This window comes from Xyrauchen texanus, chromosome 50 (assembly GCF_025860055.1).
Source record: "Xyrauchen texanus isolate HMW12.3.18 chromosome 50, RBS_HiC_50CHRs, whole genome shotgun sequence".
NCBI classification, from domain to species: Eukaryota; Metazoa; Chordata; class Actinopteri; order Cypriniformes; family Catostomidae; genus Xyrauchen; species Xyrauchen texanus.
The window spans coordinates 13,828,415-13,950,310 of record NC_068325.1 but is presented as its reverse complement, the minus strand read 5'-3'; the positions used below and the strand labels follow the sequence as shown (position 1 = coordinate 13,950,310).

General features: G+C 38.1%; 4 protein-coding genes across 6 annotated transcripts; 3 read left to right on the top strand and 1 right to left on the bottom strand.

Annotated features, from left to right (window-relative positions):
- The first annotated feature begins 346 nt into the window (after nucleotides 1–346).
- On the top strand, nucleotides 347–39,404 carry yjefn3 (YjeF N-terminal domain containing 3). The gene is made up of 6 exons (XM_052124480.1): nucleotides 347–506; nucleotides 28,720–28,828; nucleotides 34,933–35,043; nucleotides 36,054–36,167; nucleotides 36,251–36,401; nucleotides 38,722–39,404. Exons 1-6 carry the CDS (start codon nucleotides 448–450, stop codon nucleotides 38,916–38,918), a joined length of 741 nt encoding a protein of 246 aa, XP_051980440.1. The 5' UTR covers nucleotides 347–447; the 3' UTR covers nucleotides 38,919–39,404.
- Nucleotides 39,405–42,755: 3,351 nt separating this feature from the next.
- cilp2 (cartilage intermediate layer protein 2) lies at nucleotides 42,756–60,464 on the top strand. The gene is made up of 10 exons (XM_052124473.1): nucleotides 42,756–42,960; nucleotides 51,280–51,375; nucleotides 51,958–52,227; nucleotides 52,921–53,103; nucleotides 53,781–53,933; nucleotides 54,102–54,419; nucleotides 54,562–54,670; nucleotides 54,761–54,918; nucleotides 55,934–58,362; nucleotides 58,448–60,464. Exons 1-9 carry the CDS (start codon nucleotides 42,897–42,899, stop codon nucleotides 58,348–58,350), a joined length of 3,768 nt encoding a protein of 1,255 aa, XP_051980433.1. The 5' UTR covers nucleotides 42,756–42,896; the 3' UTR covers nucleotides 58,351–58,362; nucleotides 58,448–60,464.
- Nucleotides 60,465–98,048: 37,584 nt separating this feature from the next.
- On the top strand, nucleotides 98,049–103,110 carry LOC127641453 (granzyme-like protein 1). Its single transcript, XM_052124479.1, has 5 exons — nucleotides 98,049–98,112; nucleotides 98,341–98,497; nucleotides 99,777–99,900; nucleotides 100,068–100,295; nucleotides 100,404–103,110. Exons 1-5 carry the CDS (start codon nucleotides 98,058–98,060, stop codon nucleotides 100,599–100,601), a joined length of 762 nt encoding a protein of 253 aa, XP_051980439.1. The 5' UTR covers nucleotides 98,049–98,057; the 3' UTR covers nucleotides 100,602–103,110.
- A 1,021-nt stretch (nucleotides 103,111–104,131) lies between these two features.
- Nucleotides 104,132–109,312, bottom strand: LOC127641456 (cold-inducible RNA-binding protein B-like). 3 transcript variants are annotated; one of them, XM_052124482.1, is made up of 7 exons: nucleotides 109,241–109,312; nucleotides 108,485–108,591; nucleotides 108,097–108,203; nucleotides 107,299–107,416; nucleotides 106,432–106,615; nucleotides 106,280–106,338; nucleotides 104,132–104,151 (listed from the first exon to the last, which is right to left on the bottom strand). In XM_052124482.1, exons 2-7 carry the CDS (start codon nucleotides 108,582–108,584, stop codon nucleotides 104,147–104,149), a joined length of 573 nt encoding a protein of 190 aa, XP_051980442.1. In that variant the 5' UTR covers nucleotides 108,585–108,591; nucleotides 109,241–109,312; the 3' UTR covers nucleotides 104,132–104,146. The 3 variants fall into 3 exon arrangements, 2 of the variants coding, with proteins under 2 accessions (XP_051980442.1, XP_051980441.1); XR_007970164.1 differs by lacking the exon at nucleotides 104,132–104,151 and adding an exon at nucleotides 104,995–105,899 and having other exon boundaries at nucleotides 106,280–106,352; XM_052124481.1 differs by lacking the exon at nucleotides 104,132–104,151 and adding an exon at nucleotides 104,995–105,899.
- Nucleotides 109,313–121,896: the final 12,584 nt, after the last annotated feature.

The window sequence follows — 121,896 nt, the reverse complement described above, 5'->3', positions numbered from 1 at the left end:
CAGCTATTTATATGAATCAATCTTACATTATTCTCTATTTATAGACACAGAGGGGTTTAAAAGTATTGAGGATAGAAATAATATCTAAAAACTACATATATAAACACCAACTTAAAATAATGACTGTGATGTATGAGCATTTAAAATGTAACATGTTCACATTCTTGTTCTGTCACCGTGGATGCTCCAACTGAAAGGGATGTCGTTTATGGCTTCCAGCATCGGGGGTGTTCAGCCAATCAGAAGGCACTCATGGTGACTCCCTGCCTCTTAATTGGCTGACACTTCCAGAAGGAGTAGCTGATCTAAGCGTGGTGCCTGGTTTATCATACAGTGGAGATAGAGAGAAGCAGGGCACACAGATTGGAAAAAAGAGACAGCGATAAAGAGGTGACTGTGACAAGAGAATCTCATCACTAATCATCAGATCATTACAGACCTGTCAAGATGAATCACAGCTCCAACGAGAAAGAACCAGAGACCATAGAGCCACTGCGTTATCTCAGGTATGTTGGACACACTGTGCTATTCTTTATTTATTAACACTGATGCTGTCACCAAATTGAAATTATTTGTACATATGTAAACCTTTTAAGATGCTTAGACAGCTGTGTTTGTAGACATTCTTTCAATCTGTTTGAATAGTAACTTTTAGGTTAACAAGATGTGTCACCCACAGAGATGTCTGTAATATCCCTTTTCTGAACTGTTGATTTCATCTCTTAAAGGGATTGTACACCCATAAGTGACAATTCTGTTATTTGCTCACCCTTATGTAGCGTCTTTCGGATGAGACGAGTTCCTGACTCGAGGGCACTTCTCGTAAAGAGTAGGGGTGTAACCCCCGGTGTCCTGGACAGATTACCCCCATTGGCTCTTATCTATTATGGCCTCCTAATTATCTCCATCCCTGAATTGGCTACATCACTCTACTCTCATCTCCACCTATAGCTAGTGTGTGGTGGGCATTCTGGCACACTATGGCTGCCGTTGCAAAATCTAGGTGGATGCTGCTCACTGGTGGTGGTTGAGGTGATTACCCCTATACTATGTAAAGTGCTTTGAGTGCCTAGAAAAGCGCTATATAAATGTAAGGAATTAAGTTAAATGTAAGTACACATTCATTGCGTTCACCCATCAACATGCTATAAAACCAGGAATTCTGGAATGTGCCTGGTCAACATAACAGGTGGCTGTTTCCACATCATCTATCTTTCTACGGCCGTTTGTGTGTGATTAAGGCATGTCGAGCTGCTGGTCGTTGTGATGGCAACATCATGGCCAGCAATTTGCTCTTTAAGCAAGCTGAGGCCACCTGTATGCCATTTTTGTAATATAGGTCTCTTGTAGTTCAGTGTGAAATATGGTATATGCCACAGCGCTTTCTAAAGCATAATCAGTTTGAGTGTATAAGTGTCCAACAGCCTGTGATTTTATCTAACATATTACCTCAGCCCTTTGTTGGTTTGGCAGATTGCCTCTTTATGTTATTTAGGGGCCCCCTTACCGTACGAGATTCAGTTGTTGGGTACAACTAGACTAGATTTGACTCCCTAGCAGAGATGAAGGCATGTAACTAAAGAGCATCTTTAAAAAATGACATGAACGTGACACAAAACAAATGCTGTTTTGATTTGAAGTGCAAGTGGCACAAGGTTTGTTTTCCACACTGAACGTTTTCCTGGCAAGAGAAAGCTCTTGAAGCTCTTCACACCAGCCCACGGCAGTTTAATATATGCCAAGAGATGAGGCAGATTATACACGTTAAGGGTGGATGGAATAATAGGATTTAAGGATTTGGAGTTTGAAAATCTGGATTTCGAGGAAAGTTATGTTTCCCCTGCAACTTAAACCCTCGTAATATCTGGTAATGTTGTTGTTGTTGTTTTTTTGCATGGAAAGCACAGTGCAATTTTTTGTCAAGTTTTGTCGAGAAGATTAATTTGTGGATTTGTAGTGTTTATCCTGGGATTTGTACATGTCAATGGCCATTGCGTCCTTTTATTGAATTTAACAAATATTCCTCATTCAATACAAATGAAGCTTAATTATCAGAATTTGTGGTATAATGTTGATTAGCACAAAAAAGTATTTCAACTCGTCTCTCCTTTTCTTTAAAAAAGCAAAGAAAATGGAAGTGAACAGGGCACACCTATAAATGTTAAAATACTCACTGTTTCAAAAGTATTGCCATAAGACATAAACAATATGTGTGCTAACATGATTTTAGTGTGATAAAATCCCTTACTAACCTTTTCTGTGTAAAGTTATAGCCAATTTTACAACTTCATTGCCGTGATGATACATTGTCAACAAACCCTAAAACGACTATAAATATGAGAGGTCGACCGATAGTGGATTTTGCAGATACTGATAACTAAGGTGGTGGGAAAGGCTGATAACCGATTATATACTTTTAAGTATAAACAAACCCAAAACACACTGGGGAGTCTTATTTTGAAATGACTAATTGATAAAAAAAACTATTGGCACCTATTGACAGATTGTTTTCCGATAACTGATAGTTCCAAAAACTGTAACTTAGATTTTTGCTTTTTTCAAAGAAAAAAGCAAATCAACATTATTCCACAAATGCTGTCAATTGAGCTTAAAGGGATAGTTCACCCAAAAAGTATCCCATAATTTACTCACCCTCAAGCCATCCTAGGTGTATATGACTTTCTTCTTTCTGCCAAACACAATCTGAGTTATATTAAAAAATATCCTGGCTCTTCCAAGCTTTTTAATGGGAGTGAATGGTACCTTAGATTTTGAAGCCCAAAAAAGTGCATCCATCCATCAAAAAAGTAATCCATATGGTTCCAGGGGGTTAAGTAAGGCCTTCTGAAGTGAAGCAATGCATTTTTGTAAGGAAAATATGAATATTTATAACTTTATAAACTATAATCACTGGCTTCCGGTAACAGCAGTCCACGCGTTCACGAGAGAGTCGAGTTCCAGCGTATGACGTAGGTATAGCATAAGCCCCGGTGAGAAGTGACAAATCTCTCACTGGAAAAAGATGTACTATAAAATTTAAATAACAATTTTTTTCATACACAGCTACTTTTGAAATGCTGACAATGGAGAAACATACTTTTTGCCATCACAGGGTGTAGTTCCTACATCTACCAGCAGGGGAAAATGGGGACCTGCTAACAGCCAATTACTGACCCCCTAAAACTGATGAATATTTTTTTTTTTTGAGCAACATTAATTCAAAATTTTTCATTACATAACAATAGCTCTTTTGCCTGTAACCATTTTCTTTTTAGAGCTCTTAAAAGCGTGAAATGGACATATTTCTCTGCTGCCTTTCATGTAACAGCTCAGGATAGTTACTAGTGAACTGCTTGTTCTTGTGCTGCCATCCCAATCAGCATTGTCATAATGTCATTTTCCTGCGGCCCCAGAGTGTTTAGTCTCATGGTATTTATGACTTGCATGATTTGCTCAAACAACCTGGCTGCTAGAACTGTGTGCAAGGATCCCAAATTTCTAATTATGTACTTCCATACATTCCTGAGTATTTTTGTAATAGCATTTTTGGATTTATGAGTAAAATTGCATCAATAGTTAAAGTTTTAAAAACAATTTAGAGGTGTGTAGTTTGTGAAAATGCATTAACCACAGACTTCTTTTACTCGTAAATCAACAACCACTATTGTAAAAAAAAACATTGGAAATTCCAGAGGAAACAATGGCTTGAAAGTGGAAATTCCCCTTTGGGTTATGATGACAAACTGAACACCTTTTACTAGTTTTCTTACCGGCTTATGCAGTGTGTGTTTATGTTTTGATGTGAAAAGCAGAGAATAATCAGATAATTTCATATCTCATGTTATGTGCTTGTAAGCATCAATTACATCACATACAGTGGTGGCAAAATGTTTGGAATAATGTACAGATTTTGCTCTTATGGAAAGAAATTTGTATTTTTATTCACCAAAGTGGCATTAACCTGATCACAATGTATTGTCAGGACATTAATAACGTGAAAAATGTCTATTACAATTGGACATTTTTTAATTAAACTACTTAAAAGATTTCTCATCAAAAATCCTCCACGTGCAGCAATGACAGCTTTGCAGATACTTGGCTTTCTTGCTGTCAGTTTCTCCAGATACTCAGGTGACATTTCACCTCAGCTGATCCCACAAAAGCTCAATGGGGTTACATTTACATTTACATTTATTCGTTTGGCAGACGCTTTTATCCAAAGCAACTTACAAAAGAGGAAAACATAAGCGAATCATCTTAAGGAGACAGTGGTAAGAAAAGTGCCATACTACAAAGTTTCACTATCATCAGAATAGTATACAAAACAGATTTAAGTGCAACAAGAATTGTAAATAAATGTTTTTTTTTTTTTTTGTGACTGGTTAAGTGCTCTTGGAAAAGATGTGTTTTTAGCCGTTTTTTGAAGACAGAGAGTGAGTCAGCTTCACGGATTGAGTTGGGAAGGTCATTCCACCAACGTGGTATGATGAAACTGAAAGTCCAGGAAAGTGTTTTGGTGCCTCTTTGTTTTGGTACGACAAGGCGACGTTCCTTAGCCGACCGCAGGCTTCTGGTGGGAACGTAGCTCTGCATAAATGTTTTTAGGTATGCTGGAGCAGACCCAGTGAATGTTTTGTATGCCAGCATCAGGGCCTTGAATTTAGTACGTGCATGAACCGGCAGCCAGTGGAGAGAGACAAAGAGTGGTGTATCATGTGCTCTCTTTGGTTCATTAAAGACCGGACATGCTTCTGCATTCTGGATCATTTGGAGAGGTCTAATAGCACATGCAGGAAGGCCTGCAATGAGAGCGTTACAGTAGTCCAGTCTAGTTAAGACAAGTGACTGAACGAGCAGTTGTGTGGCATGTACAGAGAGGAAGGGTCTTATCTTCCTGATATTGTAGAGTGTAAATCTACATGATCTTGCAGTCTTTGAGATGTGGTCTGTGAAATTTAGCTCATCATCAATGGTTACCCCTAGATTTCTGACCGTTTTGGAAGGCGAAACTGTAGTTGGACCCAGCTGCACGGTGATGTTGTGTTCAACAGCAGGGTTGGCTGGATAGACAAGGAGTTCGGTCTTTGCTGGGTTGAGTTGCAGGTGGTGTATCTTCATCCAGGCTGAGATGTCTGCCAGACAGGCAGCGATTCGAGCAGTCACTGTGGTGTCGTTGGACTGGAAAGACAAGTAGAGTTGCTTGTCAGTGGTAAGAGAAACCATGTGACTGGATGATGGGTCCTAATGACTTTGTGTATATGGAGATGAGAAGTGGCCCAAGCACTGATCCCTGAGGTACCCCAGTAAGTAACTGATGTGGCTTGGTTAAGATCCATAACACTCTTTTCCAATTATCTGTTTCCAATGTCCGTTTCTTTGCTCACTCTAACCTTTTCTTTTAGTTTTTCTGTTTCAAAAGTGGCTTTTTCTTTGCAATTCTTCCCATAAGGCCTTTAGTCTTCTCTTTACTGTTGTACATGAAACTGGTGTTGAGTGGGTAGAATTCAAAGAAGCTGTCAGCAGAGGATAAGTGAGGTGTCTATTTCTCAAACTAGAGACATGTATATATCCTCATGTTTAGTTGTACATCTGGACTTCCAAATCTCTTTCTGTCCTTGTTAGAGCCAGTTGTCCTTTGTATTTGAAGACTGTAGTGTACACCTTTCTATGAAATCTTCAGTTTTTTTTTGGCAATTTCAAGCATTGTGTAGACTTCATTCCTCAAAACAATCACTGACTGATGAGTTTCTAGAGAAAGCTGTTTCTTTTTAGCCATTTTTGACCTAATATTGACCTAATATTGACCTTAAGACATGCCAGTCTATTGCACAGTGTGGGAACTCAAAAACAAACACAAAGACAATGTTAAGCTTAATTTAATGAACCAAATAGCTGTCAGCTGTGTTTGATATAATGGAAAGGGATTTTATAGTACCAACTTAACAATTTATCATGATTACTTAAGGATAAGGTGTTGGAGTGATGATGGCTGGAAATGGGGCCTGTCTAGATTTGATAAAAAATTAGTTTTTTCAAATAGTGATGGTGCTGCTTTTACATCAGTAATGTCCTGACTATAATTTGTGATCAGATGAATGCCACTTTGGTGAATTCAAGTACAAATTTCCTTCTGAAACAGCAAAATGTGTACATTATTCCAAACTTTTGGCTGCCGGTATAAACATATCTTTGGCTGGATAGGAGTTCAACAGTAACAGGTGTTGCCCACTAAAAAATTACAACAAATTGTACCTGATTACGTTGCCGCCCACTGTTGTTCTTTACATCCCTACATCCTTATCCAGCTCTGTTCCTTCAACAGCTGCAGGTGTTTATTTATAGGCCAAGACTCTATAATGTTTATAATGACAGCCTGCATGATCTGTGGTTTCTTAACAGGCAATGCATTACTTCTAATGATGGCCACCGTTAAGGTTTGACTGTGGAGTCGAGATGTCAAGAGTGTTTGTGTGTGTGTGTGTGTGTGTGTGTGTGTGTGTGTGTGTGTGTGTGTGTGTGTGTGTGCAACGCAGAGAAAGAGTGATGTGTATTTTATTTTTTATGTTTTTAGGTGGTGGTGACTGTGATATGTGGGATTGTGATGCCCATGCTAAAAAAAACATCATAAACCAGCTAAGACTTTGCCCAAACCCTTTTAGAACCAGGGAAACACAAGCCTTACTAGGTTGAATAAATCTAAGAGTGTGTTTGGACAGATCTGCCCTTTGTTCGTTGACCATTTTATTAACCAGATGCAGACTCCTTGGCGAGTTCTCAATTTATGACTTTGAGGTATATTCAGTGTGACTGCTGGCCTCTGCACGTGGAAATTAATACAGCTTCTGCCCATAAGATCCAGGTTCAGGTGTCCACACATTTTTGGAAATGTGGTGTATATGCTCACCCTGCTGTGCCCTTTGTATTGAGGTCAAATGATTTATTGGAGAAGAAGATTTACAGGTCCAAGTAGAAGATCCACCATCATTTTCCTCAGTTGGTCAATCAAAATACTGTCAAACTCTGATGCCATAATTCGTTTGCTGCACCATCTATCCAGATCCATCAAATGTGTCCATTCAGGAGCTCAAAGATCAAAGTAGACTAAAGAAAAAATCAGCGCTGAAACATGCTGGAACATCTTGAGAATGCAGTGGGTGAATGGCACAAGCTGGACTTGAACCCATTTCGACCATATCGACACAATAACCAAAGTCCATTTAAAGGCATAAAACATAGGTTTTAAAACTATGGTTTCCATCAAAAAAGCAAGCCCTTCCAGAAATAATCATGGATTCACTATAGTAAAACCGCAGCAGCCAAGACTGTAGTAATCATTTTTGTGGTATAAAAACATGGTTTAAAACCATGGTACATCTACCACAAATGAATAATGTTACTATAGTAAAAATTCACAAGGGATGGATAAAGTGAGGGAACACAAAACTCTTGTGATGGAAATCAAAGCTATTGTGAGGAAATGCAAAACTCTTGTGAGGGAACAAAACTCTTGTGAGGGAATGCAAAACTTACTGCACGGGAGTGAAAAACTCTTGTGAGGGAACAAAACTCTTGTGAGCGAACAAAACTTTTGTAAGAGAACAAAACTCTTGTGAGGAAACAAAACTTTTGTGAGGAAACAAAACTCTTGTGAGGGAATGCAAAACTTACTGCACGGGAGTGAAAAACTCTTGTGAGGGAACAAAACTCTTGTGAGGGAACGCAAAACTTAGTGCACAGGAGTGAAAAACTCTTGTGAGGGAATGCAAAACTTACTGAACGGGAGTGAAAAACTCTTGTGGGGGAACGCAAAACTTATTGAGATTGAACGCAAAACCTATTGAGAAGGAACACAAAACGTATTGCGAGGGAGAGCAAAACTTATTGCAAGGGAACATAAAACTTTTGTGAGAGAACTCAAAACTTATTGCAAGGGAACACAAAACTTTTGTGATGGAACGCAAAACTTATTGTGAGGGAACGCAAAACATATTGTGAGGGAACGCAAAACTTATTGTGAGGGAACGCAAAACATATTGTGAGGGAACGCAAAACTTATTGCAAGGGAACACAAAACTTATTGCAAGGGAACACAAGATTTATTGCGAGGGAGCGCAAAAATCTTGTGAGGGAACACAAAACTATTGCGAGGGAGCGCAAAATTCATAGTGAGGGAACACAAAACTTATTGTGAGAGAACGCAAAACTTATTGCAAGGGAACACAAAACTTTTGTGATGGAACGCAAAACTTATTGTGAGGGAACGCAAAACATATTGTGAGGGAACGCAAAACTTATTGTGAGGGAACGCAAAACATATTGTGAGGGAACGCATAAAACTATTGTGAGGGCATGAAACTATTGAGGGCATAAAATTCATAGTGTGGGAACACAAAACTTATTGTGAGAGAACATAAAACTTATTGCAAGGGAACACAAAACTTTTTGTGATGGAGCATAAAACTTATTGTGAGGGAACATAAAACATATTGTGAGGAGCATAAAACTTATTGTGAGGGAACATAAAACATATTGTGAGGGAACGCAAAACATATTGTGAGAGAACGCAAAACTTATTGCAAGGGAACACAAAACTTTTGTGATGGAACGCAAAACTTATTGTGAGGGAACGCAAAACATATTGTGAGGGAACGCAAAACTTATTGTGAGAGAACGCAAAACTTATTGCAAGGGAACACAAAACTTTTGTGATGGAACGTAAAACTTATTGTGAGGAGCATAAAACATATTGTGAGGGCATAAAACTTATTGTGAGGAACATAAAACTTATTGTGAGGGAACACAAAACTTATTGCAAGGGAACACAAAACTTATTGCAAGGGAACACAAAACTTTTGTGATGGAGCATAAAACTTATTGTGAGGAGCATAAAACATATTGTGAGGAGCATAAAACTTATTGTGAGGGAACGCAAAACTTATTGTGAGGGAACGCAAAACATATTGTGAGGGAACACAAAACTTATTGCAAGGGAACACAAAACTTATTGCAAGGGAACACAAAACTTTTGTGATGGAATGCAAAATGTATTGCTTGGGAATGCAAATTATTGTGAGGAAAAGCAAAATGCTGGTGAGGAAATGCAAAACAACTGTGTGGGAATGCAAAATTATTTCAGAAAATAAATGATCTCCCCATCCTCTAAAGAGCTCTGTAGAAAGTTGGCTTTGTGACTTCTTTTTTTATTTGGTGGAGAAAATTACATAATTTTGATAAAAGATTACGAAGACCATGGATTTTGTATTATTATTGGAATAATTTGCACTGATAAATCTTTCACAATAACACCAGCGACTTGTATTAAAATATTTTTATTTAAGGTCAAATTAAAGTAAAAATACAAAAAGATGAAATATAATTTCAAATATTCTTTAGAACAGAGATAAAGAGATCCATCTTTTGTTTTTTTTTAGGACATTAAAAGGACAGCACAGCAGTGCTTGTTTTTCTCAGCAGGATTATATTGTTCGTTTTTATCTTCACTCCTTCTTGCTTATCCATTTGAAAGAGACGAATATCTGAGCCAGCTCATATAGAGCCTCATTTTATTGAGCTATAAAGAGGATAGATTAAGGTACATATATCACTTGCAGAATAAAAGTGTTGCACTGCTGCAGTAAAACACAATCATTTCAGTTAAACTAATATTTTTGTTTGATTGGTACCTCATAAACCAAGAACCCAGTCCCCAATAACCTAGTTCATGTATAAATCACATAAAATCCCACTATTATAGATAATATTTTCATCCATATTTAGAGTGCCCCCATTTTGCTTGACTTTCATTGCATCTTTTTTCGATGAGTATAAATGGTGTCTGAGACTAAACATTTCAAATTCTTATTTCATTTTTCATTCATTAATTAATTCATTTTTCTTTGAACTATCCCTTTAAATTAGATTTTGAATCCCAGATTTTCAACATACACTTAGACGTTTGAATCCTACAGTATAATATTAAGTGGTGGCAATGAAGATTTAGTAATCATAGAGGTCAAATACATTTCTGGTGTGTATGTTCTTCAGTCAAGGGGTTGAATAAGATTGACAGAATGTCTTTTTCTCCCCTTGATGCGTTTAATGAGTTTCTCCACTGCTTGCAGTTGCGGTTGTGTTTCTTTTTCTCCCCCTGATGTGTTTAATGAGTCTTCACTGCCAAGCTTCTGTGTAATGAAGTGCCTCTATTTCTGACAGACTAGGTGAGATGTTTAATGTTGGTGATGAGTTTGTTTATGAGGAACCTTCTTCCACGCAAGCATGGGGACCTCCAGTGATTGAGAAATCAAGTGTGATTGAGATGCCCTTGAGTAATTGCCCTTCTATTCATATCTATATATTTATTATTATTTTATTTTTTTAAATAATCCATAATTTAATCATAATTATTTTTCTAAATTGTCCTGCTCATTTTACTTAGACAGTAAATGGTCATGTTAGTCTTGAAAATAGTTTTTTTTATTAAACCATTGGAGCCTCAGTCACCATTCACTTTAATTATATGAATAAAGATGCAATGAAACTGGATAATGACTGAGACCAATTCTGTCAAACATCTCATTTTGTGTTCCACGGAAGAAAGAAAGTCATCCGGTTCGGTGTAAATAATCTGAATTTTCATTTTTGGGTAAATTATGTCTTTAAATAAAATCTGTTCATTTTATAATAGACACACTGGCAATAGACACAGATTTCAGAAGGTAACAAGGAACCATGAGCAGTTACAAATATAAATAGTAGCTGTTTTCATGAGCACATGCTACAGTTTCCTTTTGCAGTGCTAAACGCTGCAAGCAAGACACTGACATATTGCCAAGTCGCCATAGAAACTGTACTTGACGAGAAAGTATTGACTACATACATATTTCAAGACATTTCTGGGGAGAAACACAAAACCAGCTTGACCAGTAAATAAGGGAATGTGAATATTAGTTTGAATGGAATGAAATATATTTGCAACTGAATGAAGGACTGTAGCTTTGTCTAGGTGTTCTAATGTTCTGCTTTAGCGAAAGTTCTTTGTAAAGTTTGACTGAGGCGAATCCCCAACATTTTAACTGATGTGTACTGGATTGGCTGTCTTTAAATTGTCCCTTTTTTGTTTCGCCAGAGACAGCACAATTGGGTTAACTGTCTGGCTCTGTTAGGCTCATTACGAAACCATTATGCTCTGGCTAACACTGACAGACTAGGAACCCTGGTTATAATTTGGCCAATGTCTGCTTCTGCTCCTCAAAAATACTGTACTTTGCTCTCAAATGCTGTCTATGTGGTAAGGTTTAGTCTACATTAGTGTGCAAATTAACAAATGTTAAAGCTTCAAAAAGGACCCAAAAGTAGAAGTACATGATATATTAATTTTTCCGATAAATCGGTACCGATAGTTGCCTTTTGGAACAATCAGTTATCAGCAAAAATCTATACTGAATGTTTTCTTATTTTTTCCTTCATTTTTTACTGTGGCCGGTGCTGGAGGATTCTACAGAACAACTTTAATCTACAGAATAACAGCAGCCACTGGAGGTGGAATAAACTGATCACGTGGGAATTTTCTGTATCTAAATCAGTCATAACTGACAATAATCATCCATATTTTCATCCTCACTTCAATGCATATTTTGTTATTTTGATTAGATAATCAAGTGTTGTAAACCGATGGGAAGTCACGCAAAGAAAAATGAGTCTACATGAAAACGTTACCCGTCAGCACAAACATTGTGTCTCCAACTTCATATCTTGTGAATTGTCATTAACCTTATTCCTTATTTATCAACTTGTGTATCATGTTCCCAGAATTTAACATTGACACGTGAGCCACTGTGAAAGAGATTATCTCATAGCTACGCTAAACAGGCGTCAATGTTTTCACCAAAAAAATACTTACATTACGTGTTGTTACTCACCAAAACCTATCCTATGCCTTCAGAAGTCTTAAAATATATTGCATGGATCTCATTAACTACCTTTATGATACTCTTGGGTCCTTTTTAAAGCTTTTTAAGTGGGGCACTATCCACTGCCATTGGTTTGAAAAAATTGACTGTAATAGTCATTAAAACATCCCCTTGTATTCTAAACAAGAATTATGTTTTTTGGGTGAACTATTACTGTTTAATTAATTAATGTTTAAGCTAAAAGATGAAGTACTGCAATTATTGTGTTTTCATGATTGATCATTACAGTAACATATTAATATTCAAGCACTTGTTTGCAGCATCCCTACTGTTTTATCTATTTGCTGTGCCTAACTCCACATCCCCGCTGAAGCATCTGTTGCCATTTCTCTTGTCTGTTGCCATTTACCTCCATTACTTCTGCCTCTTAGTCTGCTGGGAGCAGTGAATACCCATTATGACTAAAGTGTGTGCGAACTGTGCTGAGTTTACTGTTGAAAAGGAGTTGATCTGTGCAGAGATGAAAAGCGTTGTTGGGTTAACAGACACTACGTTGTCTTTAAGTGTTTTTATTTTTGTAAGGACGGAACAAAAGCTTCTTTGAAGAGAAGTCTCTGACCTTTAGCAGACGTTTAAAGTGCAACTTCTTTACTTTTTGATGTGAGTCTACTCTAGGCATGAGCTTGTTGTCTTATGATCCGAGTGTCTGTGACTTAGCGTGAGAGGTGGCCTGCTCTCGGGGCCACAAGCGACCTGTTGATTTGCACTCTTGCTAATTACAGTCAACAGTCTGTAATTAAGCAGAGGCTTTTGGCAGCCCTGGCAATGAGTAGGAACACCTTTATTTGACCCTGTTGGAGGCCTAGAAATTCAGATTCTATTGATCTATTCTGCACCCCTGTCCAGCCATGCTGTCAAAGGTCAGCAACATTTAAGAGCAATTTAGCTAAAACAATCATATTGATATTCATTAGCCTTGAGATTATATTTGATATGGATATTTGTGTATTTTCTCTTCAATTGATAAATCCAATTAGATTCTTAATGTTTGATGTTAGAAGGCATGTATGCTTTGTAATCTATTTTTCACTAAATGAAACAATATTTCATAATTTTAACATTAGCATTACAATTTTGCTGTTGCATGCTGAAATTCTGCAGGCAAAATACAATCATTTTGACAGTGAACTCTGAGTGGGAAGTGCTTCATACATGGCTACACTGACTATTCACAATGGATGAGGAAGTGATTTTAGCTCTGACTTTCTTTATAACTTCACTCTTCCAGAGTGTGAAGTGCAATGTAATAAAAGAGGCTAAAGTCTAAAGTCTTTGACTTTGAAAGAGTTTGACCAATTGAAGCGACTAGTACCCCTAAGGGTTGAATATTCATTGCAATGTATTAATCACCTGACAGGCTGTGGATATCCACTCCCCTACAGCAATCGTGAAGCCACATTCATGATTCTCATGAGGACATCAATATCAGCATCAAGCGCCACTCTGAACTCCACATGAAAAGCGCTTGCAGACAAAAATGTCTCATTCTTCATTTTCGTGATAGTTAAGACTTGATCTGCTTTTGTGGTAATTAAATTGCACCTTACAAAGGCTGCAAAGTACTTGCTTTCTGTCACAAGTCCCATCTGGGCTTGTTTTGTACATACAAATAACATTAAGCAGTCCTTTCCCATAACTGTAGTGTGTTGTGTTGTGTGCGTCAGTGTAATGACTCCAGACGAACTCATTGACACATCGCAAAGGTTCTGCACAAGACCCACCAGTGTTTTTTCTGGTTTGTGCTTTATTAAAGTTAAATGCATCAATCCCGATTAAGAAAAACAACACGTTAAACTTTTTTTTTAATCATATGCATTAACACGTTAATTTTGATAACTCTAACTTTTATATATAAAAAAGAGTAATGACACAAACGATTCATTAAATTTAAATCGATTCATTGAAACAGGCTGTTTGAACTGATTTACGAAATTAATTGAACTTACGTACCAAATTTATCTTAACTGTTTGCTACTTTTAAGTGTAAACATTATTAAACATTTCTGTCTTATCGTTCTGATATTTGCAAGTTGCAAGACAAGTAAAGATTGCAAAATTAGTCTAATGACCCAGTCTTTAGGAAACATAATGGACAGATGGAAAAAGTGCTAAAAACATTACATTTACGCATTTGGCAGACACTTTTATCCAAAGCGACTTACAGTGCAATTATTACAGGGACAATACCCCCAGAGCAACCTGGAGTTAAGTGCCTTGCTCAAGGACACAATGGTGGTGGCTGTGGGGTTTGAACCAATGAACCAATGACCTTCTGATTAACAGCCCTGTGCTTTAGCCACTACACCACCACCACCACAGTACATTATTACGATATTTCATAAAGACTCCACCGATTTTGGCGATGTCGACAGTTCTTCAGCTGAAATTGGTCAGTGCTTACAGAATTTCGAAACTCTGGTCCCAGTTGACAAAGCTAAAAATATTGTTGAACATTTTGGCACGTGTGAGCTGTCTACACAGCGGTGGCAAAAGCAAGTTGTATTTTTAGTTGTAATTGATGTAATAATCAACAGAAATGCATTATTTAACCCAAAACCTAACTGTCAGTGTAGAAAAAATATAAGTTTAGAGTGAAAATTCAACCTCCGAATTGCACTCACCATTATTTATGTGAACATAATTACTTACTGATTTCCACAGGAATAGAACCTGTATCTGAGGTTACTCATGCTATAGTTACTGAAAAGATAAACATTTAAATTGATGCAAAAATGTCTGATGGGGGATGGCATGTTGAAATGATGGAATGTCTGATGTCAGTAATTCGGCAGAATGGGGTTGATTTCAGAGCACATGAACATTTGGATGCAACACGCTGATTTCCATCATATGATCTTATATATTTAACGCTAACAAAATGTATGTGATTTATATTTTCAAATGTATTTTTGTTTCCCAGCCCTAACTGGAATGTGGCTATGACAGGTGTAGCATTCATTGCTGTTTGCTGTACTTACGAAGGGATTGGAAAGCAAAATTTGGGCACCAGGCTTGCTTGTGCTCTCCCACACTACACACATTTTCCACAACGACTCTCCTCAGTGATGTTGCAGTAATGCGGACGTTCCTGGAAAAATAGGTAAATAATAGGCAAAATAGGCTCATTGCTCTAGTTAGAGCCAATAGCTAGATCAGCAGCTTATTTTCTTTTTATTGGGTCCCTGAAAAACATGGCAATAAACACTGTTGGCAGCAGCACAAAAATATCTAATAGAAGAGAAAAAAATGGCGTAAGCGAAGCTCATTCGCTGACCTACGGTGTTGTGCTTCAGTTTTGCTAGGATAAACAATTTCTTGTTTATTACTTGGCACACTTCCATGAGGCATTCACAACAACTTTTCTGAAAATAAATAATTTCCATGACTCTCATAATGCAATCAAGAACAACAACTTTCCATGAAATGTGCTTCAAGTTTCAGACTTCAATATTTGGTCTTAATTTGATAAGGAAACATAAATTAAATTGGATTTTGCTCTAACAATCTTACAAAGGAAAGAGAAAGGAGAGAACCTTTCTCTCTTTTTGTAGTCTTCTCTCTCTTTTTGTTGTATGTTGACTATTTTTATGGTACTTTTTATGGTGGCTTTTGTCATTTGGAGTTTGTTACTAAAAATGAATTATGTACAAAAAATGAACAGATGAAGAAACATCTGACAAAAATTATTTGAGGGGTTTCTTAATTGCATGTATTCTAATAAAGACAACAAGAGCATGAATAAATGATGACAGAATTTCATTTTGGGACTGAACTGTCTGAACCGAGATGCTTTATCACATTATTCTTGATACAAATTCAAACTCGTTGCGAACATCAGGGGACGTGTTCTCCATCTGCTGTGATGCCATAACACCCTTAAAAAGCTTGAGTATGACGGTGGAGAGTTGACACGACTGATTTTCAGAATTTATTTAATTCTCAGATCAGCCAGAAGAGGACATGGACCCCTGCCTGGCTTCTCTGGCATGGTCACTATGTAGTTTATGGTCATTCTGGGCAAGAGTGCACTGAGCTGGATGAAAAGGAAGATGAGAAATCAAGGATAGGCCGCTTGAGAGAGAATCTCAGAGGACACACTCTCATTTGCTCATGTTGTCTAGCTGGGTCAGGACAGGAACAACGCTTATGGTTAGAATCTTATACACCGGGAGAGACACACATTTACAGATAAAGATACACCTTGTCAATGTGAAAAACACACATAGGCATTGTATTTCCAAGCATACCTTTTATGCATATGGGCGTATCTCACAAAACGTGTAACGATCATGTCCAGGTAAAATTATACATAGTAAAAATTTCAACATCACAACTGTATTTGCATTTAATTTATGCAGATTTTATGATTTAATAAATATTTTAATGTATTCATCTATTAAAATCTATTGTAATTACTATAATACAGTAAAAAAAAAAAAAAGTCACAGAATAAACAATAAGAATAATGGATATTACAAAAAGCAAAAAGATTCAAAAAATGAAGAAAAATGCCAAACATCCGGATTCATATTAAAAAGATGTCCAGGTAATATTACACCCAAAAATCTAAGAAAAAAGTATAACATTTAATTTTGGTAAAAGAAAATTAAGCTTATTTCTGGGACCATAATACAAATTATAATAATAATTAAAAAAAACCTTACAAACAAACAATTCTCATTGCTGTAATATGAAATATATATATATATTGACGGCCAAAAGGTTGGAATAATGTACAGATTTTGCACTTATGGAAAGAAATTGGTACTTTTATTCACCAAAGTGGCATTCAACTGATCACAATGTCTAGTCAGGACATTAATAACATGATAAAATACTATTACAATTTTATTAAATTTTTTTCAGAACTTCTTAAACTAATTCAAAGATTTCTCATAAAAAAATCCTCCATGTGCAGCAATGACAGTTTTGCAGATACTTGGCTTTCTAGCTGTCAGTTTGTCCAGATACTCAGGTGACATTTCACAAAAAAAGATCCCACAAAAGCTCAATGGGGTTAGGATTCAAAACACTCTTTTCTCATATTATCTGTTTCCAATGTCTATTTCTTTGCCCACTCTAACCTTTTCTTTTAGTTTTTCTGTATCAAAAGTGGCTTTTTCCCATAAGGCCTACACCTCTAAGTCTTCTCTTTACTATTGTACATGAAACTGGTGTTGACCGGGTAGAATTCAATGAAGCCAATGAGGCGTCTATTTCACAAACTAGAGACTCTTCTCTTCAACATCTCTTTCTGTCCTTGTTGGAGCCAGTTGTCCTTTGTCTTTGAAGACTGTAGTGTACACCTTTGTATGAAAGCTTCAGTTTTTTTTTTTTTGACAATTTCAAGCATTGAAGCCTTTATTCCTCAAAACAATTATTGACTGATGAGTTTCTAGAGAAAGCGGTTTATATTGCATACAGTGGCAACTCAAAAACAAACACAAAGACAATGTGAAGCTTCATTTAATGAACCAAATATCTTTCAACTGTGTTTGATATAATGACAAGTAATTTTCTTGTATCAAATTAGCAATTAGCATGATTACTCAAGGATAAGCTGTTGGAGTGAAAGCTGCTGGAAATAGATTTGATTAAAAAATGACTTTTTTCAAATAGTGATGGTGCTGCTTTTACATCAGTAATGTCCCGACTATAATTTGTGATCAGTTGAATGCCACTTTGGTGAATTAAAGTCCCAATTTTCTTCCGAAACAGCAAAATCTGTACATTTTATATATGTAAACTCCCTTTAAAATATCCCTTTTTCAGGACACAGTATTTTAAAGATAATTTTGTAAAAATACAAATAACTTTACAGATCTTTATTTTAAAGGGTTTAAACAATGTTTTCTATGCTTGTTCAATGAACCATAAACAATTAATGAACTTGCACCTGTGGCACCAGCACCAGTGAAGACACTAACAGCTTACAGACGGTAGGCAATTAAGGTCACAGTTATAAAAACTTAGGACACTAAAGAGACCTTTCTACTGACTCTGGAAAACACCAATAGTAACATGCCCAGGGTCCCTGCTCATCTGCATGAACGTGAATTAGGCATGCTGCATGGAGGCATGAGGACTGCAGATGTGGCAAGGGCAATAAATTGCAATGTCCGTACTGTGAGACACCCAAGACAGCACTACAGGGAGACAGGAAGGACAGCTGATCGTCTTCGCAGCGACAGATCACGTGTAACAACACCTGCACAGGATCGGTACATCTGAATATCACACCTGCGGGACATGTACAGGATGGCAACAACAACTACCGAGTTACACCAGGAACGCACAATCCCTCTATCAGTGCTCAGACTGTCTGCAATAGGCTGAGAGAGGCCAGACTGAGGGCTTGTAAGCCTGTTTTAAGGCAGGTCCTCACCACACATCACCGGCAACTACATCGCCTATGGGCACAAACCCACCTTCCCTGGACCAGACAGGACTGGCAAAAAGTGCTCTTCACTGATGAGTCCCGGTTTTGTCTCACCAGGGGTGATGGTCAGACTCACGTTAATCATCGAAGGAATAAGCATTACACCGAGGCCTGTACTCTGGAGCAGGATCGATTTGGAGGTGGAGGGTCTGTCATGGTCTGGGGTGTCACAGCATCATCGGACTGAGCTTGTTGTCATTGCAGGCAATCTCAATGCTGTACGTTACAGGGAAGACATCCTCCTCCTTCATGTGTTACCCTTGCTGCAGGCTCATCCTGACATGACCCTCCAGCATGACAATGCCACCAGCCATACTGCTCATTCTGTGCGTGATTACCTGCAAGAAAGGTATGTCAGAGTTCTGGGAATGCCAGCGAAGATCCCGGATATCAATCCCCTTGAGAACGTCTGGGACCTGTTGGATTGAAGGGAGAGGGATAGGGCCATTCCCCCCAGAAATGTCCAGGAACTTGCAAGTGCCTTGGTGGATGAGTGGGGTAACATCTCACAGCAAGAACTGGCAAATCTGGTGCAGTCCATGAGGAGGAGATGCACTGCAGTACTTAATGCAGCTGATGGCCACACCAGATACTGACTGTTACTTTTGATTTTTTACGCCCCCTTTGTTCAGGGACACATTATTCCATTTCTGTTAGTCACATGTCTGTGAAACTTGTTCAGTTTATGTCTTAGTTGTTGAATCTTTTTATGTTCATACAAATATTTACACATGTTAAGAAAGTGAGAGGCATACAAATATACATATAATGAATTTATTATAATATATGATATATAGAACAATTTAAACATCACAATATAATTTGTTGTACTGCATTTCATTTATGCTTATTTTATGATTTAATAAATATTTTAATCTATTAAAAAAAAAGTATAAAATTACATTTTGCTTAAAGAAAATTAAACTAAAGAACTAAATAAACAACAAAAAACTATTCTTATTGCTGTAATAATATAATTTTGTATTATTTAATAATATTCTATTTTGTATATAGTAAAAATTGTATTATCACAATTGTGTTTGTTGTAATGCATTTAATTTATGATGATTTAATATTTTTGTAAATATTTTAATCTATTAAAATCTCTTATTTACTATAATACAGGAAACAATATTGTTTCACAGAATAAACATTGAGAATAGTGAACTTCAGTAATAAACAGAATTGTGGAAAATAATCAATGCAAAATCTTGATGAAAAATATATATATATATATTTTAATGAAATCTAACCTGGACGTGTTTTTGTGAGATTCACCTATATGATATTATAAAGCTACTTGAGATCTTTTGCATAATGGCAACATAATGTCACAATGGTTGTTTGAGAAAGTCCATGGAGGGAGACATTTTAGTTACACTACCCAAATAGTAGTGGCAGATTGGGGTCAGATGCAATACATTGCCTTACTTAGCTAGTCATGTATCTGAAATGTATTTTTAGGACGCTCTTGAGATGACTGTAAACACAGAAACCGGTCCTGCTCTCATTTATTTATGTTCTATAGTCTTTTTGGACAATGTTCGGTTCATTTTTCATCATTAAAGGAAAGCTTGTTTAATATTTAATTCACCCCACATCCCTTGAAATTATCATGAAACGGTAACTTCCTAATTAAAATAAATGTCATAATTGTTCAGGCCAAATTTTTGTTATTTCTCACACTATGAATCCTATGAATCTTCCTGTGTGAATTTGCTGCAATTAGATTACACTTTATAATTTAATGCTGAATTGTGTTATTTTTGGATTTTTATTAAACACTTAAGCCATCTGTTGGTTGATTTCCCTGTAAACATTGTGGCTTTGTGGCACTATCAGAACATCGCTCTGTTTGTTTTAGCATCCAATCACATGTGTTTGTGATGGTTACTGTGACCAATAGAAAACAGGGGGTGTTCTGTAAACCTGTTTTAAAATTATCATTATTTATAATACTGTTCGCTTAGTAATGCCAGCAGAACAGAAAATACACACTTCAGATTTAATGCCAAGTGAAAACACTAACCTTAGATTGTACTCCAAATTTAATGAATGTAATTTTATTCAGTGTTTTTGCAGCACATATATCCTAGACTGTTCCAGATGGCAAACGCAGAGTTGCTTGATTAATCTCTGTCAGCCTTAAATTAGCCTTTCAAAATACACTCGAATGCATAAAGCAATATTACAGGGCCTTTTATTCAAGCATATCTCTGACCAAACACAGCTGTTACAATCAGCTGAGGCACAAATACCTTTACTAAGTAAGGTTTTTTTTAGTCTTTTTTTCATTTGCATTCCTGTTGACTGTATTACAACATTTACAACTCTCTTTTAGCGCCACCCTGTGGACAATTACTCGGAAACTGAACCTCTCATGTTTAGCAACTGGGGGGGTAGTGATTAGATGATTAAAGTCTTGGAAAGCACAAACCGATTTCAGCAGCAAAACCTTTGACCTACTGTTGCCGAATTCACAGTGAGATTAGTCTGAAGAACATGTTGACTATCTGCGCTTTCTACAGATTTTTGTAATTGTCTAAAGCAAACACCCCTATTTTCGTTGCTGGCTTTACTATACTCAGATCGACGTAAGTAGTATGCATTTAATAACTGAAAATCACCGTTTGCACTGCAGTGTTAGATTTAATTGATGTCTGATGAATTGGACTACAAGGTCTCAAAAATCACATCGTAACCAGTCGCAAACATTTCAAATGAAGCTACTTTTTGATGCGATTGTGTGTATTTATTACTGAATTTCGAATTCAGTAAAAAGTCACATCACCCATGATCATAACCGATCCTTGCTGTCACTTACAAGTAGTCTGTACTTGTGCCCATCCCTAGCCTACTGCTGAATATTCACTTCTTTATTTGCTCTATTTTCCGTCTAACTCCAGTTCGGCCATGCAGGACTTTTAATTAAGCCTGAAGGACTGTACCTGCTTTCCTATTCTCTCTTCTTCATCTTGTCTGTGGGCACATTCGGCTCCACAACCTGTCTCTCTTTGTTACCATGGTTTTCTCCACTTGCAATGTCTCCTATGGTCCTCTTGCTATATCTAGCTTGGCACATTTACTTGAGAACCTGCCAACTGGCACAAGCCATCATTTCATAAGCACAAGACCATCGGAAATTTACATAAGATCCATTTTGCAGAAATTTGATGTAATGTTGCTGAAGGGAACTAATGGATTTAAGCCACTAATCGTGGTTGCTTCTGTCTTTGTCTCTCAGTACTCCAATGTCTGGTCTACTTGAACTGAATGGACTGTGTTAAAATGAGACATCCCTTGACAGAACTTTCATTTTCAAGTGCATAAGAGAATTCATATTTTATAGTGCACAGACGTGAAGTGGAACACCGGATGTTTGAGTCAAGTGTAGTTCTCCTGAAGTTCTCCTGAAGTTGCTCCTTAGTGCCAAAACACAGTTCATCAAACTCAAGCATCCTTTGTCACAAAAACGCTGCCATGGAGATGGGCATCCGTCCCAGAGCTGACTGGCTCCAGAACAGGCGTGCTTCTATAGAGGTCCAGATATGCTAGGCCAGATTCACAGACTTGCACCAACAGTTGGTGTATTATAATCACTTGCAGGTAGAAGGTGATCTGCTTCAGCAATGGGTTTCCAAGTTACCAAGCCCATCCAAAGTGCTATGGAGAGGAGTTTACAGATCATCGATATGACTTGAGACGATGCCCATGATCCGTTTATCGATTTTCTCATCTGGAGCATAGTACTCTCAGGAGCCTTTGGAGTAGCTCCTTCCTTTCATGCTTTCAGAGAAATGATTGAAGCACAGTCCTGGCCGTCTGTTGTTTACCGCTTTATCTTGCCAGATGCAAGTCATTGTGCAGTGGTCTGGCCAGCTAGGCCAAAGCCTGATCCAATTTTCAGGTATGCCTGAATTGCAGTATTGCTTATACCCCATCAGACATTTTAAATGTATACTGATTTAAAATATGAGAGAAAATTACAGTTCAAAGATTTGGTCATGGAGGATGGGAGCAGTCAATAATGTAAATTGGGGAGGCTGATACAATATGGTGTTTGTTAAATGGGTGTCATTGAATTATTGGCAAGAGTAGTAGCTCTATTTATCATAATTCACCTGCATTATCGGCTATTAGTCCAGTGATTCATTGTCGCTTTGGCACCTGATGCTGTTTGGGCTTCACCACTGCCATAAATCCAACATTGTGGCTCTTATTTCCTGAGATTCTGTAAATGCACCAGGTGTTCCTAAGGTATGGGCATGGTCACTTGGCGCTGTGCCTCTGGACCAAATGTAACCCCCTACGCAAGTCACACTTCACTTACTATGCTCACATTCTATATTTGTGGTGTTTACTAAGGGAAGCATATTATTACTCATACTTAAGTCTCAGTCACATTTACCTTTGATCACTGAAATTCCACAGGCAAAGAAAGCGTGGGCGGATGCTTAGCATGAGTGAAACCTACAAAAATGACTTGCCTATTAAAAACTCCACTTCCACTGAAGGCGGGAACAGACCCATATATAGGGACCAAAATGTCATGGAGACTGGATGTGGCCTCTATTGACCTGGGCCAGTACACAACCACCTAGTAATAGAAAAACTCTTTGGCAACTACCCTTGAATTGTGGCAACAAGTTTTGCATGGGTAAGCGTCAATCATATATTAATACTAATATATTAAATCACTAATAATTGCGCTTCTCCTTCCAAAGCCCCTATCAAATTAAACTGAATTTACTATGAAGATGTGCAATTAGACAGCCTTTTTTGTGCTTTGAACTTGAAACCTCTATCATAGAAAAGTTAATACAAGTTCTAGAGGTTAAAGGTCGACCGATATATAGGTTTTACCGATTAATCTGTGCCGATAGTTGCTTTTTGAAACTATCGGTTACCGTCAAAAATCAATGCAGATAGTTGCTGATCGTTTTTGTATTATTATTATTATTCCTCAGTGTTCCTCTGAAACTTATTGCTAATCAGTATTTATAGTCCATATGATAATATTTACTTTTTGTGTTTCTATTGTAATACATTGTATAAGATTGCAAGAGTACATTTTTTTCTGGTTATTTTGGGGATTTTGGTTGCACAATAAATTACATCAGGAATTTTTTTATTTAAGACTCTTGTTGCCAATATGCCTGTGGCCATTACAGTAATTATATACTAAGGATGTTTTTATATATTCAATAAATCTTTCAGCCGATTTAGCTGTTATCTGCCTTTTCAATCAGCTTAATTATCGGTATTGGTAAAATCAACTATCTGTCGACCTCTAATAAAGAAACTCTCAGGGCACTGGCCATGATTTCCACTCTGAAGGTGAAGTGGTGACTTATCTTTTCTTTTGCACCTAGTGTGTTATATTGAGTTTTGTACTGTTTGTCATTTGTAATTAAAGGAATAGTTCCCCCAAAAATTCTCTCATCATTTACTCACATTTACTCATGCCATCCCAGATGTGTATAACATTCTTTCTTCTGTGAAAAGCAGACATTTGTTTATCGTTTTAATACATATCTAATTTAACGTGGAAGGATTCAGGAAAGAATACCTCTTCAGATGTTAATAAACTGTTATGTGTTATATGCGACTGTAAAATAGCACTTCCCTTGGCCGATTAATGTCAAAACTAGACTAAAATTAGAACAATAGTGTTGCTTTTGATACATATTTAATCTTCTATATAAACATATGTCAGTAAAGCCAGGCATCTCACTGCCTGGAGCTTTGAACTTTCAAAACATTGGTGTCAGCTCAGTTCAACACAGCAGCCCACTGTTCTTTGGCTCAGAAATCACTTTTAGTACCAATGTGTCTGCTGACTCAAGAGGCTCTGTTCCAAAAACGTAGTGAGCTGCCTTGCTGTCTGCTCATAAGTGACCGATTTGGAATGCTTGACATGGGCAGCAATTCGAAGCATCATGTAAATAGTGCTCCTCATGCGAAGTGCGCAGGATACTTGACTTGCATTTGATTTTAATAGTTTGACGTTAGCATGTTGCTAAGCTAACACTGTGTACTCCAATACGCATTAAATATGAAGCACACACAAATATTGGGTAAAATCGTCAATTTTAATTAGATTTACTATTTTTATAGATTCATAATTAACATTTCTCTCACTTCGCCCACTATCTTGGATGTATTGCTGCCGATGTAGGCAGCTCACTAGGTTTTTGTTACCCGTCACCACAGAGGTCCAGTCTATGATTCCTTCCTGCAAATATATTAACTTAACTTTCTATTTCTCAACATTTCTCTCAATCTATCTCACTATGGCTTCCTGTTCTCTTCACCTCTGTGGTGGTTTAATTAAAAAAATGTATCCGTGACTCATTGACTCCCACATCCAAAGTTTTACCTCTAGTACATGTGCAAACCAAAGTTTCAAACTGAACATACTCTCCAAAGGCTCCTACTGACCGTTCTTCCACTCTAGTGGCTCAAACCAGCTTTTATGTCATTAACGAGCAGGAAGCCGAAACACTCATTAGGAGGGAGTCAGCAAGAGCTTGTACGTCGCCACCTTTTAGAAGTTTTTAATTGCTTTAAGAGTAACATGAGAGCAGTTCCTATATCTTTGGCATCATTTAATGCTGTTTTCTGTTTCCCTAATTGATGCATTTTAAAGGGATCGTTCACCCAAAAATGACAACTGTGTAATTATTTACTCACCCACATGTTATTTAAAACCTGTATGACTTTCTGTCTTCCGTCAAACTAAAAAGGAAATTTAAGGCGATATTTGTGCTTCTGAACCCCAATCACTTACATTATATGAAAAAAAATTTGTCATATGAGCATTCTGCCTAACATCTCCTTTTGTGTTCCACGAAGAAAGGAAGTCTCACAGATTTGCAATGACAATTTTTATTTTCGGTTCAGTTATTTAAACTTCAATAGAATCCAAATGGTTTAGGCAATGTCCGTATTTACTCTCTGGGATTTCAGTCTATCAGCAGGGAGAGAAATAATTTTTCTTCCTCCTTTTTTAAAATGTTACATTAAATTACGAGGAAATGCTCGTAGCAGTGTTCACGCCAGGGCACATATCCATCAGCTGACATTAAAGAGTGTATGTGACAATGTGTGAAAATGATTTTGTACCGAATAAATTAGCAGATGTCAGCTGCCGCAAAGGCATTCCACCCCCTGTCTATTCACCAATTTATGCCATACTTAAATAGCAATGTTCTCTCCTATTCACCATAATCATTACATTTCTTTTATATTATTTCCACCCACTCCTTTCCTTTGTTAAATCCGTGCTCACTGAACCCATTGACCGGATGCTTGTCAAAGGCTGCTGGTCCCCAAAAACAAGCCCCATGATTTTAACTTGAGAGGTGGTTATTTAGTTGTCTTGTGGGGTGCTGGGTTAATTATAGTGGTCTAAAATGTGGAGAAAGAGGGAAAATGCTATTAAACTGATTTTGAAAAGTAAACCCCTATTTTCTGCTTTGCAAATCCAGACATAAAATCATAGTTTACACAAAAATGAAAATAATGTCATCATTTACTCACCATTATGTTGTTTCAAACCCAAATTATATGGAACACAAATATTTAGAGAAGTGGGCGACCTATATACTTTTTAAGTGTTGATTGTAAAATAATTCCATCTAGTCCTCCCCAATCATGAAAACATGATTACATTTCTTGAATTCAACACTCTTGCTAGCTCATCTTAAGCTAGTAAATCTTCCTTCATATTACATTTGAGTTCTATATACACTTCTGATGGGACTCGGTTTGTTTTGAAGTCATGTGAAGAGTGTATATGTTTTAAACAGGAAAAAATGTTGCAGCACTCCAGCATGTTTAACAAGCTTGTGGGCTGAGGTAAACAAACTCATTAGCCGAGATGTTATTACAGCTAATCAGCACAGTCCACAACTCCCAGATAGTGTGGTTCCTTTTGGGGAAATTAGAAAGACTCTTGAGGCGGGCACTAGAGAAACCTGCGAGCTGATACTGTTGTTCATACTGTGGCTGTGCGTTCGTGTGTGCATTTGCGCTAAGAATAATTCTGCGTTTGCAACAAGAATTAGCGCTAGACTCATGGAATATCAATGCCAGAGGAGATGCAAATGCAAAACTGATGGAAATTTTAGGGCCTCTGTTACAAATGGTAGATTTTACTAGCTCTAGATTTACAGATATGAGCAGATATATGCTAAGTGACTTAATAATGTGTTGCAATTTGAATTGATGGCTAATCTGGATGAAGTGAGTACATTCTGGGCCATGCTGTCCCCTGGTGGTGAGGTCCTCTCAGTGCAGTTTGCCCACCACAAAGAAGCTTGAACTATAAAATAAGGGGTTGGGAGACATTTAAATTGTTTTACTATTCTTTGGTTTTGCTCTGAGAGGAATAGTTCACCCCAAAATTAAAATGGTTACTATCTGCTCACCCTCTTGTTATTCCATTTTGGTGGAATTTCAAAACTTTTGAAAACTGTCAATTTCATGTCATAGATATTTCAGTATACTGTATTTTATCTTGTGTCTGGAACACATTTGTGAACTTGGTCGGGATATGTGGCCCGCAGGATTTGTCTTTATTTCCATCAATAGGTTGATGGGAAAGGAAATATCAAAAGCACTAGACTAAGCTGAACTTTAAAAATATCACTGTGTCACAGTACGCCAGGAAATCTCCCCCTGCACACTCGGCTTGACAGCGGTGGCACTCTATTGGAGATTGTAAATGCCAGAATGATGGGATACTCCATGCGGTGGGTTAACCAATGATTAGAGCGCATCACTGACCCAAGTAAATGTTTGGTGACCTGTGGCATTTTAAGTGAACGAAGACAAAAATATGACTGAATATAGAACAGATCCTCTTGGCCACTGGTTTGTTTTTTGTTTTTGCTTTACTTATGCTTGTAAAAAATCTTCTAATATATGTTTTGCCTTAAAAGCACCCATGGTTCACCCAAAAAACTAATTCTCCTTTAATCACCTGCATGTTTTCCCAAACCCGAATCACTTTTTTTCTCTTCTGTGAAACACAAAAGGACAGCTGAGTGGCAACTGAGGCTATAGTTTGTTTTAAATGGACATTACTCAATAATAACTTCTTGTTCATGGGTGTTTCTTCAATTTCTGACAATTGCATGTACCAGGGGTAGATTTATTTTTCTTCTATTACATGGTCACACTGAAATACTGACTTGGAAACATTTACATTTTTATGGGAGTGAGAAAATGTTGGGGAGAATAAGAGAACCAGAGCAGGAAATTATTGTTTAAGAACTTAATTTATACAGAGAATTTCATACATGTAATACACTGCACAGATAATGCAACTGTAACCCCCTATGATTTACCTGGATTTTTTGAATTTGATTATGATTTAAAAAAAATAGTCTGCTTAACACACACACAGTTGAGTGTATTTACATGCACAATCTTGCGCCGATTATGACGTAAGAAACCATCAATGTGTGTAGTTGTAAACACCTTAAACGGGTTTCCTTTATCAAAGTGAGGTCATAAATGGTTTAAGCAGAAAACTGATTGGCACACATAGATTTTAGCCTGACCAGTTTAGTCAGATTAAAGATTTTAACTTGCATAAAGCTGGAAACAAAAGAAGACCCTTCCTCTGTTCTTTCTCAACAGCCTAAAGAAATAAGAGACATCAAACACATTACAATGAATCTGTTGCCCTGAAAACACAATGGACAAAATGCTTCTGGGTTGAAATAAGTTGGAAAAGACCTGCAAGCCAAGGTATATGAAAAGACAATTAAGCTCTGAGAAAACTAGAAAACTGCTACTAAATCTTTAATGATCGTTAATGATGCCAATATCCCAAAGAGTTAAAGGAACAGTTCACACAAAATGAAAATGGAACTCACCATCATGTTGCTCCTCCAGTAGAGGGCTCTAATGTAACGACTAACGCTCTTTGAGTGCACAAACATGTCTTGACAGTAAGTCTTAAATTAGGCTTTCCATGTTTTAGATGTGAAGTAATGACCTGGATTTTACAGTTGTGTTGTGCTACCTGTTGCCCGCATTAAACAATGTGACACCATGTCTGGAATAAATGGTGTCTGCAATAAAATGTGCTCAGAAAACACACATGTAAATGTCAGGTAGTGTATTGTGCTCCTTGATTTCCATGAAATGAGCCCACCAAGCTTCCAACTTGACGCTTGTCTGCATTGATGTTGAAGCATAAAGCATGATTTATTTATTGTGCCAATTGGTGAGGGAATAACATGTGTATTATGGGCTCTGTGTCAGTGCAATTTGTCTCTTTTTCTCATTCCATTGTAGTAAAACAGAGGTGTCGGCCATTGAGACAGAACTCCTGCGGGACTATCGATTCGGGCAGCAGCAGTTGATTGAAATATGGGGCCATGCATGTGCTATTGCCATCACCAAGGTTTGTCTACACTTTCACATTCAGTGAAATACACAGTGGTTCTCAACTGATTTTGCATAAGGACCCAGATTTTTACACTGGGCATCAAGTGACAAATTGTATTTAAATTATTATTATTATGCCAAGGAAAGTATAATATCTTACAAGTCTGAGAAATAGAAGTCTGTGCCTATCATGCTCCTCTTATAAAAAATATTGTTCCTCCACCCCATGGCCGCAATGTCAGGTGGCGCTTGTCAATCATTGCAGCAGGCTTGAAAAATATTATAACCCTAATGGTGCCTTATAACCCTACTGGTGTCCTGCCTTAACCTGTTCTGTACATCATTCAACTTTTCAGAGAGCATCTGCACTTTCTTTTTGGTTTCTTTCAGCTTGATTCGTCATTAAGTCCATTCTGTCTTCAGTGTCCGACACTCATAGACATTTAGTGTCCTCGATACGGGATGTAATAGCATCCAAGGCATTAATGAATTTGGTCAATTTCTCCACCAAGTATTTGCCGACACATACCATGACCTTGCACGTCAGCTGTAGCGAGTATCCGTGCTTACATGACCTGCCACCCTGTATTTCTGAATTGGCGTGTCTACTCCAAAGACTAAGGGTTTATGGGCCTTTGTTGGCTGGAGTGGCACATCCATCCCTACTGGATATGGTATTGGACTGCTTTAAAGGCTCAGATTAATGTCAAAAGAACTATTGGTCAGGTTAAAATTCAAAATAAAATCAAAGTACTCAGGAGCTTGGCACCTCAACACAGGTGTTTAAGACCCTTGATGTTCTTTCTAACTTGACATAGTGTCTAAAATACGCTTCGCTATTGCACGAGACTCTTAAACATCTGCGAGATGAAAAGTGTCCGCTTAGAGCATGTTTACATAAAAAACCATGCATGTTTCCAATTGAAAAACGCAAAGATGTATTCAATGTGAATGCAACCTAACTATGTATATTTATGGTGTGTTTCATTTTATTAATTGTGTTTAGCATTGTTTTTCCATACAAAGGGGAGAGCATGGACAGCAGAGAAAAACAACAGTTTATTGCGAAAAACAAAAGCATCAGTTAAGATTCACTGAACAAGTGCAAAGTGCCAGTTAACACATCTAAATCCTACTTCTGAATTCTAATCCTGTATTTACTACATACAATTATTTACACACTGCTTGGAATGCACCACTCTCTCAGCATCTGTTGGTGTTTGCAGAACTTCAATAAATCCTCTTAAGAACTGAGGCCATGCTGCAAGTGTTGATGAAAACTGCGGGAAACCTTTGATCTCTCTGTTTCTGTAGAGCAGAGATTCTAGGGTTGAGTACCTCTTCATATAATATGGGTTCCTTTTAACCCATATTATACTAAAAATCTTTTAGCTGCATCATTAATATTTGTAAAGTTATTATTCAATATTTTCCTTATATGGTCATATATGAATATATACAGTACATAAAGTTCATATATTCATTCAAATGTGCAAAACTTAAGTTTACAAAACAAAAAAGGAAGCTCCTCTGTTCATGACATATATTAGAGCTGCTGGCTCATAAGGACCTGGGTATGAATCTGACCTGGGTCATGTCCCAATCCCTTTTTCTCTCTCAACCTTACTTTTCTGACTTTGTCTACTGTCTTCTAAAATACCCCCATTATTAATAATAATAATCCCCCTGTGACAAATCCAATGCACATCACCGAAGGTGTTGAAAGTCTCCAGTTTGTGGCCGGACTGTAGTCAGGCGGTCTTGGGGCTTTGGTCTCAGGGCAGACTGAGGATTCTGACAGAGACAGTCCAACCTAAACCAGACTACTGCGGTCACACAGCCGCAACCACCCCATCTGGATTCAGTCAGGCTGACAGGCAGCACGGGCCTCCTCTTGACCTACCTGAGAGTCGGTTAAAGCCTGAAATTGTTTCCTGATTTAGCTTGTGCAAATTTTCTAACTCCGTTAGAAGAGTTTTACAGATTGAACCTTATGCCCCTTGAAGGCTCGCGGTCACAAGTAGCCGCCACAGTTAGCAGCAACAAAACTTCCTGTGCTATGACCTCAGTGAGGTCGCCATAAATTGCAGCTAAAGAAAACATGCTGCTCAGTAGCTCTGACACCGGCATTACATCAGCACAGTTGTTTGGAGGGGGATATCGGTTTTACGATTTTACCACTGTGTGATTTCACAACCAAACTATCTCCGCCAGTCCAGATGCCAAAATCAACGTCAGTCTGTCTAAATGGGGGTGGGGTGGGGGGGGGGGATGTCTGTGATCATTCCCTGCTGTAGATATCAGGAAGTTCTTTTCATCTCATCTCATTCGACTCATGAAACGGTCCTTTTTGTTCTGAGGAATGCAGACTGACTTGATAAAATACCCTAACCATGGTGCATCATACTGTCTGTGTTCCCATTGTATTGGCCATTTATTCTCATGAAAAAATAGATTTTTTTTTTTTATTAAAACAAGTTAAACTTATTCACAAGCCACAGTGATGTGATTTGTCAGCAAATCTTTGCTGTTTTATAATAAAAAATATTATAAAATGTTTTAATAAAGTTGGTTGAACGGATTTACAAATCAGTCTAAATGGTTCATTAAAATGGGTCTGAATAAAAATTATCCAAAAAAATTATTATGCATTAATATAATTGACTGGATAGGTCATGGAAAAGTCCTGGTAATTGATTGGTCAAAAAGTGTGAGAACCCTGGCATTTAGATTAGCTTAGTAAATGTGTGTGTGTCAGGTTGAGGGTAGAAGACAAAAGCTGCGAGAGTAATTAGGTAGGGTCCTCTCCAGAGAGCTCATTTTCTGGAAGCATGGAACTGAAATCTATGGGTTCAGTGGCTGCTAACAGGAGCAGATCAGGGCTGTGGTCTCCAGAGTCCTGGCAGGAGCTGACACCACAGAAGAATCCAGCACAGCTGCTGCAGACCTGTAAAACAAATGAACAATACATCCACTGGCTTCTGCTCCCAAGAATATTCCATGTTATTTTCCAGTGAAGAAACAGAGACGGAAAGATACAAGAGCAAATCCAATAATATTTCATACGCACGCACTCACATGACTGCTTCATTTAAAGTGATTGTCCATACCAAAATGTTGAACTTATTCACAGATTATTTTGGAAACTTACACTTGTGCTTCTCTGTTGCTAAAACTGTGCTACACTGCAAGTGAGCAATGCAACAAAACTAGAAAGCTCCATTTATCAGTGTTGGGAAAGATACTTTGAAACTGTAGCTTGCCAAGCTACAAATGTCACATAACTCAAAGTAGTTAAACTACAGTCGAGGTTCCGTTTAAAAATAGTTAGCACTCTATAAAAACAGCAATGTGGTGGTTTATAATTATATACAGAGCTACATTTTTTTCGCTACTTTTACTTAGTTAGTTTAGTTGCTAGCTTGCAGTGTAGAAAGCTTAGTTGATTACAATAGGAGTAGTCTAGTTTTGTTTCATAGTTGCATTGCTAGCTTGCAGTGTAGAAAGCTTAGTTGATTACAATAGGAGTAGTCTAGTTTTGTTTCATAGTTGCATTGCTAGCTTGCAGTGTAGAAAGTTTTGTTTAATAGAACAGGAGCATTCTAGTTTTAATGTGTAGTATTGCATCGCTAGCTTGCAGTGTAGAGAGCTTAGCTGATTACAAGCGGAGTGTTCTAGTTTTGTCATGTAGTTTTCTGTCACTAGCTTGCTTGCAGTGTAGACAACTTAGTTGTTTATAACAGGAGCATTCTAGTTTTGTTGCGTAGTACTGCGTCTTTAGCTTGCAGTGTAGAAAGCTTAGCTGATTATAACAGGAGTGGTGCAGTTTTGTTGAGTGGTGTTGCATTGCTAGCTTGCAATGTAGACAGTTTAGCTGATTATAATAGGAGGGGTGCAGTTACGTTGAGTGGTGTTGCATTGCTAGCTTGCAATGCAGACAGTTTAGCTGATTATAATAGGAGGGGTGCAGTTACGTTGAGTGGTGTTGCATTGCTAGCTTGCAATGCAGACAGTTTAGCTGATTATAACAGGAGGGGTGCAGTTTTGTTGAGTGGTGTTGCATTGCTAGCTTGCAATGTAGACAGTTTAGCTGATTATAATAGGAGGGGTGCAGTTACGTTGAGTGGTGTTGCATTGCTAGCTTGCAATGTAGACAGTTTAGCTGATTATAATAGGAGGGGTGCAGTTACGTTGAGTGGTGTTGCATTGCTAGCTTGCAATGCAGACAGTTTAGCTGATTATAATAGGAGGGGTGCAGTTACGTTGAGTGGTGTTGCATTGCTAGCTTGCAATGCAGACAGTTTAGCTGATTATAACAGGAGGGGTGCAGTTTTGTTGAGTGGTGTTGCATTGCTAGCTTGCAATGTAGACAGTTTAGCTGATTATAATAGGAGGGGTGCAGTTACGTTGAGTGGTGTTGCATTGCTAGCTTGCAATGCAGACAGTTTAGCTGATTATAACAGGAGGGGTGCAGTTTTGTTGCATTGCTAGCTTACAGTCTAGAAGGCTTAGCTGATTACAAGCAGAGTGCACTATTTTTTGTTGTGTTTTGTCACTAGCCTGCAGCATAGACAGCGTAGTTGATTACAACAGGAGTGTTGCAGTTTTGTTTCTTGCGTTGCATTGCTAGCTTGCAGTGTAAAATTTAGTTTAATACATCAGGAGAATTCTAGTTTTGTTGCATAGTATTGCATCACTAGCTTGCAATGTAGAGAGGTTAGCTTATTACAAGCGGAGTGTTCTAGTTTTGTCGCGTAGGGATTTGCCACTAGCTTGCAGTGTAGAAAACTTAGTTGATTATAACAGGAGTGTTCTAGTTTTGTTGCATAGTGCTGCATCGCTAGCTTACAGATTACAGAGCTTAGTTGTTTACAACAGGAGTGTTCTAGTTTTGTTGCATAGTTTAGCATCACTAGCTTGCAGTGTAGAAAGTTTAGCTGATTATAACAGGAGTGTTGCAGTTTTGTTGCGTGGTGTTGCATTGCTAGCTTGCAATGTATGTAGACAGCTTAGTAGATTACAACAGGAGCATTCTAGTTTTGTTGTGTAGTGATATGTCGCTAGCTTGAAGTGTAGACAGTTTAGTTGATTACAACAGGAGTGTTCTAGTTTTGTTGCACAGTGTTGCATCGCTAGCTTGCAGTGTAGAGAGATTTGTTGATCACAACAGGAGTTTTATAATTTTGTTGCTAACTTGCAGTGTAGATGTTGTGCTAACAAGAAGCATTAACAAGCTCACATTTATACAATGGGTAAATCTCCTACACAAATTCCCCCTAGTACTACAACAGATGGAAGCATACGTTAATTTTTCAGGCTCAGATATGCGTTACACTATTATACACACAGTGCTGTGACTAAGACAACCAGTGACAATAATGTAATCTAAACTTCATAAGCTCACTAATGGAACATCCATGTAAGCTGATCATTTTCAACTCCCATGTGCTATTATCTTCATTAGCGTTTCTTTTCCTGTCCCTCTGTGAAGTCTGCAATTACGCCCCCATTCACAGCTGATTTGGAAGTAATGCTGGTTGTGGCATTGTCCATGTATCAGTGATGGTTAATTGGAGATGAATATAGCATGCACATTAACTTAACTGTGTTTGACTTTATTCGATTTTTCATAATGTGATCCTTATTGTAGAGTACACATCAAATGGACAGTAACAACAAGCAACAAGTAACAAACATCATCCCATATTAATGGCAAAGATTTCAGCCATTATCTGACTTAAAGGACATACATTTTTAAAGAACCCTACTGATAAGACCATGAGACCAGCTTGAATTTTGCTGGTTTGATGCTGGTCTTTTCAACAGGATTGTGTGATTGCGGAGAGAGTGAGAGACACCTTTGGAAAATCTGAACAAATCTGTCACAGTTTAGAAACTGGACCGAAAATGTGTTATTTAAAGGTTACATCCTGTGGTGTTGTCTCCACGGGCTATCTACTTTTGTTGCAACTGTTGCTGGGTTATTGTGTAGAGCATTATCTTTCCTGTTGCATATATAATTTTGACAAGTATGAATATCTTGGCATACTCATCAGTAGTGAAATGAGATGTCTCGATCCCCGTTTCACTGTCTTTCTTTCTTTGTCTCTCTCTCTTCAGGCTTTTCCCTTGAGCTCTCTGAGTAAAAATCAGCCCACCCTGTTGGTTGTTTGTGGTCCTGACCAGAATGGCTCCGTTGGTCTTGTGTGTGCACGCCATCTGCGCATATTTGTAAGTACAGAGCATGTACAGTCAATGAGGCAGCGGATGGAAGTCATAGTCACAGACTAGTAGGATGTTGATCACAAGTAGAATGCAAATTTAGTGTAATTGTCTTAATGTCTGCATTGCTAACTTTAATTTGAAATGTTTACAGTAAGTTTTGACTTTTTATAAAGAAACATTTTGGTCCAATCTGTGGCGCAGCAAGTAGCACACATACTTGTGACATATACAGAGCTTTAAGGGTACGGAAGCCCTTAACTGCAAGGTGAAAAAAAAAAACTCACTAGTTTTTCTTAAATGCACATTGCTATAATAATTTAAAGTTATTCCTTTTCTGTCTGAAGGAGGAAGGTTTGGCCAGTCAAGGTCTGGGTAGTTTACATTATGGGATTCTTGGAATGAATAAAATACTCATACCTGATCCAAAGGAAAGACATGAACAATAGAGGATCATCACATGATGGCTGCTGTTTTATAAATTCCCAGCACACATCTGCATGGATTCTTGTGTCCGTACCAACGTTATGGAACAAATACATTAAGTTTAACTACTTGATTGGGATGGATTTACCCAGCAATCCAATTGTGGGGATTTTATCCTGTATCCTGCGGGAAGAAAAAAAAGTGTTAAATATTTTTCTTTTCGGACACATTAATCACCTCTAATGTCCTTCGGAAATTAAATTAGGAGGTACATTAATTATATGATGTGATTTATGAACTTGAATTCTTCAGTATCTTCCAGAATATATACAGACTGCTCAGAGGGGCAAAATATTGCCTATATCAACAGACACTTAAGCATCAACTGTCAAGTTCATGTGTGGTCTCCACAAAATACTGTACATTTCCAACAATGTTTTTTTTTTTTTTTTTGTCACATTGCTTGTCTTGGTAATTTTGTATTCATTAAAGAGTTATCACAAAATCCCTTGTATGCAAACTCAGTATACACAGATCTCAAAGAGACATTCTGAATGGAAATTCACTTTTTCTTCCCTTTCTCTCAAATGTAGGAATATGAGCCCACCATTTTCTATCCCAAGCGTTCCTCTCAGAGTTTGCACCAGGACTTCACCGTTCAGTGCGAGAAAATGGACATCCCATTCCTCTCCTATCTTCCAACAGAGGTAGGTGCTTAACACAGGGATGTTCAATCTGATGTTCATTCTTCTGGACATATGTCAATTCTAAATAAGTCCCGTCTGACCAGGTCCAGCTGCTAAATGACGCCTACAATCTGGTGATTGATGCCATCTTGGGACCAGAAACTGACCACAAGGAGGTGAAGGAGCCCTACGCTGGGATGCTGGTGACTCTAAAACAGGTCAAAATACCCATCGTTAGTGTGGACGTGCCATCAGGTATTTGCTTATTAAACACACATTCTACTGTTTCAGAGAAATTCTGCCCATGGCTGTTTAGATTGCCATTGCAATGGCTGTACGATCACAAAACATATTCAAGTGGTGCACATGTGATTCAGGTTTGTTCACTAAGGGCATATTTAGTGGGTATTTAACATTTAGGGTCACATAATGCTTATATGATTGCAATCTGATCTACTATTCCCACACTAATGTATATCCAAATATAATTGAGTTACATTCCATTCATGCTAATGCAAAGCAACTAAATTATGCAGTTGGAAAAATCCCAGTCCAAAAGTTCCATAAAGTAAGGAGCATATTTTATCATGGTCTTAGGTTGCTCAGCTGTGTTGTGAAAAATGAAAAAAATTAAAATACAATTTAGCATTTTGTAGCTTAGCTTTGGAAAAAGAAGCTTTTTACGGAAAAAGCTACACTATTTAAAAAAAAGCTGAACTATTGTCATGCCACTGAAAAAAGTTAGCATTGTCGCTAATTCAACTTGCAGTATAGGCAGCTTAACAGGAGCATTCTAGGTTTGCCTAAAAGTGTTGCATCATTAGCTTGCAAGCCAAAGAGAGAAATGTATCATTAAGAATGTCTCCATCTGTTCAGAGCACTGTTTTGGATGTTTATGTCTTACCCAAGCTTATCAAGACATAAAAATGCTAATTAAAAAAAAACATTAGCATTCTTTAGTGCAGACAATAAAGATGCTAACATAACAAACATAACAAATCTGATGACATAATATGTACACATTTTTAAACCATGAACATAATTTGTGCAATTCATGACAGCTAACCATATGTACCATTGACAATAACGTGCTATAAGGGGAATTCATTAAGAATGAATTGTGGCCGGTAAAAGCACTGTTTATGCAGACTCGCTGTTTGTGCTGGTTTAACACCGATTCGCTAAAACGCATCAAAAGCAATAGAACCCCATTATAATTAATGATGCTGTCTACTCTGGAAGCGTCCATCATGCAGACAGTACACATTTTGCACTGAACGTGCTAGCAGTGTGTAATTTATATAGAAAGGAGGCGTGTTTATGCGTAAAGTAATTACAAAGGCTTAATTTAAATACTCAAGATGCAGTGACATTTCAGTGTTGATTACGCCTGCTTAAACCATGTCCTCACTAATATGATTTTGTTTGAAAATACATATTTTTCTCAACATTTTGGCCTTCCGTTCGCAGTGAGACAGTGTTTTTGACAGCGAAAACTGAACATTTCCAAAATGCTCTCCCAAGTGGTTACATTTGAAAACATCGTCTTCACGTTGTAGTGAGGACTGTCAGTTTCAGTGCATCTGAAAACGGTGACATATTTGTTGTCATGTGACACAGTCATGTGATCCATTCAACCCCAAGCAATAAAGATGGCGGCCCATGTTGTAGCAGCATTGTTGTGCTTGCTAATCACTTTGACAGTGTTGTAAAGATAAATGTTACTTTTTGAATTGCTGTCTGGCGACGGAACATGAGGACAATTGTGTTTCAGATTGTTCATGGAATGGCAATTTTTCACATGCGCAGTAAGGAGATTTAAGCATTTTCAGACGTTTTAGTGTGGGTGGAGAGCGCTTCGAAAATAGCATTTTTAAATGTATCTGGATTAATTTGCGCATAGCCTAAGATGCAAGTTTTTATGCTGAAATACTACGCGCAAAAGTGGCGCAACTGTTTAGTGAATTTGGCCCTAAATCTTTTGGTTACTGCTTCTTTGTACTTCTGTGCTTTTTTGGTCTCATGACACATAGTGTGTGATATTGCCCTCTTGAATGCTATTTCAAGAAGAATTTAACCAGCTACCATTTTAAATTAAAGGTTAAGTGAGCAATTAAATAAAATTACACAAATCACCATTAACATTAGAATTACCTCACTATAGGTATGCAAAATAATCATTACGTTATTGAGAAACGTTTTATTAGCACCTCCAAGATTTCAGTGATGAAATCCCATATTTGGCGCCAACTAATTTAATAAATGACTTGACCTGAGAAGCTTTATGTGCAAATTTATTGCACTAGCCTGGAAGTGTTTGTATAACAAATCATCTAATCAACCATTATGTCATGTCGAGACCGTATTTAATAATTGCAGCTAATGGCTGACACATAACATTTTTTGTACTCACCTCCAGATGACAAAAGTGTGATCTCTACAGTACAAGCCAATTTTCCACTTCTTATCTGGAAGAATCTGGAAACATGGTTATGTTTTAGCAATACACAATGGCTTTTTCATGGTGAAGACGGATAAAAAGAACACTTCTTGTCTTTCTTTTTTTCTTCTGAAGGTTGGGATGTGGATGAACCTGGAAAAGATGGGATAAATCCAGAAGTTCTTGTCTCCCTGACAGCCCCCAAAAAGTGTGCAGCAGGTTATTCGGGAAAGCATTTTCTGGCGGGGAGATTCCTACCCTATGATATTCAGAAGAAATACGAACTGAATCTGCCTGAATTCCCAGGCACAGAATGTGTTATACAACTGTAGCAATTTATTAAAAAAAACAATCTGTATTTTGAATAAAAAAAATATGTTTTTCCCCTTTTGTATTTTATAGATTGTTCTGTGGCATTCTGTTACTGACAAATGTTATTATTGATTGGATACTTTGGCTAGTATAAATGAGATGGGTTTACAATGATGAACTGAAGCTGCAGAAGTTTCACATATGTTCAACATTCATGTCTCAAATTCGCCAATATACAATATTGTTCAATACATATTAATGTTGTCTTTTTAATGTTGGATATATACAAAGTGCATTACCCTGACAGTGCCTCCTGTCTAATGTATTTGACAACTACCAAATCAATGCTTTTCCACTGGAATGTTACTCCAATTGAAATAAATTCACCTGTACTTTTTTTTTGTGGAAAGGTTATGTAGTCTACAATAGTCTGAGGCTGAAGAACATATATGTGTAGATCATTTTGTATTTACATGTACGGTACATGTTTTCATTGTTTTTATGAGTTGAGAAATTAAATTATCTATGTATAAACTTTGTTCTCTATGCAGTTGTTGAAAGACATTTTGGTTTGGAACAACAACATTTCATTTATGGGTAAACTACCCCTTGAAACTCAAATGTTGGAAATTCAAAGTCCAGTGGATCTTGAAAACCCATGGATGCTATTATTTAGCTAGGTCTTGGATGTACAAACTATTGGAAACTGTGGCCCATTAGCCAATATGTGGGAACAAGAGTATATTATTTCTTTCCTGAGATTTATTCAAAAGTCAGGAAAAGGTGTGGGCGATATAAAGGAAATTATCTGTCTGAAACAACAACAGTTAGAGAGTATGTAGACAGGAATACCAAAACAATGTAATCACATGTGCATTATAGGCTATTTCAGGACATTGCATAAACTCTGATATTAATCAAAAGGTGTTCATGAAGTCATCCGAAATAAAGGGAAATTTGGCAGCCAGTAAACATCCCCAATCCCCCCCCAAAAGCCAAAAATATGTTTATTGTCTTTAAACACGCCTGGAAAAGCCCACAGAAGTAACAGGCACCCATATGCACTCAATATGGTGACAAAGGAAAATATGAAAATCTGTTTAGACTGGGACCGAATGAGGGAAAATATTTTGGTCTGTGCTTTTCTCTGCAAATTTGGCTGATACCACAATTCCCTATAATCTAATATTTTCTCAAAATATTTTCAAGAACTTGTCATTACAGTCCATGACGACTCATTTAGTACCACATATTCTCAAGTCAATGCTTTCAAACAGACAAAATAACTTGTTGGACTGCACCATGGATTGGCAAGTAACCTCACATCTCCTCGTCATGGATGTGTGTGTTATGATCTTGGTCAGTGGAACAGTACTGTACATTTTGACTGCATGGGAATATTTACAAATGGTCAAACACAATTACCATTGCTCATGAAGCATGAGTTAGACTTCAAAGTTCAGATTTTCACAAGCATATAAGCTTTTAGTGTGGACTTGATGGCCAAATGACAGCACTTTCTTCCATGGCAACATAGCCATCTTGCGCTCTGTGGATGGTACAGATGGAGAAATGCACTATAAGCAGACCATCTGCCATTCACGGACTGAACACAAACAAAAAGTCATAAATTAAACAAATTAATGCAAAATGGGTATTGGGAGTCAGAGTCTGTGACTGAGCTTGCTGTGGGTGATTCATTATAAATATAATACATTTGGTTGGAAATATAATCTGTTGGAATAACTGCATGTATTGGAAATAATACATATATGCAATATTTTACAAATTTACATACCATATATGTCAGATTTGTATGTAAAGGTTACTCTATTCATTGAAATGTTAATGTTAAATTACTCACTCACTTGAATTAATATTATGTAATGTAGTTAAATAGGTTTTACCTAGTTTTTACCATTAAAATGTAAGTAAAACTAAATTGAAAGTACATTTATCTTAAACATTGACTAGTAAGACAAGTAGTTAATTGCTAAGTTTTAGCACACAGTTGTACATTTTAATGGTAAAAACTAATTAAGTAAAATGTACTTACAATTTTGACACAATATTTTTTTTATATTATGAGTAAATTAAACTTATACTTTTCAGTTAATAGAGTAACTTTTAATTACAAATTACTTAAGCGGATGTACATCTGAGATACTTTCAGTTTCAGTCTTAAAAACACATTTAATCACATACCACATAACACATACTTATACCTTCCACAGGAAAGCATAATGCATGCTGTGATAGGGCGGAGGGATTCCACACACCCGGCCCCTAATCAGGCTAATCAAGCCTCAGAGAGGGATAAAGGCCGACTGGAGAATGCAGTGCGATACAGAGAGATTTACGGACAGCTGTCCGACACCTTTGTGTGTCTTTTTATTTAAGTTTTTTATTAAAATATAATTTGTATTGTCAAGCCGGTTCTCGCCTCCTCCTTTCCATTAATCCCTTTACACATGCATTGTAGTCAATTAGACAATATCACCTTGCATTACTGACAATAGAAATACAATGGCACACACAGACCTCCACACTTGGTGTACAAAACACAATGACGTCACAATCAACAGATCATTTAAAAGTTGTTTTTATTTAACTAGTCATTTTGAGTAGATTATTTTTCTTTACACCGAAAGAAGTTTCAAAACTTGACAAAAACAATGAAATCAACAATATAGAGTAAATAAACTTGCAAAGAGTGAAACTATCAAAAAACTAAAAAACTAAAACTATCGACAGCTTCAAAAAATTAAGTCAAATGTACTTATTTTGTTCACCTGTGAAAGTTACTCAAATTAGCTAATAAATATGACAAGGTTTTCTACTTTAGGATTGATGATACATTTTAAAGATAACAAACAATCTTAAATAATATTTACTTATAAACTAGGACATTAATGTTTGAATTGTGTACAAATTTTGAATATTTTACAGTTCATGCCTAAAACGATCTTATTCAATGAAGTAGGTGCTTAATCTTTTCTGCTATATTTACTTCGCCACAAAATATTTGTTTTGTTCACGGAATGGGTCAGTTATGTACCTCTTTTATGATACTTGCATGGTAATTTTGCAATGATTTTTGCAGCTTGAACGCTCCAGTCTCCATTCATTTTAACTGAATGGAAAAAAGCAACCAGTAAATATTTTCAAAATGTCTCCTTTTATGTTTCAAGGAAGAATGAAAGTTTAAAATCAGATTTTTAAAGGTCAATTTTAATGTGGTGTGACATTTATCTTTAAGTGCATATAAATATGCAGGCATAATAAAGAGTGAACGGTAATTTAAAATAATTTAGATGCAGTATAGCATGTTACACAACTATCCATTTCAATGAAGGTATTTCATGTCAACTACCCATGTGCCTGCTTATTTTTATAAACAGGTGCGTCACGTCACTGTCATCTCAAACTATTGAGTCTTAATGTAGATAAGAGGTGCATTTCAAAAATGCTCTAGAATTTCAATTTCACAATGAATTTTTATGTTTTCAATTGAAATCATATCCTGTCAGGTAAACATCTTCTTTTGTAGTTGCCCAGAACTATATTAAACACACAAATGTGATTTATTGTCCTGTTTAAGCACACAGATCCGAGGTAATGTAGTGTAGCTTGATTAAAAACACAAACCTCACATTTTTCTGATGCAACATTCACCTTTATCCTACATCCGTCTGGTTCTTTTTCGTCTGCTGGAATGATATAAGGACACAGATGTAAGCGCACTGGCCAATGGCGAGCAGGAGGGGGCTGGGTTGGACCCCTCTGCACTCCATCCCATCTTTTAAAACTCTGGGAACTTCACAAAACTCTATCAGACTTGATTTGAAAGACAGGGAAAAACAATTTACTGCTTTGACTTTTCTGTCAAGTCACTCAAGAACTTGACCAAACCATATCTTTTTTTCTATTTCTTTCTTTCTTTTATTTCTTTTCTTATTTTTTTACACCAACAGCTGGCCATCAGTGTCAGTGGCACTATGTGGGACTTCACAGTGGTGACACTGGTGCTGTCTACCTTCTTTGTTTTGTCCCTTGCACAAGGTAAGGTACTTTAAAATAATCTACTAATGTTTTAATGAAAACATGTATGAATGTGATTAATTAAATATTATGTAACAGTTTGGATACAGCATTCAGCACTTTGGGGACTTACAAAAACAGAGTGAGGGGATGTTTATTTCACTCCATGAAGCACAGTACTGTTTCAACTTACATTGATGTAGTAATCATTTGTAAATCTATTTTTGCTTACAAAATGATTTGCCTAACCGATTCTGTATTCTGAATCCCCTAAGTATTTCAATGGACATGAATTGATTAAATTAGAAAAGTAGATTTTTTTATGCAACTAACTAGACTGCAGCTGCTATTTATTTGTCAAACTGCAATGCTTCAGCATTCAAATGAATGCCAATGTATCATCCAGTGATGTCAACACCGTTCAACGCCAACACAACAGACTCAAAAGTTGTGTGAATTGTCATAACCGACTCCACTCAATTGCTGTTTGACATTTAAGAAACTGCCAAAGTTAGAATGTGCATGCACAGTTCACTATTATATAATTCAAAATAGTAAATGTGGCACTAAGCTGCATTAATAGGTTTTCCTGCAAAGTGTTTGTATAAAGTAATTCAGATTTTGAATTCTGTCCCAACGTCACCTCCAAAACCGCTGCTTTGGAAAGTACAGTTTGACTGTGGATGAATTCAATATGACTCACTGACAGTCAGAAAATACTGGACGGCGGCCCAATGACCCAGACTGAAATTTGGAACACCACCATTTTATTCATCTCCTGGTCTCACCTCTCTCCATTCACTGTCATTCCCCTCTTGTCTCCGGTTCACCTCTGTCTATATACAGAATTTATTACCTGTTTCCCAACACGAGTAGACAGCTGCCATCATGCAGCACCCATAGCATGGAAAATAGTGCTTGACATTTCTGAGGTCTGAGTCAAGGCTTTAAAGTTCTACGGCTAAAATCTGATTTTAAATAACCAGATGTCGCTCAGTCATATAATGAGCTGCAAGCTTGTGCTTACGTGCCAGTTTCAACCAGGGCACGGTGAAGCCACTTTCAATGCTCCAAAGTAAATATTGCCACTCTCTAATCTGCTGTGAAAATAAACAAGTTATTTCCCAGATGCCTTACCTGGCTCTGAAGTTCAGCTGCCTACGTCGATCTCTGTTGCTTTGATGTGCAAACGAACACGAATGTAAGAAAGGGGGATCAAAGTCTAAATGAAATGTTACATACCTCACTTCAGAAGTATTTCAATACTTCTCATGCGTGAAGTAGTCACTACCTGATAGCAGACTGTATGCTTATAGTGTTCCTCTGTTATTAGTCTGGGTGTATTTAGCATTTTGATAAATGTACACTCCCCCAACAAATGCCACAAAACTTCAGCTTTAGGGGCTACACACTATACGTAATAAATGGAACAAAACGCAAGTGTCTCGAGCTAAATTTTTAACTTGACACGGCTTCAAAAAACATGGCATTCCTGTGTGAGACGTGGAAAAATGACCAAAGCGTCAGAAAACAGTTGCGTTCAAATGCGTTCTGTGTGAACAGCTTCTATATTTACATTGACACCTACAGTGGAGCTTCAGTTCCATGCACCCATTGATTGCCCTTATAAAATCGAGAGTTCGTGGCAAATTTGTCCATTATTACCAAAGTTTTGCTGCAGGTTCACCACTACCGGTGAAGAGCTGTAAATATCTGGAAAATTGGTATTTTGCAGCAAGTTTAAGGCTAGTTTGCCAGAACAAAATTTTTTTGGTAGGTTTACAGGTAAGGCTCTAGCATATATCACTGAACACTTTAATAGGAACACTATGGTCCTAATAAAGTGCCGACGTGGTTGTAGCCCATCCTCCTCAATGTTCGACATGTTGTGCATTCTGAAATGCTAACCTGCTCACTACAAATGTACAGAATGGTTATCTGAGTTACCGTAGCCTTTCTGTCAGCTCGAACCAGTCTCCAATGACCTCTCTCATTAACAAGGCATTTCTGTCTGCAGAACTGTTGCTCACTAGATGATTTTTGTTTTGGCACCATTCTGAGTCAACTCTAGAGACTGTGTGAAAATCCCAGGAGATCAGCAGTTACAGAAATACTCATACCAGCCCATCTGGCACCAACAATTATACCATGGTCGAAATCAAAAAAATGTCCCCATTCTGGTGGTTGATGTGAACATTAACTGAACCTCTTGACCCATATCTGCATTATTTTTTGCATTGCACTGCTGCCGCATGACTAGTTGTTGAGATAATAGCATGAATAAGTAGGTGTACTGGTGTTCCTAATAAAGTGTTGAGTGGTTGTTTGGTGATATTATTTGGTAAAATAGCTTTAGGGGAATCAATAAATATGATACTGTCAATTTCAGGCCATGTTCCATTGATTTCATCTTTGATACAGGCTTTATCCAATTTCTGGAGTTTGCATCTAACCCAAGCTTTCTCACTTGCACACACATCCCTAAAAGGTAAGCTCGGGCACTGGCACTTATCATCAGATTGTAATATGATAAAACAGTTCAAAGGCAAATGAAACTAAACAACACAAATAAATTTAAACTCACACCAATCTGGCTGGGCTTTCATTATAATTCAGTGACAATAGACCAGTTCTGTAGAATAATGGAGCACAGATGCATCAGATGAGACTACGGAACTTTCAGTCAGTGGCTCCTAATCTTCTTCTCAACCCAATCAGACAGATCTCACCATCCGAGTCTTCCATTAGAGCACACCTCAGCCAGGACATGTGCCAGATGCACAAAACTACTTCCACATGTTTGCTGATGCAGGATAAACATGCAGAAGCTCTCATTCACATTCATTAAAACATGATGGGATGTGGAATGCAATTCCGAGACTACTGCCTGGGTACAGTGCCTTCTTAAATTAAATGCCTGTGATTTCTAACAAATGCCTACTTGTTAGCAAGCTCATATCCTGTGCATTTTACATGTTAAAGACGTCTCTGTGTTTTTATGCTTTCCCCGTTTGTTGGCACCATAGCATTTTGTCAGAGTGAATTTGCTCTGAAGGGATTACATAACACACTAAAATGTTTTTAATTTTCCTTTTTGGAAGAGTTCTAGACCATTTTAATAAACTTTCAGACGTTTCAGCGAAAACACAGCACTAATGCCAGCTAATATTTGGCAACGTTTTTTTTGCTGATGTGGTTTTTGGGCTTTTTGCCACTTTTATTTATAGACAGTAGAGAGGACACATAATTATTGAGGATAACCCACCAAACAACATTCTAACTAACGTAATGTAAAGGTTAAAATAATGTTATCGGAACATCATAACAATGCTATTAGTATGTTATAAAAGTTCTCACATTGTAAGGAGAATATGTTCTTAGTTCAGCATTGTTCCTATGTCCTTTAAATCAGATTTCTTTACAGTTCTTTATGAGAGTGAAAACTGATAAAGAAGTTGGCAAATTACGTTTTAAGGAATGTTATGCTAAACTCACTCTCATTTAGAAAACTGGACATTTTTGCATTCCCACAACCACAATGTAATGTTTAGTAAAAATGTCTGGAGCGTGTGCGCTAACCGCTAGGCTAAAGCTTTGATGCAGAGCTTTTATTAAAACCTAACCCTTAAGTGTATTTTGATTAGTTTCTGGCTAGGGCAGAAAAACTCCAAACTCACATTAAAAAGGGGAATGTCTTATTAAAAAGGCACAGACTGTGATTTGCGTGAATGGATTAATTGTGTGGATGACTATTGGACATTGCGCAGACTTTATGAGGTGATGTGTGAAGTCCTAAAAGAGTAATGATACTAAACTTTACTTCATGGGATGAAAACCCTGGCAATAAGACGGGTACAGTGTAATCACAGAATTGCTGAACTAACTTAAAACCACCCCTTTGGGAGGGTCATCTCCCAAAATAAACTTGGCATAATTGTTATGGGAGGGCAGAGTTAGGAGGACACTTATGCGCTCCTAATAGGTGGTTGCATATTTTTAGTGAATGTTAACTAATTGTTTCCACTGCAAAGTAAATCATTTTTACACACCTGATCCTAATAATTCTCCGTTGATGGTTGTTGATATTACAGTGTTCCATTGAGGTCAGGGACGGTTCTATTCTAAACACACAGATCTTCTTTCTCGGAATAGAATGGACAACGTGATGTGGATATTGGCAATTATGCAACGTCCACAGTAACACATTTTCGGTTGATAACACATTTACACCTATCATCCACACTGGAAAGGCATTTTCCTCTTTCAAAAACGCTCTTTAGTACCACATACTTTGGAAAATGATGACGTTTGCATACTGTGATTGTTTCTCACGTTTTTCCAGAAAAAAAGCTTGTAGCTCCATAGTGCCGATTCTTTAGAGAGTTGCGATGACTGTTTTTTGACACTGCCTCACTTGTCAACGTTTATGGAGTGTGTGGATGATGTGAAGCTCATGAACTAAGGTTAGCTACTTAATTTCATTAAATACTTATAGTAGTTAAGATATCCTGGCGACAATTAAAATCATCATGGTGCTTCGCAGTATTTGGAAGGTCAGGAAAAGTGTGGATAGTCATTTATTGTTTTTAATAGCAACTCTACCTTGCCATTGGTCCAAACAAAACAATCAATGAGTCTTTTAGTCATTTTAGCTAGCTAGCAGGGTTTCCTTGCATCTCTATAGCTGAGTACTGCGTGGTCCATGGATTACTCTTTCTGTATTAAATGGCTTGCGCTGGCCAATCTCAACCGGTGTTCTTGTCATGCATTTTTGAGTGGAGAGAAAATGTTAGGATAACACTGTCCGTGGACAGCGAACGTTTATGGCGGGAAACGTGGCCTTATATTGGTACAGACACTGAACGTGTTTAAGTTTTGGGAAAACATCAGGGAGTACTGACGAAACTGACAGAGTTCAAAGTTAATCTGCAACGGAAATCAATGCCGTATTTGAGATGGATATAATCACAGCTAGTGGCTTGGAGTAAGTCCTACATAGCTTCTACGGTGACAGACATGTCTGCCACAGATAAGCGCTTCAGTGTGTGTGCTTTGGGCAATGCCAGTAACAATCCTCTGTGAAGACTCTGCGCCATTTCTACTTGAGGATGTTAGGCCACATCTGCTAGACAAGTCACCCCCGGAAAAATTGCATTGGTGAATGAATACCTCAGCCCATGACCAGATTTCTTTATCACAGCAAACTCTGAGAAATGTGTTCAAGCAGGTTCTGGAAAGTGGTTCAGGTATTTACTTTAGGCAGACAGGACATTCGGATCCCATGTGGCACTGGGGGCCTTCTGTCCTCCTTGTAGGATGTGGGAGTTCATCTTCTGGTAATGTCTCATCTAGAATGTATAAGGCACCATGTGTTTGTCCCCATTACTCTCTCTTTTCCTCTGGGGCCCGGGCCTGTAAGTGTCTCCAGCTTTTTAGATTAGCTTTGAGAATGGATGTGAGAATCCATTGTTCAGTTCAGATTGTAGAGCTTGCCAATAAAGCAAAAAATCTCAGTATTTTTCAGTCTTTTGATGATATTTTATGTATATCTTTATATTTATGTATTTTTAACCTGCATTTTTGTCCCAGAGACACAATTCGAGTTTTATGCACTATAGGAAATTAAGTGAATATGATCAGCCAACATTTAGAAAGCTTAGACTTTCCTTCCTAATATAGTGCATACAATTCAAAATGTAATTCTGGTTCAAAGTGACTAAAAATGATGGAGCAGGTCACATTTGCTCTGCAATGGCTTTAAATGGCAATTTTTTTCCCATCATTGCATGCAAACATAATATCTTGTTTAAAATAATCAGGGCCTTTTTGAAAATCATTTTTAATTAGACATTAAAATCAACATAACAATACATAGCAATAAAAAGCAATATTAACCTACATATATGTACAGATATATGAAATACCATTGAACATTTCGAGTATTAATGCAAACAAATCACTAATGAATAAATCTTACCATCTCTATCGGCATTCTTGAAGTTTAAATCAGAAGCTATTAAAACCTATATTAATGCTCTCATTCTCACAAGTCACTGGACAATTTATGATCCTTAATCAAGAACGTTGCATTTAGGAAACGTAATGACCGAATAAATACGTTTCCAAAATGTGGTGGCTGTGGCTCAGGTGGTAGAGCTGGTCAGCTGGCAATCACAGGGTTGGTGGTTCAATTCCTGGCCCACATGCTGAAGTGTCCTTGGGCAAGACACTGAACCCCAATTTACTCCCAATGGCAGGCTAGTGCCTTGCATGGCAGCTCTGCTGCCATTGGTGTATGTGTGAATGGGTGATTGGGACACAGTGTAAAGTGCTTTGGTAACCTCTGCAGACCATTTACCATCTAAATGCAATGTTCTTGATTCTATTCATCCATCCATTTTTTCCTTCTAGAGCAAATCGTTTTCCTAAAAATTGATGTTCACATATTTTGTGAAATTTTAAATAATACCAAACTATTAGAAGTCAAATTGTTTATTATGGTTGCAGGAGTGTTGTTTATTCATGTTTTTGAGACGTTACAGACGTATCATCCAATCACTACCAACCATGTTAAAATACATTATAAATTATAAATTCTGAATCTAAGTACTGATTACATTGTCCCATGTCTGCCAAACATGTTGACTGATCCAAACATCATCTGTAGCCTGAAACTGAATGGAAACTTTTGGTTGGATTTTAGGAGTGAATGGACTTAGCTGCATAGAGAGTTATATGATGCTCCTTTGCTCTGTATTTACTGAATGTCTTATCCTCTCAGAACAGGTTGAAATGCAACTTATTTTCATCCTAACTCCATATAAAGCCTCTGAAAGCAAACTTTTTCAGCTTTTGGATGAATCCATTGATTCTATATTAGTGTGATAATGCACTGTAAATATAGGATTTCTAAGGAATAAATGCTCTCAGGAAAAAAGTACACATTAGTGTACATTGTGTTTAGCAGCGTGGCATTTAATAAATCGCACAAATTTAAAAAATGGCATATTGGGTTAAACTAAAGACTAATCTTTCAACTGTTTTAAGGTTTCTTACCAGATGTAGTTTTGTTTATTGTTTCTCCCAAAGACAAACTCCTCTGTGATCGGCACCTTGTTGTTTGATCACATGACTCTGTACGATGAAAGATTAACCCTTTACTGACAGCCCAGAGTCTTGTTAACTGAGATCAGTCGGTTTAAATTCATTTAAATGATGCATTGTGTATTGCACAAGGTTAAAATAATCAAGGCATGTATTCCATTCAATTAACACAACGAAGAATAGTATAATTTTTATTTAGATGCACCAATCTAGCAATATATACTAATAAACAGCAATATTTACCAACACGTTTTAATAAAAAATAATGGCATTGAACATTTTTGAGAAATTAAGCGAACTAATCGCAACAAATCATTCATTTAATTAAATGAGCAGCTTGAATTGATTCATGGAAATGAATTGAGCTTACCAACTCTAATGGAATTCTTGCAGCTGAAGTTTGCATTAGATGCTATTAAAACATCATATTAAAACGTCTTAATGCTTTCACATTCATAAGTCGTGAAACAAGAAAATGAATGATCAGAAAATTAATCAAAGATACTTCATGGTTCAGTTAAAATTATTTTAATATTCACAATGTCTCAGTGTTGTTTGTATCACTGGCAAAATCATTGCCAATATATCGTAAATATTTGACATATCGCCCAGTCCAATCAGACAGCAGTTCTTTTCCATATGTTTCCTATATGAAAGGATATCATTAGGTGCAGTGACCAAATGTGTCCTTAGGCCAATCACGATATCAGATAATAGGTGCAAACGCAAAACTGGCCTACTTTGTCGTCTTAGCATTCAGTGGTGTCTTTAGTGAAATCGGGACCATAGTCCAGACCTGTAGACACCGCTGGATTCTGAGCAAATAAAAGTAGGCCAGTGGTTCCAATTGGACTCAATGGTGGCACCATTGCTAAGAGTGCGCACACACAAAAATCAGCCACCCATGGGGCAGCACTTAAATATTGAATGTCTTCTGCAAACTTACCATTTAATGTGAAGCCAAGTGAGATTTTCCGATCACATTTAGTGTGCAACCTAAGGAACATGCAAGGAATACTTTGTTCTGATCCATTACATTGCAAATTATATTGCACTGTTATAGATCAAACAACAGCTCTTCTTTCCAATGTTACAATTTTATGAAAAAATGTAGTCCCTAAGGAGGTCAGTGTTCCTTTTAGATTTTGTTAATCCATTAAGCAGCCGTTATTCCTTTTGTGGAAGCTGTAGCACCTTTTGTGATGATGTAGTGTAATAAATGTTGCCTTCCCACAGGACCGATCTGGGACAGCTCAAGTCTTCGAAGGTTAAACCAAACAGACAGGAACAGAAAGCTGGCTTACAACAGCCTCTTCGAACCACAGACCACAGGTTGTTATTGCTAAATTATCATGCTCTCTTTATGCAATCAACTAATTTGTGGTGTTTTACTCAATCCAAACCGCGTTCCTTTGTGATTTTAAAAATAAATTCAAAGTTATAAAATAATCTGTGTTATCTGTCTCCATTAAATGTGAGCCCTCACGATTAAGGCATATGGTATAATGCTGGAACAATAATACATTGATGTGTAAAATAGTTTACACATACTCTTAATTGGAAAAAGAGAATAAGTTGTCTGTACTTAGAAAATTCCAACAGCTCCATCTTCCTTGAATAAAGTCATCCAATTCATTCCTCCCATGGGAGAGCTTGAAATGAAGCAATAAGCACATTTGTGAGAGATGGATTGTATACTGTTAATGCAATGCAGAGAGCTGGACTGATCTGAATAAAGTAAACTCAGCAAATGGAATGCAAATTGGGGCAGAGATATTTGTCGGAATCCAAGGATCCAACCCTTGGAAACAGATTGCTCAATCTCGTAGGGCACATCACTGGGTCATTGGCAACAGTAGACTGTTCTTGTCAAATGTCTCACATCTCACTTTTTCTTTGTTCTGGGTAACACAGGTGTGACAGAGTGGACATCCTGGTTTAACATTGACCATCCGGGAGGAAACGGCGACTACGAGAGGTTAGAAGCCATTCGCTTCTACTATCGGGAAAGAGTCTGCTCTCGACCTGTAGCCATGGAGGCTCGTACCACAGACTGGGTGTCAGCTACGGATACAGGAGAGGTGGTACATTCCAGCCTGGAGAAGGGCTTCTGGTGCATCAATAAGGAGCAGCCATCTGGCCGCAGTTGTTCTAATTACCATGTGCGATTCCAGTGTCCACCAGGTACTATAAGTCAAGAGACAATACAACAGTAGTAGAGTAGTAGTAGTAGTAGCAGTAGAGAAGTGTATTCCATACAGAGGCATTTGCATTAAAACATATGAGGGTACAACAGTTTACGATACCCTGTAAAGCCAAAACACAATAATTATGCCAAGACTGAATTTTTTTTGGACTGTCCAGCCAAATGTGGATTATCGTATTTTCTCAATAGTCTAAAGGGGGGTCGCACATTGGCCCTGGCAGAGAGACAACATTCAGTGTTCTAAAATTCAAAACCAGTGTATTCTATTTTTTTAACTTTGCACAATGTTGCTGCCATTCGACATGCATTGATTCAACGGAGTCCAGCTATAACTTCCGGGGCTGCTTAAAAGTCTTCTGCACTACTAAGCGCCACTCACATAATTTGACCTAAAAATATTTTTTAGATACACACAAACATTTTGAATGCCCTGTTTGGTTAACGTTCCCAGTCAGGCTAGCTAGCTTACGTAAATTAGCTAACTAAATAGATAGTTACTATGTAACTTCAACTGCTACCCCTAGACTACAGAGAACTGTCAAAATATTACCAGATTTATCAATGTGATAAATGTATTACATATTGAACAATATGTAGTTACTGCATTTAGTCTTTTTAGTATCTAGAGGTTAGATGAGATTGTTTATCATTGTTGCTCTTTGTTTCTTGAGTTCACTCATTCTGGACCGACTGGAGCACATGGGCGCCTTGCTCTGCCACTGCTTGTAATGATGTTGGAATTCAAGTCCGTCAGAGGAAATGCATGAACACACAACCTCTGCCTCTGCTACTTTCGCCCGTCTGTGTGGGGCCTCACATTGAAAGGAGAGAGTGTTCGACACCACCATGTCAAGGTTAATACAGCAAGAGATCGTTTCCATTCTTATAATTATTTAGTAGTACACAGTAAATTGCTTAAAACATGTATTCACTTGCCTTCATCAATGTTCTTTGCTGGTTTCACTAGCTTCCCTGCTGATTAAAAATAAATCCTTAGATTTATCCCTAATCCAACATATTTTAATGGTCTTAGATGGTTTAAGATGGTCAAGTTGGCCTTCCAGCCTGCCCCAAACACTTCTAAAACCAGCAAACCAATTTAGACTGGTTTTTAGCCGTTTTTATTCCCCAGATGGGTTGGATAAAGCTACATTATTAGACAACATTTAGCTTATTTTGTCATTTTGTGCTCTTTATATGAAATATGTTCAAATGTTTTAATTTGTCGCATGTCTGAATCACCTGGCAACATTTTACACCGGGCTCAGAATTGAGGCTTATTTTCCAGTCATGCTCGTGAGCGATCACATCCCACTGACATTTACATGACACATGTGGTGCCCAATTAGCTGGCTAAGCCCAAACATGTTTCTGTATGTTCAGAGATCTGTTGTCTTTGATCATAAAATCAATGCAACCAGAATGCAGTTATCTATCCTGACATGGTTTAGCTAAACAGGGTGATGTGATACATATGGTGTCATAACTATTTATTCACCACTTTTTTCCCAAAAAATTTCTGACTTAACAGCTATGTGGAGTCAATGGGGTTTGTGGAGCGCTTGCTCTGTGACCTGTGGTAAGGGTCGTAAGACAAGAAGAAGGACCTGTCACAGAACCTCAACTAAGATTCAGTGTACAGGACGACCCATAGAGGTCCAGAAGTGTGGAGATGCATGTCCAGGTACTGTGTATAAAAAAACATTCTATGAGACCAGAAGAAAATGTTATGGCAGGAGACCTTTGCATTCCATTTAGTCTTATTTTGGTCTGTTTAATATTTCAAAAACTTCCTTTTCTTATGGGAGAAAACCCTAATAAAGTAAAAAGGGTTTCTCTAAATTGTTTACAGTGTTGTGCAAGCGTATCTGTCCAGGGGGACGTCCCAGCGAAGACTGCAACTACTGTATCTGTGAGGGACAGACACTGCATGGGGAGGTCTTCAGCATTACAGGTGTGCCAGTGGCTGATGCTACAGTGGCTCTGGCTAGCCAACCCAAGATCAACCGTGCCCAAACTGATGCTAAGGGTCAGTTCAAGATTGTTGGACTTTGCTCCAGCCCTCAGACCCAAGTGATCATCACAAAGCAGAAATTTGCTCCTGTCACTGTCCCTGTTGCCATCAACAGCAGTGATGCACTCTGGATACGGGCCGTCCTGAGGTCATCAGGTAAGTATATTAAAAGTACAAAAGATAACACTGAACAATAAGGTTCTATACGTTAACATAGTTCATGATGCCTCATGCATAAACTTAAAATGAACCATGTTTTTTTACAGCATTATTGGTTCCTCTGTTTTATGTCTTACAGAGAAGCCATATATTGTTAAGCATCCAGAAGACAAAGTACGTTATGAGGGACAACGTGCAACCCTTTGCTGTAGAGCAACAGGAAACCCTAAACCTGAAAAATATTACTGGTAAAGAAACAATGAAGTTTATAATTGCATTTTCTCACAACTTGCAATATTACCACAATAACATAAAATATGAATTTGTTTGATCTGAAGGTACCACAATGGAACCTTATTGAACCGCACAATATTCAAGTACGACGAAGATTTGAAATTGCGTGACCTGAAACCAGAGCAGTCGGGCCAATATCACTGCAAAGCAAGTAGTCTGACAGGCAGCATTAAGTCTACTTCAGCCCTACTTACTGTTTTCGGTAAGTGCAGATCCATTTTAGCAGTCAACAGGGATGTGTCATTATAGCACTTTTGTAAAATGTCATTAAAGAAGAAAAATAACCCCATTAAATACTGAGGTCTCTGATGAAATACTAAGGACTTTAATGCCTAGTGACATGTTGGGTACAATGTTTTATTATTTTTAAGTTGGTAGAAATCACCACATTCTAAACAAGGTATAACTGGCAAGACGTCACAGTGAACTAAAATCCTTAAATCCCACCCGTTCAGAGCACTCCATATTAAAGTGAAATCCAAACCCCACCATAAATTCTCCTATTATTTTCATCTTCAGACAAGTATGCATTTCCACATTTGCACACAAAACTACACATTGTAAAAATTCCCTTGATGCTTGTTATCCAAGATATAGATTGTCAGAAATAGTCTGCTGAAAAGCAATCAGTCCTAGATTTTGTTGCGGGATCTCTCAGGTTCTTAATCATTTTGGCATTCGAAATGTGCTTTGGTGAATGAAACACTAGCACCTGTCACAGCAGGTTACTTAATGGAGGATGATTAATGTGTTTTGTATTCACTATTGCATTTAAACAACAGCTACAGTAGATACGTTTTCCATAAATTTAATTTCAACCTCAAATAAAATTACATGGCTGCTCTCTCAAATAAATTTGATGAGGGAAGGTCATTTGAAAGGGAAAACTGTGTTCTTATGAGTAAATGAAAATAATGACCGATGTCATTAATATGGAGTTACAGAACTGTAAACTGTAGATCATAAGTTTTAATCACAAACAATAATTTGCCAAGTCATCACCCACCCTTTACAGTTCAATGATGCAGCTTTATTTGAGTTCTTAATTATGTTTTCATACCCATAATTATTTGATGCACTTTTTACCTGAAATAGTTATTAAGATTTTAGTTTTAGACAAAGTGGTATTTTATGCCTCTGGCTGTCTGTCCTGTATGAATGTCCATCTGTATGCATGGAAAATGTATCACACTGACTACAAATTTCCTATTTCACAGCTAAAGGAACACCAGCATGCAACTCTACACCTGACAATCACTTGATCAAATTGCCACAAGACTGCAGGCAATTTGGAACAGACTCCAAGTATTACAATGCAGGTCGCTGTCCACACAACAAGTGCCCTGGGTCACTGGATTTCGATATGCGTTGTAGAGATGGATCTGGCTACTGTTGTGGGGTCAAACAAATGGAGGCCAGAAAGATCAACTGTGGCCGGTACACCCTGCCTATTAAGGTTGTGAGTGAATGTGGCTGTCAGACCTGTGCAGAGCCCAAAGTTCTCGTACGCGGCAGGGTGGTTGCAACAGACAATGATGAACCCTTGCGCTTTGGACACATTTACATAGGCAAAGAGCGGATAGGTACCACAGGATATCAGGGTGGCTTCACAATTCAGGTGTCTCCAGACACCTTACGACTTGTAGTAAACTTTGTGGACCCCTCTGAAAAATTCATTGATACAGTCAAGGTATTAATCTTTGACAAGAGAGGAGGTGCAGTCTATCATGACGTAAAAGTGATGAGAAAGAAGGAACCTATTGACATCAATGCTGGTGAAACCAACACCATTTATCTGGGTGAAATAAAAGACGAGGAACCTATTGGTCAACTGGTCATACCTCCGAACTCTTTCCACAAAAACACAGGGGAAGTATATGAAGGGACCGTTAAGGCCAGCGTCACATTCCTTGACCCCCGCAACATCACCATGGCTCCCGCGGCCCCTGGTGATCTCAACTTTGTAGATAATGAGGGAGAAATGCTTCCTCTCAGGACGTATGGAATGTTTTCAGTTGATTTCCGAGATGAGGCAAACCAGGAGATTCTAGGAGCTGGTGGAGTCCAAGTTCTCCTTGATACAGAGCATGTCAAAATGCAGGAGCATATCCCTACAATGAAACTCTGGTCCCTCAATCCAGACACAGGCATTTGGGAGGAAGAAAGTAACTTTCAGCCCACACAAACTTCCGTTGCTGGCAATGGGAGGAACAAAAGAGAGGAGCGCACCTTCTTGATAGGAAATTTGGAAATCAGGGAACGTAGGTTGTTCAACCTTGATGTACCTGAAAATCGTCGCTGCTATGTCAAGGTGCGGGCGTATATGAGCGACAAATTCCTGCCCACTGAGCAACTAGAGGGGGTGGTAATAAACTTGATTAACCTGGAGCCTAAGGCTGGCTACTCGTCAAATCCAAGGGCCTGGGGTCGCTTCGACAGTGTGATAACAGGACCAAATGGTGCTTGCCTGCCAGCCTTCTGCGATGCTCAGAGGTCTGACGCATACACAGCTTATGTAACAGCTATAATGGGGGGTGAGGAACTAGAAGCAGCCCCCTCAACACCAAAAATGAACCCAAACATTATTGGTGTCTCTCAGCCATACTTGGGAAAGTTAGATTACCAGCGCTCAGATCATGATGATCCGGCACTTAAAAACACAGCTTTCCGAATTAACTTAGCCAAACCAAACCCAAATAATTTTGATGAAACAAATGGACCAATATATGCTTACCAGAGTTTAATAGCATGCGAAAATGCACCTGTTGATGCCAACCACTTCCGTTTTTTCCGGGTCGAAAAAGATAAATATGAGTATAATGTGGTACCATTTCAGGAGAGTGACCTTACGTCTTGGACTGGGGACTACATCTCCTGGTGGCCAAACCCACAGGAGTTCAGGGCTTGTTACATCAAAGTTAAGATTCATGGAGCTTCAGAAGTCATGGTAAGATCGAGAAACCTTGGTGGCACTCATCCTCAAACAAGAGGTCAGTTATATGGGATTAGAGACATTCGTAGCACCCGTGACATTCACCATCCAAACACATCCGCTGCTTGTCTTGAGTTTAAGTGCAGCGGAATGCTTTTTGATCAAGGTATGGTTGACAGGTCACTAATTTCTGTCATTCCACAAGGCAATTGTCGTCGGATAGGCATCAACAGCCTCTTGCAAGAGTATCTGATAAAGCATCCTCCTGTTGTTCAGAACAACGAGTCTCACACGTTTAATATGCTAGCTCCTGTTGATCCCCTCGGACACAATTACGGAATATACACTGTCACAGACCAAAATCCACGAGTTGCCAAAGAGATTGCCATTGGCCGCTGCTTTGATGGTACTTCAGATGGTTTCTCCAGGGAGATGAAGTCAGATTCTGGAGTGGCACTGACTTTCAGTTGCCCCAAACGAACTGTGAATCGTGAGAGTTTATTCCAGCGCTTGCAAACAAATCCTGGTCTAACACTAACACAGATGGCCCGAGAGATGAGGGAGTCCCAGGGATTGCAAGTCAGAAGAGGGTCAACTCAAATGGTGGCCTATCCTTTTGGCCAACAGGGCAGTAGCCAGAACCGCAGAGCCACGAATACTAACAGAAGAAGACCTACTACGAGGACACAACCAAGACAATAGATCTTGCTTTAGGTGAGTCCTCTACACTTTATTTTAAATAATTTCAAGATGTATATCTTTGATGAATGTCATGTTTATGCTTGTTATCCTCATGTAGGTCTTATGTGGTTGACGAGAATGAAGAAAAAAGAATAACAAAACCTGCAGTGGAAATTCCAAGCTTGGCCAGCCTGGTGATATTGGATGCTCTGTCCTAACTGAGCAATATCCTTACCTGATATGTCTTTAATTTACAAATTCATTGAAACTGACTGGAGTCTTCCACTGATATTAGACAAAATGGGTGAGACAAGTCTGTATGGGTTGAGGTCAGATGTGATGACTGCTAATTTCTGCTTTTGTCAGTGACATACATACGTGAGAGAACTCTGTGTTATGCAAAGAATCAGACTCAAGGCAGAAAAGATGCCCTTTCATTCTCACCTCCTTTTTCACAGTCATCAGTCTGACCAAAGCATGACTGACCCCAGCCAAGAATAGCATCCCTTAACAGAATGGATCTCCAAGGTAGACTAAACAAACCTGTGGTGAGACATAAATTATACAATGATTTGCACTCTTCATCGTTTTAACCATTATGGCTGGCCTAATAACAAGTGTTCTTTTTATATGAAATCCAACGTATATATATATCACAGTGATTGAATCTCATTCTGTATATTGTTTCTTGTAGGTCTCTGTCTGTCTTTTAAAGTGCAATATTGTGTTCCAAATGACTTGAGAGCCCTAACTAAAATGTCCTATGGTATGATCCAAACAACCATAGGTCTGTTAAACATGTTGGGCAAATAAAATCCCTCAGTGAGAGTATATTTACATTTCAAATTAAATAGCACCTGTTTATTACTTAGTGCTAGGGAATCTGAGCATACTGTTAAGCAAAAGTCAGATTGTAAAAGCCATAAAAGCAACCACACATATTTAGCCAGCTGAAAATGCAACATCATGCAGTTGCTGTATTTTAACTCTCCGTGGAAATAATTATGGATAACAATTACAAAAATCCAATTGTGTCATAGGTAACATTGGAAATAGTATTTCATTATGGTAATTTGTCCCACACTATGCTTTGATTTGTCTAATCCTTTACATTTGTAGAGTAGAGTAGAATTTTAAAGCAGCAAGTTAATTGTGTTGAAGGATTAGAATGCATGTTTTAACAGAAAAGGCTGCAAATGTTTATTGTCTGTGTATCAAGAGATGTACAGCTGGCCCAATCTAAATAATCCAGCATATCAAATAATGAACTGGTGAGAATATACTAAAGAAACAAGAGTGTCTTCAAGAAAATAATGCCATATAGTGTTTACACAGTATACTATAGCAACGTTTTCTCTAAAATTCCAGTTTAGCGCAATTTGCTAAGCAAAATTGCTAAATATCCTAATGCCTGACATTGAAATCTGAGGGATTTAAGAGATTACAATAGTTATGTAAAGATGTGTCATAAATAGCAGTACCTATTTTCTATTATTAGCAGTGTGTAGAAGAAGCTAGAAGTCATCCACATTATTTCGTTTAAAATGTTAAACTCATTGCGAAAGCACAAGCCTAAAAACATCATGTTTTTATCCCAGACATTCTCACCTGTAAGTGATGCTGAGTCAAACATTTGTAACTTGAAGAACTTTATCTAAACTTTTGTAACTTTGTAACATATCCAGTTAAAGCAACCTTTGGTCTTTCATTATATCTATGCTGTACCATTTTATTTTCAAAGGCAAGCTGGGAACAGGGATAAATATGGTGCTAAAAAATTTTTGGCCTCCAGTTAGCTTTTAAAAAACTGTCTGTCCTCTCTTCACTGTCTGGTTGGTCTCAGGGAGACTATAACTTTTCCAGTATTATTCTCTGGCAAGATGTGCATTGATAACTCTACCATTTTCTTTGCTATAAGCCGAGAGTTGAATAGCTGCCTTTGTGCACTCAGACTCTTCATGCTTGCTTCTTGAATGCATTACATAAATCAATTCCTGAAAAATCCATGCAAATAATAGTGTAACTTATATTGCATGAAACTGCCCATCTTGCAATCTCTAAAGTCAGATTTATGTGTAAATTGTGGATTAAAATGTATGTCAGTTTTAACAGAATGTAAATAAAGATATCTTGTAAACATGTTTTCTTGACATTGGCCTTATTACTTCATACAATGTATTGAAAAACATGTACAATTAGCAGAAATTATATGCAGGCACCCAACACAGGCTTTATAAAACATAATAATATACAGTATTATGTGACAGGGATAACCTTTGTGGTTTAGATAATCTTAAAAATGCTGATAAAAGGGGTACGATTCTACAAAATATCCATATTATTGTATTGCACATATAAAAGTACAAGGAAATGTAAGGTTTAAAGTGAGTTGACAAAGTAATTAATAGAAATTCTCATAAGCACTCATAAGTTTATCCCCTCCGCTAAAAGTAATTTCTACCCAATACTCAAGACGGTTAGTTCTAGGAGGGTATAGTTATGTCATGTTACAACTGTAAACATTTATTACAACCCTATAGAGAAACACATTAGCATCTTTGGAGTGCAACCGATTATTAACCTGAACCAATCTGACTAATTAAGCTGCTGAAATACCTCTGACTAAATAAATGCTCTGTGAAACCCCATTATACCTGAGCTCAGTACATGTTGTATAGCCTATAATTATATTGGCGACAAAACTAAATATTGTATTAACTGAGCAAAGACTTCAGTTTTCTTTGACCAGACCGAAAGGTTGTAACGACAGATTGCTTGCGTGCTTGACGTACACATTGCCATTTTCTAATTTCAGTCCATATACCTGTTGCTAATAAAGAAATAGGAACAAACTATACATTTTAATGAATAAATAAAACTGAGAACTCCTGCAATGCATCACATTCTCTATTTCTCCTTGATTAGCTGTAAAACCCTGAAGCTCAGATGGTGTTTTGATATACAAGCAAGGTGGATGTTAACCAGTGGTGGGAATAATGTCTAATTACTGCACATTTCAAGGTGTCGAGCCCCCCGTGACATAATCATGGATTGTTTTATAGAGTCTCTGGACTGACTTTCACTGTCACATCTAACAGCCCAATTGTTCATGTTCCCAGCGTGAGATAACACATTTCATCTGTTTATTAAAAGCAGATGTTTGACAAAATTAAAATGTGCCAAAATGAGTCTTATAATGAGACTTTCCATTAGCCTGTATGTTTGGCAGCACCAACATTTGTCATTTCTGTTGACGTGTAATCTACTACTGTATAAGATCCTGTTTGGTGCCATATGAACTTTAAGTGATGGTACAAAAAAATTTGGTTTTAATAATAACTTCAACGTTTTTGGGCAATGCTGAATTATCGACTATTGCTCTCTTGGTTGAAAGTAAAAGAAATGAAATAGCTGATTTCCTTTTATTCCTCAGTAATGTTTTTTTGTTAATCTCTTAGACCAATTAATTTTTGCTTGAACCAACCCTTTACTAAGAGTTTATTAGTGCCCAAGCACTGAAAGTGCAGAGGCCCTATTGTTCTTCTAAGGATTATTATTATTATTATTTATTATTATTATTCATCACTAATCTTTCTGTTTCGCATAATTTGTCCTTTGCTGGATTATAATTTTTTCCATATTGGGAATATAATCAAAGTTTGCGTAAGTAGACGTGTTGTGGGTTTGGGGGAGGGGGGTTGGCTATTAAAAATGTAACATTTTAATTTAATTCTGCTCAAATGAACGAAATGACTTGAATAAAGATTCTTTCATTTTGCCGAACGAGACTCAAAGATCCAATTCAGTAAAATGATCTGATATTCCCATCACTAGTCCTTGGTACACTCATGCACATAGTATCAGCAGCTCACTCATCAGACTCCTCGGTAATCCTCTGCAAACTTCGACAGTTCGTGGGACCGGCTCATTCGGTTCTTTTTGAGTCAGACATGACCGATGAGCTGACTTTAGATTCTGCCTGTAGGTTGATTTGTTAATTTCAAACGGGTTCTTTGGTTCAATAACCGGTCTAGTAAAGGCCCAGGCATACTTCTCTTTGAGTGTTCCAGTCGTGTGCGCAAAGCTTTGAAACTATACCTCACGTGGATGAGCACAAATGGACGCATTCGACACATGCGCAGTACAACTGCTTTGTTATATGCTACCAGATGTTGGAGGGCAGCACCGAGTCGTGTCATTTACAGGATATCCGCTCTGAAAGATAAAGAAGAAAAACTGAGGATCTGCCATTAGAGGAATCAATAACAACAACAAAACGATGGAGAAGGATATGTTCTTCAACTACTGCTCCACAGTACAGCCCAAATGTGCGTATTGCCACCTAGTGAACTCTTCTATCTCAACAGTCAACCTGGCGCATGCGCATTTGTCCGTGCAGACAGAAAAATCTGGCTGCACATGGACACTGTGTGGATATTCGCGGACACTCCTGATGACCAACTCATTCGTTTCGAACTCGGTCTCATGCTAATAGTCATCTGCATTTAGTTTTGTTTATATGATACATAAGTTAAGGAAATTTGGATTTCTTGAAAATGTCCATCACATTTCGCTACATAATTAATTAAGTCTAATCAAAATATACAAACAAAACTAGAAAATGAATGTATAATTAATAATTTGTATTAGTAACATAATTGAGTATAAATGCATACTCAAGACCTTCATTTGCAAATATTTTAAATAATTCAATAAATAACACAGAAACCAACATCTCTTGGTTTATAAATGTTTTATGCGGCTACTGCCATTAATGATTCAACACATAGCATGTCCTCTGTAATCTTCGACAGTTAGTGGGACTGACTCATTCGGTTCTTTTTGAGTCTGACCTTTCGACGTTCTGCGTAGCCAGTAGTACACTTACTTCAGCTGTGTATCTTACGTCATCAACCAGGAAAGAAAAGACACACATCCATGTCACGTCCATCAGATGAATAGATCAACGTTGTTTCTTGGACAGCTCAGAGGAAACGCTCTCATCTTCTTGAGTAGTCACTAAGGTGGGATAATCGGCTGACATTAATGTGCCAGATGTCTTGTTTTATTTAAATGTAATCTAATTCAGTTTAAAATGTCGGTCTTTGCTCACACGGAGATGCTGCTTGAAATCAGTGATAACTCAGACTGGATTGTACTGTAGCAGCCTGGATGCTGTACTGCACATTATCACCATGTGGGGGTCTCCAAAGTCTCACAGAATAAGGCCTGCAAATCAGCCTGCAGCAATAATCTCTCTCTCTCTCTCTCTCTCTCTCTCTCTCTCTCTCTCGCCTTGGGCAATTGCACTACGGACTTATAGAAAATAAAGTCTCATTAAGAAAAATTGTTTTGTCTTGCAACAATGTCCACAGTGTATACATGCATTCACGTGATATTTGTCAATTTTTCTAAATGTCATGGAAATTCCCACCAGAAATCAGTAGTGACAGAAGAAATTACATTTATGTTGTTTTTAAAATAAAATGGCCGATACTTTTGTCTTGCTAAGGCTAATTTCATTTTCACTTTTGCCTTCACACATTTGTTGACTTGGTTAACTAATACACGTGTATCCAGAAATCTATCTGATGTGTGTTTACATCTGGAAGATGTATGTTCTAGGTTATTTGGTCATCTGCAATACTTCTATAAGACGTTTACTCTCAGATGTAAATAAAACATTCATCAGAATCCTTTGAGACATTTATGATTTTGAACATTTGTTAATATGATTTACCTAAGATTTTTAGCAGATGTTAATTAGAATGTGATGCCTTTCAGATAAAACACTCTTATGCCATCAGTACAAAAATAAGTTTTCTACATTTAGGCCTTCCATCTACACTAAGACGGTGTTATTGACATCGAAATCTGAGCTTTCAAGAATGGAGTTTGCAGCCCCAGCCCCCTCGGCCAACCTGCCCCATGTTCCACTCGGCAAGATGGGCCCCCAAGACGATCCGGAGGCCTTCCTGGAGATCTTTGAATAGATGGCCTGTGAATGGCCGAGCACCCAGTTAGCCGTCCATTTAATATCACTTTTGTCTGGGAAGCCCATCTTGTGGCACAACAGTTACCAACCGAGAACCTCCTGGTATAAGCCAACTTGAAGAATGCCATCCTGCAATGGGTTGGCTGGACACACAAGCAACTGTGCCAACGCTCCCGCCACCTGTTTGCCTTTGCCAAGCAGCTCAGAGATGCCTCCCGGAGGTGGTTGCTGGTTGAGCAATGTGACGTCAGGGGTGTGATAGACCTGGTGGTACTGGAGCAGTTTATTGCTCGGCTTCCAAGAGGGGCGGCGGAGTGGGTCCAGTGCCACCACCCACTGTCACTCCAAACAGCCATCCAGCTGGCAGAGGACCATATGGCGGTGTATTTGGGAGCCAGCGAGCCCCAAGACCCTTCTCTTCCCTCCCCTTCCTCCTGTCCTGTTCCTCCTGCCTGGAAATGGGGGGTTCCCCCAACAAACCGGCTCCCTGGCTCTGGGGAGGCACCGCTCTCTGGTTTCCCCTGTCCCTCTTCGCTCTCACTCCTAGGTTGGTGAGTCCCCTGTCGTGGTCTTGGGCATGAAGACTGGGCCGGTTTTCTGGAGCTGCGGGCAGCCTGGGCATTTCCAGGGCCAATGCCCGATGGTAGAGGTAGGGACATTGGTTTGGGTCCCCAACGCTCCACAGGCCACCCCTGATCGAGCAGGGATTTATACCTGTGAGTATTAAGGGGGGTACATACAAGGACTTGGTGGTTACGGGTTGCAACCAAACCAAACCTCCTGGGATGGGCTTTCACCCACTGTTTGGACCATGCCCCACTCCAGTGGCTCATCACATGAAGGATACCAATGCACAGATAACCCATTGGTATCTGACACTTCAGCCATTTATGTTCAAGGTGGTCCACAGGCTGGGGGCGCAGATGGCTGTTGCGGACTTCCTCACCAGAAATTGGGGGTGGGGGGAGTACTGGGCAGGACGGATGGCTCCCTGGCCTGAGTCGGGCGGTGGGGGTATGTGGTGGTTGGGGCGTGGTCAAGCACCAGCTTGTGCTCGACCACCGGCAGAGAGAGAGAATGACAAAGAGCAGCTCCATGTCATTCACTCTCTCTGGAACTATCGTCACCGGTCGCCTTTATCCCTCGCGTGCCCCCATCAGGCTGATTGGGGACCAGTCATAGAATTGTTGTAGAATTGTCTCTAACAGTTGTTTGTCATTGCAGTGAGCGTTGGAGATGGATTTTAGGGTGAGCAAAACGTCAGTGAGGGGGAGTGAGAACTACTTGGCATTGAAAAGCAAGGTTCTGATTTGTAAAAATATATTTTGAGTTGGATTCACCATCTCCCGCTTCCACCAGTCACCTTTTGAGAACTTGTTACAGTAGGCTATCTGGGTTTTGAAAAAAAATTTAGGGGCAAAATTGTTTGGTGTGGTGGAAATGACGCATAATGTTGGGACAGTCATAATTTTGATAAATCAATAATTGAAATTCTTTGTGGATTTGTTTCTTTGTTTACATTATCCTAGTTTTAAACATTTTTAAACATTCAAACATTTTTATTTTTTAATGGATTGTCATAGTTTACTTTTGAAAGTCAGGGTCTGTGACATGATTAAAACAATAAAATATATACATAAAATATGTTCATTGAACAAATCTGAAAAGCTGTTCTGCATTCAAAATGATGAAACAGAAAATTACGATAAAACTAGTCTATATCTACAGGGCAACAAATCAGAATTGGCTGATTAAAAAGTTGTGATGGCTTGGTTTTGTAGTATTAATAGTACTAAGCAGTATTAAATGAAAAAAATTAGGAAGTTGTTGAGATAATGCAGACTGCATATAAAATTAGGTGCTTATACCTTTAGTTGTTCTGGTAGTACTCAAAATATTGGGATGTAGAATGAAATTCAAACAAGAGAGGAAATCAGACCTGGCTATTCATCTATTACAATCCACAGAAATCAAAATCAAAGAGAAAAGCTTGCAGTGATTAAAACACCACAAACAATCAAAAGAACAAAAACATATGTTGGAGGCTATTTCAAAAATGTTCTGTGATTTCCACCTACAGTATGCATTATGCAATCAACCTTTCTATGTGTCACCAATTTTTGTCTGAATTTTTCATGAAGAACATAATCTGTTATGCCAGATTAGTTTCATGAACCAAATCAGGCATGTACAAAAATTAAGAACAAAAGTACCCTAGCACAGAGAGGCCACAATGCAACTTTCTTTTCCAGACTGAAACTTTGTTTATCCTGATATGGTCTAAATTGCATTCAAGTTTGCAAGATGCAATCATACAAAAGAACATCTGGTTGAATACTACCGAAAAAAAGAAATGTAAGATTAGTGTCCAAAAAGGTTTGTATTGTCTCTCTGGCTTTGTTCATGGTGCACATAAACCTGATTTGTTTCTCTAATACAATCTTTAGGACACTGTCATTTTGTAAGTGGTGAAATCTAATACGGTTGTTGAGACAGTGTAGTCAAAATCCAATGTATCTACATTGGTTGTTCTAGTAATGATGTTTCTTTCTCATTATATGACTTTCTCATATAACATCTGGGAGAAGCTGTCAGTGTGGAAAGAGAAGATGGAAAACTGGAAATTTTGCCTCTGCTCATGTCTATCATGACATCTTGCCGCAACGCAACACTGAACTTAATTTTGTTGTGATTGAAACGGCTCACTTGTTCACCAATTCACTTTTCACTACATAGTAAATGTTCGTAATTTGCTTTTTAATCAATACTAGATGTTACGACCCCCCTGCCCTTCAAAATACAACCCCCACCAATGTTCAAACCAAATCTAAGCCCTTGCGTTCAAGTCATGTCATTGTCATTGTTAAACGCATATAAACACAACCACCAAGTTGTAATTACAAGTGGGAAACTCTGGATTTTCTTCGTGCCCTGACTGAGGTGGGGCTGTGTAAATTTAAGAATCATGGCGGAAGCATTGTTACTGGTAATAATTCAGTTTTACTTGAGGATTTTGACTATGCAGTTCAGTTTGTATGTACTTTCGTACTGTTAATGAAATGAATAACAATAAAACTTGCAAGAACATAAGCCTCATTAAGCTGATTAATACAGTGTCAAGCATTTGCAACAAACCTACATTTCCCATCATTACACATGGCTGCACAAGAATGATAAAATAGATAGATATAGTATTAATTACACACCTAATGCATGGCTTTGCTCTTCATTTTGTTGCATTGATGCTAAAAAAGATTTCTGTCTATGCTAGTAAGTGAAAAAAGAGAACTGTTACTGTTCTTTCTCAGTAAAATCACTTGAATGCACATCACATTGTATTCATGATACCTGACCTCATTAGGACGAACTTCCCAGGAGGACTTGAATGCACTAAAATTCTCCATCTGTCTATCCAAGTATACATGACACAATGTATAATTGACTATTTGAAAAAGGATGTCAAATATGCTGAGTTAAATACACCTTTGTTTTTCAGAGCAACCCTGAGGCCAATTGTGGTCAAAATAACGCATCCCAGATATCACACATCTCCAAAATGTTTCAGATCTTTTCATCTTGAAAGCATCACAATTTAATGAACATCCTCTAAACATCTTAAAAAGATCAGATTTACAAACATTCTAAATCAGAGATGTTTCTGCAGAATGTCTTATTGACATCAAAGACATATTTTTTGATAAGTGTCTTATAGACGTATTGAAGATGAGCAAACAAAGTAAAAAATATGTCTTCAAGATGTAAACACACACATAAAATAGACATCTGGGTGATGTGCTATCAGGGATATATATGCTTGATGAAGCAGAGCTACTATTGCGTTATCTGGGTCTTAGTGCGACTTTGCAAATATCAGACTGGTTACGATTTTAGTCAGACTAAAGCATTTATTTAAAAAACAAATTAATGTTTAAGTCTGACTGAAATGTAACTTTTGAAGTGCATGTAATTTTACAGACTGGATCACATATGGATGTGGTTTTAATTGGTTTTGAAAACATCAGTTCCCTGTCTGTCGCTCACTTCGACGTTGTGTTGAAGAAGCGACACTAGGGGTCTCTCTTGAGCACCGAATATGCCTCTGATCTATGAAAAAAGGCCAATGAGAAGTTGGCAGACAGTATTTGCATACCCCACCCCCAGACATACGGGTATAAAGGCGAGGAAATACATTGATTTCATTCAGAAATTTTCTTCGGAGCCGATGGTAGTGCATGCAGTCTGTTGCGAGTCACACACCTGTTCCTGCTTTGTTCCGCTGATGCTCTGCATGCTGTTGGATCGACAGCGCATTACAGCGGCTATTCTCCCCTACGCGCTTCGACAGCGCAGAGAAACTCTAAGAGTTGTTTGAAAGAGTGATTTTCTTTGATTAAAAGAGTATATTTCACTAAACGAGCTATACACAGCGGCGTTGAACGTCCTTTTCAGGATGGGTCTTTTTAAAGATGCCCTTCTGCACCTGTGTTGTTCATGGATCCGATAGAGTGCTCTCCTCTTCAGACGGCCACGGGCGTTGTCTCGTGTGTCTGGGCAGCAACCACACCGAGGCTGCGTTTGTGGAAGGCTCATGCTCTCACTGCGAGGGCATGACCATGACAATGTTGCGGTTGCGGCTTGCTTTCAACAGAAAGCATGCCAATCCAGCAGCCCCCCGCATTGCTACTCCTTCCCACGGGACTGAGGACAATGCGGCTGGCGATGGAGGCGATCTGGGAATGGCAGCGGGTGCAGCTCCGCCGGGTATGCCCCCTCGGACCACCCGCCCCCCCAGCACGCTCGTTGACTCCTGTCCATTCTCGAGGTAACAGCAGCTTGCCTCACAGCCAGCCTGCCTATCCTCTGGAGCTCGAGGTGGATGAGCTCACCGCTGCATCAGAGAGCGCGGCATCTGTCGCTGACAAATCCCCTGGGCTGCCGCCTACGGGCCAGCATGCCCAGGCTGAGGCTGATGCGCAGATGACCGGCATGCTTTCCGGCATGGATTGGAACCCTCCATTCTCCCCACGTGGTTGGATGACTGGTTCCTGGGGTCTGGGCACCACCCCCAGCCTCGCACCCCTTTCCACCCATCACAAAGCCACTTGCTCATCCGCTCTCGCTACCCTCAACAGCGGAGCAGCCCCACGGGTACACGGCAATTACCCAGGTGGATAGGGCTGTTGCGCTCCACCTGTGTCCTGGAAAACCTACCACCTGGCGGGGTCGCCCTGTGCTCCGAGGAACATTTGGGCGCCTTTTCTCCCAGGACATCCCACTCCTCGGATCGCTGGATGATTCCTCCCTAGCCCTTGTGGGTCCACAGTTCAGTGGAGGAACTCACTGACCCAATCCACTGCGGGTACTTAATCTAACCTATACTGGAATAGGTGCTCCACAGGGCAGGACTCCTACGTGGACTCCCCATGTGTGTATTGGCCACGGTACGGTCCCCTTACGAGTGGACCCGCGTCTCCCTTAGGCAGTCCAAGCTGCCCTCCGGCTGCCGTGTTGTAGCAACTCCCCCCTCCTATTGAGGCTGGATCTACCACTGTGCCATTTCCACATGCCGCCTAAAAAACCCATGTGATGTATTCACCACTCTTACCTCCCCTTCAGGGCAGGGGTGTTCTCCGCAGGGTCTTTTCCCTCTGAAAGAATAGGAAACTGGGTAAGACCCCTTACCTCGATGCGTGTAAGGGCCCCGGCTGTTTATTGCTCTATGCAGAGAAATATAGAGAGAAAAGAGGCCCAGCCAGGCTCGGCCCGTTCCCAGGTTGGCAAGCGTCGCCTTGTTCCCCTATTTAGGGTAACCAGAAGGATTCCGACGACTGTTTTGTGGCTTTGGGGAAGGGTACGTGCAGTCTGACACAGCTGGTCGATTGTGCACGTCAAGTACCTGCCCGCTCCTGTGTCAGCAGAACACGTACATGGCTCAGCGTATGGTGTGATATAAATTGGACCCCTAGTGTCGCTTCTCGAAGTGAGCGACAGACGGGGAATGTCTAGGTTACGTATGTAACCTCCTTTCCCTGATGGAGGGAACAAGACGTTGTGTCCTCCCGGCCACGTCGCTGAGCCGAGCCACTGTAGTGGCCGGACCATTTCCGGCTCCTTAGAAAAATCCGGAATGAACTCGACATATTTCCTCGCCTTTATACCCGTATGTCCGGGGGCGGGGTATGCAAATACTGTCTGCCAACTTCTCATTGGCCTTTTTTCATAGATCAGAGGCATATTTGGTGCTCAAGAGAGACCCCTAGTGTCGCTTCTTCGACACAAAGTCTCGTTCCCTCCATCAGGGAAAGGAGGTTACATACACAGCCTAGACGATTTCATGTGTTTTTCAGTTCAAATTACTAAGAAACAGAACTGTTTTGAGTCAGATATGCCAAAAAAAATTATTTTGCTATGTGTCTAAACAAAGCCTCTGTCTCACTCCCTGCAGTGTTCATTACAGTGTTTCCATCATAGTGAATAGTAAGTGTTCTGAATAGACCCTAAATGAGAAAACCTTTCTGAACCCACGCTTAGAAAGTTTTGCACACAGCACAACATGAGCATTTTAATGTTAGCCAACAGGCTCTTTGATCAATTATATATAAGCTCTAGACAAACACCCAAAGCCTATTTATCATTACAAACACATTTCAAATTCCATTGGTCCATTGTCCATGACCATTTGTCAACTACACATTTGCTAAAACTTCTCAGATTTTGAATTTTGCAAAAGCTCAAACCAATGCATTAAACATTAAATTAGGACTCTTAGAGCTCTGATTGTATTTAATCATTGTTGCCCAGACTTTTCCACTGTTTGAAACAAACCAGACAAATGACTTGCACCAGCCTTTTGGCACACAAGCAGGCGCAGTGGAAGTATTGCAGAGGTTTCCGTGCTTGGTACAATTTCACACAGTGACTCATTCTCTGCACGCTCCCCTTTCAAGAAGCAAACTCATATCACCAAAGTTCTGTGTGAAAGACTATTTCTTGGCATGTTGGTCTAAATATATTCCCCCATATAATGTTTTGTTACATAGTGAGCTATACTGTAGGTTTGCACTTAAAGGCCTAAAACATGACTGCAATATGACATCATTTGTCTAACAAATGTTATGAGTGCAGTTTATTGTCCGAGTTAATACCTCAATCACATAAACTTGTTGGCCTCTATTTAAATAGTGTCAAGAACTCATTCGCAGTCGAAAAAATAAAAGACATGACACCATCCTTAGTAATGTTCTGCTTTTTGTATGTTTTCTGTAAAACTCTGCACTTATACTTTAACTCTTGTTCCCTATCTGTCACTCACTCAACATTGTATCAATGAGTTGACACGAGGGGTCGCTCCTGCGGAGCCCAGACATCTCTGATCTTTAGAAAAGGCCAATGGAAATTGGCGTGTGGAAATTGCATGCCAAAGGAGTGACGCTGCAAACACACATCAGATATCTTCTTCAGAGCCGAGCGAGCAAGTCACAGAGCTGAATTCCTCTGCCGCCTCCATTCATCTCTACGCGCTTTTGGATCTACGGCGCTTTCCAGCGGTTCTCCCCCTCGCACACTATGTTGTGCTGAGCACACACCCCTGGGCGCTTCAGTAGCAGAAAAAGTTCATGGAGTGAATAACTTTGTTTATATATATATTTTTATATATACCTACCTATACATATATATATATATATATATATATATATATATATATATATATATATATATATATATATATATATATATATATATATAAAACACAGAGTAATATTTTCTCTAAAAGAGTGGCGGAAACGTAAAGCGTCATTTCAAGATGTCTTTTTGTTTGTGTTTATTTCCTGGTTGCGGTCGATGTCTCTCCCCGTCTGATGGCCTCGATCGCTACCTTTCGTGTCTGGGTGACACCCACGCGGAGTCAGCATTCATGGATGGTTCATGTCCTCACTGTGAGAACATGACCAATGGCTACGTTGCGGTCGCGGCTCGCCCTCGTAAGAGCGCAAGCCACCCCAGCAGCTCCCCGACTCAGTTCTTCTACCTACGGGTATGAGGCGGGGTCGGTTAGCACTGGGGGGCGATATGGGTACCTCAGTGGGAGCCTCTCCGCCGGGTATTCCCCCACGGACCTCCCACTCCCCGTCACGCTCGTATGCTCTAACTGAGTGCTGGGGCGAGGTTGCCGGTTCGTTTCAAGGCGGACCCGCAATCTCATTCAGGGCGCCTGACGATGATGAGCTATCAATCGTGGCATCGGAGTGCGGGTTCGTCATGTCTGTCGCTGAGAACTTGGCTGGACTCCCACCCTTGGGTGCGGCGGCTCAGTCGCAGGCCGACGTGGAGCTTATGGCCATGTTTGCCCGGGCAGCCGCGAGTGTCGGGAGCTTGCCCGTGCCTTGCGTGCGGAGATCGCTTCCCTTCTACGGAAGGGTGCGATAGAGCCTGTCCCTCCAGCCGAGGTGAAGAAGGGGTTTTACAGCCCCTACTTCATAGTACCCAAAAAGGCGGCAGGTTGCAACCAATCCTCGACCTGCGAGTTCTGAATTGGGCTCTGCACAGACTCCCGTTCAAGATGCTCACTCAGAAACGCATTCTAGCGAGCGTCTGGCATCTGGATTAGTTAGACCGGTGGTAGACCTGAAGGACGCGTACTTCCATGTCTCGATCCTTCCTCATCACAGACCTTTTCTCCGGTTTGCCTTCGAGGGTCAGGCTTATCAGTACAAAGTCCTCCCCTTCGGCCTGTCCTTGTCCCCTCGCGCCTTCACGAAAGTTGCAGAGGCAGCCCTTGCCCCACTAAGGGAAGTGGGCATCCGCATCCTCAACTAACTCGACGACTGGCTAATCTTAGCTCACTCGCGGGACATGTTGTGTGCTCTCAGGCACCTCAGCCACTTGGGGCTTCGGGTCAGCTGGGAAAAGAGCAAGCTCATGCTAGTTCAGAGCTCATGTCTTTTCTTGGTATGGAGTTGGACTTGGTCTCAATGACGGCGCGCCTCACCAACGAGCACGCGTAGTCAGTGCTAAGCTGTTGGTCCCACTGAAATCCTTTCAGAAGCTCCTGGGGCATATGGCATCCTCAGCGATGGTCACGCCACTTGGGTTGATGCATATGAGACCACTTAAGCACTGGCTGTCTCTTCCTTTGGATCAGCACCGGCTCAAGTCACTGCGAGCCACTCATATTACAGGCCATCTCAACAGCACAGCGGACGTGCTGTCGCGGCAGTTTATGCCCAGGGGAGAGTGGAGGCTCCACCCTCAGGCGGTCCAGCTGATCTGGAGTCGATTCGACCAAGCACAGGTAGACTGGTTCGCTTCCCCAGAATCCTCCCATTGCCAAGCTGGCCCCTGGAGCTGCGCAAGTATGCGTTTCCCCCAGTGAGGCTACTTGAACCGCCTCGCACCGCCAGTCTGCGTAACTCGGTTCAACCATGTGTTGTGTTCCACCTAAAATGGCCAGCTCCTCAGTGCGATACCTGATGTGTGTTTGCATTGTCACTCCTTTTATACCCCTATGTCCGGGGGAGTGGCCAATTTCCATTGGCCTTTTCTCAAGATCAGAGATGTCTGGGCTCCGCAGGAGTGACCCCTAGTGTCAACTCATTGACACAAAGTCTCGTTCCCTCCATCAGGGAACAGAGGTTACATCAGTAACCGAGACGATTTGAGATCAGGCTTGAATGTGTAATATGCAAAAGAGTTCATTAATACTTTCCCTCACTTACTGTAAATGTCAAAACAGTGTTTAATTGATCAGCTTATGTGATTGAATACATTCCATACCTGATACTATCTGTAACATAATTAATTAATATTAACTGAACAGATTTACTCTCACTAAGCACTTGGAACATTATGGTACTAATAAAGGCCTGACGTGGTATTCTGTTGTTGTAGCCCATCTGCCTCAAAGTTTGATGGGTTGTGCATTCTGAGATGCTATTCTGCTCACTACAATTATACCCAATTCCCTATGCGCTCTAAGTCCTCATGGTGGCGTGAGACCGTCGATCCATGCCTCTTATCCAGTGGCTTGTTGAGCACGTTACTGCCGAGATGTAGCGGATGTGGAGGTTTTGTGCTATTCTCCGCGGCATCCATGCACAACTCACCACGTGCTCCACCGAGAGTGAGAACAACACATTATAACGACCACAAGGAAGTTACCCCATGTGACTCTACCCTCTCTAGCAAACAAGCCAATTTGTTTGCTTAGGAGACCTGGCTGGAGTCACTCAGCATGCCCTGGATTCGAACTCAGGTCTCCATGTGTGGTGGCAGTTGTTATATTAACAACTCAATCCTATGTTCAGTTTCTTTCATTGTTGATTCAGGAAAACAATTTTGAACTTTTTTAAAAGTACACCTTTGCATGCATTGTTACATTTACATTATTTTATGGAGACTGTGTCTATGATGTCATAAAACTGACATCATGCCAAGGCACAAATCTGGTGGAACAGCTTAAAATTAATAGTGCGATGTTGTTTAGATTTTTTCGACATCTGATGATATAACAAAGCAAAAATGCCAGACAGACAAAATAACTTTTTGACATAAAAGCACATGAGTAAATTGCCTTAAGCTCTTAACAAATGAAATATCAATTGGCCTTGTTGAATATGCTCCTGATGACACAATATGGAAATCTGGGCAAAATACTTACCTAGCTTGTACAAGCTGCGATCATTAATCACATTTTATTCAGGTGCCCTCCCCAAAATATGGATGTTCCTCCAGCAGCTATAGCCTCAAAAGTCTCCTAACTCACCAGTTCAGCCATGCGTTCCAAAAAAATATGGTTTTCATTTACACAACTCTAAGACCAGCTGAAAGCTTGTACCAACAAAAATCAGTCAACAGCTTGATTTGTTCTGCTCAAACATTTCTCATTTGCAATTAGTGTGGCAGTCCAGCAGATAAGATTGATTGAAAATTTTACAAATTATTCTCTAAAACACCTGTATGGTGTTTAAAAAGATGAAGTTCCATGGCATCCCTTAGGCGCTGTAGAATTATAGTGATATCCATTCTCCTGTTCTGCCATTACTTTTCTTATCCAGACATGACTGAAATGCAGCAGGATTTCCACAGGAATCAAAGCCCAACTTTGATATAATAGCTGTTCCTTGGAGAGCCAACTGATTAGGGTTCAACCTGGGTACAAGCGTGCAATTGTCCCAAAGTTGAAATGGAAGAAATTAGCTATTAATTTCGGAGAGGTGTCACTTCTCAAAATCTTACATTGCATGGGCCTTTTGAAGAGACATCGAGTGCATCTACATGCACACCAATATGCTGATAACTACCAAAATTAATATCATAAAAAATATCTGACACTGCAAGAAATCCACATTTACATGAGCTTTAAAATCATCCGTGTTTTCTCTGCTTTTAATGTTAAAACGCAAACAGTTCTATATCTATCCATCTTATCTTATGCGCACATTTACATGACCTTAAACATTGTATGCTTATTAAGCTAAGTTTATGCATAATTATTGTCTATGCATCCCTGAATGCTTTTTCAATGGCAAATGCTTTTCTATGTAAACATGCACTAAATGAAAAATTTTGGCTGTTGCATTTTTTAGACGCTATATCAGTTTAAAAAGAACATCCAACCCTCTTGATACAGTTATACAAAGAATTGCAATTGGCTAGTAAATTTAGTTTTTACTCACCAGACTTTTGACGACATGTAAATGCAACGCAACTGAAACCTGAAAAAGATATAAAGACTCAATATGGTTTGAGAGATTGTACATTTTATTTCATATTTCACTTTTTATCATTTCAATCACGTTTTTAGCTTTTTGAAAAAGTACAAATTTCATATTCTATCAATTTATATGATGTCATAAAATTATAGCATTTACAATTCACAAGGTTGGAACAAAACAAATTAATTGAAAATAGAATTTCACATACAGAGTGTGTGGATCTTGTCTTTGGACATAAAATAGGAAAATTTTACTTGCATAATGTGTATTGACTTACATGTACAAATATTTACACGTTTTACAAGTCAAATCCACAAGCTCTCAAGTTTTTCAACACTTTTACCTTCTAACAGATGTCCGACAGGCATGTTACACTGGTCTGTAGCCATGCTGTAAAATGGAGAATGTTGTGAAAACAGTCAATAGAAAGGTTTAAGCAAAATCAGAGTTAATGTTGTTAAATGCAACGTTGTAACAGTTTAAGGATGGGCAAGGAGGAGGCAGAAACATGCTGAACAGTAAATAATGTTTTAATGTCAAACTTTACATAAAACAAACATAAACAAACGCAACACAGCCATGTGCGTCTCTCTCTCTCAAACTGGTTCCTCTGGCTCCCCTTTATCTCGCTCTCCAGCTGATCAGCTGATTCAGCACCAGCCGTGCACCATCATGCCCTACTCCTCATCACAAATGTAAATGTATCTATAGCATATCACCGCTTAACGAAAGTGATGGTGACAGTGAGATCATTACAGGACAAACTGCAGCCAAATAACGGAAATTTCCTTCAAAGTGCACGGTCGCAAGACACAGCATACAGTAATAGTTGAAGCTGAATCCAGCTTCTTAAACACCAGCTTTTTTATTCAGTAAAAAGGATTGCTGCGTTTTCGCTCTTCACCACTACACAACTCAATCACTGGCGAGTGAAATCTGAACATGTACTAGCCAGTGGCATATAACAGACATATTTTAGTTGCATAGCATGAAATTGAATTGCATATATTGTATATACCAGTGATTTACTTTCAGTGTAGAGGGCTGACATCCACTTTCAAAAACACACCACAAGACATCTGCACTCTGTTCAGTCTGAACAGCCCCTCAGACTATCTGTCCTGTGACAGACGGGTTTGCCTCAACTATGCTCCGATTCAGAGAAACGGAATGTGAAAATTTAGAAATCTTGCTGAATACCAAGTAACTTGAAAGCCACATTTCTCAGTTTCAGTGCTGGTGTAGTTACTGTGTTACATTTATTGTTTGCCACAAATCAATACATCTTTCGTCTATGAAACATTGTGGTTAACACTACAGATATCATGAGAATGCTCTTGAACCCTGAAAAAACATTGCACAAACCAGATTTTGTAGGTTCTTAGTGTCAAACCATGCCAACTTTTTGTACCCCATCAAGCATGAATGATGGGGCACAGCTGCTAATGCCTGCTAGGCTGAAGCTGGGAGACATTGACTGGGCCTCAGTGTGGAAATTACCCAGGAGAGTGCAGGAAGCGTAGGTCTTGATAAATGTTCTTAAGGGAGATGATGAACGCAAGCATGGAGCATATTCATTCTAAAGTCCTACCCAGGCCTCAGTTCTGTACCTCTGTGTCTGTTGAAATGATCAGTGTATCCCTGACCCATCATCTGTTCACTCATAATTATATCCAGATACAGTTTTGCAGGCTGTTTGTCTGGAAGGGACTGTTATCAGAAGAGGACATGCTCAAAAGATTAAAGACAAACAAACACACAAGCCATCAAGTCCAGTACTTTTTTCCCTCCAAGCCTGGCCAGTTCTTCTCAAACCAAATCTTTCATCTCTGTATACACGATTCATGGTTGTTACTCTGTGGGAAGATCTTGGCAATCAGCCCAGGTGCAATCAGCTGTTATTTATGATTTGAAAAGGTTTTACAAATGGTATAATAGCACAAAAATGCAGCTATTCAAGATTAATAGGCTGATTTCTTGATTAGGAGCTACTGTACCTTACAGGATTTTGTCAAACACATTGTTATATAGCATAGAGAATGGTAATAAATTCTGACGTTTTTATTAGGGACAGTGCATAAACTGGGCTCTTGGAACTTTATGGAGCATTTGAGGAGAGAAATATATCAAACAAGTGTGGCAATAATGATTCAGACAACTTTTGACTACTTTTACATTAACTAAAGTACTTTAACTTTTATGCCATTGTATCCGACTGAGTCAATCAACCAAGGATGTCTGCTACCTGACCCAAGCTCGACCAGGCAATATAAACTGTTGGGGTTTTCATGTGTGCTGGTTTTTAATTTTGTTGTCTCAGAGCTCAGCCCAATCCTGTGCTCAAACCCCTCCATTATGGACAGCATTTTTGTTATTTTGAATAACTTTCCACAATAACAAATGTGTGTTATTAGTTTCAGTTTATTAAAAGAAATTAAATTTTATTTTGTTATTATTGTACAATACATATTTATTCATTAACATTAGTAAATCTGTTCCTATGGTCACTTTGCATTTTCTTAGAGAGAATCATTGGGCTCATCCAATACCTGAAAAATTTTGCTTTCAGAGGCTTTTTATATAGAGTAAGGATGGAAATAAGGTGTATTTCGAACTGTTCTGAGACCAGTGCAGACAGACAGCACACTGGAGTTTAAGTCATTCGCTAAATAGTTGGCAAGGGGACATCCTATAGCTTTCTATGCAGCGAAGTCCATTCACTCCTAGGATCTGACCAAAAGTTCAGTTTCAGGCTGTAGATGATGTTTGGACCACTCAGCATGTTTGGCAGACATGGGACAATGGTAATCAGTACATAGATTCAGAATTTATAATGTATCATTTTATTTTATCATGGTTGGCAGTGATTGGTGATGCTGGCCATAACTTTGAATCATAATGAATTATGCTAATTCCTGATGTAATGTCTGTAACGTCCTAACAACACAAATAACCAACAGTCCTGTAAACATAACAAACAATTTAATAATAATAATAATAATAAAGACCTTAGACATTTCTTAGTCCCACTGTCCACATTTGTGGACATACGTTTTTAGGAAAACTATTTACACTAGAAGTTTTGCTGGCTGGTTTATTAGTTGCTACTAGTTACAAGTCAAAAAGGGAAATGGAAAATGCATTTGTTTGTTGCCCCGGGTTACTCGGCACAATATGATATAAACCAGTAATTCAGCATTTTGGTTTAGTAAAATTTGTCCGACACAAGTACAAACCAAGTAGACCACAATTCCCATTTGAAACGGCACAAAGTAAGCCTGAAAACTGCCTTCTGTCAATCAGAATAATCTTCCATTGTGACTTGACATGGTTTGCACATAATTGAGAGTGACAGGCCATTAGCCTCCAAAGTTTATTTTACTTCTTCATTTGATTCCAATGGTCTTGCCAAGCTAATTTTTCTCAGACCTGAGGCAGATGTCAAAATAGAGTTTTTCCTCTGCTAAATTCCGGCAACTACATACGTTTTCGACCAGAGCTTGTGTTAGTGTTTTTTCCACCTCGGTTAATTTTAAACCTGCATGCTGCCACAGCTCATCGCAGTGAACCCCAGAGACTCGCAATAAACAATATGCTCAGCCTATCTGTATCTCACATGCTTTAAGGGTTCTAAAAGTGGAGCACTGTATAACAGGCTGAGATGAAGGGAATGACAAATGCTTCTAGCCAGACTGACTCTCTGATGTGGATAAATAACAGACAGTTCCACTCACCCAAATAGCAGTCTATCGCTGCTTGAGGTACAAAGCAAAGGAACCCTGACCATTTTTATAACATGCCCTGAAAAATATCAGATTCACTTTCCAGACAGTTACACTTAAATTCCCAAACAGCATTAACATGTGTGTGCTCTTTTTTTTATATATATATATATAATTAATCAGTTTTAATGAGGCACAGTTTTTCTTGCTTGTCTTGAGAGTTGTAATAAATTAAATTGATTAAGTGCTTTCTCATTACTCTGTATTCAATCTTATGTTTTTTTTTAGAATTTATGGTTTAAAGGGATAGCTAACCCAAAATGAAACGTATGCTGTCGTTTATTCACCCTCTAGTCATTCCAAACCTGTATGTCTTTTTTTCTACTGTGGAACACAAAAGGTGAACATGGGTTTGAAACAACATGTTGCATTTTTATTTTTGGGTGAACCATCCCTTTAATTCACTAAAAGGTGTTTATTCTGCCAACTCTCAACAAATTCTTAATCTAAAAACTTGAGAAATCTTATAAAACCAATGTTAGCTCAATGGCCAAAGTTTGCTTGAATGTAGCAGTTTTTTTTTTACCTAGACAGGAAGTTGCATCTGTGCTATGAGCATTATCAACACAATCATTACAGGATATGCTGATAAGATTGTATCTGAAATTGCTTGTGATGAGATGAGATGACGCATGAAGACAGCAACCCAAATGCAATGGTTGCTACACCGCTGCCTCCAGTTACACTACCAGCATTTTTCCATCAGGCCAAAATCTCCTGCATTGACAAAGTATAGTATATCCAGCATCTACAAGGTCTGAATCCAATACCAGTATCTCCCAATCGACATGGGGATGAAAAGCAATTCCAAACATCTGTGGTATGAGTCATGAAATGACAAAGGGTACTGTTTCACAAAATAAAACAATAACACCAAAGAAGTGAGTGGAAAACATACCACTCCTCATCATAGACCTTGTTTTTTGAGGTTATGCAAAGTGTTTTATAGTCCTCGGGCACTTTTAAGAGCAATATGAAATAATGGATTCTCCGATGTCCTTCCATTTGGACAAAGGTTGTTATTTCGGTCAAAAGTTTTGGGTGCTCTGAGCAGAAAGCTATGAACAAGAACCATCCTCTTGAAATTGAATACAGAAGCACTTACAGCTGGTGACGGCTTGTCCGACCAATGTCAAGCCACAATATTAGTTCGCTGGATTGGTCTTCCACAAACAATGAAACCATATAATTTAAAAATGTGAAGATTTAATCACAGCATGATATTAAAGGCATTACATTTACAAATCTGTGGCATGCTTTTGATTACCACAGAAAATAATGTGGACTTGTCCCTCAGTTCATAAAATTGAAGAGAAACATGATTACAGTAATGCACTAATAATGGATTACATTGCACTTAGAATCATAATGTTTACTGCAGCGGTTGTTTGCGTAGACAAGATCTGACAGTTATCTGTCTGTCCAAGTGTGCATGACAGAATGAGTAATAGAATAATTGAAAGATGGCCCTCAAATAGGCAGGGTTAAATACATGTCGCTCATAATCTCTGTCTTTTGAGCATGCGCACAACGCCATGGCCAATTGTGGCCTGATTTGCATGCATGCTGGACAAATCCGAGTTACAGTCATGTTAAGTCTGTTAGTCCGACTTCGCAAAAATGTGCAAAGTTTGACATAAATTACATTTTACAATCTGCCAGCTATGTTCACCTCTGTATTAACCACTGCATTTTTAATCCTTTCTTATATGTAAAGAAAAATGACATGAAAACACCTATTTTCATTTCAACAGAGTGATTCTATCTGTTTTTTGTGCATCTGTGAAAACAGATCGTTATGGCCTTTGCACACAAAATGTGAATTTTTGTGTTTAACATTTTGAATAGAAACAGTAGATTCCTATTAATCCATTCACATCTGGAGTGAACATTCGTGGTTTTATATTGTTTAGTTTTTTTTTACGAAGTGAGTCAATTCCGCCCCCAGTCATTGTGTGTGAGAATTGCACAGTAATTTTAAACTAATGTACATATGATCACAAGTATACAGAATGCATGGCAGCGGCAAAAATTGTTCCAAATGTTTTAACCTTTAAAAATATATTTTTACACTCAGTTCATTTTCACCCCTCAGACTGTGTCTATATGATAATACTGTAAGTCAACTTGACCAGCAGGTGAATTGCAATAGTTTGTGAAAGTGTCTCGAATATTTTCTTACCCGTTGAGCAAATCAACAACACACTCAGCATCGCTGCTGCAGCTTGTAGAGAGATGTGTTTTATTTTTCCGACTGTCTCACTACACAACTTGCTTGTATTTCAGATTGTGATTCCATGGTTGTTTACATTTACATTTATTCATTTGGCAGATGCTTTTATCCAAAGCTACTTACAAAAGAGGAACACATAAGCGAATCATCTTAAGGAGACAGTGGTACCAAAGTGCCATATTACAAAGTTTACTATTAAACTTGTCAAGTTGAAGTTCTTCTTATGCATGTGTGAAGGGAGACCAGCTAAAATGGGCTTTGCTCCACTTACTGAACCAGGGTAAAATTGCTTGTCAATTAGCCCCACATTTTGCAAAGGCAAGAATGTCACTTTTAATGTGTAAGGGCCATTCGTTGGCAATTGGTTTCACATTATCATGTCGCTTCTTGTGTGTAAAGGTCTGTAATCTTGAAAAAGGAATAAAAAGGCGAACATCTTGTACACACAAGTTGTACATGCCGTTTTGAGGGCAAAGAAGTCAGATTTGACTGATTTATTGCAAAGTGACAAATATTTTCTTTGTCTTTTATAACGAAAATAACGAAGAGCAGGAGATTTCTGCTGAAGAATTGAAGCACATAGCTTCTTTTAGGACTGGGTACTAAAGGCCTTAGTCTGTTTTCTCTATCCCCTCTTTCTTCTAATGACCAACCCAGACTGTCTGCTTCACTTGGACCCCCCTGCAGATCCATTCTTCATTGTTTTGCCTTTTAGTTTCTTCCCACATATCTGTCCTTCCCTTTCAAATACCCAGAATACCTGCTCCCACTTAAAAGTTAAAATAAATATAACAATTTGTAATAGAATTAAGCCCAAAAGAACATAGTACTAGGAAATTAAGTCAACTTTAAAATCTTAAAAAAAAAAAAAAAAAATCTAGTTTTTAATCTAGTTAAACTGTACTATAAACTAGTCTCAGCCTAAGATGGCATGTCCACATTCCATTCACTGACAACCTGATGCATATTGCCCATAAAAATGGCAAGCGCTGACTGAAATCGCCAGTTCCAATCTGATTGGATGCCAGTAACTTTTGGGATGCACAGGTTTTTATCAGTCTGTTTGGAAACAAAGTCATGTTAATGAGGTACAGGGTTGCAAAAAGTAGCACTTTTGAGGAAAACTAATCATTAGATGTGCCAATGTTTTCCAGGTTCATCACAAAGAAACAATTATATTATTATGGTAACAACCAAATGTGTTTTTTCATCAATCCGCACTATTTTTCAACTGTTAGACGTATTGGACCGTCGTCCTGCGGAGGAGTGCCACGTTTTTTTATATCCCATATTAAACTAAAAAGAACTTCAGCTTTTCATAGCATGTCTCAAGACACTTGTGTTCTGTTCTGTTTGTTGTGCTATGTCTAGTTTTTAACGCAAGAACATTTTTGGTCTGAGCAGCCCCTTATCTGTCATTACCTGTAAAATTGGACACTTGTAAATGGACTTCAGTGATCTTTTCAGGAATGTTGAAAAAGAGAATGGTGGGTTGGTTACAGGGGTTTCACAATTGCTAAAGAACAGTTTGTTATCAAATGTACTGTAATGTAACTGAAGCAGTTTGATATGATTGACATTTCTTAGCCCCCCCCCCAGGTTTCTGTATTTGGACATGTTATGAGACGTGAGGTTTGATTTTTTAGGTCAACTGTATACCATTGTTACAGCTGCATTGGTGTCTCTACCAACAACTTTATCCCCTTTCATTTTGAGTCATACATATAAATCATTTACTGATCACGCTCTTTTGGTACAGACCACATCTGGACATGCAATTACCCTCCTGGTCCGAACAATGATGAAGGAACTGTCTAAATATAGGTATCGGTTTACATTACCAGATAATTGCCAGAGACTCCTTGCAGACTGGCTAAAAATACAATATTCGATTCTCACGCCTCCAGTTAAATGCTCATACCCACAGTCAGTCTGTTCTATAGATAAGAGATTAAAAAAACAACAATCTACAATAAATCTTAGATGTCTGTTTTGTTCCTCTTATAGTCTGGCCCATAAAACTTAGTCTCACGATGTTCTCTTTGGTTTCACAAACTAGACCTCAAGGACCCTAGACCAAGGGTCGCATCAGGCTAACCTGAACCCCATTCATGACATCCACTGCCACCATATTCTCCACCTTTGAACATCACGGGATGAGCGCATATAAAGGTGAATGTAAAGGCTTTCAGCGGAGACTCTGATAAGGATGCAGAGACATTGCGCAACAGCAGCTGGTACACAGAGGGGTAATCGCTAGTAATAGGGAATGGATATTGTTTAGATGAAGTCCCTCACGCACCTGCACGCCCATCCACCTCTTGATGTAATCCTTCCTTGTGATCACGCAGCACATTTATGTAGTTATATGCCGAATGAGAAGCTAAACTATAAAAATGTGATGAGACTAATCAAAAGACGAGTCACGCATCACGAGAGTGATAGGCTACTGTAAAAGCGTTCACTTTTTGTCAGTCGTGCAGCGCGGTTGAACGCATTTCACCCTTTGTTGTTAAAAAAACACACACGATGCAAATATGAAAAAACGCTATCAATGTTTGAGATTTAAAATTCACATTCAAGCTTTTTAAACCACAATAATGGGGACTCTCAAAAATGCATTAGCCTATTAAGGGAAACAAGCTTAATTTTTTTACTCAAAACTGTTATGCTTATGCCATTCGAATGAAAAATAAACGTAATTAAATTAGAAGAAAAAAAATTCATGAGAGTGGATTTAGGTAAGAGGGTCGACACAGTGATTAACGAGGAAAATGAAAAATGAATGACTCTTATTTTGAAGTGTTTCCCCCGGACTACGTTTCCCAGTATGCTCTTCCCTCATCACTGCCATCTGTTCCTCGTTGTTCTCACCTGTTTTCCATTCCCTCATTAGCTCTTCTTTGTATGAATACCCTTTAATTTTTGCAGTTCTTGTTTGAGTTCCCATTTGTTTCACTGTCTCAGCAATGACTCATAACAACGATTATTCGCAATGATTATTTTACAATTTTATCAATTCATATATTTGGCCTTTTCACCCTAAACATTCTTACAACCAATTTTTAAGTGTCACGACCATCTAAGGGTTGTACGTACACAGGGTTTGAAATCCACTGCTCTAGTGTCTATATTGAGGCTCTTACAAATATAAACTTTATGTAAATACACAGAGACTTGGCTGCTGTTTACATGTCTTAGTAATTAATCTCGAGTTGCATGCTGCCTTTGAACTCAAGTCATTATCTTGTGGTTGAGAGATGAGTCTGTTCATCTCTGATTCTATCATATTAAACTGAAACATAAGTTCAATGCACAAATGTTTGTCATTTTGAAGGCTTATCTCATCTCAGATCTTGGTGCTTTTGAATCAACCCACATTCTAGAAGAACAACATCTGCAGATGAAGATGCGGAGATGCTTTTTGCAATCTTGTAGTAGAGCATGTATCTTTTTTTTCGAATCTCTTTTTGGAGGGTGGGGGTTTGCGGCAAAATCTTTGAAATCTCGCTAATTCAATTGGCTTTTGGAGGATCTTTGCGAATTATTCTTCAATATGTCATTTCGGTCATCTTTTGATTGTTTTTTAAAATGAGGGCATTCTTTGAAGTGGGCAGACACCATATGTTTTACAGATCAAATTCGGAAGGCTAGAACATCCAAAAGTTTGGCAATTTATGCCTCTCCACTCTAACATGTCATTGATCTCTCTGTTTGTGGTCTCGAGGGCTTTCTAGTGAAGCTTAATTTGCCAGTCATTGGCTAGGAGGTTGTTTTGTCGAGCATCATCATTTCCAGTCATTGTAACACACCCGTGACACACAGTGTCAGGTTTTGCATGCAGGTCGAGGAGTTTTACATCCTCATCATTTAAAATTGTTGGTACAGTATGATTAATTCAATACCAGAAGCCACATTTCCTTTTAGTTACAGCTGAAGCGAGCTCCTTTGACTGCGTATTGATTTGAGTGGAAATACACGGACGCCAGCCCAACTTTGTAATATTGTAATGTAACCATTTGAAAAACCAGATGAAACAGGTTCTCTATTTACAGGGCCATTATTAAAGACATGAGATCATCTATAGTTCCATGTTTGATCCTTGCCAAAGCTAATAAAAATGTAGTGGATGTACTCATTTCGTAACACCAAACCCTGAACCACAGTTAGTGATGGATAGCTTATCGGTCTGAGAGGATGAGAGGGAGACAGCTCGGTACTCGAGAGAAAGTGTGTCATGGTCTGTCTTCCAGAAGAGAGTAATAAAACTGTACAAAACATACATTTTGAAATCGCCCCATGTGCTTCGGCTGATGGTGAGGCCTGCTTATTGCGCCATCTTTGTCATAGTTTCTGAATTTATCCCAGATATTGGTGAGAAATCTATTAAAAAAATATAACTTATTTTCTGATTTGGCAAGTATGAGTAAATTGTCAGGCTGAGTGCCGAAAATCTTGATATGACTAGGTGTTCATTTCTGTGGCTGTTCTGGTGAACTCCACGTTTGTAAAATACAGTCACCATGACCGATGAGTAAAAACACTATAATAGGTGGAGAGATGACATCTCCACACTGGCCTGGGAACGCCTCGGGGTCCCCCAGTTAGAGCTGGTTAATGTGGCTTGGGATAGGGAAGTTTGGGGCCCCCTGCTGGAGCAGCTGCCCCGCGACCCGACTTCGGATAAGCGGTTGAAGATGGATGGGCAAGCATTACAATTAATGCATATATGCTTCAAAGAAGAAACAAAACTGTTAGAAAATGTGTAAAAGTTGTGTAAAACATGCACAAATGAGTGAATTTGTGAACATCATTGTGTGTTTGTCTTTTTGTTTAAGTTGCTTATTAAACTATTATTTATATTGTCAAGCCAGTTCTCGCCTCCTCCTTTCCATTGATCCCTTTACACTGGTGCCAAAATCCGGGAAGGAGGAGGGATGCGCCGTAGTAGAGTTCTTGCCACTACCATCCACCCCAAAGGAGCAGCCTTGTCCTAATCCTGTCCTAATCCTGTCCTAATCAAGCCTCAGAGAGGGATAAAAGCTGACTGCAGTGGGACAGGGAGAGAGAGAGAGATATTTATGGACAGCTGTACGACACCTTTATGTTTTTGTCTTTTTGTTTAAGTTTCGAATTAGAATATTATTTATATTCTCAAGCCAGTCATATCAGTAACCTTATAAATGCTTTTTTATTCTACGTATTTATTCTATTCTTCCTCATGGAAGCGGCCATTTTAGAATCACATGACCAGTCGAATACTACTCGCTTTATCTCAGTATATCCTGTTATTTGACACTTTTGCTCAAGAATTAACATAATCATGGTAGACTCTGAATTGTAAATTTCTACAATGGCATCTAAAACTGAAAGCTATTTTGAATAATGCTGCATCCACACAGTTAGGTGTCAGTGTAAGTCCAAGATGACAAAAAATAAACAAAAATAAAAATTACAGAGTGCCCCTTTAACTGAAAGTCAGTAAATATAATCTGTAATCTTACTAGAATGTAAAGTGTTACACTACTTTTGCCTTAAGTATTTAGATTACAGTAACTAATTACTTTGTAATCAGATTACACCGTCAACTGATCAGTGATAACACAAATCAGCTAATTAATAAAATAAGAAACCCATTTGAATATATCTGATTACTCTCTGCTTTTTACGTCAAAACAAGAACTGGTAATTGTGTTTACATGTAACGCAATATCAGGCTAATGGCCAGAAATCTATGCAAAGGTAGTTTTTTTTGCTTAAACCAATTATCTTACCCCAATAAACAAATGGAGTTTAAGGCATGTACATGACCTGACATATTTTCAACTTATTAAGCATAATTGGTGTAAGACATGGTGTAAACATACTCAGCGATATTGGCTTTGATACTTCGGATAGAGAAGAAAATAAGTGGTATCGCCCATCCACTATTCAACTACTACTTAAATTAGGTACTTAAAATGCACCTAATTGCTCAACCAAGTAAAAAGGAATATCAAAATATGGTATACATGAAAGTATGTTAACGACAATCAACCTTACATTCATCAAGCAAATATTACCTTTGGGGTATGGTCATGTTTTCTCGATGAATGTATGGTTGATTGTCGTTAGTGTACTTTCAGTATGCATGAGCAAGCAAATCATGATACATCTCTGCTCTGTGTCAAACCTCTGTCAGACATGCAGTGGCTTTTAGATTTGAAAGTATATTCTCATACGTTTTGTTTCCTATCAAAATAACATTTAATTTTGTTGGCAGGAAGTGTATTCCCATCTTGCATATCCATCCCCAGAACAATGAGAACCTTCAGACTGCACAGCACACTCACAGCAGGTGTTACTTGAGACAGGAAAAATGAAATGTGATTCATTAAATCAACGCTGTAAAGTAAACAGCTAAAGTCCTATTAAGATGACAGAGAAATAGATCACACGGATGCCGTTTCAAACTTTAAACCCAGGACTGTCATTCATCAAGTACAATGTATTGGACAATAAGTAGTTAGGCAAAAACAAATTTAATTTGGATACTTCTGAAGCACACAAGGGTCAAAATGAAGGCACTCATGTACAAGTTTAAATAGCATTTGACGAAACAAAGCCAAGAAAATTGGATATGCTCATATAACTTATGACTGATTTCCGAAAATGTTTTTGCAAAAAACTGTAAGGCTTCCTCATCATAGAAATGAAAAGCCTCATCTTTTATTCTAGTACAGACTTAAGTAAACAACTGTATGAATAATAATACTGGACAAAAGTACAGTGGCCCCAAAAAGTATTCAGACACTTTTGGAAACTTTAGTCACTCAAAGGAATATTCCAGGTTGAATACAAGTTAAGCTCATTCGACAGCATTTGTGGCATAATATTGATTACAAAAAAAATATATATATATACACAGTATCTCATAAAAGTGAGTACACCCCTCACATTTTTGTAAATATTTGATTATATCTTTTCATGTGACAACACTGAAGAAATGACACTTTGCTACAATGTAAAGTAGTGAGTGTACAGCTTGTATAACAGTGTAAATTTGCTGTCCCCTCAAAATAACTCAACACACAGCCATTAATGTCTAAACCGCTGGCAACAAAAGTGAGTACACATAAAAAGATATAATCAAATATTTACAAAGATGTGAGGTGCGTACTCACTTTTGTGAGAAACTGTGTATATATATATATATATATATATATATATATATATATATAGTGCTTTAGTCATGTCTGGAATGCATCGCCCTTCATATTGTCATTGTATATCTTGCCATCAGAATATCGGTCTCCTTTCCTACCCTTCACTTCTGTTCTTGACCAGTACAGCGACATACTCCAGGCATCTACAGCCATACAAAATGTTACAGACAAGTCTTGCATATCCAAAAACTTGCTGTACTAACTCAAAACCACATACATTTTCAATGTGGCACATTTCCCAGTTGTAACTGTGTTTGGAGTCTTTATCTGGCAATCATCTTTAGATAACTGTTGTGAAATAAAGTTAACAGGTGCAGTGTGTGGGTAAATAATTAAATTAACCGTGAAATCGAATAGGACAGATAGGGATGCAAGACAGCAGTAAGAACATTATGAAGTAAGGTCATGAACCACAAAACAACATGACCTAGCTCCACAAATTAAAATGAGTAAATGATGATAGAATTATCTATCCCATTAAATGAATAAACATATTCTAAGTATGTAAACGCAGACTCTTATTGATACACAAGCTCAGTTTTGTGCAGTGGTGCATTCCAAAATGTGTCGAATGGCAATTCATATCACAACGCAAGTACGTATTGCATTCTCAAAGATGCCTCAAGTGCAGCTATGGCAGACATTAGTGTGAACTGTTTGATTTGGTGAGTTTTCTCTTTCAAGTCAACTACTTCCATGGCGGAGCAACAGTTTAAAGAAAATATTGCTGAGCAAGTGTAACACGTAGGCCTGCCTAAAGTGGCAGGCTACAATAAACAGGAAGAATTTAACCAACTACGCCACCCAGGATGTTTTTAAGAGCCCAAGGAACTCTTACACAATATAATAGTTTCTTTATAATTGAGCTGTGAGCAACAAAAACGATCCACAACTTCTAAAATAATTAAAACACTCTTATTAAATACACACAATTTTAAAACACAGTCTATTTAATCGTTAAAAGTAATCTATAAGGTGACGACAGGGATCAGCAACGCCAAGCAGTCCATTAAACACGTCTTCGGGACTCTTAAAAGGGAAAGTTCCAACACTGGTGCCAAAGATAAGCGGGGCACAGGAAATCACCAGGGTAGGGTTGCACCAGATGTGCGTGAGGTCTCACTTAAGTTGAGATGTAAAGTTCACACTAAGTGTTTAGTAACTTCTAGTTAGTTTAGTAGACTTAGTTCTAAGTCAGTGCTTAATTTGGTCACCGGGACCTGCAGCCAGCTACGTCTTACACCACAGCATGTGAGCGGAGCGAGAGCGGCCTTTTTGAAGATTCCGCTCCGCTCTCTCAGGCCGCTCAGTTTCGCTCACTCAATCCAGAATGCGCTTCATGATATGCTGGTTTGGGGATCTGCGAAATAAGCAAAAGGCCTGAGGTTATGCAGCTCTAATATTGTTTTAGTGAAGTTGCAAACCTCATAGCCAGGGCCACTGCTGGCCAATTTATGCCCAGAGTTCCAGGTGGACAGGGTTGTTTCATAGCTAAGAATGAGGAAATCGAAAGGGAGTGTGGAGAGACTGTGAGAATTAGCAAATATTCCTTTTGGAATCATACCCGTCACATTGCCAGAGAGCACGAGGATGTGGTTAGGTGAACATGGTAGTGCAGGAAAAGGAGAGCTAGTAGGCTACACTAATACTTGATAGTAAATGAATAGATAAGAAATGTATCTTATTGCTTTGTAATCATGTCAGTGCAGCCACCAGCTAGATGCAGGCCCAGTTCTGTGAGGTTGCGAACTCTAGAGCACCCTCAATTGAAAGGTAAGCTTAATAATACTGTATATTATACTTGAATCCAGGCAAACCCACACAAAAATCCCTGCATCAAAACCAATTAACATGTATGATCTTGCAGGTCAGTGAGTCCTAATTTACAGGCGGACATTCTGCTTTCATGCCTCCATTGTACAATTGAGCATTTGATTGGCAATGATTTCCGCTCTCACATAGAGAATTTCATAGCAGCATTCTCACTTAATCGACCGCCTGTTGCTTTTGATTTCTGCTTTAGGATAAAGTGGGACATAACTGCTGGTCAGTTTCCCAAAGCCAAATCCACACTTTAACAAGAAGTGAAATGGTAAATCTATGTTTAAACCTTGCTGTATATATAAAGAGTACATACACAAGACATGATCGTTTGACACATATAAAGTCCAGATTCAATTTACAATGCTTTAAAAATATCAGGGAACTATAAAGGGGCACATGGTATCTACTAATATAATAATTATTATAAATAACCACAGTCCTTTATATGTATGATTCTGATATTACTGATAGCATTAAATCAGTAACCTATTAATGTATCAATTCTGTGGAGACAACTAAAAATCAATTGTGAATTTCACTTTTACCTGCATTATTTTTCCTGGTACAAGTCCATGTTTTCATTATTGCCATAAAGGACTTGAAACAAACTTTAAAGTTAAAAAATTGTGGTTTTCTGGGTCAGTTTAAACTAAAAAGCTCAATGCATGTATGCGAGTTTCTGTGCCACTGCACATGTTTTATCACTTGTGGAGGCATGTTTGATGACTTGTTTAAAGTAAATAAAGGCCATTTAGAACTGAGATGTAAAGCATTATTTGAAGATGTTCAATGACATATGTGCTAACAGAAATATTTGATTGATTACACATGATAATGAAGGGCTGGTTGACCTGATTATCTAACAGCAGTTGTAAACCAGTCCAAAATAAACAGCGAGAACACAATCAAATCACATAATTTCTGATGTGTACATTAATAAACATTTGATAATTTAATAAATGTTGGCCTATACTCTATTTCTGCCATAGACATATGTAGTAAGAGTAGTATGGGTAGTATACCATTCCAAACTCATATGCTTCTGGCCTGAAATGTCACATGCTTCACAAAGACTTTTTTTGCCAATGTTGTCGTCTCCATTTTTTAAATTAATAGTTGGGATTTGCGCAGTGATTGATGGACTTTTTACAACTGTAATTTTGTTCCCTGCTTCTATCGTGACATCTATAATTGCTTAACCATCCCACACTCTACCCCCTGGTTCTAATAAAGATGACAGTCTGCTGGTAAATGTCTTTAATACGCCCCCTTCTCTTCTACACAGTCTGTGTAATCCTCCTCCTGTAATACTCATTATTGTTCAAGACCCAGTCCTCTGCATGCAGACCATTCCCCACCACCTCTCTCTCTCACTGAAACCTTTGGTTGCGCTTCATTCACAATAATTATAATAATGTCTTGCGGTTCAGGTATGAGAAGAACATACCTCAGTCTAGACACAGGACGTTTTTAATGGGCATTCCTGTGCTGCTACTTGGCATATTTGTATGTCTTAAGCAAGCATATAGCATTACAGCCGTAAGGAACTATGAGACCACACTGATAATTTCAGGGATACTCAGAACAACATTTTGTTGAATGCTCATTTTCGTACCTTCCAGCAAAGCTGTGTAATGAAGGCCATGAAAGTGTATTTCCTATTTAAGAGGACCCTACAAGGAGCCTGACCCACTAAACTCACGAGTGGTATTATTCCAGCCTGTCATAGAACGATCATTTTGGTTTGTTTTTTATAGAGTACTAAAGTGTACAATAATAGTACAAATAATATGGAAGCCCAGGAGTGCCATTTACAAAAGAATGAAGGAATAAATGATCAATCTATTCTTTAAAAAATAAACATTTGAATAAATAAACCAATTTATAAATTGACAAATAAATAGGCACATTTAAATGTGAATAAATAAACCAATTAAAAAATGACAGTTGAAGGTACAAGCAGTTTATGTGATATTATTGGATCTATGCATAAGAAACAGATGTGAAACATATAAGAAGTTAATGGTGGCTCGTTCACTGTTGCTGTGAAATACTGAACGCGGGCACAGTGATATGTGTCCAGGATGGGAGCTGGTAATCATGATGCTGTGAACAGAACCAGCCTCCAGACCTGCACCCTCAACTGAAACACACGACAGAAGAAATGTTAAATCCTGAATACACAAACTAAAACTGGCAGTTATAACAGAATGCACTGGGTGGCGCTGTTGAGTGTGGACACAAGTTGATCACATTTGTTGAGCGGGTACGTTCAGATGGACACCAGAAAAGCAAGTTATTGTGAGCATATGACTTACTGTGAGAAAGCTGGGTTTCTGTTTAAATGTACTGGATAAGCGGTGTACACTTTACTCTCATATATGTGCAGCTCGTCAGAAAGCAGTGTCCCCATAGCAACGTAATTCCTGTGCCGCTTCTGTAAACAACAAACATTGCATGAGAAAGACTATGCTAGCTGAGGTAAGGGACATTCACTCATTTAAACTGGTGTGTATAAATGAGTATAGTTTATTGAACACGTGGATATGCTTGTTTTTCTCAACAAAAACATGACATGAGATACAATATCAACATGATAAATATTATATGGCGAGTGTTTATAGTTGTCCTGTATGTTAACTGCGTCAGTCTACTTCATTAGCGGTTTCTTTTTCTTCGCATTGCATGCGCTTAAATGCTTTTATTCTATTCCTTTTTGTTTACATACATTGCTTGTTTAAATAAAAAAATAAAATAAACAAAGGATATGATATAAGCTTGTTATGATTATAATTTGAAACTTGTTTTTTTAATGGTGACGCAACCTTTATGACTAAAAAGAATTATTTTAGAAAGTCTCTTTCTCATTAATTACCTTAATTTAAATAATAGAATATTCAAATATTAGTTTTTTATTAGCTTAAATATACAAATACCAAATTATTGATAAATGCCCATCCCTACTCTTAACATAACTTTTACTAGAAGAAGAAAAAAGACCTTCTGGTTGTGTAAACGAAAGATAACACTTTATTAATCTGTGGCATGGGGGGGCGTGGTCATGTGTTGGTCTGCGGGAGAGAGAGAGCAGTAAGGCTCATCACCTGGTTCATAATTATCTCTAACACCTTTCTGTCATTATATTGATTGCCGAGGGAGATTTAAAGGCATGTCAGAGCAGAATTGCCATGGATCTTGTCAGGCCATTAGAGCGGACTGCATGCTGCCATTGCTTTATTTTAGTTCTGGTGGACTGTGCAATGCAATATCCAGATGCAGTGCCCCTACGCAACATCTCAGCACGTAGTGTTGCGGAGGCACTCTTCAAAAGTATCTCCCGAGTGGGGATTCCAAAGGAAATCCTCACTGATCAAGGCACAACATTCATGTCACGTACACTAAGTGAACTATACAAGTTATTAGTCATTACGTCCAGAGTTTATCACCCGCAAACCGACGGGTTGGTCGAATGATTTAATAAGACCTTAAAAACATGATTCCTAAGTTCATACACGAAGATACTAAAAACTGGGATAAGTGGCTCGAATCCCTGCTGTTTGCAGTAGGAGAGGTCCTGCATGCCTCCACCGGGTTTTTACCGTTTGAGTAACTGTACAGGCGCCGGCCATGCGGCATGCTTGATGTCATATAGGAAGCTTGGGAGGAAGGACTTTTGAATAGTAAAAATCAAATTCAATACGTTCTTGACATTAGAGAAAACCTCCACACTTTGGGCCTGGTAACACAGGAGAATTTGCTCCAAGCGCAAGAACGTCAACACTGACTGTACAACAGGGGCACTCGACTACGGAAATTCACACAGAGAGATAAAGTGCTTGTATTGCTGCCTGCTTTGAGTTCCAAATAACTCGCCAAGTGGCAAGGACCCTTTGAGGTCACACAATGAGTTCGAGATCTCGATTGTGAGGTTAGGTGAACAGATAAGAGAGGGGCACATCAAACCTACCACCTCAACCTCCTCAAACCATGGAGGGAGGTGGTACCTGTAGCCTTGGCGATGGTGGTTCCGGAGAGGGCAGAGTTTGGGCTAGATGGATTCCCCAAGTCAAGTTCATTCACCCCGGTCCCTTGCGGAGTACCACCTCTCGTTGTCTAGTGATGGCAGAGGGAGACTTAAAAGGCACACCAGAGCAACGGAGGGGGAGAGAGAGTGTGACCTACAGAACCTACAGTCAAACACAGAGTGTTTTGCCCATTATTTTGAAAAACATTTAGTTTGTATTGATGGTTACCGTCAAAGTTGAACATTAAAATAACTGAACTTAAATCTGCTTCGTTGTCTCCTGACTCTATTGCCCGAACTAAGAGCTTTGCTACATACAACAGAAACAGTTTAACACAGTTTCATCCTCATTCCGAGAATCTGCCTTTTCTCGATCATACACAGGCAATTATTTTATGAAAAATAAGCCTTATGAAAGAGGAAAATGGAAAAAGAAAAAGAAAAGGAAAATGCAAAAGAAAAGCCACTGGCAAATGGATGAGGGGAAGCAATTGGCAAAAACCTTTTTAAAATGCAATTTAAAAGATGCGTTAAAAAGTGCATTTAAAAGACTCATTAATGTACTCATTTATTGTTACATTTCATGAAATTTTAAAGACGAAATAAATATAATTTATTAATGCACAATTTTATTGTAAAATATAATGACATTTTTAAACATTAATTAAATAAACACATTTAAATGTGTATTTTTATTTGTCAATTAAACGATTGATCATTTATGCGTTTATTCTTTTTTAATTGGCACTCCTGGGCCTACTATGTTGATAGATGCAGACAGTTTTTCATCATTTGGTCATTTCAAAATAAGTGTTCCCTATGTGTTTGGGGCTTGTTTATCCTAAAAAGTCCCGCGTGATCCACCACATATACAAATTTTCTGGTTATTAGTGGGATTTTGGTTGAAAAAAAAATTGCACCTGGGATTTTATTCATTTTGGACTTTAGATTATAGATACTATATCCCATAGTATAGAAAGAATAAGAAAATTTTGTCATTCTATAAATAGATTTTCAAAACTATCGGACAATGAATCTGTTATCTGCCTTTCCCACCACTTTAGTTATTGTATGGGCAAAATACACTATCCATTGACAGTTGTAAATGGTAAATGGTCAGTTGAAGATCGGAGACCAACATCAGATCCCTCTAATATATATAGAAGCATTACCCTCAACACTTTACATGCAAATCACAATAATGGTGACAATCATCAAACATAAAAAGATGTCCTTTGAATTATTGCTTCATGACAATAACTGACCCGCGACCCTGTACACAGGATAAGCGGTTGACGATGGATGGATGGATGGATGGACAATAACTGAAAGTGACAACAAACCAAACAACCAACAGCATAAACAAAAGTACCAAACAGTAAAAATTAAAAGTAAGAATGTAACACTGACATTTGCAGAATTTATAAATTCTGCAGTGCACGCTGGGAGTACGAATACATGAGTGTGAATGTGTGTAGTTCTCTTGACTTATATTTTTTACAGTATTTCAGCTGAATAGTTTTTCTAAGTACAATAAATTCTCACAAGTTCAGCTAACAACATTTTAAATTAGGAGCAGTTATTCTAACTCTACATTTTAAGTTATGATAACTAAAAAGCTAAATATTTTTTTTACACTGCAGCTTCTCCTGGTTTCTCTTTTGGTGTCCCATTTTATTAATTTGTTCACACATAAAGAAACTATTGTTCCTTCTTGCTTTTAATAATATGTTTTCACAAAGTACACAGTAGTCCGGTAATTACAGACAGTATGTTAATATTGTATATTGTATAATAGCTGTAAATATTGTATTCTGTGTTGCATGTAAATAATAAAACTAACAAAATATAATGGTATTTTTCTAGTCTAATTGTGTTATTTCTTCATATAATACAGTAGTTTAACCACAAATAGAACTTGGCCTAAATGTGAAATGACTCATTCATTATTCTGAATTCCCTATATGGTGAATTCCACATATAAAGGAATATATAGTGATTTTAGACTTTCTGAAGAAAACTGAGTGCATAAAAGCTAAATGTCAGCTGATTGAAGTCACTTCTGATTGACACCACACTAAAAAAAGGGAAAGCAGCTCTATAGAAAATATCAAACCAGTACACTTGAAATCAACTTAATATATTTGTTTTAGATGAGAACATATTATATTGCGTAAAGTCTAAGTGATATTCAACACAGTCATCAAAAGGTTATATGATCACATTGCAATGAAATGTTCTAATGGATTCAGACTTCTAATGGATGGTGTTCGCTCAACGTGATTTTGCTTGCTCAATAAACTTTTTTTTAAATGAGCTAATGCCACACAATCAGGCATATGGTTTCAACCGAATTTAATTTGTTTACAATCCATCGAAGTTCAGTTCAATTTATCCATTTGTGTTGGGACTATGTGAATAAAATTTATTGTAATGCATATAATCACACAGATACAGGTTGGGCGCTTCAGTTAATGTTCACATCAACCTTCAGAATGGGAGATAATTTGATCTTAGTCAAATAAATTGAAACAAGGAGACTTGTTAGTGTTTAATGTTCTTTTATGTTTGCCTTGCCATGCAAGGCACTACCCTGCCATTGGGAGCAACTTGGGGTTCAGTGTCTTGCCCAAAAGTTGCTCTCAAATCAGATTTAACCTTAACATAGAAACTGCTGTACGATGATTGAGATTGTCCTAAGCGAGCATTTCAGATCTTACCACCAACGTGTGGTTGCGTTGTGAGTCAGCAAAAACTGATGATATAACTAAGCTGTGATCAGCTCTTCCTTTCAACAGTCTATAATTGTAGTGACGTTGCATCAGTAAAACTGATCTGAATGCAGCGGAGCAATTGCTAACATTACTGGGTTGGGCCATCTGAATCACTGTATATAAGCTAAAGATGATTTCTCAGTAGTTCACACAGAGTTTGATTGAGTTTTATCTGCAATGAGCATCCTTTGGCTTATAGCTACTCTGCTACTTCTGCAGTCCTGTGCTCCAGGTAAATGCCTCCTATCTCTATTATCAGAGTTTTGCAGAAGTTATTACATTTAAAATGTTTCAGAATATGCTTAGTTTCATTGAAAATACCATTAATTTGTTTTCCTCCAGGCAAAGTCCCTCAAGTTTGCTTTTGCTTATATTACAAATAATGAAAAGAGCAAAGGGATTATAGATGCAAATGTAAAATGCTTGATTTATAATCTATAAGTCTGATAATCTTTCATAGGTGTCTGCATGCGTCATGGTATCGTTGGCGGAGATGTCTCCATTCCACACAGCCGACCATATATGGTTTACATTCGTGACTCGGTAACAAGAATATCATGTGGTGGATTTTTGATAAGAGAGGACTTTGTGCTGACAGCCGCCCACTGCAATTCTAAGTATGTGAAATTATTTAGTACATGACATTTGTCATCAAAAGCTGCAGATACAGGTCAGGAGCATCAGTTAATGTTCACATCAATCATCTAAATGGGGGAAAAAAATTTGATCTCAGTGATTTCGATCATGGCATGATTGTTGGTGCCAGACGGGCTGGTTTGAGAATTTCTGTAGTGTAGTGAGCAGAATAGAATCTCGATCAGAATGCACGACATGTCAAACCTTGAGGCGGATGGGCTACAACAGCAGAAGACCACGTCGGGTTCTACTTCTGTCAGCAATGAACAGAAAACTGAGGTATTCGGTTTCGGGCACATTCCTACTAGAGACTATCAGTCATTATACTGATGATCTCTCAGTATTTGCTTCATGAGAAAAACAATACACACTGATGTTTCAGTAATAACATGCCCAACCTTGACCTAACCATTAGCTCCATTCTTCTCCACGATGGTTGAATCCCCCACCCAAAAAACCAAAATGTCAGAAACTGCTCTAAATCCCAACAGAACATTAAACACTAACAAGTCTCCTTCTTTCATTTAGTGTAGAAATACTCTGAGATCTAAATTTTTTTCTCCATTTTGATGGTTGACGTGAATATTACCTGAAGCTCCTGACCCTTATGTGATATTAATTAGATAATCACATGAATAAGTAGATGTACAGGTGTACATAATAAAATGGTCGGTGAGTGTATATTTGCATGTATCTGAATATTTTGCAATAATATTGAAATATATTTTTATATACTTATAATTAATACATTTAAATTTTCCTAGTTTTTAAGATGAATACGTCTCACACAGTGCTTCATGGGATTGTTGGTCATTACCTCATTAAGGACATTAGTACTTTTGTTGTTGTTGATTTTCTAATAATTTCTTGCTTATAACTAATAACGTTGTGATTAACCTCGGTGCAGGTTGGATTGGTTAATTGGTTTATGAAGATAGTTATAATGTCCTTATGGAAAAACGTATGGCAAAAAATGGTTTCGGATCCAAGATGGCGGAGAATGTGTGTGGGCACTGTTGTGCTATTTAAAAAATATATGGCAGGGAATGGTAAAAATGTGCTATTTTTTGCTGAAACCTATTCATTAACATGGCTATTTTCACATAAAACTGCCATTAAATGACTTCAGTTAAACTGATATATACATATAATTGTAAATTATACAAGGTGATAAGTATCATCAAAATAATTTTGCAAATTAGTGCTGTAAACCTCACACAGTGGCCTCTATGATCCCTAACATTTTTGAGTTCTCTTTAGTCATCTCCTGGTGTATTTGGGGGTCAGCAACACACACCATTTACCTGTTGGTGTGGCAGTGCATCCCATTCCACATCCAAATTTCAATAAGAAACAACCAGGTCATGACATCATGCTTCTCAAGGTATCATATGATGTTTAACAACTAACACAAGCATTACCTAGTAACAACAGATTATAATTTCACCCAAATGAATACATTTAAATTAGTTTAATTCCTTTTAACTTCAGACAAACTCATTACAGATGTAGGGATTATCTGCTCAAATAATAACTTATCTTTCCCTTCAGCTTCAAACCCCAGCAACTTTGAACAACACCGTGAAAACCATCGCATTGCCAAAAACTGAAAATGAGGAAATCTCAAAGAACTGCATGGTCATTGGTTGGGGCAGTCAGGATTACATTATTAATTCTCCATCACGGCTCCTCAAAGAAGTAAACGTGACTCTCTTAGACTCCAAAAACTGTGCCCCAACTGACACCATATGCACTGAGGGAAATTATGGGCCTACATTGGTGTGTATTTCATGTGAAACATCTCAAAGCATCTCATTCTGTTCAAACATTTTAAATAAAGTGTATATTGACAATTATGAATAATCAAATCCAACTTCTCATCCTCAGGGAGACTCTGGGGGACCACTTGTTTGTGGAGATGTTGTCCACGGCATTGTATCTTATTACGTAAATGAGTCATATAACATCTATCGCTCAAGGTACACCCATATTGCCCAATACCTTACATGGATTCGTCAAGTCATGAAGAATTCTTATCGGCTACAACATGAAACATGGAAGGGGAAGCTGGATAAACTCATATAATATGTTTGCTTTCAATATTGAGCCATTTAATAATGGGCTGCATGTCCTCTGCATTATATACAAATTGCAAATTTAAAATAAAGTCTAAATCATGCATTACCCTAAGTCTGTTCAAATGCATTTAACATTTTCTGTGTCATGCTTATATTTACATATAAAATGACTATGCCGTGTTGGTCTCCACTGGTCTCCAGATCTGCAAGTGTAGCCTGTGGGTTTACAAAATCTTTATGTATTTATTTGCAAAGGCTACAAAAGGATACATTTGATCTCAGTAATCATATTACACTGCAAGATTTAAAAGACTTTGTATCTATACACTACCATGTGCCACTTTATTAGGTATACCTTTATGCTTTACGCTTGTTATTGCAACAATCTGATCAATCTCTCAGAAAACGAATGTATACTTCGCTTTTACACAATTCTTATTAACCTAATGATTTTCTCTTAATTTTGTCATGCGATTATTGCAGGTCTTATCACTAAAGTGTGGTTACGTTTTGAAACAGCAAAAGCTTAGAAGCAATAAGAAAGGTCTTCCTTTCAATGGTCTCAAATCTCAGTGCTGTTGCATCAGTAAAACTGATCTAAAAGCAGCAGTGCAATTTCTAACATTATCTTCCTGATATGCATCTCTGGAATCACTGTATAAAACACAAAGATGACTCCTCAGTAGGCCACAGAGCTTGACTGAGCTGAAACTGCAATGAGCATCCTTTGGCTTATAGGTGTTCTGCTACTGCTGCATTCCTGTGCTACAGGTAAACAAAAACTCCACTTCCTGTATGCATGAGACTTCAGTAATTACATTAGACGTTTTTTTAGAAAATGCATTTCCTTAGAACTGACTGTCATCAAAAGTAATGTACTCATAATACTAAATATACTATGAAAAGACCATGAATTTGTTTTCCCCCATGCAAAATATCTTATGAGTTTGCTTTTGCTTATATTACACATACACAATGAGAAGAGCAAAAGGTTTGTAGATGCTCAGTGTAAAATGCTTGACTTACAAGATCATGCATCATGGTATCATTGGCGGAGATGTCTCCATTCCATAGAGCCGACCATATATGGTTTACATTCGTAACTCCAAAACAAATGAATTATGTTACTTTTTTTGGTAAGAGAGGACTTTATGATGGCAGCCGCCCATTGCAATTAGTGAAATTATTTAGAACATGACCTTTGTCATCAAAAGCTGCAGTGTTGGGAGGTCACTACAACTAACTGAACAAGATGCTTATTTTCAGACAGTCTGCTTCCACAAGTAAAAATCGACATTCTTAAACTATTTTTACACTCATCGACCACTTTATTAGGAATTCCTGTACCTGTAATAAAATTATTGAATCAGCCAATCGTGTGGCAGCAGTGTAATGTATCTGATTTTCAAATTATTTTTGCTTATAACGAATAATGCTTGGATTAAACTCAGTGCAGGTTGGTTTGGTTAATGGCTTAAAACTCTTTTATGAAGGATTTTATAATATCCTTATGGAAAAATGAATGGCAAAAATAGTCTAGGATTGTAGATGACTGAAAAAGTGGGTGGGAACTTTTGCGCTATATTAAATGTCTACATTACGGCAGGGAAAGGTGAAAATGTGCCGTTTACTGAAACCTATTCATTAACATGCTTATTTTCACATAATCTGCAATGGCATTACTTAAATTGAACTAATACATTGAATATACTTTTATTGTACAAGATGATACTACAGTATCAATTTAGCAAATTAGTTCTGTAGACCTCACACAGTGGCCTCTATGATCCCTAATAATTTTGAGTTCTCTTTAGTCATCTCCTGGTGTATTTGGGGGTCAGCAACACACACCATTTACCTGTTATATACAAAATTCAATAGGAGACAACCAGGTCATGACATCATGCTTCTAAAGGTACCATATAATGTTTAACATTTAACACAAGCATTACCTAGTAACAACAGATTATAATTTCACCCCAATTAATAAACTGAAATTAGCTAAATTTATTTTAACATCAGACAAACTCATTACAGATGTAGATCTGCTCAAAAATAATTTCCCTTCAGCAACTTTGAACAAGACCATGAAAACCATCGCATTGCCAAAAACTGAAAATGAGGAAATCTCAAAGAACTGCATGGTCATGGGTTGGGGCTGTCAGGATTATATTAATTCTACATCATGGGTCCTCAATGGGTAGGTCCTCCTCAGGTCTCCAAGACTCCATGAACTGTGCCCCAACTGACACCATATGCACCGAGGTGTATTGTGGGCCTTCATTGGTGTGTATTTCATGTGAAACATCTCATTTGATTTAAACATTTTAGTGTATTTTGACAATTATGGATAATCAAGTCCAACTTCTCATCAAGGAGACTCTGGGGGACCACTTGTTTGTAGAGATGTTGTATCTTATTACATACTGTTTTCAAACAGCTTCTGCAGTTCAGGGTGCCCTACCATTGTGTCCTTGAGCAAGGCACTTAACTCCAGGTTGCTCCGGGGGGATTGTCCCTGTAATAAGTGCACTGTAAGTCGCTTTGGATAAAAGCGTCTGCCAAATGCATAAATGTAAATGTAAATGCATTACCCTTACAGCCATTACACCCCTACTCAAGCAACAAAGCAAAACAAGAAGCTGGTTGAACTGCAGTCACAATGTGTTTATATGGTTCCATTTAATAATGGAGCAGGTCAACTCTGATTAAAATAGCGTACGTTCAGAATAAAGCATCACACAATAAACCTACTTTTATACACTACTTTTTACTGTGTATTCTATATTGTAATATAAATGTTCACATAATTACTATAAGTAAATTGTTTTGTGTAAATAAGTTGTTTATTGTAATTTGAATACGTCTCGTCACTGCCATGACTGCTATATTGCTCAAGACTTTCACCCACTGTAGCACTTGCGTATATGGTAGTGTGACAGTGATTTGAATTTGATTTAGTTGGTCTCCACTGCCACCATGTGGTGAACGGCAACTCATCCTTCTGCTTGAAATAACCAGTGGAGTAAACAAATAAAACAACCTTTATGATCAAATCTATTTTCTAAGGCAAGGTACTGGACTACGTGCACTAGGAATAACGTTTCATTGACACTAATATTTAAAAAAAAAAAAAATCTTTATTATATTGTGTAATCGTTCACTTACAACAAACCTGTGAAAACTGGGACAGCACTTGTTTTAGCAATACACCATAACACACCCCAACTTCAACCTTTCTCCTTCAGCAAACCATTCTGATGCTTGTAATGAAAAAGTTTGGGTGAGATAAATTCATCAGCACAGCTGGAATTTCATTTCCACCATTTCTGAAAGAAAATATTTTAGAATGATTTGAACTAGCTGAACAACATTTAATGCAACATAAGTAAAACGCATGCACCTGAAAAATAAATTTGCCAATTAATTTGATCCAAGTCAAACCTTAACATTATATTCTAACAATTGCATACCTCCCATCTTTGTCATGATGACTTAAATTTCATCACCAAGGTTAGCTTGATCCTCTAGTTTATCACCTTGTCCAGTGTATCAGCCTGAAAAATAAAAAAGGTATTTTATTGCATTGAAAAGACAAATGAAAACAAATGATGCATTTACAAGTGGTCTAAAACAGGATACTACTTTTGGCACATTACAATTAAACTAGCTAGAAAATTGGTAATGTCGAGATACAGTTGAAGGCAAGGCATCTTTAAGGGACTCCATATAGATGCGCTGAACAGGACAAATCGAGGTACTGGACATTAAGTGCCCAAAAAAGACAATCTTTTAGTAGCTGGGAGAAAAAAAAAAGCTCAGCACAAGGTAATAGTTGTACTCATTTTCAATGGCTGCATGAGCCTGAGATTTACCACCAGCACATGAGCGCGCTACCTAAAGTAGTCATGCAGCATAAGCTCGTGGAACAGGACCGAACTAAAAGTCTGAAGATGTGAAAATCACTTGAGGAACTATTCGAAGGAAACATGGACAATGAGAACTGTTGTAGGATGCGTACAGGAGAGCAAAAGGTTTTACCTCACATTACAGGCCTATCTCCACAATTGACCTAGCCAAGAGAGCAGCTTTCATCTCAGGATTCTTGAGTCGGAAGTCACAACACTTCATTCTCCAAGGACATTGTGGATTTCCAAAATTGCTAGCAGAGAACTCTTAGATCCAATGAAGCATTACACAGAGCCATTGCTATCTATAGCACATAACAGCAAGGTTTCCACCTTTATTTCATTTGCTGAATATACTTTGTTTTATTGGCCTAGTCAAGAATATTGTAAATACTCAAAGGTTTAAACTTTACTGAATCCCCAATTAGTCCATTCCAAAACACTTCTGGCTTGTATTGAACTTTTGATTTCGGAGGCATAAATAAATCAGAACATTTTCCATCCATTTTTAATGGGCTTCATGAAGCCAGATTTAATACAAAAAGAAAAAATATTTGAGGTGTTGATATACAGAACAGAGCACATTTCTTTTCCAGAAGGAACACAACCTTGACACATTTAAGAGGATAAGTTCAGTCCACAGTAGAGCATACTTTAAAAATAAATTCTAGGCGATGCAAAGAGTAAAATACCTTGGGTTACCAAGAGAAGACTGTAATTGAGGCTTAACACCCCACTGAAGTAGTTTACTCTTTGTATAAAAGGAATATTTACAAATCTTTAGCAACTTCAAGGAGGTTTGCTGGAGACAACATGCCTGCCTTGCTTCACTAAAGGAATGCATCACAAAATGGAGGTGGCAAGGAGCCGTAAAGAGCACATCACAGCTTATCAAGCTTCTATTGAGGATCTGATTAGAATATACTTTCAGGTGGCAGGTCTGCCGCTTTAAAATTCAGTTTAAATGCAAATGCCTGCAATTACGAATTGGCCGAAAGGTTTGTATAGAAATTGGTCTTAGAAGCTTTCAGGCTGTGTTGGACAGGTCAATTTTACGCATTGAGACAGTTTCTTAAACACACTAAAAGAAAACAAAAGGACAATTTCAAACCCCTGTGAGCATCTACTACACATCACAAGGTATAATGGTAGGTACAGGCTTGAATTCTTACAGTAACTGAATGCTCAGATTTTAAGTAGCGCCTCAATGAGGAACAACTTGTGGATGATTTAATCACGGTTAAAAAAAAAAAAAAAAAAGTCTGTACTTTAATAGAACACTTGAACCAGAAAACAAAAAGTAAAAATAAAAAAAGGTCTTCAAAGAGCACATCTTTTTAAATACAGCCAGCGAAGGGATGATCTTGCAATCAGGATTTTTTTTTACTCGTGTGAAGCTGAGGACAAGAAGTAGGCAAGAGTGTAAAGGCACTGGAGTATTGTGAACATCCTTTGAACATCCAAATAGTGAACTGACACCAAGACATTTTTCATTTTCATGATTTAAGGTCTTACTATAATGGTCATGTGCAGTCATCAACATTGAGAAATGCTGGACTCTTTTGGAACGTGGAAATGGCAACTTAATTGACTGAATCTAAAATTAAAATCTGCAGTTGTGCTTTTCAACTTAAGACATCTATAGTATTCCAAGGTAAAAATCAGGAGGACTGGTATTAAAAGACCTGTGTAGTTTGCACTTGTTCTAGGAAAAGCAACTTCATTTAAAGTGAATATGTCCCTCTTGGTAACTTTAAACAATACAATTAATACATACCATAGCTGTCATAGCTGTCTCTGTAGGAGCCACCTGAACGGTCATAACCCCCTGTGCTCCTAAAAATCAAAGACTTGATTCAATGGTTTGGTTACGCTATAACAAAAAATACTTGTAATACAAAAGCATTCCATATGTAAATGATTGCTCACCTGTTGTCTCTATAGCCACCACCGCCACCAGAGTATCCTCCACTTCTGTTGGAGTATCCACCACCGCCATAAGATCGGTCACCTCCACCATAGCTTCTTTCCCCACCACTGTAGCTCCTATCACCTCCGCTATAACTACGGTCACTGCCATAGCTTCTGTCTCCACCGTATCCTCCTCCACCACCTGTTTCACAAAGAACACCAAATGGAGATATTCTACTAAACAAATGGACCATCAGCTTAATAAGGGATAATGTACAGTCAGACTGTTATTGCAAAATAAACCCAGTGTTGTATCACCCTGAAGGGGTTTATTGTGAAAAACCAACTGACCATTAGTATCCCGTTTATTGCACGGCTACCAACCAAAATAAGTAAACGCACAATATTAATTTGCATTGGACTTTGCAATTCTGCCCCTTAAATTAAAATATATAGATTAATTTAAATTATGCGAGAAACAAATGCCACAAAGCTGAATTCCACCTGAGTTCTGTTGGCGATTCAGCAAATAATGAATGTCTGACTGTTCATTATCCATCTTATTACAAGACTTGCAAAATAAATACAGTAAATAAAGAGGACACGAAACATTGATTTGAGTTCAAAATTATTTTATTAGCTTACAAGGAAGGAATGATGAAACGCAATACCCAGATAACTGGTCTGATATGTCATGACGTAATCCCCGAAAGTGCGGTTATTACTCAGATATACAAGACCGCTAGATGGCACCATTGGTCAACCGAGTACTCCAGAGACCCGTGTAACAAGTCTTGATAATTACATGCATTCTGAGGACTACATTAATACAAATGTGGCTCTTTGGTAGCATGTAAATTGTATTCAAATTTCACCAACTCCCACCTCTGCCCCTGCCGCCCCTAAAGAACCCTCTGCCACCGCCAGAACCTCCTCTGAAGCCACCAGATCTCCCGCCGGATTTGCCAGCTTCATCAACGCGAATCATGCGGCCATCAACAGACTGCAAAAAACACAAAACAAAGTGTTAATCACTTTAGAAACACATTAAACAAAATGGTTACAGAATTGCAGTTCACCAATATTAAGTTCTCATTTACTCCACCTTCATGCAATCCCAGATGTGCATTAACTCTTGGGAACAAAATTAAGAGTCTCAGCTATGTAGATCTACACAATGCAAGATAAAAATGTATTCCAGAAGACACATGGGATTAATTCATGACCCCTGAAGCAATAGAATCGATTTAGGGTGAAAAATAAAATAAAAAAATGCAACTCCTTTTTAAAATTGTCACCACTGTAGCTTCTAGGAAGCTTCAATTATACTCCATACAAATTATGTTTGAAGCATGCTCATTAAGGCACTAGGAAGAGTTATCAAGCTTAAAATGATAGCCCATAGTCAAGATTTATGATAAAAAAGGAGTTACATTGTGGTCAGTTCTTGCCCAAAGCCAATTAGATAACGTCAGAAAACATTGATTAAACACCCAGAGTCTTATGGATGACTTTTCTGCTGCCTTGATTTTTTGAAGCTTCAAATTTCTGGCCACAACTCACTTGCATTGTATGAACCAACAGAGCAGAGATGTTCTTCAGAAAATAGCATACACATCTGGGATGGCATGAGGTGGAAGTTTGAGAATGCATCAAGATTCCAACCAATTTTAATATTCTCACCTTTCCATTCATTGCAGACATGGCATCCTTGGCATCCTCTGGATTTTCAAATGTAACAAAACCAAATCCTCTGGAACGGTCAGTCTCACGATCTCTGATTACATCCACTTAAATAAATAAAAATATATTAATATGACTTGCACATGTCTAAATACACGTTAGTGTTGGGTGAACTGCATTACCAACAATAAAATTTCCATTAAGGGATACTATTAAGTTTCAGTAACTTAGCTACTTCTGATGTAAATGTACTGTATGGACTACAGTATTAACAATAGTGATTTTTTTTTTTTTTTAATCATTAAAAGTTTCATGTCTATCCTTATATTTTATAAAGAGTAACTTAAACACTTGTGTGATTTCTACACATATCTTAAACACTACAAACCTTTAGCAATGGTTCCATATTTGGAGAAGGCCTCCTCCAAGGACTGCTCGGTGGTATCATAGCTCAGACCACCAATGAAAAGTTTTCCTTCGTCAGACATGATTTAACTGTAAAGGAGACAATATATCAAATATACTATGTGAAAACACCAAACCCATCCACGAACGATACACCATAACAAAAGCAGAAACTATTAGATAAACGCATTGCGCAGAGCATCGTCGGTTTGTATGTGCGCCACAAGGACGCGCCATTTTCTGACAGTCTCCTCCCACAACCCTCGCAGCGTGTAGCAGCCATTTTACCACAAAAGGTACACGCTTTATACGAATACAACGTTCGGTTCAATATTAGTTCATATGGAACACATTACCTTTTGGAATCCATTGTCAAACATACACTAGATTCAATTTCCATTCGTTATCATTCGCGTTAGATTCAGCGAAATATAGGTCAGTAGAACTGGATCACGAGCAGCATCCACTGCGCACTTATAACGAACAAAGGAAGCTATAAAAATCTTTCTGAAGCACAAGCATATGATTGGATGCAGTGGTACACCATCACTTAAAACCCCAAAACACTTGCAAATTTAGAATTTTAAAACACCACGAAGACTTCGAAAACGCCCAATTAACACTTTAAAATACGATTAATGCATTATCATTACAGCAAATAAACCGAAACAACGTAACATCACAAAACAACGTTTACATACAAAGCATTAACCAGTCAAGAAAAAGCTGTATAACTCACCTCGACGTTTTTTCTCAGGGACACAAAACAGCTGCTGAACACAACACAGACTGCGGCAGAATGAGAACGTTCTTAGAAAATGGCTACAATTTATAGCCATCACGTGACTGCTCATCACTGAGGGCGTGTCCATCGCAAATAATCGCCCCACATTGCAGCCATTTTTGTATTTTTGTACAATTATAACTTGTAAATGATAGCATGAAGCTGAGTGTTTTCGTGTCCATCAGATCAGATTAATGCTGGATATGTGAAACATCTTATTTATATGAATTCTACATTTGTTCTGGTGTATTATTCACTAGTTTTAATAAGCCAGCTGTATTCCTCTCCTTTGTTCCCTGCTTTAGGCCTAGATGTAATGTGACTGAACAAAGATGAAATTCTCAAAAACGTTTGATAATTTCTCTAAACTCTACAGATGTGCAGATACATTTTGAAACATTTATACTTCCAATCCTGATGTTAAATATAAAATATATTATTATATTTGATTAAATGTTGTATGTATAGGGTTTGAACAAAAAAAATTTGAGCTAGCATCAATACCCACATTTGAGGACAAGATTATTAGCAGTTTTACCATACCTAAGCAGATTTACCTAGCATATGCTTTTAACCAAAACAACTTACAAAATGAGGAAAATAGCAATTTGTCATACAAAAGCCAAAAATATCTGCAGTATCGTACTGCTAAGTTCTAAACGAAAAAAATATTTTTCTTATTAATAAATATAAAATGCCTAACATATGTGGACTGATTAAGTAATCAATGAAGAGATATCTTCTATGTAAGAGTGTATTCAGCTGTTTTTTGAATGTTGAGAAGGTCTCAAAAGATTGGGTGGGGGATGGAAGCGCATTCTGAGGATGCTGGTAAACCAAAGAACAAAATTAATTGGAAAGAAAACAGGAATAAAATAAAGAATTATTTGTGTGTAAGAGAGGTAAATAATCGCTGTTAATAATAATCACTCTATGATACTTCCTTACTCAGGGTTGGGAAGTAACAAACTACATGTAATGGGATTATGTATTTAAAATACCAAATATAAGTAACTGTATTCCACTACAGTAACAATTTAAATCATTGCTCATTAGAATACTGTTACATTCAAAAGGTATTTTGATTATTGAAGAGATTACTTTGCATTTTATTGTCATTTGTTTCATTTAATATTTAGTCCTTTCAGATGGAAAACATTTATACATATAAATGATGCGATCCAAAGTGTATTTGAACAGCGGTGAAACAATTTCTTATGATGTGTTATGTACATACAAGCAGACAGAGAAGTACGTTTGAAGTAAGTTTTGAGCAGAAGAAATATAAATACATCTTGTGTCAATTGTCAGCTTTACGCTAAGCTAAAATGCTATTTCTAGCCATTTTACATGCACATTTCTGAAGTGCACATAGATCGACTGGACACATTACGATCCTATAATCCCTCGGGAGCTGAGGCGATGTCACGTTCAAAACGCTGGATTTTAAAGAACGCTGTGAACCACGAGTCGGATGACTCTTTTACTAAGAAAGTAATTCCTTGTGCTTGTTTCACAAATCCAGAGTAGATTATTTTCACAGTTGTTGTTCTTAAATTGTATATTCGGGTCACAGGTCAATACACACATCCCCGGATGAAGTCCCGTTAGAGTTCTGAAAAACTTGCCACAAATTTCCCACTCATTAATTTTACATGCAAATTATCTTGCGATTCACCACATATGTTTGCCAGAAGTTTGCAAACCTTCACTGTAGTGGTGAACCTATTGGATGAATTGCTACTATTTGTTCTACGTCTGCTAAATGAATAGATATAAATGTGTATGAACCCGCAGCAAACATTTGGCGACATTGAGAGTTTGCCGCTAAGCTCATTTGCATGTGAAAATAATGAGTGGCGAATTTGTGGCAAGTTGGTGGCAAGTTTACCAGAATTCTCGATTTTTGTAAGGGGCTATGTCCGAAATCTATTAATGCTACTTGCATTGATACCTAAACAAAGTACTGTTTTACCAGCCAAGAATTGTGTCATTCATTAAATACTTTGATAGTTTGCGACAAAGGGAGATAGTTTGGATGCAGGGAGTAATTTTTTTATCATGTAATATTGGAATTACACGGACACATAGGGGCATGAATGAAGCATCATTTAATGCAAGAAAACGCAACTCGCACTTTTTGAGCTGTCTGGGTTCCACAAGTATTTTTCTCATTCATTTTTCCATAGTCTTTTCATAAAATCTTTACAAACCAACCAGTTCAGAGGTGAATCACAACATTACAAACTTTGATTTTAATTATTTGAAAATCTGACTAAAAGACAATGGTAGGCCTATATATAAAACTGTTGGTTTTAGGTTGTTGATTATAAGTATAGAAACAACATATTTAAGGTTTACTGCAAAATATTCAGATATATACAAATATATATGTAGTTTGAGGGTGTAGAGAGAACGAATCGATTTTGTCCTTCACAGCTGGACTTGTTTAGTGGGCTTTGTTGGCAGTCACAGTTCTCTGATTGGTGGAGCTGTCTCTGTTGGACCATGGGTAGTTGTTCGGCAGGAATTCAGCTATTAAACACAATTTTTAAAATAACACAGTTTGATGGCTTCAACAAAGGCATATCCTCAATGAACAACCTCAGAGCTCACAGAATATGTCTTAAAGATTTAAAAACTATCGTTGGAAATCAATTTGTTTATGGAAAAATGAATGAGATTTTTACAACCAGGTTGTTGCGCTCTATAGTTTTCAGTTATGCCATTATAGAAATTCACTATTCACAGTAAGAACTGATTAATTTAATCCATTAGTGTAATTGTCCCATTACAGGGCAGTTAAAGTAAAATTCTGGATTTAATGTTAAGATAAATCAACAACATATGTGGTATAATGTTGATTACCGCAATAAAAATATTTCGACTTGTCCCTCCTTTTCATAAAAAAAAACAGAGAGAGAGAGAGAAATTTGGGTTGCAGTGAGGCAGTGAATGGGGTAAATCTGTAAAATACTCACTGTTTCAAAAGTATAGCCACAAGACATAATTTGTGTGTTAAAATGATTTCAGTGTAATAAAATCACTTACAGCCCTTATCTGTGTAAAGTGATAGACAGTTTCACATCTTCGTGCAATTACGTTGTAATTACAACAAACCCTAAAATTATGATTTAAACAACTTTACAGCTCAAATAATACATGGGTTTTAACAGAATAATGAGTGTAAGTGCTTTAATAAAATTATGAGCTTCATATTTCTGTTTAAACCCTCCAAAAATTGGCCCCATTCACTTCCATTCTAAGCGCCTTCTAAGTACTGTAATTTCAATTTTTGCTTTTTTTTTTTTTTTAAAGAAAAGAAGGGACGTCAAATTTTTTTTTTTGTGGTAATCAACATTTAGCCACAAATACTATAAACTGAGCTTAACTTGTATTCAATCCGGAATATTCCTTTAAAGTAGTGAGTAGTTTTCCACTGCTCATGTGATTCTAAAATGGCAGCCCCCATGAGGGGACCCGCTCCATGTACAATAAAACAGATTTTATAAGGTTACAGATATGACTGGAAACTTCATCTCATGTGAGTGCTGTTGATTTTGTATTATTTATTTATTACATCTATTTTAAAATTACAATTAATTTATTTTGAAGTGAAACACAACTTTTTTTTAAAGAAAAAACACAGAGTGCACCTTTTAAACTCTGTTTTAATACTAGAGCTGATGAGGATTTGTACTGCTAAAATCACAAAGATGCTCTTTTTATGTAAACAAGAAGGCCACTAAAAGCATTGGTATTTTAATGTATCGTGATACTGGCCATGTATTGGCCCATAAAGGCAAATCAGTGTGCTTCTACCTCATTACCACAACAGTATCACCCATCTCTTATGTGCCTCTTTAGCATACTAAACAATGTGGCAGATTGAGAGTCCCTGCAGAGTTTTAATGACCCCACCCAAAAACATTTGGTTGCAGTGTGGCACAATGAATGTAAATAGTTAACTAATGGTTCTCTCTGCATATGTGGGACAAGCTTGGTCAGCATGTGCTAGTTTATGCATGATCAAACAACTTTTATTTTCTGCCAAGGCTTTGCCATTTTAACAAGTTAATACACTTGTTAAATAAATGTCATATAATGCTGTTTACAATTAGTAAAATAGTATACAAATTATTTTAAATCACTATTGTGGTATATTGGTTGCCTTGATTTCAGTGTACAACACCTTATCTGCTCTTGCAGGGAGCTATAAATAAAATTGCACTCTGTTGTGCAGTGGCCTGGATAAAGATGCTCCGTCTTTTTCAAGGTAATAGAAAGCATGCTCAAGCAGGGGTGAACCAGTCAGGTTATAAATATCGTAGCCTCAGGACCTTGAAGAGCTATCCTCCGCTTCGACCACCCACACATGCACTTCCTGTACCATACCACAACTTTCCATTTCTCGAACATAGCCTCCCCCACAATTCAGCCCGGTCAATATATGAAATGACGCGGTCTACGTATATAAAATAATAATAATAAACACGATTTTTAAATCTAATTTACCTAATCACTTGAACCACATAATATGTCATTCCAATGCATTGTAGTACAATGTAGGCTTGCCATTATAGCCTAGACATAAAACAATAATCCAGTGTTTTCAACATTGCAATTAGCTTCTTGGGCAGTGGAGGGCAGTAATTGCATGTCTCTCTGAATATGTTTGATGTTTTGTGACTGACTCTCGTCAAGGCTGGTGGCTACTTAGTTCTCCTGCTACGTATTGTTCGTTACTTTGAAGCCCAACATCTAGTTTTTACATGTAGACTACTGTGATGAGCAGTTAGAAATACACAGTAACAAATATCAGACCTATATATTTTCTATGCATAACACATATTCAGTAGTGTATGCTAGTGTATACGCAGGCCTCCACCATATGCCCACCTATCTTTCTTAGGATTTTGCGTATGCCCACTTAAAATAAGTGATGATTCGTATGGCCGCCAAAACAACAAAGGCTTTTGACCCGGAATTTTTTTCAATCTAATAACGTGCCACAGCACTGTTGAGTGAATTGTGTTGTTATTATTATTATTATATATATTATTATTAATAATATTATTTTAAAAGGTGTACAGATATTCTCTCGGATAATGCGCACGGAACAGCGGGAGGCGGGAGCACAACTGATGGCACAGGAAATACAGACGGTCTTCTGATCCACCAATCAGAACGTTCATTTCAGACACGATTGGATTTTTGCTAACCAATCATATTTTCCGTTCCAGGAAGGGGCGGGACATTTCCAGCTTCTAATGATAATGCATAAGCAACCCTGGAGTAAACACAATTTGCGCTGTAAAATTATTTCTTTGCTAAACGTAAATATATACATTTCAATTTAACTTATGCAATTAAACTTTGTGAAAATACTGCATGTTATTGCACCCATGCTAGTTCTTATGCTCTTTGCAGATGCTGGATAGCTGTGCCTGTGCCCCTTAATTATGTAAAATGTATTTTCTTTCCTGTCTTTTACTGGTGCCCTTTTCTCTTGATATCAAATCATTTCAATATATATATCTTAGTAGGAAATAAATTCACAGTATGCCCACCTCTTCAGACACTACCACTCCACTGAATATATCTACATTAAGTGACCAATATTACACATACATAAGCTTATAAACTACATACTGTAGTTAATACTTCTGATTTATCATTACAATGTATGCTAAAACTAGATAAGTTAGTTTTTTGTCCAAAGGGTCGAGTTTTATCAAAGCGAACAGATTTAAACACCCAGAATGTCACATTAAAACTGACTGGGATATTTTTTTTTACAGGCCTTCATAATTTATTTTTTGGTACTTTTCAAATGCTGTTAATGTGTAGATTTGACTGTTTTAGGGTTGTCCCAGAAACAAGACTTTCAATATTAAATTATGAAAATCCATTACATATATACAAACTATTGCATGTTTATAACTGTGATAATCTAAACAAATAGAATAAACATAATCCATTTAAATATTTAATGTGTGAATATTATTTCATTTAATATATATATATATATATATATATATATATATAAATATTATTATTATATTTATTTATTTTACTATCCCACAACTGTGGCATCATTTCCACCACACAATGTTGTGGTGTCTGTAAAGAGCATGCTTGACATGAAATATAAAACAAGCGATGTTTGAAGAAAACAAAGAAAATTCAAGGTAAATATCACTTGTGAGCAGAATATTTTTACTGGCCATAATTTCCAATCAAGCTGTAATTTTAGCTATGAAATTAGTAAAATCACAACATCACTTTTGGCTCTTCAAAAACACATTTGCAAATTGTTTTTTTTTAAAGACTACATTTACATAGCCAATGGTCCTATTGTCTTGCATCACATGATAGTAAATGTTTAAATAGGTCTGGCCATAAGGCCTTGAACTAATTTCACCTGCAAACTTTCCTGAAAGCGCTCCTTGTTTCATTAGAAATATTTCTTTTTGTGATTGTTAGTATTTACATGAGCTACATGAGCTAGTATTTACATGAGCCACAAGTTATTGTGGAATGCATGCATCAAATTTGATATTCAGCTTGTTATGTCTTTGTTGTAACTTTACAACATTGGGTGAAAATGGTAGTCAAAATAGCATGTGCACCTTGTACATTACATGGAGACATTACACTTCTCAAATATTCACAAATAGGATAAATACTTACAGAAATACAATGTATTTGATGATTCACTCTTTGTAAATGTGTTATTTGTAATAATTTTCAGTTTAGATCAGATTTGAATAATTCTAAATCAATGTTATTTCTGTTAGCAGACAAATATAGTTAATATAGTTTTTTATCTGGACTTTTATCTGGAGATGCTGTTTGTGGAATGCTTTGGAGAATGGTTGCTCATGGACAAGTGCAAATGTTTTGGAATGTGGGGGTTGCATGTTTGGTGCATTGTTCAGGGACAGGTGTGAATGTTCTGGAAAGTGGGGATTTATGAGGTCTGGGGGTTTGTATATTCCTTTTAGATTGTTAAGTAGAGAGCACATTAAGCTAGCCAGACAGTATTGTGTGACTTCAGTGGAATGTATTGCATAAATAGGACTAATTTGCATTGGAATTAGTTATATTTGAACATACTCTAACTATTATTTCCATTTCAGAATGACACCAGCAAGGATAGTTGTGTACTGCACTGTGCAAGATGTCATTGATGTTATCCAAAACGGAGAGAGTGATGTTGACATTGAATCATACAGCAGTGATTCAAGTGATGAGGAGGTGGTTGAAAATGTCGAGGAAGTAGACAAAGAGAATCAGAGACCCACTGATTGTCCAGCTGATGATGATGATGATGATGATGATGATGAGGACATTGAGCCAACCAAACCAAGCCAACCAACTAAACAGACTATGCCCCGGGACCGATATCGCTGGCTAAAAAAGGATTTCATCAGTCCTAATATTGATTTCTCTGGTCCGGACAAGACCAGTGATGATGTTTCCCTCCACACATCACTGGAGTACATCCAGATGTTTGTGTCAGAAGACATGATTCAGGCTCCGACAGAACACACTAATCAGTACAGCTTTCAAAAGACTGGAACAACTATAAACACAAACACCATGGAAATTAAACAGATGATTGGCATGTACCTGAAGATGAGCCTGATGCAAATGCCTGGTGTCCGTATGTACTGTGAGTCAGACACGCGGTACACCCTGTTTCTGATGTGATGTCACGCCACAGGTTCCAATCTCTGCTGACATCATTACATTTTGTCAACAACCAGACAATGCCAGAGAGCATGAAGAAAGACAAACTGTGGAAACTTAGACCATGGCTTGATTCATTCAGAGAGAAATGCCTGCAGGTGGTACCCGAAGAGCACAACTCTGTGGATGAGATGATGATTCCATTCAAGGGGAAATTCAGTGGAATTAAGCATTATATGCAAGGCAAACCTCACCCATGGGGCTTCAAATTGTGGGCAAGAACTGGCATCTCTGGCATGCTCTGTGACTTTGATATGTACCAAGGCAGTGTCGATGGAAAACGAGCCAAATCTGAACTTGGAATGTCAGGTGACGTTGTGATGAAGCTTGCCTCCACGCTTCCAGAAGGTCAGAATTACAAGGTCTATGCAGACAACTACTTCACCTGTGTCCCATTAGTAGTTCAGCTCCTTGCTCGTGGAATTCATTATGTGGGAACAGCCAGGCAAGTGCGCTTACCCAACTGTAACCTTGAAGATGAGAAGATCTTGAAGAAAAAGGGAATAGGAAGCTTTGACATCAGAATGGAGGCAAACCACAACATCTGTGCTTGTCAAATGGTATGACAACAGGGCAGTCACACTTGTGTCATCCTTTGATGGCATTGAACCTGTGCAAAAGATTAAACGCTGGAACAAAGCCACCAAATCCTACACTGAAGTTGAGAGACCTTACATAGTGGGTGCTTACAACAAATACAGGGGCAGTGTGGATTTGCTGGACTCATTTGCAGCCAAATACATGTTCCCCATGAAATCACGCCGCTGGTACAGTTACATATTCTGGCACACCATTATCCTTGCTGTGATCAACGCCTGGCTCCTCTACAAACGGCACTGCAAAGCTCTCATTATTCCCAAGAAAAAGATGCTGAACAGAAGACTGTTTCAGTCGCAACTAGCATCCTCTCTCATCCTGACAAGCACGACTGTCAACACACCAAGGAGACAGCAGCCATCTTCAGCCAGTGGGAGCCCTTTGACGTCCATAATAGTGACACCTCAGAGACCTGTGACTGCTCAGAAGAGACCATCCTCAGCTTATAGGGGTCCACCAAATGGGGTCCCAGCCAAGAGGGCATGTGAACCACCAACGGATGTGTGCCGAAACATGGTCGCACATTTCCCGGTGAAGACAACAAGAGGACGCTGCAGACACTGCAAAAAAGAATATTCTAATACATTCTGCAGGAAGTGCAATCTCCTTCTCTGCTTTTCAGAGGAAAAGAACTGCTTTTGGTTGCAAATGCGGAAATTCTGCTCCCAACTAGGCCCAACTTTGCAATATTACAACATTTCCCTAAAAACGTAAAAAAATAATTTTTTATCAAACTTTTTTAACATTATCTGAATCAGAGGACTCCTACAACAACATCGGACTTACAAAACATTTTTAAAATGTTTTTATATATATTGGGGTCTTACAGGGTTAAGCAAAACAAAGAAGTCAGACACTTTGTTATTATTATTTTTTTCAAACCCATTAGAACATTTTTAATTTCCACCACCGTCATCTCCACCATGGAATTCTATTGAACACAATACAGAATTTGAGATGTGGTGGAAATTATACTGTGGTGGGAACTTTCAGGAAAATGACATAAATCTCCTGTGATGCATGTACAGGCAGTCTTGGACAATGTTAGTAGACAAATTTACATTTCTGCACATCAGTGCTATAGTGTAGTAAACTTTATTTTTCATATACGTTTTATTAGGCTGTACTGATTGGATTCGGCCTGACCTTTGTGCAAGCTCCCATTCTTTAAGAGGTAAGGCGTGAGGTCTTGTTTTGTTTAAAAGCTCACTGTGGGGGTGGACGAACATTGGTTACTGCCTTTGTTAGTCGCACAGAACAAGACTATGCTGTGGTAACGTAAGCACACAAGTATATATTTTCATTCACACTCAAAACTTGGGTTGCATAACACCCTGAGAATCAAATTTTAGAGCATTTCTGAGCATCGTCCTCATGACACAATACACATCTTGGAAATCACTCAATCAGATGTCTGACTGCAGCTAGTGTTCCATTTCTGAGAAAAGGCTACATTATAACTTTTTACTGCAGGTTCATTGCACAGCAACAGACTTATCGGTTTTGGTGGATGACTCATAACTCGGTCAGATGAGGCTATATATCACATGGGACACTCTGATTATGTCAGGTTTATGCCCACTACTTGCAAAAGAAGGGGGGCATAATTCTCACAAATGTTATTATTGGATGCATATGACTTATGAAAATGTGTGCTTGCATCTACACTATATTCAGTCAAACCTATGACTCATTTGTTTTCAGTCCAGACAATATGTTCTATAAAAGCTAATTCACTCTTTTATTAAAAGAACCCATATTCCCTTATCCTATATTAGAATGGCTGATGGTATTATATTATACTCAGTAGTTTTATTTGTAAGTTTTTTTTATATGTTGACCTGGGTGAAATGTCAGTCGTCTTATACTGACACCTAGTGGTATGGATGGATTATGTGATCCATTCATCCCAAAACAATCAAGATGGCAGCCCATGTTGTAGCAGCATTGTTGTGCCTGCTGTTCACTTTGATAGCATTGTTAAAGGTCAATGTTTCTTTGTACAACCTTCACATTGCATTCTTTCAAAGGTGACGGGAAGTTTACTTGGAATTGCTGACCTGCGACGGAACACAAGGGCAATTGCGTTTCAGACTGTAAATGCAATGCCGATTTTTTGCATGCGCAGTAAGGGTATTTAAGGCTTTTCATGAAGAATAGGCCTCTGCCAAAGATAAATGGGCGTTTCCCAATCAGTGGGCATTTTCAAACCAGGTTGGGCAATTTCCAACTATCCAATGAAAGTAAGAAATCTCTATGTATTCATCGGTGACCTTTCCAAAGCAGGATGGGCATTTTTCTGCAGAGACACCAATCTCGTTTTTTTACGTTTTAGTGTGGAAGAGCAACATTTGGGAAACACTTGAAAACAGCAGTTTGGACGGAGAGTGCTTTGAAAATGAAAATGCTGTTTTCAAATGTATCTGGATTAAAGAAACCCTAAAAATCGAGATTTCATGCCAAATTTGCAGCAAACTTGCCATAAAATCACCACTGGTCATTTTCACATGCAAATGAGCTTTGCGGCAAACTTGCAGCAAATTGTCCATTGTTTCCAAAGGTTTGCCGGAGGTTCACCACTACTTCCGAAGAGATGCAAACTTCTGGCAAACATTTGCAATGAAGCAAAATCTCATTTGCATGTGAAAATAACAAGCGGCAAATTTGCAGCTAGTTTAGATTTATTGTAAGGGAATATTATGGGTTCAATACAAGTTAAGTGAGGCAGTGAGGCACTTTTAGAAGTGAATAAGGGTTTAAATGCAGAAATGTGAAACTTATAATTTTATAAAAGCACTTAATTCTTCTTTTAAAATGTATGTATTATTTGAGCTGTAAAGTTGTTTAAATCACAATTTCTACAGTCAATTTAGGGTTTGTTGACATTACATAATCATGTTGTAAAATAGGTTATAACTTTACACAGAAAAGGTTAGTAAGCAATTTTATCAGACTAAAATCATGTTAACATGAACATTGTTTACGTCTTTAAGTGCATCACTGGAACCCAGATTTTTGCTTCTGCTCAAAATACATTTTTGTGGTGATCGATATTATGCCACAAATGCTGTTGATTGAGCTTAACTTGCATTGAATGCAGAATATTACTTTAATGTGAGCGTAGCCTCAGAGGTTGCTCGCGCAATGCATTATCAGTAGCGCTAGATGAAAATGTGTTCAAAATTGTCTGTTGGGGGATTGCGCTCATCGGTAATTCAGCTGAATGGGGTTGTTTTCAGGGTACACAAACTTTCAAAGCAACATGATGATTTCCAGTTGAGTGATCATGTTGTTGATTTTTTATGCTAAAACATTTTGAATGAGGTTTACTTCTGTCTGTGTTGTAAACTTTTGCATAGAAACTGTTTGCAATTAAATTCGTCTCAGCAAAATGTCCAACATGATAGGGCATATTTGTCCTCTGATGGCTCTCTTGAGAATGTGTAATGCAGCAGGTGTGCATCAGACTCTCAGCCGAGCTTGAAATATACTACCATCGATGGAGAGGACACGCTGTTCAAGCGAGCATAGACTGCAGCTGAATGTCCTGTCCCCCTACCCGGCTAAAAGAGACCCTCTTGAGCACCATGCCACCACTGAGGAAGAGTACATGCTGGCCCATTGTCATAGCAACTAGACATACCTGCCTGCCCTAAGAGCATGCCACTTGGAGTGGATCATCATGGAATATGATACAGTGTGCAGGGCTTACTGTAGCATGAGGTTGAGTAAACAATGATAGAATTTTCCATTTTGGGTGAACTATCCATTTTATAACCAAACTCCAATATAAATAAACAATAGATGATCAAGCCACAGGATATGAGGGTAGAAGGGTGTTGGCTTGTTGTTGTGCGAGACCTGGGAATGAGGCATCTGGTTTCTTTCGGTATCCTGGGCAGTACACAAACAAGGCTTGTTGCCGTGGGCGTGAACTGGTACTTGTTGATTGACGCACTTCCACTCCACCCTCCTTCCTCCATCTAAATGCTGTTACACAAGTCACACAGGTCTCCATTCATACAATGTGAGCTGTGGCTGACATGGCAACCAACAGACACGGCATCATGTCATTATGTACATGAAGAGATGTTTCTGATAATCCCCATAGCTTCATTTTAGACTGGAATTGGTAACTTCCGGAATCATTATTTAACATAAAAGCAATGTTAGAGCAAATATGTCACGCAGAAATAAAAGTATGCAAATAGCTATTAAAATGCTAGACAAATATGAAATAATAGAGGGAAAGTTAGACA

Coding starts and splice junctions, on each gene's coding strand:
- LOC127641456 (XM_052124481.1), bottom strand. CDS start 108,584: ATGTCTGACGAAGGAAAACTTTTCATTGGTGGTCTGAGCTATGATACC. Junction 108,204..108,484: donor ATATGGAACCATTGCTAAAG/GTTTGTAGTGTT, acceptor TATTTATTTAAG/TGGATGTAATCAGAGATCGT. Junction 107,417..108,096: donor TGTCTGCAATGAATGGAAAG/GTGAGAATATTA, acceptor TGTTTTTTGCAG/TCTGTTGATGGCCGCATGAT.
- LOC127641453 (XM_052124479.1), top strand. CDS start 98,058: ATGAGCATCCTTTGGCTTATAGCTACTCTGCTACTTCTGCAGTCCTGT. Junction 98,498..99,776: donor GCCGCCCACTGCAATTCTAA/GTATGTGAAATT, acceptor AGTTCTCTTTAG/TCATCTCCTGGTGTATTTGG. Junction 100,296..100,403: donor GAAATTATGGGCCTACATTG/GTGTGTATTTCA, acceptor TCTCATCCTCAG/GGAGACTCTGGGGGACCACT.
- cilp2 (XM_052124473.1), top strand. CDS start 42,897: ATGTGGGACTTCACAGTGGTGACACTGGTGCTGTCTACCTTCTTTGTT. Junction 42,961..51,279: donor TGTTTTGTCCCTTGCACAAG/GTAAGGTACTTT, acceptor GCCTTCCCACAG/GACCGATCTGGGACAGCTCA. Junction 51,376..51,957: donor CTTCGAACCACAGACCACAG/GTTGTTATTGCT, acceptor TGGGTAACACAG/GTGTGACAGAGTGGACATCC.
- yjefn3 (XM_052124480.1), top strand. CDS start 448: ATGAATCACAGCTCCAACGAGAAAGAACCAGAGACCATAGAGCCACTG. Junction 28,829..34,932: donor GTGCTATTGCCATCACCAAG/GTTTGTCTACAC, acceptor CTCTCTCTTCAG/GCTTTTCCCTTGAGCTCTCT. Junction 36,402..38,721: donor TAGTGTGGACGTGCCATCAG/GTATTTGCTTAT, acceptor TTTCTTCTGAAG/GTTGGGATGTGGATGAACCT.